At 39.9% G+C, this 130,000-nt stretch overlaps 12 protein-coding genes and 1 long non-coding RNA gene across 20 annotated transcripts in view; 7 read left to right on the forward strand and 6 right to left on the reverse strand.

Annotated features, from left to right (window-relative positions):
* LOC137800746 (ERBB receptor feedback inhibitor 1) overlaps positions 1-3,589 on the reverse strand; it is a 9,668-nt gene extending 6,079 nt beyond the window's left edge. For both annotated transcript variants that reach the window (XM_068598072.1, XM_068598071.1), the window contains exon 1: positions 3,464-3,589. The gene's annotated coding sequence lies outside the window, so the exon portion shown is untranslated. The remainder of the gene's footprint in view (positions 1-3,463) is intronic.
* A 2,875-nt stretch (positions 3,590-6,464) lies between these two features.
* Positions 6,465-9,720, reverse strand: LOC137800600 (uncharacterized). 2 transcript variants are annotated; one of them, XR_011079626.1, is made up of 5 exons: positions 9,600-9,720; positions 8,558-8,593; positions 7,996-8,115; positions 7,367-7,492; positions 6,465-6,949 (listed from the first exon to the last, which is right to left on the reverse strand). It is a non-coding gene; the product is annotated as an uncharacterized lncRNA (long non-coding RNA). The 2 variants fall into 2 exon arrangements; XR_011079627.1 differs by having other exon boundaries at positions 7,363-7,492.
* Positions 9,721-10,821: 1,101 nt separating this feature from the next.
* Positions 10,822-17,524, forward strand: LOC137800597 (outer dynein arm-docking complex subunit 1-like). 2 transcript variants are annotated; one of them, XM_068597861.1, is made up of 15 exons: positions 10,822-10,841; positions 11,568-11,655; positions 11,772-11,871; positions 12,172-12,361; positions 12,460-12,570; positions 12,675-12,788; positions 12,930-12,997; positions 13,300-13,472; positions 14,146-14,268; positions 14,352-14,434; positions 14,525-14,693; positions 15,313-15,473; positions 15,717-15,811; positions 16,009-16,084; positions 17,175-17,524. In XM_068597861.1, exons 2-15 carry the CDS (start codon positions 11,604-11,606, stop codon positions 17,208-17,210), a joined length of 1,551 nt encoding a protein of 516 aa, XP_068453962.1. In that variant the 5' UTR covers positions 10,822-10,841; positions 11,568-11,603; the 3' UTR covers positions 17,211-17,524. The 2 variants fall into 2 exon arrangements, with proteins under 2 accessions (XP_068453962.1, XP_068453961.1); XM_068597860.1 differs by lacking the exon at positions 10,822-10,841 and adding an exon at positions 10,926-11,184.
* A 16-nt stretch (positions 17,525-17,540) lies between these two features.
* Positions 17,541-23,337, reverse strand: zgc:154075 (uncharacterized protein LOC556929 homolog). 4 transcript variants are annotated; one of them, XM_068597864.1, is made up of 14 exons: positions 22,810-22,973; positions 22,458-22,566; positions 22,120-22,204; positions 21,919-21,992; positions 21,723-21,782; positions 21,299-21,406; positions 21,033-21,089; positions 20,673-20,803; positions 20,482-20,536; positions 20,283-20,375; positions 20,031-20,165; positions 19,748-19,849; positions 19,001-19,162; positions 17,541-18,714 (listed from the first exon to the last, which is right to left on the reverse strand). In XM_068597864.1, exons 2-14 carry the CDS (start codon positions 22,548-22,550, stop codon positions 18,568-18,570), a joined length of 1,302 nt encoding a protein of 433 aa, XP_068453965.1. In that variant the 5' UTR covers positions 22,551-22,566; positions 22,810-22,973; the 3' UTR covers positions 17,541-18,567. The 4 variants fall into 4 exon arrangements, with proteins under 4 accessions (XP_068453965.1, XP_068453966.1, XP_068453964.1 ...); XM_068597865.1 differs by having other exon boundaries at positions 17,541-18,719; XM_068597863.1 differs by adding an exon at positions 23,321-23,337 and having other exon boundaries at positions 18,611-19,162; positions 22,810-22,871.
* Positions 23,338-23,458: 121 nt separating this feature from the next.
* taf10 (TAF10 RNA polymerase II, TATA box binding protein (TBP)-associated factor) lies at positions 23,459-26,653 on the forward strand. The gene is made up of 5 exons (XM_068597739.1): positions 23,459-23,858; positions 24,212-24,369; positions 24,915-24,979; positions 26,038-26,152; positions 26,329-26,653. The coding sequence occupies exons 1-5, from the start codon at positions 23,735-23,737 to the stop codon at positions 26,416-26,418; spliced, it is 552 nt and encodes a 183-aa protein (XP_068453840.1). The 5' UTR covers positions 23,459-23,734; the 3' UTR covers positions 26,419-26,653.
* Positions 26,654-27,191: 538 nt separating this feature from the next.
* ppih (peptidylprolyl isomerase H (cyclophilin H)) lies at positions 27,192-36,819 on the forward strand. The gene is made up of 9 exons (XM_068598414.1): positions 27,192-27,348; positions 32,900-32,964; positions 33,097-33,120; positions 34,461-34,505; positions 34,780-34,822; positions 35,209-35,301; positions 35,622-35,709; positions 35,815-35,855; positions 36,286-36,819. Exons 1-9 carry the CDS (start codon positions 27,283-27,285, stop codon positions 36,352-36,354), a joined length of 534 nt encoding a protein of 177 aa, XP_068454515.1. The 5' UTR covers positions 27,192-27,282; the 3' UTR covers positions 36,355-36,819.
* Positions 28,682-29,911, reverse strand: si:dkeyp-100a1.6 (probable G-protein coupled receptor 160). The gene has a single exon (XM_068598413.1). It carries the CDS (start codon positions 29,909-29,911, stop codon positions 28,859-28,861), a length of 1,053 nt encoding a protein of 350 aa, XP_068454514.1. The 3' UTR covers positions 28,682-28,858.
* Positions 36,820-39,137: 2,318 nt separating the features above from the next.
* On the forward strand, positions 39,138-43,988 carry ybx1 (Y box binding protein 1). The gene is made up of 8 exons (XM_068597039.1): positions 39,138-39,407; positions 41,317-41,380; positions 41,666-41,699; positions 41,787-41,876; positions 42,035-42,328; positions 42,497-42,591; positions 42,925-43,238; positions 43,644-43,988. The coding sequence occupies exons 1-7, from the start codon at positions 39,302-39,304 to the stop codon at positions 43,190-43,192; spliced, it is 951 nt and encodes a 316-aa protein (XP_068453140.1). The 5' UTR covers positions 39,138-39,301; the 3' UTR covers positions 43,193-43,238; positions 43,644-43,988.
* Positions 43,989-44,134: 146 nt separating this feature from the next.
* arhgef16 (Rho guanine nucleotide exchange factor (GEF) 16) lies at positions 44,135-55,741 on the reverse strand. The gene is made up of 15 exons (XM_068597040.1): positions 55,621-55,741; positions 54,181-54,802; positions 53,667-53,718; positions 52,790-52,953; positions 52,316-52,372; positions 50,635-50,795; positions 49,206-49,358; positions 48,998-49,127; positions 48,221-48,295; positions 48,002-48,094; positions 47,635-47,786; positions 46,660-46,842; positions 45,816-45,886; positions 45,078-45,179; positions 44,135-44,947 (listed from the first exon to the last, which is right to left on the reverse strand). Exons 2-15 carry the CDS (start codon positions 54,733-54,735, stop codon positions 44,808-44,810), a joined length of 2,088 nt encoding a protein of 695 aa, XP_068453141.1. The 5' UTR covers positions 54,736-54,802; positions 55,621-55,741; the 3' UTR covers positions 44,135-44,807.
* A 2,834-nt stretch (positions 55,742-58,575) lies between these two features.
* espn (espin) lies at positions 58,576-94,798 on the reverse strand. Its single transcript, XM_068598118.1, has 15 exons — positions 94,499-94,798; positions 92,062-92,255; positions 85,420-85,606; positions 84,893-85,075; positions 83,635-83,766; positions 82,360-82,624; positions 81,644-81,927; positions 78,113-78,271; positions 75,836-76,073; positions 74,636-74,689; positions 71,259-71,404; positions 70,250-70,615; positions 62,087-62,166; positions 60,513-60,524; positions 58,576-58,787 (listed from the first exon to the last, which is right to left on the reverse strand). Exons 1-15 carry the CDS (start codon positions 94,796-94,798, stop codon positions 58,640-58,642), a joined length of 2,748 nt encoding a protein of 915 aa, XP_068454219.1. The 3' UTR covers positions 58,576-58,639.
* A 13,404-nt stretch (positions 94,799-108,202) lies between these two features.
* LOC137800928 (transcription factor HES-2-like) lies at positions 108,203-109,520 on the forward strand. The gene is given in 5 exon segments (XM_068598296.1): positions 108,203-108,274; positions 108,276-108,341; positions 108,343-108,432; positions 108,542-108,725; positions 108,835-109,520. Coding segments are annotated over 5 exon segments (732 nt in total). The 3' UTR covers positions 109,155-109,520.
* An 8,772-nt stretch (positions 109,521-118,292) lies between these two features.
* On the forward strand, positions 118,293-119,206 carry LOC137800875 (transcription factor HES-2-like). The gene is made up of 4 exons (XM_068598242.1): positions 118,293-118,382; positions 118,490-118,585; positions 118,695-118,782; positions 118,887-119,206. The coding sequence occupies exons 1-4, from the start codon at positions 118,293-118,295 to the stop codon at positions 119,204-119,206; spliced, it is 594 nt and encodes a 197-aa protein (XP_068454343.1).
* A 1,135-nt stretch (positions 119,207-120,341) lies between these two features.
* The window catches only part of acot7 (acyl-CoA thioesterase 7), a 47,169-nt gene continuing 37,510 nt past the window's right edge, over positions 120,342-130,000 (forward strand). The window contains exons 1-3 of one of the 2 annotated variants that reach the window (XM_068598505.1): positions 120,342-120,804; positions 125,999-126,116; positions 128,521-128,677. In XM_068598505.1, coding sequence (XP_068454606.1) covers positions 120,764-120,804; positions 125,999-126,116; positions 128,521-128,677 — 316 coding nt within the window. In that variant the 5' untranslated portion in view covers positions 120,342-120,763. The remainder of the gene's footprint in view (positions 120,805-125,998; positions 126,117-128,520; positions 128,678-130,000) is intronic. The other variant, XM_068598506.1, reaches the window with a different exon arrangement.

Raw genomic sequence — 130,000 nt, forward strand, 5'->3', positions numbered from 1 at the left:
TGCCTGAAATATGGCACTATCTGCAGAGTAATGCAAAAAAGTATTCAATTTAAATTGTATTCAATTTAAATTGTATTCAATTCATAAAAGTTAAAAGAAAGACGTGACAAACACCAACTGATATCCCTGTTACGTGGAGAGGAACACAAGTGTTCTGGGTCATCCTGATAGAGGCACTGATATGGAATTTGAGGGCCGATAATGATGATATCAAAAATTATCCGTTTGTTGTGACGGATATACGCAAATCCCCATACAGAAGCAGGTTTTAAGTGTCTCTAGTCTGCACGTCATTTATACGTTATTATCAGCTGAAAGTCCATTACTATGTAACAATAACGCTTATTTAATTTGGCATAGTCATTCTGCTCTTATGTGTCAGGAGACACATGAGCTTTGCTTCTTTGGCTTTACTCACAAGGAGTAGGGTCAGAGATTTTGTTCAAGAGACCATTTGACAACTGGAGTGGTTTAACACGAGTAATGCCCCTGTGTCCGCAACCCTCTGCCCTGCTGCACAGTCAACAAGCAAAGCACTCATTCCTTTACAACATTCAGCATGAATGCTGCTCAAAACCTGTGGCCCTTCATCAATTGTCACATAAAGTTACATAAATTAAATTTGAACTCTGCATTTAATCCATCTGAAGCATTTCAGGAGCTGTGTGGTTCAGTAAAGTATAAACAGCAATGCAATAGCTCTTGGCAACTTTAATATGACAGTGAAGTAGAGTTTAAATGTATTGTTGAAACTTGAATGTGCCTCGCCAAGTATTTAAAAAAATATTTATTACGCAAATCCATCTGCTTCACCATCAGATAACAAAATGCTCTTAATCACCCACGGCTACATTTCCAAATGAAATGCAAAAACTGAAAGGAAAATACTCTACAAATGTATGTTCCTGCCAATTCTCCAGCAAACCACTAATTAGCAACCTCCCTCCTACTCGCCCAGAGGGCAACTCAAGGTCTCAGTGTTTCTATCTCACTGCAATCTTATTCTTCAACGCTCTGTTTCATGTCACTAACAGGCCTACGGTCGATGTGGGAAGCAAACAATGCAGGGCATGCATAATGCAACACAAAACTCACCACAAACAAAACAGTGACCCATGCATCCATTTGAATATTTATGTCATCCTTAAAACAACCGACTGTTGCGTCATTTCCGCCAGTGTTTCTCGGAGATGGAAGACGCTGAACAATTATGAATTCTACCGGCAAGTACTCAGTGTCCATGAATGGAGCCACTCTCGGGCATGAATGGAGCTTTGTGTCCTTTTGGTGCGCAGTGAAGCAAGCCTGAAAATACAAGTGAACTCTCCCATGAGGTTAGGACTGAAGATAAGCCATGGAGACAAGCTGACATGGCCAAGGTATGAGCCTGTGCCACAAATTGTGCGACTGGCACTGTTGAAAGGAGAAGCCGGAGGCTGAAAAACAGTTTGTTTATCTCATGCAGGAGGTTATATGTGTTGTCCTTGGCTATCCCCGCCTAGCTTTTTTTAGGCCTTTTTTTAGGCCTTTTTTTCAGGCCTTTACAGATAATTTAATTATGTGCTGGTATAAAGTATATGTGCTTTAGATCCCCGGCTTTACAACTTGCTGTTAATTAAGCTGGCCGAGTTACAGTCAGCTCAGCAGACTGGACAGACATTTTACGAAAAGTCTTTATTGTAAATGTTTTCACCACAACATTAGCGAGACACAATACATCTATAACAAAAAAAGCTGTTATGTGTGACTTAAATTTCTTAACACCAGTATTTGCAGTCTGGATGAAAGTTTCATTTATCAAATAATCTAAATAAACAACTGTAGTTGGTTTCTTCGAAGGGAATAATTCTAAATGTGTGACTGAGGCTTTCATAAAGTTTCATATTAAGAGTAGTATAGTCTAGTTCAATAGATTAGTAACAACCAGACTTCTTGCAGACTGTCTCTACATGTACGTACACACAGCATGATGGGAAAAAAAAGTGGCATGTGGGGGAAAATGTACAATATGGAATTTAAAATGCAGATTTTGTTCTCTCAACATTGATAATTGATAATCTTGAATTTGTAGTTATTTTTTATTATAGTTCCCTTTTACAGCTGTGACATGAGAATACTCTCTTTTACGTTAGACCCATGACTAAAATGTTCTATCTCTAAAAAAACTAAGCGAATTCAGCCTTTTCATAAATATGTCTACACTGGATCATTTGCACAGCGCACCTGGACAATACATACCACTAATATACACTTTATAATATATATATATATATATATATATATATATATATATATATATATATATATATATATATATATATATATATACACCTATTTATTACAAAATATATTTTGTCTTTGAATTTTTATAGTTTTTATGTTTTAGCAGTTTTTAGGATATGAATAATTTCAACAATGTTCAGATTATTAAGGGTCATATTTGGTTTGAAGCTGATTTGATAGACAAAAATCACAGCTGAGTTCATTCTCATTTCTTCATGGCCTGCAGGTGGGGATGTTAGGTGATCTCATGGGACATTTAACAATTTGTGAGTTAGAGTCACAGCTGGACACTAATGTTTTTTTTAGTAAAGATTAATATTTTAGGTCTAAATATTTAAAGCTATCCAAAATTGTATTCCATTTATAGCTAATTAAAATCTAGCTTTTGATTATCTGTAAAAAATAAAATAAAATAAAGACATTTAAAAATTACTTGAGAGCCAGCCATCACTCATAATGGATGGGCAACAATTTGGTGAGGCTAAAACATATTAAAAACGATTAAAACATAAATGTAATACGTGAATGTAATAATAAAGTTTATACAAAATTATTAAAATGTAAGAGTAGTCTAACTAACAAGGCTTCGTTACGGTTTAAAATATATACATATATTATATAGTTCCTTTACATGGATCAATATGTAGATAAACATATGCTACTTATAAATATAACAATAGATACATAAAGTTACAGCACATGTATAAAGAACAAGTATAGATAGATAGATAGATAGATAGATAGATAGATAGATAGATAGATAGATAGATAGATGACGATTTAAATGTGTTATCACTAGAATTAAAGTTGTATGTATTTATTTCTAACTCCCGACACCATTTCCCCCATGACTGCAGCGCCCACTAGCGGCAGGCCGTGGCGGGGCCGAGCAGTGCTCACCCATCCCCAGACGGGGCTTCATTTGGCGGACTACTAGGAGCCGTGCAGCGGGTCAAGAGAGCAGCCAGTCCCGCTGCTCACAGACAAACGACCCACCACAGTTCAGCCAAACGGTGTTCAGAGACAAACGACAAGCGGGAACTTCGGACCACCGGCCGCGTCTCCCGGTACACGTATAACGTTGAGTTAAACACCGCCTCGGACAGCCCAGTTTAAGTGAATGGAAAGCCCTGTTTTATCCAGTGACGTATCATTGTGATAGATATTAGGAAAGTCTTACCATTAAAACGCAAACGTTAATTGTCCATTCCGTACAGCTGTGTCCGCCCCGTGAGAGAAAACCAATACGCGTGTATGATCCAGTCTCTCAGTCCAACCTGAACCATGTGCAATATCCTCTGTCAACAACGCGGGAGGAGGTTAAACGTTGTGTCAGCGTGACGCGGGTTTCCACATCTCCTTATAAATCCTCCCAGCACCCCGACAGCGTAACTGTAACTCCTCCCAAGTCCGTCTTAAAGGGAGAACAAAATCCCTCTAAAAGATCAAAGTCATTAGGAAAAACTAAACACCAGTAGGAGAAGTAGTTTATGGCTTCAGGTGGAAAATAACTACCCGTGTGTCACTACAAACTACATTAAACTATTGAATATTCACATCACTCTACTCCATTTATTTTCTGTGGGACATGTGGTATATTTGATTTAATTTGTATTTACTTCAAACAGACACCTCTAGTCACTTAGTTTTCACATTTAAATTTGATATACAAAACACATGAGAGTTTGTCGGCTATGAAACATTGTTCTTGTCTGGACAAATATCAATAACCCTAGCACTTTTCTCGTGTAGTTAGTTAATTTAATACCTATTATAGTTCACTGTGTATACTTTATATACACTTTCTAAACACTGTATATACTTTGCATTTTCTTTATTATGTAATTTTCTTAAATTGTATTATTTTCTTAGATATGTTCTGCTCTGCTATTTTATTGGATTGTATATATTGAATATTTTCCATACTTGTGTTTACTCTGTAACTTTGCCTGCTGTTGCTACAAACAAATGCCCCCCTGGATGAATATCTATCTATCTATCTATCTATCTATCTATCTATCTATCTATCTATCTATCTATCTATCTATCTATCTATCTGAATGTATCTGCTTGTACTGTAAGAAATCATCAATAACAAGACAACAACACGTCGATTTCATTTGCTGCTATATTTCTTAAATCCAGGATTTTCTAAAGCGTCCTCCAGCACTGTGAACCCGATCGATTCTCAGTTTAAACTATAGGTCAGTTAAACTCACACAGAAACTCACTCCATGTGCAGCTGTTATCGTGTGTCCTCACTCCCAGTACATTTTGGAAATAAATGATAGACATGCGACTACTTCACGTCTGTAAATATAACAACATTACAATATTATTGAGGGCTTTTAATAGAATAAGCATTTAGTTTATTCTGGGATAGTTTATGTTAATGTTCATTAGTTCGATTTCTAATGTTGCCAACAATGTTTTCCATGCAAAAAGTTATGCTCAAATAGAAACAGTGCTGGCCAGAATTACAATAATATCATGTTATCTGCCTTGTGTGATGACTGTTTGGGAAATTGCCCTTCATAAGACAGTAAACAATTTTGTACTGACCTGTGTGGGAGTCAGAGAGTGTGTGGGTGGCTTTTGGCGTGAGTACAATATGCGACTGATAGAGAAGAACATATAAGATTGGCAGCCCAGTTATGGAGGATGTGGACTTGTTTTGAAGCCTAGATGTCACATAGGAGTTCACTGTCTGTGTTTGTTTTCGCCCATGCTGAGAGAGGCTGAAGGACAATACAGGAGGCCATTTACTAGAAAATAACAGGGAAGTTAGCGCAGGCCATTCTTGTTTTCACCAGAGTCCAGACCACACTGAGCCTACAGTCTTCCTCCAGACTGCTTAATGATCGTTTTAACCGTGGGTCACTATCCAAATAAAGCCGCAAGCAAATAGCCACAATAAATATTGTAAAGTGCTGAATAAAATAGCCACCTCATAAAAGTGTAAATGACCCTATGACCTCTCCTCCTTCTATCCTCGTGTTAAATTTTTCCACTGTTTCAATCCTCCAATAAAATCCTTATAGGGTCATATGGATTAAGGAGTGCCTTACCTACTGTAAATTACAAACCCACAAAATAAATACACCACATGTGCTTCTTGCTGCAGTCATCAACTGTTCCTTTTCCACCAACATAATTTGTTTGCTTAAATGAATACTCATACTTTTTAGCAATAGGATGTTTGAACTTCCTGTGATGCAATGGAGTGACTGATATCACACATGTGACCTGAAGGAGAAACTCCTGTTAGTTGTCACGCTGCACTCAACAAATGCAAGGCTTTGTCTTTGAAAGGTAATAACGTCAATCCCTCTTAAGGTCTCAGTGTAGAGGTAAACCAGCACCATTACACATTTGAACTTTTTGCCGCCAGGGCCGGCAGATTTTCTGGCCTACTGTTGCTCTGAGGCCCTCCGTGGGCGCTTGCAGTGACCCAGGATGCTCAAAGCTGTGGGGGTTGTTGTCGGGTGGGATAGTCTCCCACGGGGGAGGTCAAATCATTTCCTGCTTTGAGAGACCTCCGTCTCTCACAGCTGTCAGTGCAGTCAGAAGCCCACCTCCCACATCTGTAACCCCCCTCCACCCTCCGCTCCCTGTCCTTCGTCTGCTTTTTTCAAAGACGCTCGAAAGAAACTCCCTCATGCTGCTGCAAAATGAAATATGGATAATCAAAGGTTGACTGTAATCGAGGCCTTCTGTTTATGATTATTGGAATGAACAAGGACAAGAAACATTGAGGCTAAATCATGCATCAATAGTTGGTAAAAGGTGATGACAATACCTGAAATATCAATCTGGATTGGCAGCATTAACCCTGAAATGAGAAATATCTAAGATAAAATGTTTGCCCACATTTTAACAACGTCTCAAGCTGGAAGAGGGGGGAAAAGTAAGTAGGTGTTCACATATGTGTTCTATGGTAAATACATTTGTGTAGGTTGATGTGCTGACATGGTGACACAGGGGATTCTCTTATAGAGTAACCAGCTGTGTACAAACATGTAATAGTAATTAGAGCCCTGTTACAGACTGCAGACAGACAAGCCTGCTGCTATTTTCAAAGTCACGGTCCACTAGTCTTATGTTTGAGTTTGACATTTCTTTTATTTGTCGTTCCTCCTGTTCAAGGTTGTAACGAATAATACCACATGTATCACATACGTTTATTAGATGTAAAACTTTAAGAGAGATTGTTATGGAAAGATGTCTCAGTTATAGCTGTTACATGAAAACTAGAAAAAAAACTACTAAGTTGCAATTCTTTGTTATCACCCACAACTCCCTTCAGCCTGACATGTAACAGTCATGTTTTATGTCCTTCCTTCAAAGTAGACATGAAAGTAGAGTATATTCTGTACATCTCTTTATATGATTACTTTTAGGTATAAGGGATAAGTAGGTTTAGAAAAGTTCTGAATCAGTAACATTCATTCAGACTTTCTCACTGCTGCCCGCAGAGTTTTGTGTAATCGGAAAAACACACCCTTCTTTTAATCTTTTTTAATTTAATGGATCTGCAGTTGGGTCTGACAAGTTGGAGGCGTCGGGGAGGAATCCGGCTCCTCTAATGTCTGAGTGGGCTTTGCATCATGGCCTTTGACCTCATCCTGTGAGGAGACAGCTCAGTTATCAAAGAACCAGCAGCCACCTGGAGGAAGAGGAAGATGGGGTGAAGAATGATGTTTGTGCTGCTGTGATTATCGGGGGCCAAAAGAAAATACTCTCTGTTAAAGCTATTGTGATCAAATGTTAAATTGATTATTACAAATTACACAAATAGTATTACAGGATGCGCGTGTGTACTGTGAATAAAATGTAGCTATAGGAAATCAATGGATCAGCTTTTTATGGAGTGGTCCTATAATTATAAAGGATAAGAAAGCTAAATACTTTTTCCCCCAGGGTACCGACAGAGAAAAACTACCATCAGTAAAAAAAAACGTCAGTGGGCAAAGAAGCGAGAGGAAGTGGCAATAATCACAGTGATTTAAATCCTGTGACAGCTGATTTCATGGGGACAGCTTCAATGAATGGCAGAGCATAAAAAAGTGATTATTTTACCCACAATGCAGCATTGCAGGCCGGGGCAGCTTCCCTTCCCTCAATGTGGACAGTGGGTACAAGGGCCCAGCAGGAGGCCTTCTTCATCCCTGTGAAGTTGATCTCCAGTTCATGAAGAAATGCAGTTGAACTGAGTGAGGATGAAGGAAGGAGAAAATAAATTGAATATTATGTAAGAGGAATCTGACTTTTTTTTATCATCTTCAATGGCAAATCTCTCAGTAAAAATATGTTATTTGTTAGCATAAACACAAGGTTGCATCATTGTGTGCCAGGAGGACATGGTCAATATTTGCTTGTCTTCACAGTGGTCACAGCATGTTCCGAGGTCAAAGTCTTTTTGAACAACCGCATGACAAACACAGTCATCTTTCTGGAGGGCAACGGAAAAATACCCAAGTTTGGCATTATTGTTGTCCACAGCATGGCCGCTATTGTGCAGAGTAGCAGCAATGACAGGGGCCATTTGTGTTTTTACGACTTCCAGATTTCTTCAGAAAACCTTAGTGGGATGCCTCTTAGTGTGCATTTACTCACAACATAGCTCAGAGTCCTGAGGCATGAGAAAGTCTTTCTTTTTTCCTCTCTTTATCTCTCCTCTCACACCCACCCTCCTCCCCCTCTGTCTCTCACCTAACTTACTCCCGCTCCATCATTTCCTGTTGAGTCACCAGCCGAGCCAGACTGCACCATGTTTTACAGTTTACTGCTCCCTTCCTCGCTTTCCTCCTTCACTTCCCTGATCACATATGTCTGTGTGTAAGGGAGAATAACCCACTGTGACAATTATATTAGTCCTCCAGCAGATATATCACAAAGAAATCAAAGCAGATGTGGGAGTCTCTTCCTGGCAACATAGCTGATTCAGTAAATGACTCGTTGGATAACAGGATTATCAGCACTTGCCCTTTGGGTAATATTATATATTGCGACTGGCGATTTGAAGCGGTATCCTGGTAAAATGTGAGGAAGTGATGCTGTGGTGAGGCACGGCGCAGCGTAAACGTAGGGAGTGCGTGCATGTGTGTGACGGTGGGTTGAGGGCAGGGCTCAGAGAAACGAAAGGACTCTATGGTGGACTGGTTGAGTCATTCAAAAATGCAGCTGCTGACTCAGTTTACAAACTTGTGTCCAAGAGTACGTTGCTAGTCTATCCGGCATAGTGTACATGTGTCTGAACCGTAGTTGTCCAAACCTCTTAAGAAACGCCTCCAGGTTGATCTTTATTCCTCTGAAAAAGAAGAAAAAATATTAAGACGGATGTTAACGTTATCTATTTAGCTGTCATTCTGTCAAACACTATATGCCTGTGGTTTGTTCAGAAACCGCTCAAATAAATTACTAATTACTCTATAACATCAAATGGAAAATGAAGTTTTGCCTGAAGGAGTGCCTGTAATCCCATCCTGGCCTCAGGTCAAAGTTTTGCTGTGATTCAATCATTTCGTCATGTCTTTAGTTTTCTTTACACACCCTTCTTGCCACAGTAGTCTTATAACTGTGTCAGTCCAACCATCAACACAACGTGATCCATCTGGGAGTGTGGACTCTGGGACACACTCCAGAATTAGTCATCCTCGATATGTTGCAAGGTCCAAATATGGTGTACTGTTGTTGACATTATTACGTTCAGAGGGTAATTAAGAGGGACACCTCCCTCCATGATGGAATGTGATTTCCTGATAAATTGTAGAGCTGTTTCACCGGAATGTGATGCAATAGAGTAATACTGCATTTAAAAGACGTCGTGGACAGTAATTACCTGCTCCATTACTTACTTAGAATAAAACTGAAAGTTGGGAAAAATAAAAATAAATAACACGATGATGGCTAAAACAATAAGCATCGGCTGCTTACAACTGAATCTATGGGTAATAATATATATTTTTTCCGCATATTGTCTGCTGAAATTCAGAGCATCCTTCAAACAACACCTTGAGCAATGAGTCAACTCATTAAACTAAACGACACCACCTGCTAAATGAGGCACGCCTGTTCAATGATAATAATAATAATAATAATAATAATAATAATAATAATAATAATAATAATAATAATAATAATAGTAGTAGTAGTAGTAACAATAATAATAATAATAATAATATTTGTATTTATATAGTACGGAAGCGCATTGCATTCACTGGATTAAAACAAAATAGACCAATTTTTCTCGTAATTACGAGATCTTTTTTCGTAATTATCTCGTAATTACGAGATAAGATATAGGAAAAGGAAACCTCTGCAAATCCTCTCTCAGTGGCAATGATGGCGCTATCGCAGGTATCTGCTGTTAATACTGTAACGTCCACGGCAGGAAGACTCGCAGACGTTGGTCTCATTTACTTGTTGGTTTATTTCACCGAGGTTCAAACAATCACTGTTACCGTAACGGGGCTCTTTGCTAATGTTAGCTCACGAAGCTTTCCCCACACTAGGCCTACAGCAAACCACAACACACGTACTACCTCTGAAACCACCCGCCTCCCCCCTGCTCCACCAATCACAGGCCACAACCCCACCAAACGGACGCTGCTTTCCTGTGATTGGCCGCAGAGAGAGAGCGAAAGAGAGCGAAAGAGAGCGAGAGCGAGACCTCTGCCCGAACATCCCACCCAACAGATACCTGTACAGGGTCGCTACAATACCTTCTCGGTTTGAGACACTAGAAAATACTGATGTTTCTGAAAAATGAGGATGGTATTACATTTAGTATGTCAACACTGCGCAGGTATCTCAAAGCGTTTAGGATCGTTCAGATGGAAAGCCTGAACAATCTGACGTGCTGGATGTCGCTCTGTTTCTGCAGGAGTAGTTGAACCAACATGGGATGCTTGATGGATACAAATTCATGCATTTGAAATGCATCCAATCTGGTTTGGTAGTGACTCAAAGAACTGTGCGGCACCTGTTAAAAATCCTAGATCCTCAAGAAGTACAGCTGAGGCAACGGAACGGTCTAAGAATACGTCTGTCTTGTTGCATTCGGTCAATGTTTTCCTCTGCAACGTTTGCTCGGCCATTTCAAGGAGACTGACGATTGCTTCATCAACAATCGTCAGTCTCTTTGTTAGCTACGCTACCTGTACGCTAGCTTAACCACCATGTCAGCCATGTCAGCTTTTCTGTTACCACGGTTACGACGTCCCATATTGCAAAACGTTACAAAGCCACAGTCGTAAATAAACGTCAAGATCTCATAATTACGAGAAAATATCTCGCAATTACGAGATCCGGATGTCGTAATTACGAGAAAAGGGGTCTATTTTGTTTTTATCCAGTGAATGCAATGCGCTTCCGTACTTTAGAGAGAAGCAAAGCATAGTCATAACGTCAATACAGGTAAACAGTTAGAAAACATGAGGCAAAAAGACCATACAAAATAACTACATTAAAGGACATAGAAGGACGACATCACTTAAAATCAATTTTATAAATATGTTTTATAAAAAGGATTTAAAAGAAGTTACTGATATTCTCAGGTAGGTCAAAGAATCTGTGGCTATCTTATCTTACGTTAACTAACATAACTCGATCTGTTCTGTTAAAATGGCACCATATGTAGGATGCACATTAATCCTGGTGACGAATTGGTATTTCATCTAAAGTTAATTAGGAATAGGGGACTACATTTGATATATTTAATTGTAGACTATCATGACCTAATCTATTTAACCAGGGTAACTGCGGACGTTTAGCACGTGACGTTCCACTGTAGACGGTTGAGGCAGCTAGCTTGGAATTCAAAATAAGAAAGAAAGCGTCCCTAGCATTGAACTTTAGAAATGAGTATGAGTTTAGCTGCAGCTAACCTTTCATAATACGGTAAATATTAACTAAATATAAATGGCTTGAACTGGGTGTAACCTTCCTGTGCGTACATTATTTCAAAATAGAGGGAAGGAACCGATACACCTTATCATTAATTAATTAGAGTTAGCTAAGTAGCTAGCTTAGTGCTATTGCTAAGATCAGCTAACGTTAGTTTTGAATTGTTTAACGTATCATTTTATTTATAAGTATTTCTGGCAATATGCTTGCATATACCTGTTTCTAACTAATGTAGCATAATTAATTTCAAGTAAGCAACCAATGTCCGATAACTTAAGGATACTGTGAATTAGTATGTCTAACCAAGCAAAGCTATATTAGCGTTATGCTAACGTTGTTTAAGAGGTAAAAGCTTTAACTTGACTTTTATTATTTAGACTGCAGGCGGGGATAACGTAACTAGTAAATTCAGCATGAGTCGACGGAGATCCCTTACTGGCAGGAGGCATTTGTTTGTGGAGTTTTGTAAGTTATGCATCTTTAATATGTACCATTTGAGCTAACATAATTGGTTGAACAGCGTCGTTGGTTGTGAAATGGGACACAACTGACGTTACAGCATGTAACCTATATTAATGCAGCTGAAACAGACCTGAACAAATTGAAGATCCAGTGTCGGAGAGCAGAAGCAGCCAAGTGGACTTATAACGAGAAAACCCAAGGCCTCAACTGCAGGCAGAAGTAAGTGGCTCCAGAGTCATTTCACAGAGATTGATGTTTTGATTCCATGCTAAATTGAGTGTGCTTTAAGTAAACGAGCTAATCAGAACAAACATATTATATTAAATGTAAAGCTTCAGCAGTAACAAAACTACTAAAACAAAACAGCTAATACTTCCAAATACTTGCTCAGGAAGCCTTTAAAAGTATCTTTAGTTGTATGTTTTCATGTTTGCCTGATTTTGTCCTGTTTTACATGTTCGTTGAAACATTGTGTGTACAGATGCGTTTGTATTGATGTGTTTGTCTATCTGTGATCAGACGAGAAATTAAGAGGCTCCAGGATGAACAAGAAGAGCTTCTATGCAGTCTCAGAGTCTCACAGAGTGCTTGTAACCGCTTGACTGATGATAGTGTTGTTCAAGATCTTACTGCCATGTTGGCCCGGGGAGACAGTATAAATGAAGAGTTGGAAGCAGAAAAAGACAAGGTGGCTTCTTTGAATGATCAGGTAAAGTGTTTTTTTTTTTTTTGCCAGGGACCATTGAGTGCAGCACATTGCATTTCTTACCACAGGTGACCTACCTTGTTTTCTTTTTTTTCTTCCAGATTTTAAAATTGGAGAGAACCTTAGCAGAACAGAAGACTGGTGGGGGAACTACACATCACAGTATGAAGTTAATAAAAAACATCTGCTTAATAGAAAGCAAACTGGACAGGGTTAGTGTTACACAGATAGTTCACTTCGCCCCAAGAATTCACTAGTCTTTCTCCAACTGTCACTAGTAAAGACAACCATTAATTAAGTTACGTTTCTGTTCTAGGGTCGCAAATGCCTTAATACGAAGATGACCAGGAATGGAGAGTTGAGGGCCGAGATAAATATACTGCAGGTGGAGAAGAAACAGTTTCTAAAAGTTCAGTCTCGTCTGGAAACGGTACTATTACTTAACATCAGTCAGTCATAAATCTATATTTTGCTGCTGCTGCTACATCCTGCCAATACTTAGCAACTGGAGTAATACCAAGAAGGAATAGATGCCAGAATGCTGCTTCGAATCCACTTTTTTATTATTCAGGAGCTGCATGCAATTCGCAAGGATATTTCTAACCTGATGACTCAAGGCACCAAAGCCTTCAATGTCAGGTGAATCATTTTGCAGTGCTCTAAATCAAGTTGCATTTCTTGTGACCCACATGCTAGCTGGGGTTGTTTAGCAACCTTCCGCTAATGTCTTAATGTATAGTTGCTGACATCAATAAGTGATAACAAACAAGAAATGCACATAAGCAGACTTCATTAGCTGAGGTTATTCAGCTGAAGCACACCTGCAATTGTCTGCTTACTTGTAACTTGAGCTACCAGAGCTAACATCTTAGTTTTGTAAAGATAAAGTACATCCACTATGCATAACTGTCTGTTTGTTGTATATATATGGCTACACCTAGTGGGAAGATCCAAGAAAGACAGAAGATGCAAATGGCCCAGAATGCTAAGGAAGTGGCTCATTACCTCCAAGAGATGAACAAACTGGGACACGAAATGTGTTCTGTTAACTTTGAGGAATACCTAGGTATAAAGGCTATTGTACACAACATCCAGGACATCAACCACAGAAAAGGTGACTATTAATCTTATGCTTTGAACACAAGATTGGTTTTGGCACCTACTCTCATGGAAGTAAATGATGTCCCATATTTGAATGGGTCAAAATATTATTTCATAGTTCTAATCATTTTAGTTATCTGAATACAAAGTTCTGTCATCATGAGGTGCCCATAGAGTGTGTCACTATGCCAATGGCTGCTTGGCCAAAGCCTCCTTTTTGTTTATTGTGGACAGCTCTCAGACTTTTCTACACAGTCATTAGGTGCTTTAACATTATTGCTGTGATATACTGCAGCATTTTTTGGTTATCTAGTTTAAAATCACAGATTGTTTTCCGCCACAAATCACTTCCACTCCAGACCAGTGTTTTCCAACTATATGTTTGATTCTAATCAAGGGAACTAGTGACATCTTGTGTCTGAAAGAGATTACTGCTTGATTAATGTATGCCTGGCAACAGAGAGGACAACAAGAGAAGGGTTTTCTGTTGTTATTTATTCTGAGAGAACAATATTCTTGAACACACACAATTTATTCTTTTCTTTAAACTAAGACAGATTTCTAAAGAAATGCGTGGTCGATCATGACTTGTAAACAGCAAGTCTGCCACATGATTCACCCATTGGCTATGATAGATGAATTAAGCACCTTGTGATGCATGAGTTTCACTTCATTTGTCCCCCTAGCAAAGCACAAGAAATTGGAGTTGAAGGAATTGGCATCGGGCGATTATGAGAATGCTATGAAAAAGATCCTCACAGAGACAAAAGAAATTGACCCGGACCTTCTGGTCAGGAACTTTATAGAAAGTAAGTGACAATTAAAAACTACTGAGGCAATGGCAGTTGTGTATTTTTATCAGCGATGAAAATATGTTGTGATATATTTCCAGTGGAGGAGCAGAACTACACTTTGCTGAAATTTGTAAACTATCAGCACAATGAAGTAGAGAGCATTCGAAGGCAGATCTCCAAGGTTGGTGTTTGCATTGGAGTTAAAGTGGTAGAAGATAAAGAAAGGGAAAATGGCTGTACTCTTGTTTTTCATTTTGTCTTGGATTGAAAGCTTTGCAATGAGAGAAAGATCTTTGTGGCTGAGGAGCAACGGCAGCAGGAGCAGCATCATGCTCTTCAGATGAAACTTTCCATCAAGCAAGAGACAGTTGAGCAACATCTGGCAGGTTATCAACAGCGTGTTGAGTTCATTGAAAAGCTCCTTGACCAGCTCGAAGAAGGTACACTAAAGGACACCTGCATAACATTAGCCTTTTTGAATGGGAGCAACAGACACATGGAAAAGTGTTTCTAGTTCAGCAATTCTTTCTTACAAGAAAACGGCAACATGCAGACTGCACAGTAAAAAATGTAGACAATGCTGAAATAATTATTGCTTTGGGAACTGAATATAACTGACAACAAAGTAAGGGAAATTATGTTCAAGCTTTTGTAGATGAGCAAATGAAAACTGTTAAAGTTCACCTTCCTCTCAATTAGATCTTTCCTTGTTAATGTTATTTTATAAATACATTCTGATGTAATCTTTACAGCAGAACCAGAAAACAAAAGTAGTGCCCCGGTTTGCCTGTCTTTAGCTACGGTATACATTAATGAGTAGAGACAAGTATAGTAAATAGTTTGTATCATGGTCGGCAATAAAACATGTATCTACCAGGGAAAATCAAATATAATCTTTATATATATATATATATATATATATATATATATATATATATATATATATATATATATATATATATATATAATCTTTATATATATACATATATATATATATATATATATATACATATATATATATACATATATACATACATATCTCACAACTGCTTTTTCCAGGTTTCAAATCATTGCTTCGGATCGGCTATGACAGCTCTGTGACTAGCGATGAGTTGGGCTCCTCTGACATTGCCGAGTACCTGGAAAGGGCAGAGAACCGAGTCAATGAGCTTCTCACTCTACAGGCCTTTATTCACTTCCAGGAAGACCTCAACCCGCAGGTATGTGGACATTAAACACTTTGAGACTACAAACTTTGAGTCTAAAAGATTAGAGAGTTGAGATACTGTCACTCAGTAGAGATGAGTTGTTCATTGAGAGCATTCAGCCAGCTACAAACTCATGTTCTGCCCAGCCACTGACTTTGGGCCCTGTGGAATAGTAATGGTCATGGGGTCATTTAGCAGCCTCATATTTGAGAAAATGCCTGTTTCTAACACATTAATATACCTTCTCACCTCCAGGACATCGATAGTCTCAGTACCATTGCTGGGCAGATACTAGGAATCACCCCATCTGCTGTCAACCAAACCACTGCTGATGGAATTTCTACAACCGAGTAGGTTTTTTCAATTTTTTTATCTTGATGAGTGTGCAGGTCTAGACATAATTCTCAAAGATCAATTATCTAGAATAATCAGTCACAGGCAGAGTGTTGGCAATACAATAATCATTAATAAACCTCTTGTTAGCTCATCTGTTGATATACGCTTGAAGAAAATAAAAAATGCACATGAATTTCCAAACACTGTAAAGCTCCGGTGACAACTCAGATGTGGGTTGTGAAAGGGAACCAGGCAGAGAGGATCTCCTGACACTGGTCCAAGAGAGGGTAAGTATAACTGAAAAGATTTCTAAGATTTTCTTCAAAATGAAACAATCAAACGTTTCAGTTGAAAATGTTTCAGTTGAAGTGGTTGTTTACAGCACTGAAGTTATGAATCTATGGTGACCTACAGATAGGGTTGCAAAATTCCAGGAATATGCAAAGTTGGAAACTTTCCACGGGAATAAACGGGAATTAACAGGAAATGTTGGGGTAATTTTACTGTATTTACCTTGTCATAAGCAGACATGCATGCAGACATTTATAATCCAACTTTTAAAAATGACTTTTTTGACATAACGAAAGCCGCGAATAATCTAGGTGATGGTGTACTTTTGTGTGGACATACATACATCCTACTCTCACTGCTGTAAAAAGTCTACTGTATACATAATAAACTTGGTATTGAAAAAGCATGGCTTCAGTTTACCAAGTAACCAATATGCTAATGACAAACAGTGTTGGGAAAGTTCACTTTCTACATGAACTAGTTCAGTTCATAGTCCATAATTCAAAATGTTCAACTAAGCTCACAGCTCCAAAAAATGAACTAGTTCAGTTATTTTTTTCAATATGTTGCTGCTGTAATTTTAATCTCTATCTGTCTGCAATACCGCTCTTGGCCTCTAGACAACTCAACGCTCTCACACTTGCCAGGCATCGGGCTGAAACATTCAGACGCAACACTCAACTGATGACAAAAACGTCAAAAACAACAGAATGTTTTATGTTTATGTTTCTGGCAAACAATGTTCCCAACCAGCTGCATTCAGGGTCCAGCTGAGCTCGGCGTACATAGTCTTGTTCTCAACTACATTTAAGTTCCCTGTTATATGCTTTTGCAAAAAACTTAGGCACATTTCTTTTTTTCGAAATTCCCAAAATTCCCGAGCCAAAATTCCCGTGGAAACTTTCCAGAAATTTACCGGAAAATTCCCGCCCCTTTGCAACCTTACCTACGGATGATCAATCTCGCCATGAAATGTCACCCTTAAATGTCTGTGTTAAAATACCTAGCATGCTTTTTCAATTCAAGATTTATGATATGCCCTAGCAGATATTACAAAAAGGAGGTTTTCTAATGTATATACTTCAGATTGAGAGGAAGAAGAAGATGGATGGACGGCCCTGATGTTAAAAGACGACACTGCTCCTGAGAGCTGCCATAAGCTTCTGTAAACAGCCACTGGAGACAAGTTTGTGCTGAGCTTTTCTCAAAGCTATATTTCACTGTAGTATTTTTGTATAATTTTTAGTGAATGTTTAGATGGACATGATATGATGGAAAACTTTAATATAATACTTATTCAAGAGGGATTAACTTTCTTAATTTAAAAGAAGTGGGTGACCTAATGTCATATTTCTGTATATTGTATATTGATGTGCATTTGTTCACAGTCAGTGATAGTTACAAATTAAATACATTTATTTTGGTTATCTAATAAATTCTCTCCATAGAAGTTTTTTATTACATTTAAGCCTGAGCAGTTCAAAGAGCTGTTCAGAGTGACATAAACTGGCAACAAATTAGTCGCATTCCTGGATGTTCTGAAATATAATCTGCACACTGACACAGTCATAGCGTGTGTGGGACAACATTAAGAGCAAACAATGATTCACAGACAATTTTAATTACGTACTTTTTTACTATAAATTATAGTAACACTTTACAGGTACACTACATCAAAGGATAACAGTATGACATGCTGAATAACAAATGATCAAGTTCTCGGCTTGGCACGCCACTTATAATCAATCAATCACCACCTCACTCATTCATACAAGGAAACAAACGCTATTAAAATCCCTGAGTGATATAAAGTAAACATTATTTGGCCTCATTGCACTCCATGATTTGGCCCTCAGCTCAGTTGATTGGTTTAAAAGGAAACATTACAAGTGAATACAGTTAACATTTTAACTCAGACTTACATAAAGATATTTTTTATTTTGATTGGCACGTTCTCTGAATTGTTATATTTAAATATCCTAATATAGCATTATCTTATTAATTTTCCAGAACAGAAAATTGAACATTGGATAAAGCCAGGTCAAAATGACTATTTTGACGACATATTAGAGGTTTTTTTTTTAAGAGAATTCTGTATTCAACACTAAAATTGGAAAATACTATCAACGGCAATGAAAAAAAAAATCCATTTTCATTATGTTAAGAAAAATGTTTGAAAATTATATAGGAACAACACCTCTGTAAAAACCTTCACACTACCGGCAGGAATGACACTGAAACGTTTGGTTAAAGATGTAGTGAAGTGAACAATTTTGTCTCAGAAAGAGAAAACAACATTTGAAAGGAAAAAGCCCTTAAACATATGTTTTGTAAAATTGCATTCATTTTGCAAGAGAGTACAGATGACGAGGGTACAAGAATGAACTAATTGATACCTCCATGAAACTTTAAGATAATTAGTGAACGTCTGTGCAGCTTCATTATAGTGTTTCATTTTTAAGGCGATATCATTTTAACGTCAGTGTTTTTCAGACATAGGCCTTTGGCCAACGTCACCACAGTACACCACCCTGCTCTCCAGTCGAGAACGCTCTGCTTCAAACACCAGCAAATGGCTCAGCAGTGTCTCTTCAGGACCCGCACGGATGTGGGAGGGATCATTGTTCTGCACTCAAAAACACACACGGCAAAATCCATCAGTCAGTGTTTCCAAATCCTATACCATTACATTAATTTAATGTTTCCTCCACAAGTACCAACATATATAAATACAGTTAATATTCTTAATCTGTCGTTAATGTGGCAAACAACTGTAAGTACAGATCTTCTCCCAGTTTATGGCAAAGATTTAACCACATTGGTTGATACTGGCCGTGTCCAAGGAGGAAAACTAAGTCGGAAGCTGTAAATTGACAAAAAGAAAAGAAAAATGAAAGTATTTCAGCACTCACAGCCACGGCGGAAATGAAGGCCCCCATAAGATGGTAGTCTGCTCCTCCATGTCCACTCATGCCAAAGTGCTGAGGGGCGTTATTGTGTATGTTGTGCTTTGTGGATCTCTGGGTCAGAAAGTCAAACACACGTACCTCGTAGCCGTCACATGACAGCTCCCCCTGTAGAGACACAGTGTATTATATTGGTAGTATTTAAACGGTGCATCCATTGTGAAATGACAATATGATTCTGTTTGGTACAACCAGGATACAGACGTGTAAATGTGTGATAGTACGTTCTAAAACAAATGCTGTTTCTCTAATTGGGTGTGAAAGAAATTGACTGCACACACCTTTAAGATGAGTTGAATGTGTGTGACTTTCAGAATATGGCTGAATGGGATCTAATCTCTGCAGAAAGATTTTAAAAACCTTGTTTAAAACCGTTCCTGAAGGGTGGAGGCGTGTTTGTCATCGCAGTATATTAATGCCTGTAATTTTGTAATGGCATCTTAAATAATCACATATTAACGTTTGGATGGTCACATACTTTGACAATATAGGGTTGTGTCGATGGTCAACTCTACTTTGATATTTTATGTTTTCATTATCACCGCCTTCTGTCCACAATGAATGAAGCGTTATGGTTTGGCAGAAATGGTTGGATTTCTGTAAGAGCTAATTTATCTTTTTCCTGCTAGCTTCCTTTTTTTGTAGCATTTCTCACCCTTTTCTTTTGTCAATGCACATTCCCTCCAGTCCTACCTTGCTGCCGTAAATTGTTGTTTTTCGCTTGCATATCTCCTCAGTGAATGCCACCATTGAAAAGGCTGCCGTCAGACCCCCTTCAAACTCCATGTTAACAACCTAGGGGAACAGAATAGATTTTTTTTGAAATATCTAACACTACAGTTTATTTTTGATGTAGCCATTGATACAGGTGTGTCGTGTGTCAAGTTTTATTTCAGCATCAACCAAGCTTAATGGGTCAGAGAAGGACGGCACAGTATGCTGTGCCAGTCTTGTTGTGATACCAGTGTTTTCTAACCTGGTTACTGCAGACATCGTTGTCACACTCGTAGACGCAGCGGCCATATGGTCCGGTCCTCAGCGCCTCAGTCACTGACTCGATGTCTGGGAGCGAGTTCGGACATATGACTGATACAGGCCAGCCAGTGTGACCCTACAGGACACACGCACATGAAGTACATATCATCATATGTATCGCAACCTATGAATTATGTTCACAGATTATTAAGTGGAATTGAGGATTGTTTAAATAACGTGCTGAAATGTAAACCTGTTTCACTCTGTCCAAGTAGATTTTGGAGGCTGAGTATGGACAGTTATTTTCTATTGAACAATCCAGACAGCGATTTCCGGCACCTGTTGGCTGACGAAAATAACTAGCAGTGTCATATTTTATATTCAAGCTTAGTTTATAAATTTTTTGTTTAATTTCTTTGGGTGATGCAACATGGTGTGACGAGACTACAGACCTTATTTTCTTTTCCAAAGTGGCTGACCGATCCAAACGATGACACTTTCACACACCTGCCAAGTACAAAGTTTGTTAGTAAAAAAAACAGGACAACCTCACAGAAAACAATAACACGCCGACGTTGGACCAACCAGAGAGTGTTTTTAATTTAAAGAACTTGGAGTTGATCATTAACGGCCGATGGTTTACCTGCGTGGTCCGGCCCAGTGATGTATTAGGTCAATGTCATGGCACGATTTAGCCAAGAGAGCAAAAGAGCTCTCAGTTTCATTCCTCCAGTTTCCTCGAACAAATGAGTGAGCAAAGTGATAGAACCCGACCTGGAAGAAGAGACCAGACAAATTTGTCACAGTCCAGGCTTGATTAAAAAAAGTAATGTGTGATATTTTTGGGGGTAGATTTTACACTGTTTTATACGACAATGTGTTATATAATGTTGTACAGCCTACTGCTGTCAGGACGGGGTTACTGCAGTGTTACAATACAGCAGTAATCATTGAAGACACACCTGCTACTGACTACACATTTTGAGTGTATTTGCATCTTTACCGGCTCAAAGTGCTGAATGTGCGTCACATCACCGATGACTCCTTCATCTATCAGTTCCTAGAAACAAAACAAAAAAACAGGGTAAATTATTGCGTGGAATTTTGTGAGAAAACATTTGTGTTCTGTAAATGAAACAACTTAAATAGGATGTCTAAATATGTGTGAAAACTCAGTTAAAGGCTTTAGACCTATAACTGTGACCCATGTGTGGTGGACAAAACTGTCAAATGTCTTCATGAACAGAAAGTACGACAGAAAATGTTCACCTTTATCTTGCGGATGACCGGATCATACCGGAGAACATGACCCACGGATAGCATCACTCTACTCTGAGTGCAAGCCTCAACAATTGCTGTGCAGTCTTCGGCAGTTGTCTAATGTCACACGGTCGCATAGGGAGGCGAGGGAGGTACGAGTGTCGCACAAACGCAATCATGGAAAAAAGAAGAGAGAGACATATGTTTTTGTATTTCATAAAACTGACACAAAATAGTATCTTTTCAGAGGTTTGTGAGATGCTTGAAAGAAATGTTTTCTGAAAAGTGGAAATGGAAGTATGTTTTTTTTAAGGAAAAAATAAAGAAATACAAACTAACATGAGATATTACTGTACAAATCAATCTGTGCGGTTATTTTACCCATACCAATGTTCAAACGTTTCTCTAGTCTTTTTATTTACAAAACACTTACTGCCATTGGTTTCTCCAGCAGAATATGGTAGCCCTTCTTTGCAAAGGCCACTGCAGGTTCCTGGAAACAAAGACTAGTTTATTAGATGAAATAGCCAAAGAACAATGACAAAGTTTATAATTCAGACAGATAATGAGGTGTGTACACACATACATAAACATGCATGTAGAATATTTTTAAACTATTGTATGTTTACCTTATGGAGGCGGTCTGGAGTACAAATCAACACTGCATCTGCAAACTTCTCTCTTTCAACTATATTGAGCCAGTCTAGTTTTTAAAAAGCACACACACACACACACACACACACACACACACACACTTTTCAATAATACAGCATGAGGTAGATCATTTTTGACATTGAAAATACAATGCATTGTTTTCATTTGATGCTCACCCTCAAATAGGTTTTCATCTAAAATGTTGTGTTTCTGTTGAAGTTTAATGCGAGCAAATCTCCTTGGATCCGCTACTCCAACTACCTGAAACGGGGAAGCTGACAACTTAATACCAGGAAAGTGGTGGAAAAAAACGATCCAAATCTATAAACCTATATTGTTACATAACACATGGATTGTATCATCTACTTGTACTGTGATATAAACTTGTATGATACATGTTTCTCCAATAATCATCTCGTGAATTATCTCATGTTGGATCATTTGGCTCACTGTGATTTCTTCTATTAATACAGAACATGTTGACAGGGTGCAGGTCAACCTTTCCTCTACTGACCATAACGCGGTCAGGGTGTAGGGACGCATACTGGGAGTAGATCTCTCCTCGACAGCCCGCTCCCACCACGATCACACGGACAGGCAAAGTCATTTTAGCAGCCTGTGAACTGGGACACAAAGCGAAGCTTATAGAGGTCGACACATTCTACAATATATACATGGTATCACACGATATGATACCATATATATTATTGTTTTACTGTATCTAGTTAACTCAATACATAATTTGAAGGGGAACACAATTATTAATGTAGCAAAACAACGCATCTGTTTGCGTTCAAATGCGCCAATTAACAGAAATAATATGTATCAGCTCGTGACATGGTTGTTTGATGCAGTAGCTGTGTTACCTGTTTTGTCCAATACAGCTGCCAAAACCATCTGTCGATCTTCCGCGTATTTCCAGTTTTGTCTGAAGTCCAACACAAACACATCAGAGTCCAGTGAGCGAGACGTTTGACTCGTCTTTATTGTCTGTGTTTACAACAGCGGAGGTCACTTCTTCGTACACAAAAAACCCAGAGGCAAGCAGTCACTAAGTAGCGTAGTGCCCCCTAGCAGGTGCACGAATGCTGCTGCATTCAGGGCTATTCGTAAATAATATTTTCTTGTATGAAAGTAGGAGCCTCTTAGAATGTTAAAGAGAAAATAATCAGCAAAGCACCTAGACACCATTTTAGTTACATCTTCGTAGTATTATTATCTGCTTAGATATCTACAGTTTGTGATTACCTTTTTTTGATTGTATTAAGATATGTTCTTCGTCTGTTAATGACAGATTGGTACACATATTAGGTTCATTTATCACAATGGGCAGTTAGCAGATAACACGTAAATAAGTCTGTTAACGATATTAGTTACCTGTTAGCAAACCAAATAAGTTGGTGGTTCAACAAACAGCAGATTAAACACGACCTTTGAATATACGCCAAACCATGTCGAAAGTAACTCTCGAACCTCCTCGGAAATCTTCGGCGACTTCCGTCAGATCCGATCCACAGGTCACATGACGCGACTGCCTCCACAGCACGAGCTCAGCCTTCTGCTGCTCGTTAACGCTAGCTTCAACCATTCCTAATGTTAGCGAGCGAGCTCTTGATTCAGCTGTTTTAATAACATCGGGGTTAGAAACCTAGCTTTACTTCACAACACAGTGCTGTGTAGAAGACTCGTCTTGGAGCTATACAGCACAGGATTGCGCTTTTTTGGCATATTCGTTAATATTATCTGCGCTAGCTAGCCGAGGTTAGCGCGTTAGCTAACGATACCATCAACATGAACATAGACAACGTTAATCAGTCTGTCACAACCGGAGTGTCCTCCTCGACCTCTTCCACTTCAAGTAACTGTATCGCAAACGATAATGCAATTACCAACGTCAGCAGCATCACGAGTAACGGTAACGTTAACTTATGTGACTTTTACTCATATTATGTGTATGTTGTACTTGTAGTAACTACTTGAGTTACTTCAAGACAGGACAGCTAACGCTAGTTTATTTCGACTGAAGCTGAGTGGTTTGTTCCCCTGTCGTATATTATAATATGCAAGAACGTGATGTGTCATCGTGTGGAACTTTTTCTTTCTGCAACACCTGTTTTCAAACAGGGCTTGGACTTTGAGCAAGCTTTCTTGAGTTAAAACTGCTTAACACCTTTTCCTAGAAGTGAAAACTGTAACAAATACTTAATTGGGAACGACACCATATTGTTTTAATTAAAAATAACTTGATTCCAAACATTTGTGTTTCAGCTTCAGCCTCAGCGGCCATGGTGACCCCATCTGCAGACTCGTCTGTCTCCAACGGCGTCTATGTTCCCGGTGGGATCACTAACGGAGACATGAAGCCGGCCCTCGTCACTACGCCCCTGGCAGATTTCCTCATGCAGCTGGAAGAATACACTCCCACAGTAAGTCAAGATGCCAGTCAGATTACTTTATGCTGCAGTCACAAATTATCAATCCATATGAGTTATTAACTACTAAATTATGGCCGATGTTTGAAAAGCCTGGCAAGTTTCGTCTCCAAGCCACATTAATTGATCACCAAGTCAAAATTAAATTCATTCAAAAAAACATATTTCTAATATACAGTATCTCAATGGGATAACTGAAAAAGCAAGGCATTCAATGACTTTGATGAAAAACCCCTATAAATCCTGTATTGCCATAAAGCGGCACTGCTGAATAGTTTCCGTTGAAACAAACTATATACGGAAATAGTAAAAAAAAAAACATTTAATTGACATTCATGGCAACTTCATATCCCCCTTCCCTTAGTTAACATTGAAACTTTTTTTTTTTTTAACCAAGAACTGTCCTACTGAGATAACACTAATGGTTTCTTTTAGGGTTAAGAGGCTGTACCAGTGTTTTTGCTAATTTTCATTTCATACAATGATAATGTTCTTCACAAACAAGTGTCAGTTTAAGCTTTATGAATCTTTGTTTTCAGATTCCTGATGCAGTAACAGGCTACTACCTAAACCGGGCTGGCTTTGAGGCTTCTGACCCAAGAATGTAAGTGCAACAATGACTGACTCTTTGAAGTACAGGCCACCGTAAAGCTCCATGTGAGTGGCTTCACCCGATAAAGCAAAATGGCACAAATCAAGGTACTGTCTTTAGAGCTACAGGACAGGCACAAACGGAGTGCTTAAGCAGCTCAGTATGTATGAATGAGAGGCATATTGTAAAGCCCCTTTATGTTATTACCTTTAATTTTTAGAATTACTTGTTGGGGATTACATTGTTTGAGAATCTGATTACTTGCGTAAACGTTTGAAATTATGAATCATGTCTAAGTTACCGGTGTTGCACTTACAAAGTAGAGATCCTCAATATGACATATTTTCAGGATGAATAGATGTTAAAAGTTGCAATTCAGAAAATTGCACAGTGGTTGGTTTTCTTGGTTTTCTTAAAATGTCTACCCGCCAACTAAAGACGAACCAGCCCTCCGGCCTTATATTCGTACCTGTTGTCATAGCGACATTCATTGCACCTTGAGATGATTTAAATGGGCCTGTCTTATGAATAACACGTCTTATAATGTGCAGTATATTCATGTAAAACAGAATCATTTATAGACACCCATAGCATTTAACATATTTACCACAAATGTAAAGTCTTAAAAAAGAGGCTATAATGCTTTTGTGTATGTCAATACCTTGGACAAGATGTTTAGTATGTTTCCTTATGCTTCTATTGATTTGTGGAAAAAACTTTGTCATAGTAAGTGCTCAAATAGTTTGGCAAAATGTTCTAATAATTACTATTATTGGATTGACTGCCATGGCTGTCTGACCTTAATAAAATGGTAGGTGCTGTTGTATGAGGTACATCAGAACTGCTACTAATCTTCAATGTCTGAGCAGAAAGTGCTGACTTTTGAGTTGACTATTGATTGTTCCCTTTATGATGGTTGCTTTCATCATTTCTTGGACAAGAAAAATGTACATAAGCTCTGAGGATCTCTTTGATCTGACTTTGTTTCATGGAGAAAATAAAAATAGACACATGCTGGCTGTGTACAGACAGTAAAAAACAACAATGGTTTTCTTTTCTTTTTCCTTCAGAATTCGTCTGATCTCCCTTGCTTCTCAGAAGTTTATCTCAGACATTGCCAATGATGCGCTGCAGTACTGTAAAATGAAGGGCACCGCCTCAGGAAGCTCAAGGAGTAAAACAAAGGTCAGTGTTTCTCTCAGCTTCATATGTGCTTTAAATGTAAAACCTACTTACAATAATTTGAAACCGCTGTATGCATCGTCAGAAGATGATGCGAGAAGTAGTCAACCGTTACCCAGCTCTAATCATGTTGTTCCTGATGGTTACTGATTTTGTATTTGTTCGTCTTCTCTATATAGGATAAGAAGTACACTTTGACTATGGAGGATCTGTCTCCTGCCCTCTCAGAATATGGCGTCAATGTCAAGAAACCCTATTACTTCACATAGAACCAACTTTCTTGGAGGCTTTTTGCTTTTGCTAGTTTTGTGTCCCTGCTAACCCACTAGTCTGTCAATGCCTTTATTGCTAAATGTGTTATGTTTTTTTGATCATTGTGCTTTAGTACAGCTTTGACAAATTGTTGTAGTCACTTTGCCATTTGTTATTTTTTGTGGAGCCACCTTTGCATTATATTAAATAGTTTAATTAAGTTTTATTGTGAAAATAAAACCCTTACAAAAACTTTGTCTGTGAGGTGACATTTGTACAATGCAAGTATAAGTGTGAAACATGTATAACAAATGTATGTCATAAAAGTACTTGTTTAACAAGTATTGTTCAATATTAAAATGCAGCTTAAATAAAATACGGTAATACTTTCTAGAAATTTTTAAGTAGGTTGCTCAAGGATTTGTTCTTTGGAAGTAAAAAAAAAAGTGCAATAGAAAAAGCATCAATTCACTATTAGTTTAACTTAGCTGAATAACTGTCTTCTTGACTAAAGAGTCCACGTTTTTGAACAAACTGTTGAATACTACCACAAAAGCAACTTCTACCTTCCTGCTTTAAATAAGTATATAAAATTTGACAAACCATAATCACACGTGCAAAGAAACATTAAGTAGAGCAGCACAAGTCCTTATGAAGTTAGGCAATCAGGACGGTACATTTAGTTTTTATTTTCAGGTGGAAACGTTGATATTTGAATTACCGCAAGACGGCACTCAACTTTCGCGCTTTCTCGCGAGGACAGTATTTTGACCCCAACTGCGAGCCGTAATATGTCTCCTTATTTAATGGCTACCACATCTATGGTATTAGCCAACCAATAGCATTTCTATTTAGTCTTAACGAACAGGGAAACAGTCACCATGTCTGTGCAAATAACGAATACAAGCAACCCGATTATCTTCTTCGACATAAGCATCGGAGGGCAGGTGAGTAGAACAAAATTAAACGCGAACACAGACTTTATTTCGGAGCTAACGTTAACGTTCCCACATCTCACCTGGTATCGTGTCAAACGTTGCGATCCACTGAACTACGTGGGTCGCTATCTATACATGTTAAATGAATACACGTGTCTGATACTCGGAGCAATAAACGAGGCTGGTTCTGCATTTAAATTAAGCGGGTTGTTTTCAGTACCCCTCTTTTTATTCCAGACCAAGCAAGAGCCCTCCACGCCGTTAGCTGCTGTGAGATCTCAGTAGGTTTTGCTCCGTGCACCCACATGCGTCTGGAAAGGAAGTCTTTAGGATGCAGACCATATGTACATTTCCACTACATGTTTGTTTCTCGCAGTATTTTAGTCAGTGTAAAATTATTACGCCATATTATTAGACCATTACCTTTTTGTTAAGTAAATAGGGCTTTTGGGGCATCAGTGGCGCGCAGTGACGTGATGCCACAGCCATGCTATTCCTTAAAGAGGCAAAACAAGTAACGTTCATACGTCAACCGGATATTTTACGTTTTCATTAATCACCGTTTAAATCATTCCACGGGCTCTGTGCGTTACTCCGGAGCTTCATGATGTCCCGTACACGAGCCGAGGCGATGCTTCTCCCACTTTTCTCATAAACTTTTGCTCCAAAAGACACAATCAATGTTCAAACAGTCTGGAAGTTCGATGGGAAACTCCCGAACAGAGTGACATTAACCGGAAGTATTTAATAAATAACAGCTGGTGAACTTCTCTCAAAACTAAGGAAAGGTGCATTAATATTTCCTTTATTTATAAAAGAAAATTAGGTAATGCCATCTCACAATTATTTGCTGACTAATTCGGTCGGCCCTTCTACAATAGACACACGTAGCAATTGTTTTTCATTAATCCTTATGTGAAAGGGATGCATGATAAATATGAGTGGATTGTGACACTTTTTATTATATTTATATTTATGTACATGTAACATCAAGTAAAAAACAAAACAAGAATAACAAATGCAGCAAACAGTAAATGTAGCATCTTTCAATAAAGAAACATTCATATACAACAAAGTATCAACATAAACAAATATAATGTTGGAAAAACATAGAAAGTTCCTATCTATTTTATTTATTTAGAAACTTTTACACTTATTTGGGACAGAAAGTTAAAAGGGAATGGATATAAATCATAAATAATGTGGCATTTCCCTTCAAGTCTTAAATGAGCTTTAAAAAATCCTTCATGACAAACAAACAAATGTAGAACATGGATGGGGACTTTCAGCTAAACTTTGCTACCCAAATAAAAGCATCACATTTTGAAGTCTGTCACGGTTGCAGCATTTTTCTGTTTATTCAAAAGCACTTCTGCTGGAGATGTGTAAGATGCACGTCTGTGTGTCGGCTTTAGTTCAAGCAGCGATCCTAACGTTTACACAGGTGAACTGTTCATAGTTGCCAGCATCAGGGTTCTTGTTTGCTGTTGTCAGGTCTGCAGTGTCTGAAGTTTCTATGTTACACACAGAGGAGAATGTGCCTCTTCTCGTTTGACGGGTCGAACACTGCTGGAGAGAACATCTGCTGTTGTGATCCTTTGCTTAAATGCCAGTAAATAGGCCAGTCGCACACGTTTTCTGGGAGCCTGTATGGTCCTTCTGTGTTGCTTTTAGCCCAGAACATCACACCCGTCAGAAAACTGTTGGTGCACTCCAACCACAGAAGATTAACTGTGATGTAGGCCGGTACGCCAAAGTCCATCAATATGCCGACCACAGACACCGTGAGATAAGGCATCCAAAATAGGCTAAAGCCCAGTATTATGCTGAACCATAGAGGTGGGGAATAGATGGTTTCCTCCATTGGCTTCTCCTCGATGCCTTTTGTCTCCATGCACTTGCAGTTAGTTGGGGTGGACCACAAGTCTCTCTGGTTCTCTCTCTTTTCCCTCCCTACAGATAACCTATCTGCCTCTCTCACCCACTGGGGAATCATTGACCAAAAGGGCAGCATCGAACAAATGACTGCAAGGAAAAGCCCCAAGGTGAAGTAGGAAATCAGAGTGGACTCCTGTACTTCACACACTAGAGCTGATAGCCCTTCCAGAAAATCCATTTTAATCAAATCAGATTTGACAGACCCAAAGGAGTAAATAACAGCCAGGATCCACACCAGCAATATCGAGGCTGTGTGCCTTAGGATTTTTAAACGGGCGCTTTGTTTGCCGAGGCGCGTAGCTTCTAAACAGTAGTCCGATAAAACCATGCATATCATGGGCAGCGGCAGCGCTTTATACATCGCAGAGGCATGGCCCAAGACAAAGCAGAGTGACATAAGATACCTATCGGGTCCAAGAAATAACACGATTGAAAAAGCAAGTACCATCACAAAGTCGGCCAGGACCATGGACAGACTGCACATGTTTAGAAAGGAGGTGTACCGTTTCCGGCAGCACATGTAGAGGACCGTCGCATCCAGGCCCATCTTTAAAACCACAAGTACCACATACTGGTTTACGTTGTCTGTATGACAGCCGGACGTCACATCCTTTTGCGCTACAATGCCCATCATTCTGACGGTGTGGTCTGATGCGCTGTCAACGTTTGAGTCGACGGTGCTCAGTTCAGTGCGAAGATGCTCCAGGAAAGACTGCGGAGGACAAGATTACATTAGTCAGGAACTATGGCTGTACAAATGATAGACTGCAAGTAATTAATGCTTTTAAAGAAATCGTGTGGATGCATGAATCCAGTCTACAACATGAAACAGCAAAGAGGCGGTTGAGTAGGAGATTGGAAGCCACCCAGGTCCGGACACATCTCATCTCATAATCAATTCAGTATTTAGATGACGGCCTATAATAACTGCATGGAGTGCAGTGCATGCTCTGTATACGCCAGATATGGTGCAATCCTAACTAAATAGTCCAGTTTATTGTCACACCTAACACGAGGTGTGATCAATGTAGAGCAGTTGTCAGACAAGTCCCCACATATTATTCTTTTAAATAGTAACCATGCACTGATAGATGACTATATTAACTTGGTGTATACATTACCCTGGCAGTTTTAATAAAACAAAAAATAACCAAATAAGTTGTCCTCGTTGCAGTGTTGAGACACTTTGGTTCTCAAATGTTGACACTTTCAAGTCCACATCCTACAACAATAGTATTCACACTTTCCAGCAATGTTAAACCGGAAAAGCAAGTTCTGACATTTGAAGTGTGTCTTTTACGAAGTAAAAATAAAAAAACAAGGACTGCTGCTAAGCTATCTGTACCTGTGTGTTCAAGGCTGTCCTAGTCCATTGAGTTTCCGTGGAGATCTAGGCACAGACTCTGCGTGCTCTCGCCAAGAATTGTTGGAATATGACTGTTGTCAGGCGAGGTTGTTCATTGGAGACGGCTATTTATGGCTCCACCTTTCCCATTGTGAATGTTGTCAACTAATGGTCCACGCCTTCTGTGTCTTAATAGAAGCCTATTATGTCCACATGCCCTAAAGCTGCCTCTCATTTCGGTTCAAATGTCGCGTAGCAGATAAACCAGATGGAAACGTAGCCTCCGCTTGACTGGTTTAAACAACACCTTGTGACTGTCTGGTCACCTTTGCCACAAGGAAACTGCTTCAAATGTGGAATGTTTGGATGCTTGCATAAGCTTAACAAAATCAGATATGCCTTAGTCTTCGGCTACAAGTTGAGAAGCAGAATTGCATTATTTATATTTAACAATATGAAATAAGTTTCACAAAAATAGCTTGTAACGATCATCTAAAAATGTTTTCTTTTTGTCCATATAGTCACAGAACTGTCATTTAGTAGGAGTACTAAGGCTGTTGAACAATGAGGCGGTTCGATAAACAAAGTAGTCGGTCACAAATGCGCCTCTACGAGTCCTTGTATGGTTTTCTAGAGTGCGTTGTTCAAATATGAGCTGGCAGCTTGTTTACAGAATGTCATCTGTCAAATAATTTAATTAATTTATTTTCAGTTTCTCACAGGGTTTGTCTTTGTGGTGAATGTCGGGTTTAACACTTTAGCCCCTTATCTTGATCACTTTAGTGCGCTTTTCTCTTCGTTTTTAATAGTTTTAGTTTCTGAATCCAAACTGATCTTTTGAGATAAAACTAGAAATCCCCATTTCAGCATCACATCACAAGTAGTTCAACGATATACATTCGTCAAAAGGTAGACAACACAACTTTAAGTCTGTGTATTTCTTGTAAGAAACATTCTGTGACTTCACAACCTGTCCTACCTGTTGTTAGGCATGTCAGACTCCAGGAAGAGAAACTCTCAGCAGATGCAGTGTTGAGTGGTTGGTGTTTGTTCTGTGTTCATTTTCATAAACTGGAAACTAAAAACAGTCAGTATTTTCTAAATGGCATCAACTGGCTGTTTTTACTGCAAGTCTTCTGCGTGGACTGAGGAGAGTTGTGCGACGACGTCAAGCAGACAATCGCTCTTTTTTTTCTTTTTTTTTACACAACAGCACAACGTTTGTTTTCACACACGCAGACAGACTCGCGGACATTGTTGTCACAGGCATTCATTTGCATGTCCCTCTGGGTTGTGGGACACGCACACACACACGCACACACACACACACACACACACACACACACAGATGATTTTAAAGTGTGTCATGAAGATGTCATTTACATTTTGCATTATGTATGCTTTGACCACTGGGAATCAGAAGTCGAAAATAGTTTATTTGCATTGTTGAGATGAAACGGCAAATGTGATAATGTGTCATTCAAGATCAGAAATCATCTCCCAGTTATGCAGTCTCTTGATATAACTCAGTGGTTCTCAAGCTTTTTTGTCATGCCCCACTTTGGAGCAAGAAAAATGTTCGGGCCCACTGCCCCAACAACATTGGAACAAAATGGTCCGATTTTTATTTTTTTATTTTTTTTTGAGACTCCGCCAGCCGTGCTTTTTTAAATAATAGATAAAAAAAAATTGAAATCCCTTTCAAGTAAACCAGATTCCTCCATCTGACAAAAACTAATAACTTATGCAATCACTTTGTTGAAACAATGCAAATAAAGTTATATATGTGCAAAAAAAACTAATATTCGGCATAAAAGATTACCAAGGAAGCCGGTTGGATCCTTTTCTCCCCATAGTTTCATGTTGAAGTGTCCTTGAGCAAGACACTGAAGCCCCAGTGCTTCAAAGCAGCACAAAGCTCCTTAATTACTCTGGATGGGTAAAATGCAGAGAATAATTCCACCATTGTGGGATTAATAAAGGATTCTTTTTATTTATTTATTTATTTTTTAAGAATCTGCATATCCCCCCGCGTCCCACCTGTAATACCTCCACGCCCCACGAGAGGGTCGCGCTCCAAAGTTTGGGAACCACTGATATAACTGGTTAGTGCAGGTTTGGCATTCTGTCTTGCAGTGCAACCTGTAACAATACTGGCCAGTTTTCTGCTATGTGGTTTTGCAAGAGACGGAACATTTTCTCCCACTTAGTTTTTAGGTGTATGTTTCATTGTTTCTCTTTATTTTGTGTTTAACTGTTTTCTCAACTGTTTGCCAGGATATCGGACGGATGAAGATCGAGTTGTTCGCCGATGTGGTTCCAAAGACTGCAGAGAATTTCCGGTAAGGAGAAAGTCAGCATTACATAAATCTGCTTTTCTGTAATATATGATTAATTATTTTTGTAATTATTTTGAGAACTGACAGGTCTGAGTGTTTTAAAGATATTACCTACACTTTTATCATCTGTTACAGGCAGTTCTGCACTGGAGAGTTCAGGTATGTTTGTCCAACGCCTTTTTTGTACACAAAGACACTGTCACCGTCTTCCATTCATCCAATCTGGAGAAACCTTATTTGGTCCCACATGCATGCATAAGCAGGCATTTTACATGTGTGCATGAGCATGGCAAAAAGCCAGGACCGTATCGAAATAAATTAAATTGAAGTCAAGATAAGTTGTTTTCACAGATGATCAGTATGATATCCGTAAAATTAAAATGCATACGTGCAGCAGGAAAAACGCTCTACTCAGTCCCTTCTTAAAAGTGTCATATGTAGCTTAACACTGCCGTGTCTGTTATCAGTTAAAACAACACCTTGTCTTTTTCTCACTCATGAAATCTCCTTCCTATCTTTCTTTGACATTGGGACATTTTCCGCAGAGGTCAAGGAAAAGTGGTTATTGTTAGACGTTAGGAGGTCATTTTTTGACTGCAGCCATAGCCTTCTAATCTGTACTGGCTTATTCAAAGAATGCCAAAGCAATCTTTTAACTCACAATATGTGTGACCAGCTATTTAAATCTGTACTGTCACTGGTAGTTTTTAGCGTCACTGAGGCTGATAAAAGCTTTTGTCCTGAATCATAGACGGTGTATAAAACCATTAGACAAGACCACGGCTCTTGTAACCAAAACTAGCCCTTCGTGGTGCTTTTATGTAAATATGACATGGGTCTCTTCACACACACACAGGAATATTCAAATGAATTACAATGGAACAAGTTGGTTGAACGGCTGCCGGTTCAAAATGCTTAACTGTGGCATAATGTGTACCCATCCCTGTTTCCCTGTTTACTGATGGACTAGTGGCATAACCGGTCATCAGTGTACCGATCCCCTTCACGGTTTGGCAAGCTTTTGAACCGCAGATTAATCACACATAGTATGGCGGTTCCATTCAGTCACATTATTTGTTTGTGCTCTGTTAATTAAAAATTAGTATTGGGCAAAGTTAAATCATAACTTCATCCTGTTTTTCAAATGTAAAAATGGAAGACACGTAAATAAATCCAGTACTTTAAATAACATGTTTTCACACCGATATATAAAATATATATTAGATAGATAATTAAGACATGTTTACCTTCCAAACACAAGCTCAAAGTTCCAGTTCCTTCCTGGTGCTCAGTTGCGGACATATGAGGCCAAAGACGGTAGAACAGGTTGGTTGTATAGCTTTGTTTAAGAGGCGAGGCCTGTGGCATGGTTTGTACCTATCCTTGTCTCTCAATGTGTAGGTAGTGGCCATTTACTGTGAAAATGTTTTGTGAGAGGTGATTGCTTGTAATACAATACAGTGTGTCTTTACTTTACTTAATTTTGTTCTGTCTTACAGGAAAGATGGAGTCCCCATTGGTTTCAAAGGTTGCCTGTTCCACAGGTACACACTTGTGGCGGTTTGATATGTATCAGTCCTTCTTTGGCCCACACAGGCTTGGAGGGTAGTTATTTAAACTGGTTGTATCATGAAGCCTATCCACAATAGACAGTTAATGTTAGCTAAATACTTCAGAGGCCTATGTTCCATTTATGAAGTGTTTGTTCATTCATATGAACAGTCTATAATGCATACATTAGAATGATCAAATGTATACAAAAATGTAAACGCCTCAATGAAACAGAAATGACTATAATGATGTGCTTTCATTGATCAGGGTGATAAAAGACTTTATGATACAAGGCGGGGACTTCGTGAATGTAAGTACATGAATGCCTCTTCTGCTATCTGGTTAACGCTCTTGTTTTATCTTTAGTCACTGTTTGCGTTCATGGCTTTGATTAAACCTACAAGAACATCACACTGTATCTTATTCCATCTTTATAAGATGGTGTTTACTCGTATGCCTTTTTACTTTTGTCATATCGTTTTCTTGTATTCATTAAATTAAATAAATCTTGCTATGATGTCAGACAAACAAATGGCAGGTGAATTTTGAATTGAGCAAGACCACAGTGTGTAATGGCCTCCTGGTGGACAAGTGGTGAATAACAGCTCATCTTATCGTACAGCTGGTTCTTTCTACTTTGTCAGCCCCATCTTATCTTCTGTTGTGTGTTTCTTTTTTTCTTGTCTCTTTGTGAAGGGTGACGGAACTGGTATCTGCAGCATCTACAGAGGTCCATTTGTAGATGAAAACTTCAAAATGAAGCACAGTGCACCAGGTCTTCTGGCCATGGTATGTCTGTCTGTCTGTCTGTCTGTCTGTCTGTCTGTCTGTCTGTCTGTCTGTCTGTCTGTCTGTCGATCAAGGCTGAGAGGTTGGAGACACTGCTGAATTAGGAAAGGGTCTCTTTACTTTTGTTCTTTGGTAAATCCTCTATTATACTGTAAAAAAAAAAACAAGTTAATTAATATTTGATTATTCCACTCAAAATGGATTGACCCCAGCCTCTACAGACAATATAATTCATTCATTCAAAGAAAATTAACACTGCCCAATATAGACAAACTGACTTTTAAAACTGCCCCTCTTTCTCAATAATGTGTCCTACTCAGGCAAACAGTGGGCCAGGGACAAATGGTTGTCAGTTTTTCATTACCTGCACCAAATGTGACTGGTTAGATGGGAAACATGTGGTTTTTGGTGAGTAAGTCTATAATGTTAACTTTGCATTCATATCTATTTGGAGCGCTATGTAAATGTGTGTATGTGCCGAGATTTAAACAGCCTTTTTCACACCTGTTTCAGGAAAAGTGGTTGACGGTTTGCTGATCATGAGGAAAATTGAGGTAAAAACACATTGTAATATTAATATATTGATATAGATGGGAGGGGAAGGAACCCACTCATAATGGGGACATTTTTTGTAATTGTGCAACATGTTTAAAGTTAAAGGGCCTGTTGTAATTGTTGTCTATAATATTTCACTCATCTCTCAACTCAATTAAGAGAACGACATGCATATTTCATGTGTTCTATGCTGTTTAATGTCTTCATCTCAATAGTGATGTTTAGTGACAGTTTAAAACTTCAAACATCCATGTTTCAAAACAGGCATCCAACCCCTGAAACCCCGTCATTGACACTTGCAGCATATTCGTTGTGTACTGCTTTATGTTTATGTAATGATTAATGCAGTAAACAATCTACTGATATGTGCATCAATTCACAAGGATCTGTGTGTAATGTTTGACTGTTTGTGCTCCTTTCTGCCAACAGAATGTTCCTACGGGACCCAACAACAAGCCCAAGCTCCCCATCCTCATCGCACAGTGTGGAGAGATGTGATCCAGCTTGCCAGAATCAGACCACCTTTGTATACATGAAGTAGTTTTATAGTCACTTGATACTCCTCAGACATAAGCCTACATGTTCTTTCCTGCGTGGATGAGGCCTTCTTCCATAGTGCACATTGACAGTATGAAGTTCAACAAAACATCTTTTGGGCCGTTATCCAGGTCAACTGCTGAATCCAGACCCAGATAATATTATCCACATGTCAGATGGGGTTCGGAACTGACCAGATGCGCGTATTATATTAGTTTTAAATTGTTTTTTGGCAATATGTCATGTTTAGCACGGTTGTTGGGTCCAAGTGGAGACAATTTGTGCTTCTCGATATAAAAAGATGAATAAGAATTGTGACTTTGTTTAAGCCTTAAGAAAGCATTGCTTGGTAATTAAAACATTCAAATTCCTGTTTCAGTCAAACTGTTCATTGAGGATGAATAAATTGTTTTACTTTTTCATAAACTGTTGGGTAATCTTGTTTCTTTGTGAAACTGTTTACAGCTATAACTAGCATTTCAATGGAAAGTTCAATATTCAAAATTGTAATGTTCAACTTCTCTTACCGCCAAATAGTAAATATGTATTTACTTTTTTTTAAGCATGAATGTGTAGTTTGGATTTTAAGTTCACTGTAGTAATTTGAATTGCAACAATCTTAACAAAATATACATATTAATTACAATATTACCAGTAGCCAGAATTGGAAATAATCAGTCTTCCATGCTCTTGTATTTGATTTTTTTTTTTGAGCCACCATTTCATAAAGTTCAACTCAGTACATTTAGCTGACTCTTTTTGTCCAAAGTGACTTACAATAAGTACATTTAACCATGAGAGTAAACTCGGAACAATAATCAAGAAAGTACAATTTCTTCAAGAAAGACAAACTATGAAGTGGTTTAAGTAAGGTAAGTACCATCTTAGTCTTAGTGCAAGTGTTTTTTGGGGGCAGGTGGTTTCAACATTTAATAGTGTAGTACAGTACCCCCAGTGTATATGCATTGGTTGGTTTTCATGAGCTTATTTTCCCCAGGGATGTTTTCCTATTTAGCTTGAATAAGTACTTGTCCAGAGATCTTTATTTGAATTCTGAATGGATACTGTTTAATCAATCTCAACTCTCATCGCCATGAAGCCAAGGAGAGTTTATGGGCACGACAGTCCTCCAAGTCGCCCACTTCAGCACCGAGCAATTCTCTGCTTAACTTATGGCTACCTCCTTTTCTCTATAGCCATCCATACAAATCCAAGCCACCAGACCCCTCCCCCATCCACGCTCTCCCTCTTCTACCGTGGACCTTGTTCTCGTGGCACAAAAGAATCCTTTCACATGGATACTCTGTTCTTATGGAGGCAGGAAGAAGGGGGTTTTCGGGGGGTGGTGGTAGAGGGGCTGGTCCCCTCGTGGGGAGGCTCGCTGGGGTCAGTGCTGAAGCCCATCTTTGTGTGGGAGAACGGGACTCAGCCATTAACAGCAAGCTCTACACACATCAGCCAGCGCTCATAAACAGTGCCAGTGGAGCATTAACATGACAATGGGTGGGGGGCTGCGGTGGGGTTGTCTCACACTCGGTCTGGGCATGTCGGCACTGAGCTACTGGAAGAGGATTTGGGACGATGACTGCATTTAAACAGTTTTGTTGGGCAGGGAAATATGAGAAAATAAGCAAATAGTATGTTGGTCCACCCGGCTGTTAGTATATGATCTTGTGTGCACCCTTAACATATAATAAATGCAATCTCAATGTACAGCATTTCAAGTGTCCTGCCTAAGAATCCGAATTAATTTCAAGAGGCAAACAAATGGCATGTTTGGTTAAATTATGGAGGAACGTTACAGCTATTGTTCATCCTGCGTGTTGTGTCCTGATATGACCTTCATTTAAAACAACCAACACAGGATTTGGTGTTAATCTCTAACAAAATAATATCACGTTTCCAGCATAATATTATATCCTGTTATATGGAATAGTGTTGTTTTGTATTTAGGGGTTCAGAGTAAAGCTGTTGACATTGACATGCTGTGTATAGGCTGGTGAGAACTTAATGTTCTGACAGCACATCAATGTGCTCTATCTCTCCCAAGGTTTCCTGTACGTCTGAGCGGCACTACCACAGCAACTGTGATGCAGTAACACATATGAATATACCATTTACATCATATTCGGTAAATACAATATGTTCCTATCTTTTCCTCAAATGTGGTCAGTATTCCATAATTACATTTCCACAGAGCTAGGGCTACAGAGCGCAATGTCTATTAGACATTTTATATTTTGTATGTAGTGATGGAAGCTATATACACAATCCTTTCAACCAATCTCAAACACCCAGTTTATAAAAAAAAACTTTGACTAGTTTACTGAAGACCTGCTTTGCTCAAAGATTAAAAGCATTACATTAAGATAATCTCAAAGTCTCTTTTGAAATAATGTGATGACACAATTTTGCGCAGGAGTGGCATAGTAATATTTATAATCCGTGAATTTTTTAGTCTCTGTACATTTTGTTAAATCTGTCAAAAGACACACAACCAAGCAGACACTGTTCCAAAAGTGTCACGGTGTTCTGTCTGACTTGTCTGGCTTTGACATCACCATATGGGCGGTGAGAAGGAACAGGTACAATCTCCTTTAGCCAATCATTTTCAGCAAACTCTTCTCTCAACCTAATTGACAGTTTGCTCCGCCAATAGAAATACGTTTGGAGTTTCATTACAGATTCCAACCAATTAGAAGAGTAGTTGGGCGGACCACTGGCCAGGAACATTCCCCGGCACAGTTTCTCATTCTGCCCAGTTCGATCGGCAACGGGAGCGGAAAGAGGAAAGCTGAGAGCCCGAAGGCAGTAGCCCCTACCACCGCCGGCCCAGGTTACCATCTAGCACCGGGAAACATAGCAAAGAGCCGCCACCGGCAGAAGCCATTACCAACCAGTAGTAACCATGAGCAGCGAGGCCGAGACGCAACAACCACCCGATGCCCCTGCCGATGAGGAGAGCCCATCCAGCCCGGCAGCCGAAGCTTCCGCGGGGGATAAGAAGGTCATCGGTAAGGCTCCTGGAAACGAGCTAGTTAGCTCACGTTAAGTTAGCGAACGTGGTGTTGAACGCCGTGGAGGCGATGCGCAAAAGCAGCGGTTGAAAACGTTAACTGCCCGACCACCGCGCCAGTTAACCGTTGAATCACTAATGTTACTGTAACAATTTTAAGATGTCGTTCACTCATGGAATGACGTTAATGTATGCTGAAACGGTCAGATGGCAAAATAAACGTTAATTTCGCGTTAAGAAAGCTCACGATACCTCTTACAACTCGACCGTTAATGTATAGCGTTAATTTGTGGGATGTCTGGATTGGGCTAACTGATATAACATCGGTTGGGCATAGACTATAATTAATAATATATTGAGTAAGTTAAAATAAATGCCCGTTTGCTGTCAGGAGGCGAAAATGAGTCCTGGCGTTGGCTCCCAACACATGAAAATGTCAGTTGGAATATAGGTCGTTATTGCTTGCTTTACTACTTGGATGATTATAAACAGTTATCTTGAGTGGCATTAGTTTTAGATTGATTTGTTAGAATATACGGTTTGTAAAAGTAATCCTTAAATCCCAACCGGTCAATCGCTGCCGTTAACCGGCCTTCTAACGTCTAATAACTGCCACGGAATGCCGTGTTCACGATTGGCCGGCACACGCACGAGCGTCGAGGTTGTTTAAGGACCGGTGTTTCCAACGTTCGTGCAGCTCACCGCGAAGTAACGAGGCAATAGTAGCTGACGTCGCGCAGTCAGAAACGATGACTACCATTTTGGTAACTGCTAATCACGTATCACGGCGGGACGCGAAGTTATTTCATAATGCTCACTTAGCCGGCCACGATTACTCTCCTAGAAGGCAAGCTAACTGCAGACCGTCCCTTTGTTCACACGACGCGGTCTGGTTCCGCGTTAGAAGTACATTTGTCTTAGAAACTAGCCGAAACACGCCCTCAAGCGTTGGCCCACTGTGGTTGGTGAAACGATTCTAACGAGGCCACTTTATAAACATATTCGGATATTACTGTCAACGGTTGTCAAACGTGTGGCCACATTGAAGGGCCTAGCTACTTAACAGCGACGGTAGCTCGTTGGCTAACGAAGCTACGCTACCTATTTACATGGCTGAAGGGGCGACCCAAAATGTCCGCCGTATGATTCCACGGATTTCGTTGAACGGGGATTTCTTTATTTGATAAAAAAAACACTGAATCGCCGAGATATTTAATTGTTATTATTGCACAATGTTTGGTCCCCACTATGCGTTTTCTTATGGCGCTGCGGATGTTTCGGTTTGCTGGCTTTAAGCCAACCACATGGTTGAGCCCCCGTTAGCTACTGTGCTAACAAGCCAGCTGGGCTCGCTGCATGCTAACGCATCCGGGAGCGACTCTACCACGTGTGGACGCTCAGGTACTGAACAGTGCGATTTAAAATGGGGCATTAGGTCTGGAGTAACTCAACAAATGCCAGTGACCAAGGCGCAGTATCTTATTGCTGCATCCATCTTAAATATGCGCACTTACGCGGCTCTATAAGGCAGATGGACTGATCAGTTGAATGATTAACCAATCCTGCGTTCAACATGAGAAATGTCGCAGTCATTACTGGGCCATGATGCTCTTGGTTCAAACCCTAAGTGCAGTTGGCACAGGGCACCCCTAAGCACCAGGATCTATAAAAAGGGTGGCAGTTGGGAGTTAAATATAACTTCCACATTATCTGGCCTTGTTTAGTTTTTCATCATCTGTCCTTGTTTGATTCTCTTACTGTTTCTCATTGATGTTGGTGGTCTGAAACAAGCTGGTTGGAAGGTTTATATGTTCTCGCAGTATGTTGCACTCTTAACAGTGTAATTGTGTAAAAGAAATGACTAATGCTTAAACTTGGTTAATTTTTTTTTCTTTTTTTTTCTCCAGCAACAAAAGTCTTGGGTACAGTAAAGTGGTTCAACGTTAGGAATGGATATGGTTTTATCAATCGGTAAGTGGACCCCATCAATGGCTTCTAAAGGCCCTGATATCATCTGTGTGTGAAGGAAGATTCCCAATCCTATTATTGCTTTGATTTGCTTACAAAGCTGACCGGACAATTTGTCTGCTTGTCCACATGCTGTTACGCACAGTACTTATCCTTACACTTCCCGGCTTAGTTTCAATTAGCCTGCAGATACTTTGTTGCTTTCTGTGGCTCAACAAGATACTGGTAACTAGAAGTAACGGAGTGTTTACCCCCCCCCCCCACACTTATTTTTTTTCTTTGTTTAAGGAATGATACGAAGGAGGACGTTTTTGTACACCAGGTGAGTTCTTTGCAGTTTTACATTCTTATCTTTTGTAATTATCATGATTATGAAATCTCACATCTGAACTACTCTTGGGTTTTTTAGACAGCCATCAAAAAGAATAACCCGAGGAAATACCTACGCAGTGTTGGAGATGGAGAAACTGTGGAGTTTGATGTAGTTGAGGGAGAGAAGGTAAGCTATTCTTTGGTTGGTAATATAATCTTTTTTTTCTAGCTCTAAAGTTCATAATTTAGTTTGCAGCTATTTAAAAAAAACATCCTATTAATTGTTAATTAGTTAATTAGTTGTAGATAATTAATTTGGATAATTGCATTTCTTTTTTGAAAAAGGGAGCAGAGGCGGCAAATGTCACTGGTCCAGGAGGCATTGCTGTCCAGGGAAGTAAGTACGCTGCTGACAGGAACCGCTATAGGCGCTATCCCAGAAGAAGGGGCCCCCCTCGCAATGGAGAATATCCAGACAACTACCAGAGTGACGGAGAGGGTGAGCCAAGCACTGGCAGCGGCGGAGGTCGAGACAAAAGCATCCGAGATGGGGGAGAGAGCGCCCCTGAAGGAGATGTGCAGCAACAACAGCAGCGCAGACCCGCTTACCCTGGCAGACGGCGCTACCCACCATACTTTGTACGTAGACGCTACGTCCACTTAATCTCAGCAATGTTGAAGCTACCTGATGAACTATCAGCCTCAACAGCAAATGGCAAGATAGCCAGTTTCATAATGAGGTCTGTTTGCTTACCTGTTAGCTTTAAAAAAGGCTGCATGTCAATTGTTGGTTTTATTTGCCTTCAGGGAGGCGAGGGTGACGAGAGCCAGGGAGGTCCGGGAGGTCCTGACCAGGGCAACAAACCAGCGAGGCAGAGCTACTACAGAGGCTTCCGACCAAGGTTAATGTTAAGCTTTCCATGTTGGCTTAATTAACGCAGGGCTGCAACAATGGAAGAGTAAAGTGCTGAGTTGTCTCGCAAAGAGTTATAACCCAGAGTCTACCGGTGATCCTGAATTAATAAATTCCACCCTTTTGGCCAGAGAAGCTTTCCTTTCATTGCAGCTACCCTCAAATTGCAGGATATTGCAATTGCAGCTGTGCATTCAAACTTTTGATCATGGAGATTTATTTGGCACAATTGTCTTTTTATATATATTTTTTTGCATGATATCACCACTTTAGTTTTCTGCATGTATTTCGTGATTCCTTACTTATTGTTTGCTCACTCCAGGGGGGGTCCACCTCGTCCCAGACCAGTGCGTGATGGTGGAGAGAGACCAGTGCGGGATGGCGGGGAGGACAAGGAGAATCAGGTTGGCGAAGATGGTCAGGACCAACAGCCCCGCCAGCGGCGCTACCGCCGCAACTTTAACTACCGCCGCAGACGTCCACAGACTGGTGGCAAACCCGGCCAGGAAACCAAGGAGGCCAAGACAGGAGGTGACCCATCTGCAGAGAAAACGTCCGCTCCCGAGGCCCAGCAGGGTGGGGCTGAGTAGGAAACAACCTGCCCACCGGCACCTACCATCTTTTACCATCGTCCGGGTACGTATTAAAGACCACAATGGCTGATCATTTTGACTGACTTAAAGCTTCCCAGATATGTAAATTCAGGCAGAGGAAAATGATAGTAAATTCTAGGAAACTTGCAACATCAAAATGATACAGCAAAGATGGCTAAATAAGGCTGGCTAGCTTGTCATTTGCACTTTTTTGTCTCTGTAGAGATCCAAAGTATGAGGTAATGCAGTGACTTTGATAAGTAAACTGCTGGTCACCATAGAGCCCTCGCTATTGTTTCTTCATAAGAGCAGCAGCTTTAGGCTTTTGATTCTTTTCTTGCGATCTGGTGATGCACATTTTCAGGCGGCTACATGACTAAAACTAATGATTTAAAATGCAGCATACAGATGAACAAGTGACTAATTTTCTCTTTTTTTTTCTTTACAGTTTTTTTGTCAACAACAAGATGAAACATCAAACAAGATCTGAGCAATAAAGATTTGACTTGACGATCGTCACAAGCTTGCACCATGCATTTGACCAGATTACCACCGATTGCCTGCAGAATCTATGCAGACTTGTTTTTTTTTCATTATTTTTATGTGACAGCTACAAACGTTTTGGGGAAACAGCAAATGTTTTTCTAAATCTGTCCTAAGTTTTTACACCAAATGGTTTTTAAAGAAAAAATGGAATTTGATAACTGGTCAGTTTGACATTTTTAAATAACTTTTTATGTATTCAAACATTTTAACAAAATGCAAGCTCAAATAAAAGTCCAGAAACCAGGAACACTGTCTTGTGTTTTTATATTTCAAGTATATGGCATCTTAATAAGCTTTTTCTATTTAAGTTTACTACATTTTTTATTAGAATACAAACATTTAGACATAACCTTGTATAATGCAGTTTATAATTACTACATTGCCACAACAGAATTTACAATGTGGTCACTATTAATTTATTTTCCACCAGGATAACAAACCCAATGCAGCATCTTGAAATGACAAACACAATGTGATACAACATGAAATGCAACCAACATTTAGCACTATATTAAGTTACGCATCTTGAGCTTTGGTTAGGACTCATGAAAGCAATATGTATGCATTACAGTTCAAGCAACTTCTCATACAATCGTGTGTATACATACAAATTAAACTTTGTAGAGCCTAGAGTTTCTATTAAAACTTAGGCCTGAGGCTCATTTTTTTCACTACAGCAAGTTTCAATTTACATTCACACAAAGTACATGTACAGCAACATGATAGTGCTGTTCAAGTGAAGTGATCTGTTTGCCAGTAAGTCCAGCTATTGCAAATGTCCATTCTTTACTGGTGGCACATACAGAAGGTGAACAAAAACACCTTTTATACACAATTTTTGGTGGCACTATAACTTGACGGTAATGTTTTTAATTGGTTTGGACAGCGACAGAGTAACCTAAACCATGGACCCTGGTCATAACCTCATGGTCACATTGTATACATCTTAGACCATCGTTGTGTTGCTGACGGACACCTGACCCCTGTGTTCAGTATGTTTCTCAAGCAATGCAGTGTCGACAAACATTGTCACAGATGTCCACCCCCTGTACATTGAGTGAGTCACTTAAACGTTGGTCTCTTTGCGCAGACGCTTCATGCGTTGCATGTTGTGCTCGATGGCCGTGGGGTTGGTAATCTCTGTGGCACAGGTAGCAGGAAACCAGCCTCTCTCTCCATCGCGCATTCTCTCCCCATAGCACATGGCTAGGAAGAGCAGATGGTTAGCTTTTAGGCAGACATGCTTTTAAATGAATTACAGTAGACTGCTCACTGATGGAGCATCACGGTCTGGATGTGATGTTGTATTACAGCTAGAAGCTGAGTACATACACACCTTCCTCTTTCTGCAACACAATGACTAGCTCAGCCTGCTGCAGACCCAACTCATCTGGCTCTTTTGGCATGTAGGCTTTGGAGGCCTCATATTGTGGAAGACCTGAAAAACATTCCCATAATGCAATGCGATTCATGAAACAAAAGATTTTAACTGACATTTTTTCTGTATTTCAAGTTTTCTATATTGAAGCACTTTGTATGCGAGTCATCGTATTGATGAAGAATCAAGAAACCTGCTGTCTTTCTATAGAAACAACCTGTGCCACACTGAATATCTACAGCATATATTACTTCCTGGTACGTGTCATTCAGCGTGGAAAGACACACCTTTTGATAACATTGTCAAATACTAATATCTCTTAAAACAGTTACCATTACACAAACAGAAACTGATTGAATGTGTTCTTTATATGTATTTAGGTCAATGTAATCCCAAAAGGTAGGCTTCACATGGATCAAGACAATGTTGAGAAATAATCTGTCTGGAAAAGAAGGGAGCGCCTACGCAGCACTGATATGTTTGTGAATAAGATTGCATTAGAAATGGAAAATGAAAGCAAACCATCTGTTTTTTGTGCAACAAAGTGCCTTCCATAACAAATGAATAATTTACAAATAAAAAGCAATAGAACATTTGTCATTAATTACCTGAATTACTTTCAAAACTGATCAAGCTGAGAGTTTAAAGTGTTTTTCAAAGAATGTCTCCCTTGGTAAATAAAGCATGCCGACTTACCATCTCTACAAGTAAAGACTCCTGCCTGCTTGTGTTCAGTAAGAGCAACTATCCAGCGGGCCCGGTCCACCCTTGGCCACAGACACAAAGAAAAAAAAAACATATAACTCCAGAGCTAGTGTTGAAAAAGTTTGAAAAAGTATTGACACATGAAGTCTGTTTCTCATGAAAGGACTCAATGCACGGGAGCATTTAAGGTTTAAAACCTCTGTCAGTAGAGGGAGCCAGAAACCAAACATCAGATTTTGTTTGCGGTCAGGTTTTTCCAAAAGCTTTGAACTGCATTACTGAAAGTTGTGGTTCAATTTATGTCATGTTCTTGTTTGTACTTCACATATTAGCCTTTTTATTACTGTGTACTGGTCACCCTTAGTTGTACTGGGGCTGTTGCTAATTCACAAAAAAGCTTTCTACTGGTGAACTGGCAGGGCGCTTATTATTGTGAAGAAGTTGAAGGAAATGCAATGTGAAAAGCCCTGCAGGCTTTTTCTGTGATTTGGTACTATAGCCCTTCCAGCACATCCACGACAATGGAAAATACCTACAAGTCTTACACGTGAATGTGATTTTGAATTAAGCCCAATAAGACTACGTTTCCCAGAGAGCACCTTACCCATGTTCATCAGTATTCAGTGGTAGAAAACAAGATTACATTAGGATTCATGTATGAACCAGTATACGACAGTAAAAGATCTTCAGCAAAATGACTCAAATCTCCCTCCCTCCAGATGAAATAAAACTTTTATATACTCATATTACTTAAACTTTGAGTTTTACAAAAATCCCCACTTGAGGAATAACAACTGTACTTATTATGTACAGTTCGTGGCTGAGAGCACGTTACCTTGACTCGGCCACCAGGCACATCTGCTCCGCTCTGCCCTCACTGTTCTTGCTCATCTGCAGCTTGAATGACAGATAGTAGCTGCTCTTGGCAGGCGAAGTCGTTCGTCCTTCTGCCTCCTCCCCGACCTCCACCTCCACATTCTCCAGAGTGGCATAGTCCATCACCACGAAGCTCTCCTCGCTGGATAAACAAATGTTTTTTTTTTTATATACTAAAACTCCTATTTGGAGGTTTAGCTTTGATCAAATTGTGCATATTTAGAAATGACCGTTCGCACATTATACTGTAGCTAAACCTTGCCACTATTTTACTTTAGTGCATGTGTGTTTCAACGAACACATTTAAACCACATTCGTTAACAATCTGCAATAGCATTTTCTTGGTATTATCACCTGACGACTGGGTCACAGTGCCAACTTAACAACCTCCGAGAATGACTCCAGTGTTGTGAGCAGCTCCTTCCTCTGTGTTGACATTGTTTGCTTTCTCCCTAACTCAAAACAGAGGGCTGCAGTCCGTTGAGCTGCCCTGCTCAATACAAGATTGAAGAATCTCAAGTATGCGTGCACCACATCCATGCTCTTTGCTTTCTCTGTTCCCTTCCTCTAGTCATTTCAGTCCGTTCCTCATGTTTCATGCCTAGCAGCAGTTGGATCCAGTCTCAGAGAAACACGCACAAACATATTCATCTATTTGAATATGAAACTCCTGAAATGCTTCATAATCTGGTTGCGTTTTTCAAGTTTGTCTTCTCTAGACGCCCCATTTTAGGTTATTTTGTCTAAAGTGAGAGCAACTATTAGCTTCCTGCTCTGGTGACTTTGTTTCTCACAACTTACTACTCAACAGCTTAACCATTGTTGTTTACGTCAGACAGTTTGTTTCAAAATAATCCCCCCCCCTACCAAAAATTATTATTTTAGAATTAAAGTGCGAAATGTTCAAAACCAACTGTATTTCAGTCCCATTGACCTCTTCTTCTTGGTGACGATGAGTACGTCATTGAAGAGAAACAAGTAGTAGCTCCTGCTGCTGAACGCCCTCCAGATGCTGAGCTCTTCGGGGCTGAAGGCCACCTCGCCGCGCTTCTTCAGCCACCGCGATGACGACACCAGAGGAAATGGCTGTGAGGACACAACAGTTATCACTATATGTTCAGGTTAGTTCACTAAATTTTCATTACGACTACGTGACAGAAATAGCCCAAATCTTTATTCAGGTTCCGTTATGTTCCTCGCTTTTTCCATCGACATCTACGACTATAATTAGGCCCATTTAGTCAAACTCTGAACTCTATACTCACTTTCCTTAAAAGTGTTTGAGCAGGAACCAAACGTACCTTGATTTTACCAAAATCCATCTGTTTCTGGATGGTGTACATCTGCTCCGTTCTCTCCATCCGCTGAGCCCCATCATTGCAGCGGGTGACCAGCTGTTGAATTAACAATCGCAACAATGACATAATCATAATCGCGACCTAAAAAAAACACATCGACTTCATCGTCCACTCTCAAAAGCAAGATGGGGGATAAAGAGTGCTTTCTTAACATCTCTCTACCTTGCTGATGGCGTGCAGTGACCAAACAGCAGCAAAGTACTCTGCTGTCTTATCTGGAGTTTTCTGACTGATTGTCTGTGAGAAAAGAACAAAACGGTATGAAACTTAGTTAGTACCACTGTACATGCTAAGAAGCTCTATATTATTAACATAGTTGTACATGCACCTATGGACCTATGTACAGCGCTTTTCTAGTCTTCCGACCACTCAAAGCACTTCAACACTACATCACTCACCCATTCACACACTGATGGGAGAAGCCACCAGGCAAGGTGCCACATCAGTAACGTCAACCATTCATACTCCGTAGGCGCAGCTACGGGAACAATTTAGGGTTACGTGTCTTGCTTAAGGACACATCGACATGGGCTAGCGGCGCCGGGATCGAACCACCAATCCTCTGATTGAAATACAATCCTACTCACCACTGAGCCACAGTCGTCCATATATGCTACGTTGTAGCTGTATTTGTACAAATTTAATAAATTCTTATTATTTCACTCCCGAAAAAATGTGTCTCTATGATACATACATACATACAATATGTGTTAATGCCCTTTGTTTTAAGGTGCACAGGTTCCCATGCTTAAATGAATAACTCAATTTTAACAGTTATTTGACAGCCAATTGATGTACTTGGAAATAATGTGCTGAATGCCTACCTAAAATGGAAAAAGAAAAAAAAAACATATATACGTGGTCATCAGCATCCTATTTTCAGCAGCTATGCGCCGACCAATAGGTCGTTTATATAAGAAAGAAAAAGGTTAAACTGACATCCAGCAGCAGTGGGAGTCTGGTGACTCTCTGCATGGGAAGTATCAGGAAAGAGATCATAGGCAGGCCTCCACACTCGCTGCTCCCTTCAATCTGCTTCAGGGTCTCTTTGAAGGCAGTGTTGCTGGTCCTGACAGACGGAAACAAAGGATAAAGTTCAGCATCGTTTGTGGAAACTTACATCCCTACAGTTGGCTCTGCTACTCACAGCAGCTTCTGCAGCGTCCTTTGCTGGAACGTCTCGTTGGAGCAGTAGACAATGTAGGGCTCGAAGTGGTGGGCCGCGTGGTTCTGAACAATATCGCTAATGTCCCGAATCACTGGGTTGTCATAGTGACGCCGTTCAAGGTCCTCAAAAAAACTGAAAAAGAAAGAGGGGGGAGGGGGGGGGGTGAATGGAGAAGTGAAAAGGACTGATTTTCTCCTCCCACAGACGGATTACCTGAGCAGGACACACAGCTGCGCGAGTGTGTTCAGGTCAAACTGAACGTGGTAATTTCTGGTTGTTTGTATGTGATAATGACACTCGAGCATCAACATGCAGATTAATTTAGCAGCTTTCTCTTTACAATGGTACCGCAATCTAATCTAATATGAGCTAGAACTTTCTGTACCTACACACCGTTAGCTAAAACGAAGGCGCCCTACTTCATTTAATTCAATGGACTCCAAAAAAATGCACTTCAGAATAATCTTGAAAGGACACAGACTGATTATTTCAAGCTGTCAATACATTAAAATATAAAACCTATGCAAACTTTAACTTTCTACAATAGGATCCAGGTGAACACTTCTGCTGAAGCATTGAAAATGCCTTCCATTATTACCATTATTATAACCATGTCAAGGACTTTCAGCCCTGCCTTTGCTAAGTGCCTTTTTGACAAAAAGAAGTAAAATGACACCTGGAAAACAGCCCAACCCAGGAAGCAATGGCAGTACAAACATTCAAACACAGATACTATAAGTCAAACCCTATAGGAGCACTGATAAACCTCTGCCTTCTAATTCAATACATCCTGTTATACTTGTAAACAAAAAACAACTGGATTAAAGACAGGTCTTCTCTTGCTGCTAAAACTTTCGATTTCCATTCAAATGTATGCCGAGAGCAATGCACAAAGCAACAGTTTCCCTCAAGCACATTATCATCTTAAAGCCCGGTAATAACAGTCAGAGCAGTATAACCAGTTTGGCTAGCGTGTATTAACATGTTGACGGAGCCTACAGGATTCAAAAGACATAGTGAGGGAAAACACTCGACCTGCAACTTAAAAACACCCATGGTCTGCTTCAAACCCCATCTGTTTAAAGACAGTTATCTGTTTGTTTGTGCACTTTATTTCAAATGTTATATTATATTGTAAATGGAATTGCACATTTAATATGTTCCTATTTCTTGCACTGCGTTTATTCTCTAATGTTATGGACCACCCACTATGACAAATTCATTGTATGTGAAACATACTTGGCAATAAACGGTTCTTAATTCTGATCTCTGTAAGAATACAACGTTAAAAACCATTTGATGTGAAGCCCCATTTACAATCTGTAGAGACTGTATGTAGATGACAGCATTAGATCCTGTTTACGAAGCGCTGGCACCAGTTTTACAAGACAGACAATGTTGCACCTACCGTTTGCTGACTTCCTGAATGACAGAGATGTTAGAGAAGAGGTGATGGTACTCTGTCGCGGTCATCGTTTTCTTCAGAGCTTCGCTACTCTTGAAGTGACGTACCAGGATGCCCAGGCTGTGCAGGTACGAATGCTCTGATGTGATGATCTCAAAAATGGCCTGTCAAATAACCACCCACCCACACACACACACACACACACACACACACACACACACACACACACACACACACACACACACACACACACACACACACACACACACACACACACACACACACACACACACACACACACACACACACACACACACACACACACACACACACACACACACACGATGTTGGGGAAAAATAAATTTATATCAATTCTGTAACTCATCTATAGCTTGAAACCTGTTCTACTGAGCCAGGAGTGTTTACATTGCTGGAACACATATTGATTCTCGCACCTTATCTAACGTTCAGAATCCATATGAACTGGCAGGTCAAACATGCTATCTTCGGCGGTGGAGGACAAAGTGTGTCCCTCAGACCTGTATTAAAGATCCACTCACACTCGAACTGGGTCAGACTTCTTTGATCCAAACCGGGTGGAGGAAGTCCATCCCCATCGCAGCTGAATAGCATACTATGACTTCTGTTTGTAATCATTGTTTGATGACTATCCCCACAACTTATCCTGTTATAAATATTAAAGACAAATGAGCTTAAGATACTTTTGATTTCCCACATGGAAATATCCACTACATAGGACAGTAGGATTGTTTTGAAATGGAGAGCTTAATAACCTCTGCTGACAGTGGGCAGGACTTGAGGTGATCTTACACACTACTTAACGTCGTAAAAAGGTGAGGTGGCTCAGGCAGGAGCAAAGGGCTCTGCCTGAGCCACCTCACGTGGCATGAGCTAAGCTAAATCAACAACACGACTTCCTGAAAATCTCCCGCCAACAGTTCAAAACGTCACAAAAGAGTAAGACATGATTGTGTGCCTCGTGGACCGGGTAAATTTGACAAAACACGGCTCTGTGTTAACACGGGGAGACAATTTTTCGCAGGTCACATCTTCCTAATATTACAGCATGCGGTAAAGCAGTAGTTTTGGTTCATCTCAGTTCGACCCCAACCTCAGGAAAATGCTTTCTTTTCTTCTTTCCTAAAAAGAGGCATTAAAATGGCCGTGGACGCTGAAACTAAACCCTGAAGGTTCAAAAGAGCAAGACAAGCACCCGCTGAGCACACAGACCGAGTGTGATCTCACTGGCAGGGTGTGGCTGTATTTAAGTACCGCAGCTCACACAGGGTGGACCTTTGGTATTGACGCAACATCTGTTGTTGGACTGCGTGTAAAGACGCACTACAAAAAAGGAGAAATCCACCAGGAGATAGTGGGATGAATTTTTTTTTTTTTAAGGCATATTGTTATTTAACAGAACGCCCGTATTATGAATTGGAAGTCTGTTTTTACGTGGGTGGGATACTTTTCAGTTCCATTATGGGAAATGTATGATACTGTGTTTTCGGAGCGTGATCCATTGCTCACGCTCTGCCTTTGAGCTGCATCATTGCTGTCCGGCTTCCTGCAGCACATTAAAGCTCTTCTAGGACATGACTGTCGGCATACTTGATACGCATACACACATATACACACACACACACACTCAGTCTCACTCTCTTACCTCTTGTCTTTTTCTCTCCTGAGGCGAGATCAATGTCAGGATACCTGTGTCCTTCACCTTTGTGCAAGATAAAAAGAAAAACTTTTTTTTTAAACTATACATTTGCATTTTTTCTTTTATTTTGAAAATTGAAAATTGTAAAGAACTATTGCCACGACTCCAGCCTGTGAAAAATCTGTGTGGGTATTCCGACACCTAGAGCAAACTCAGCCAGCACAGGGTCATGGAGTGTGGGAGTATATGCACTAACAAAAACATTCAAGAAGATTTTTATATTGCACCCTTTTAGATCAAATAAAAAGCTGTAATTAAGAATTAAAAAGGATATTTGATTAGAAGACAAACACGTTGGCTGTCAGTGTCCTCTGATAGAAATAGATTCATGTTTTTGTCAATTCAAACACCTTGTCCAAGGCAGCACCTTTTTGTTTCCCTCAACCTCCCCTTTAATGCTCAGCGCAGTAAGAAGTTTACCTGAGGGAGCTGGCTCCAAGTGAGCTGTGTTGGCCGGTAGCTCTTTACCACGATGCCCTGGTCCTCCACAGGATGCTCCACCACCACAAAGTCTTCCAGCAGCTCATCCTGGTTGGTGGGGTGCAGCCCTCGCTCACGGATCTCCTGGTAGAGTCGCGGAGTAGCTGAGGATTACACCAACATCAACAAACACTGCTTAAGTTCCAATTCATTGTCTCATGTGATGAGTTTGGAATAGGAGCAGGAAAAACACGTTGCAAATTCCTGAACAGCCCAATTTAAAAGGGTGAAAGGACCCGGTTTCTAAACTGAAATCTCTATCTTACAAAGGACTTACGCATGAAGGATCCTGATGTTATTCACCAGTAAGTATGTTGAATGAATTTAAATAAGTTAATTGTAGGTATTTGTTGTTTGTTGTTACTGGAATGACACTGAGACCATTTAGGTCACAGGTTTCATTCTCAGAGTTTAAATGAACAGGTAAAAGATGATTCCTTTTGGAGCAGCAGCCGCATTGAGACATCAGCCTAACAGGTGGACACACAACTCGTCAATAAAACGTTTTCAAGTCTGCATGATCATACCTGGAAGCTTACTCAAAATCATACTTGGAGAAGTGGCACTGTCTGAAGACACAGGACATCAACAGTTCAGACGTAACAATCTGGTATTCAGCAGGAGTGATTTCCTGTTCTGTCCTCTCCTGTTGCCTCAAGGGAACTTGTATAAGCTATGTCACAGATTTGATTGTATCCATGTGTTGTTATTATAATTTTCAATGAAAAAAAGACAAATGTCCCTGTTATTTCCCATCTATTTGTAGTTTGATAGCCACATTTAGGGAAGTGGACAGAGTGACACATAGGGAACATACCATCTTTGAATGACCCACGTTGATTCTGGTTCCTCTTTCTCCCCAGGGTTCGCTGTGGGGGAGACAGCAGTGCGGTCTGAGTTTCACGATGTGGATGCGCCTCAATAATACTCAGCTTTTTATTTGATTTTTCAAACATCTCATTCTCTCTTCAGCACTGCATCATTCTTTCAATTCTTCAATGTAGCATTTTTCAGTACTCTCGTAAAAACACTTTTAGGTGTGGAAGATAGGAAACGGTTGTGGAAAGACGACATCATCACTATGACTAAAGGAGAATTTGACAGAAGTCCCTGCCAATGCTATCGGCTGTGCTGGCTGTAACCCATGAAGCTTTTAGAAGGACAAAACTGCATCACGTCTGTGTTCGTCTTAAGAACAAAACTGAAACCAAACTCGCCACTTTCATTTAGCCAGTGGCTTCTGGTCGACCTCAATTAGTGAACACGTGTAATATCCAACAGATAAGTGCAACTGCAACGCAACGACGAAATAAATGGTCTAATCCCTGTACCTTACGTCCAGGGCTGCGAGCTGGACCGGGACTGACTGCTCGGTCTTCTCGGACGGGTTTCAGCGTGGCTGCGGCCGCTTGTCCCGACGCCATGGCTTCAATGTCCAGGCTGGTCACAGCCGCTCTGTACGACTTGTTCCTGCGGTTCCTCCTCAGAGCAAAGCCATCTCCATCACTGTCATAATCCTCCCAGGACACATCTGGCCCCTGCGTTGAGTGACGGCTCCGGGTCCCGCTGTTGGAGTTCTCCAGTCCCACTGGGAACGTCACCACGGTGGTGTGGTGGCGGACTTTAGGACGGCTGGCTAAATTCTTGGGAATGAGCTGGTGGGTCCCAACCTTCCGCGCTGCAGGACTCTGGGTGCTTAAAACCACCAGCTGAGGTACGACCGTCCTGTCTACGACATCTTCCGGGGGAGTGGATGTTTCAGATTGGGTTGTGGTGGGGCTTTGTGGCTGGCGGCAGTCATCGCCGGGCTCAGATATATGGAGCTCTGTGGAGAAGTGGTTCTCCAGAATTCGAGGGGCCTGGTCGACCCGCTGGCTGTGGGACATGGTGTCCTCCCACCGTCACCTCGGCCCGGTCTACTGAGATCTTCAGCACCTACAACATTGACCGAGTCTGAAGATAAGGGACAGATAGACACAAGAAGGAAGTCAGACTACAGGCGGGGGAACATGTATAAACTAGCAGCTTAGATGGAGACGTGGGGAAAACAACAGAGGTAATATAAGTGTCAATACTCTGGATGACCCTCAAATACCACCAGTGACCTGCAGTGGGGCCCCCAAATGTCATCCCATCGAAGAAGGGGAGCCTAACCCGTGATCCAATTGCTCACACACACACACACACACACACACACACACACACACACACACACACACACACACACACGCGCGCGCGCGAAGCAGCCAGTTGTGTCCGTCCTCAAACACATATCAAGGGACACAACCCGTGACTCAGTGCTCACTCCCACTGCCACTGCACTAGCCCACACAAAAGCACACAGAAAGACCTGCTTCAGAAAATCTGTGCGCTACAGAAACTACATAAAAATATTTTTTTTTAGAAAAATAAATCCCACTTTTTCTCTGATAAATACTCCTAACCTGCCATGTGCAAAGAGTGTTATGTCAAGTGCAGGCACACAGTGCCTAACTCTTATAAACTCAACATTATAGCGACAGTCTTGACATTGCTTTCATGACAGAGAGTGGCAATATAACAATAGCAATAGCTGCAGTTTTAAAATGCACACTATTATAACACCGAGTGTAAATGTCTCTGTCCAGTCGCAGTCTGAATTTTCCCCAATAACTTCACTGCCGAACAGACGGATTAGGGTGGGAACTAAAATGTCTGCCTCGCATTCCCATGGTTCATAACAGTGAGGTGAAACGCAGTTAAATAAATATTGAATTTAACAACTGCCTTACCTGTGTGAGCTGACCGGACACACAGCAGCCTTCTGACTAAACGAGCCTATCACAAGTGAGTCCGGCGGGGTTTCAGGGAGCTGCTGGTCGGTGCAACTTCAGCAGCAGACGTGGTCCTCCTCCGCTCCACTCGGGCACATATTTCTTCTTCTCCACTCACTTCCTCCTCGGTTCGCAGGCGCCTATTAAGCCGTCCTGCCTACGTCACTACAGGTGAGCGTCAATCAATCACAGACAACTGGCGGTGAAAAACCGCATTATAGTTTGGATTTACGCAGGTCTACTTTACAAATCAACATGGCCACATAAATACATTCATTTATAAAAGTAAAATAAATTAAACGCATTTTAAAACGGCGGGTTGAGTTAGAGTTGACAACATATTTTAATCATTTTGTAAATACAGAAAGATAACATGTTATTTTCACATTTATTGTTTAAATCTCTAATCAATGTACTTCTGTTTCTTACTCTGATGTTTGTTGACGTCCTTTTTATCTGATTGGTGACAAATAGTTTTTCATCTCCCTCTGGTGACAAACTGGAGAAACTACAGCCCCGTCACTGATTAATTTACACCAGACTCTGGATGACACATTTAAGGTTTCAAAAGTGTCTGAAACCCTCTTGCATGTAGGGTCTGCAGGACTTTTGTGTTTGTTTGTTTGTTTGTTTGTTTGTTTTCATAGTTATTTGTTTATTGCATATTGACATTTTTGTTTTGTTACTTTACCATTATTATTATTTTGCCACATTTAGTATTCATTTAAGTTAAAAAACCAGTATGTCATTTTCTAAAGGCATAAATCCCTCTATAATTTTGTACAATACACTAGCACAACGTCCTTAAAATTACCTCCTTTATTTGGAAGCTTTTAGGTTGGATTTGTGCTTTTTCTGTGTTTCTGAGGCAACATAAACACACTCTGAAGTTGTATGGTGATTAAAGATTTATTGTCTTTATTTTAAAATATAATTATACATGAATTAGCCAACATTCTATTCAAGCAAGGCTGAGACATGTAATATAATGCAATATGGAAACAATGAAACAACAAAAATCTGAGAGGGTCACTATATACAGAGTTTTAATATATGTATATATATATTTATATTTATATATAGAAAATCAAATGGCAATGATGTTTACATCATTTTTAATTCCAACATCATATGGCATCCAATGAAAGGGAATTTTAATATTTCCAAATGATTCCCCAACCAGGACCATGTCTTTCATAACATGCTGTGTACGCTTGATACCCGACAGCTGCAAAAATGTACATCCAACATAAATGTAGTGAGAATATGTTCTGTATGTGGGAACGCTCAGCAGGAGTCATCCAATTGTGAGCTTCAGTTAAATCTCACAGATTCATTCCCTGTTATATTTCAAATGTTACTCACAAACACACACTCAATACATCTTTCCCACATTTCAATATTTAACTCCAAATTGATGAACCCAAGCTCAACAAGTGTGTCAATCATAGGAGTGTTTTGAAACCTGGAACTGGAAGGAACAGTTTTGAAATTATAAATACAATTTGCTGTATAATTAACAACCCTTTGTTATCAGTTCTGTCACAAAAAAATGTGAATTATAAAATAAAATCTGTAAGTCTGGTTCATCTTATTATAAATAGATGCTTGAGTATTGCAACTGGACTCTTCATACGTGCTCCTGCAGATTATGAATACACAGCAGAAATGATCTAAGCAACAATGCATTTCAATGCTACGGCTGTTTCTGGCAGACAGGGAGCAATCTGTATTCTGTAAGCAGATCGGCTCATCAAAGATTTATCCTCCAGGTTAGTGGGGAGAAGGCCGGAACAAGACGCAGGATGAACTGAGGTCTTTTCTCTGCCTTTGCAATATTCTGTGTGCAGATGAGGCATTTAGATGCTGCTCTTCAAATGTGCATGGTGTTGTTGTTATTTTACTTTGAAAGGCCATGTCCAAAAGTAAACCTAGCAGGATTGTTCATACATTGTTTCTCTTTTGTTTTGCGCAGAAATTCCAGGGTTCTGGGTTCAAATGAGCTTAATAATACACGACAACATGCTCGATACACATTATGCAACACATCCACGCCACAATTCACATTCGTGATCACAATAGCTTAACATTTAGGTCACATATAGAAAAATTTTAATTGGTCCATTTTTCCATTGATATTTTGTAAAATAAAATTTGCACAGCTACATAATCTTTACATTATTTAAAATATCATATATACCAATATTCAAAATCCACGGAGAAATGATAACACACTTATCTAAAGAAACAGAGTTAGTTCAAGCAGTGTTACAACTCTGGCAGTAAAATTAAGTCATTTAGAAAGTGCTTCTATGAGCTTGAAAAATCCCATGACTAAGAATGCAACATTATAAATATATGATATTGTCTACATAAAGGGGGCCTTAGCTGCTCCCAGGTTTAATAAGCAGTTGCAGAGTATGTCCACACCACCTTCAGATGACACACCTGTAATATAGCTACTTTCCCGTTTATTACATATCGGTGAGGATAGCTAATGGAGGGAAAACAAACATGCAATGGCCCATGGCAAAAATGCTCACAAGTAGCCCCTTTCAATCTATCACACACCTCTTTGTTTGAGTAACTCTTCTATGGGAAATAGCTGCGATTGAAAGTGAGTATAGATACTACAGATAACCTTAATTCAGTTAAGGACACATGCATTCATAGCAAGTGTCTTAAGCGAGGAGAATCAGCACATGTCATATTTATTGTTAGCACTAACAGACCAAGAGTTTGTGTCAATGAGACTTTCAGGGGAGGCATTATGTCACCCACGCTGAGCCTCAGAGCCGATGTGGACATCAGCAACTGGTCAGCATGGTCCTGTGTTTCTGGAGGTCGAAGAGGGAACAAGCTCTTCCCCGCTGTCCAGTGTACAGTGCAGGGCGGAGGATCGGGGATGGGGAGGTGTTCAGTGAAGGCCTTGGGGTGGGTGTGTGAGGGTGGAGGTTGGAGGGGGAGACGGCCCAGTTCACTGTTTGGCTACATCCCCTTTCTTCAGAATGATCTGTCGCTGCCAGGGGGCCAGCTTGGTCTCGTCGTAACCCAGCTTGCGTAGTCGCTCCAGCTCCGTCTTCTCCTCCATCTCTTTCACCTGTTTGGCCTGCTGCTCCACTTGTCTAGACGCACCCATGAAGAGAGGTGGACAAACAAAAATAGAAGTTAGAATTGTAATGGAAGCTTTCTTGAGGTTTTCTTCAAAAGAGAATTGGTTAATAGGCCTTCTAAAAAACAATCTCACATTGAACCAGCTTATATATTACAATATAGATACAATAGGGACTTTAGTTTACCTCTAGTGTGTCTCTTAGCCATGCATCTTGTTATTATTTTTTGGACATTACCATGCTACATTGATTTCCTCCCAGTCAGCTGCAAAAGCATTAAGGTCAAGCACTGATGTTGAGTGATAGAGTCTGGCTCGTGTTGGTGGTGTGGTGTTGTTGGTCAGTCTAGTTCTTCAAAGACAAACTGGGAACTGGAAAACACTATGGACATGCGCAGGAGCACTATCATGGTAAAACTAGAGAGTGCCTTAGTCTTAAAGTTCGGCTTAACTAACGCTGCATTAAGATGTCTTTTCACTGGAACCAGAGTACATTACCCTTATCATAGAAGGGGCTTTGTGCTGTGTGGTGGACTACTACGGTGTCCACATACTACTTTTGGCCATCCAGCGTATTCCATACACAGTACAATTGTGTAGGGAAATTATTCTGTATGTAGCTCCAGAAAGCAAATAACAAATAGAAAAAAGTGAATAACCAGAAGCCAACATATATTATATGCACAAGCTACACATGACTTTTCATGGCAGAAGTGTCCCAGGAAGCCATAACTTTGAGCCAGCATGCACCTGGAGCAACTCACCTGAATGGAATGCAGTCATTTTTTTAACCTTATCAATTAGCATACACCTGTGCTTTTCTTGCTCAGAGTTGCCAGCATGTCTGCTGTGACAAATGTGTAATTGAACACTGAGGTCAGCAGGGTGAAGAAACACAAAAATATTGTGAATTGATGTCACTCCCACGTGGGAATAATTAGGAAAACGCTTAACATTGTAGCGGCAGTTGATTGAACCCGTAACACCAAGCATAGTAATATAGTAGTCAGCTATGCTAAGTTAACTGCCCTAACGTTCTAAAACACAGCAATGTTAGCTACATATTTAGGTTACTTTTGTATTTGTAGAGTTTAGACAACACTTAGACAGATCTGCCATTACTTATTCCACAATGCAACCTATACCAGCCGGCTTTCAGATTATTTTAAGGCTCCAAAACACAAATGTGTATCGTGGTGTGGAGGACTGGGAGCAAGTTTACGATGTTAGCATGCGCCTAGCCATAGTGGCTGTTAGCTCATCTGTGAGAGCAAAAAGAAATAACTTTGAAGACTTAGCAATTCATCTTTATTCTTCTATGTACATTTTAATGTAAAATAACATCCGTCCGTCTTATTCCTCAGTAGGGTACATTTTGTAAAATGCAGGCCAAACATGACTATAAAGGGACGTTAGCCTTTTATGTTACAATAACAACACTTAATGGCATGCCACTTCCTCTGAACTTTTGTTTCTTCTTTTTCCCTTTAGGTTGTATCATAAACTTAGCTAGTTCCTAGGGTTTGGCAGTTAATATAGATAAGAAAATAGGTTAATTAGTAAATATATACTGCATATGTTTTCTGTGGTTTAACATTGTGTCAGTTCTGATTTATATAATAACTCTGACTGTAATGTTCTACCCAGACAAGTTTATCACCTCACCGTGACATAATTGTTCACTAATCATCAAGATGAATGTAAATACTATTGTGTGGAATAAATAAGGTTTTCTTACCTTTTTTGTTCCCTGTCACATCAGGAGGACATAAGCACAAGAAGAAAATGTGTATATATTTGAACTGGCAACAAAAACGTATTCAATGAGTCAAAGCAAGTATTATTAGACCGACCAATGACAAAACAAAACGGGGAAAGTTATACAATCAACAGTAAGTGGAGATGACTGTAATGAAACACTTATATACGCTATTCAATAAATAAGAAATATCTCTCTAAAAAGATCAACACAATGTTTTATACAATAATAAAGACAGATTAAGACTGGAGCACACACTTTTATAGAAGGTTGTAACAGGACAAATTTGTGCTCTTATCTTCCAGACCTCTCACGTTCTGTCATCGCATAATCAAACAATCTTCAGATAAAAGACATCGAATACTGTAGGCCAAACCTGCATGCCCCCCTCAAAACACTTTTGTTTAGATTTAACACTTAGACTCTAGTGCTGATACCCTAGATTTAAAAATCTCATCCTCATCTAAATAGACACTGGTCACCTTTCCCTTCAGTAAAACTTTGCTTACACTATCTTAGCAAATGACATGTGTCTGTACCTCAGTAAACTGTACAAACCACAGATTCAGTTATTGCTGCAGTTACAATAACAGGAAAGAGGCTTTTCACTGTATGTCTTCGTACTTTACAGCCAGCACTGGTGCCAGAAATGCTAGATCTGGCATCAGACACAAGATTTTGAGTTCCGCTGTGAATTAGCGGATTTCTTTGACGAGAACTCGTCTTGAAGCTAACAGGCGTCAGGCAAAGCATGAAATACTGCGAATAAAATGGATCGGTACAATAGTGTTATCTAGAAGGACCTCTCACAGTGCAAAATCATACCATTCAAAACTGAATGCTCAAAAAGCTGAAACACTTCACATAAACACAATATACACCTTCTCTTGTGTCCATGGGTTCATTCCATCTGGAATATATGGGATATTATGGTAGTGTAATGGTGCAGGAAATGTTTTCTTAGTCCAACTTAGTCTAGTATTGTTTGAATGTCTCATCTTATCTGAACATTGGCCACAAAGAGATACACTTGTTAATCATAATGGTATAAAATGTATACCTCCTTTAAGATCCTGCATTATCTTACACTGTAATGCATCTCAAGATTGTATATAAAGTTTACTTCATGTATACAGCCTTTGGATGAGAAAATATTGATAAAACTTTGCAGAAACGGTGTAATGCTATTACGTCAGCACCAAATAAATCTCTTGATCCTTTCCAGCCTGTTGTTAAATATAATTCAGGCTCAACTACAGTCTAGAGAGAATCCTCACCAGTAAAGTACCTCGGCTCAGTCTACCTCAACAAATGGGCCTATATTATGTCTAAAAATTGGAAAGACATACAGGATTATGGTACAAAGACTGGTCATTTTAGCATGAACCTCCCGTTCTTTCTTCCAAGTTTATCTTTGTTAAGAGACATCCAAACACCCAAACATATTTTAACTCAATGAGCGCAATCTCTCCCTACTGCCCCAGGATATAATAAATATGGTACAAGATAAGACAAAAAACGGACGTGCAGAGCAATACAGCTTCCTTACTCACCTCTCTTCATCCATTTTCTTCTTCATCATGTCTCTTCTCCAGGCCGGCATCGAGGCCAGGCGTGAAGCCTCCTCCTCATCCTGTCGAGGGACAGAGGGGTCAGGGGAGAGACAGAGATAGGGGCCCACGCCAGTCAGTAAAGAATTTGATCTTTAACAGATGAAACTATTAGAACAATACAAATAACCGAAAACACAATTTAATTGATGTTAAATGCAATAAACCGTCTCCCACAGTTATGTATTGCATCAAACAATTCACATGTGTAAAACAAAGTCATTAAACACTAGATTTTAAATACTTACATCAATTTGTGTTGCAGTAAAATGTCTTTTCCATGGTCTTACTCTGCAAAGTTATTTACTCAATAAACCTGCTTACTGAAACTTGAGTTACCGAGGGTTTCAAGGTGGTTGTAATGCTTAAGGAAATTATGTCAAGGGCTTTAAAAACCTCAATCAAAGATGGTATTGATGTGCTTCATGCTTGCAGTCTCGCATAAAGCCTCTCTACAAGCTGTAGAGAGCAGGAAAACACCTGCATAGAAAAACTGTAATGAAACGTTAGCTCAACTTATTAGTCCAGCATACACATTCTCAAATGCCAAAACTTTGACAAATGGCCTTTATAGAAATGTGTATATAGAGCATATAGCGTACTGTATAAACAGATGTATGTACTCACGACAGCAAATAGAGCACACACACACACACACACACACACACACACACGGACACACACAAACAATAGGTTCTCTTCTCCTATTTCTGTAAAACAAGATAATGGCTTTAAAATCGAACGGGACTCTGTTTTACAGGACATTTTCGCAGATGGCGATTACAAGTGGTAACTGGATCTTTTTCTCTCTTTCAGGCTGTAATCGGAGGTGGGGTGGGTGGAGAGAAAGAGGGCAGCAATCTTGGATTTCTCATCTTCACCTGACAATATAGATTACCCTTTTGCATTCCTCTGACTGAAGCATTTCACTTGCCCTGGAAAACATTATCCCACGTAACATTATATACACAATTCATATTTAATGACTCCCCCGGGAATAGAGGGATAAAAAATAAATCAAAACAAAAACTTGCGGATTTTCTATGAAGAACTGTGATTGTTGGTTGTATTGCTACTGGAACAACTGTTAATTACTACTTTTCATCGTTAAAGATGTGTTTGTTTCTTACAAATGGTTCATATACACTATTTAATACCAGCTATGTTGTACGATCAGCAGGAAAAGAACACAAATAACTGCACTATTATAGTGTTACATACCAACTTGTGTAAGTAGTTTATCAGTGACTTTAACTTATAAGCTGAGCAATGTTACTGTTATGCACTGCCCATTTAACTTGCATTTAATCAGTCACATTGACATTAAGATCATGAATGAACTCATCTGCCCACACAAAGGAGGACGTCTTTTAGAGGGAACTACAGCACTGAATGGAGATCAGATGAACATGGTGAAAACATGCAAACTCCACACAAGATTGGACCCGTCCTGTTAGAAATGAAGTTCTGTCACCAGCTTTTACTCAATGGAACTCAAAAAGGTTATTCGTTTTTGTGGCAGGCTCATGTCTTCCTTTGTGCCAACAAACTAAATCTGTGTGAGGCAGAGGGTGTAGCCAATACATTGCAATAGCCTGGCAAGCATCTATTATGATCAATAATAGATGCAATATAACTTGTTGTTGAGCTATTGGTTTCCTTTGAGGAAGAAGTTCTGAATTCACGTTTATCAGCCACATTTATATTGTTAATATTAGTAAAAGGGATGTTGACGTTATCTGCCTTTGCTTATAGCAAAGGCAGATAATTTGTTATTATATTTGAGAAAGCATGTGTCGGTAGTTGGTGCCAACTAGCATGTTAGTTAGTTTATTAGCGACTCGTATTTTGTGCTTGTGGGTCGTCATTGGTCTTGACATTGGCATTGCAAGTCTTGTTCAATCTTGATTCGGATACAGGCGAGAATGGGATGTCTATGTTCTGCCTGAGCAGTCCTCTGCTTGAATCAACTATAAACACTTAAACAATCTGTTACCAGTGTTGTCTAGTATAGTTTTAAGTTTAATGAAATCTTTCCATTTGGTTTCCTAGACAATTAAGTCAATATCAAAACAACAAATGTAACTTTGTTATTTTATATTTGCTTATTGTCTGGACTTACCAATTGCATATGTGAAAGCAGTACTGTAAATACAAATATTTGACCTTGTGCAAGCTTGGTCGATCAAAAGTGAAACGAATGATCGTTCTATACACGATTCCCACAACTTCAATCTAGTCTTTAAAACATTTACCTCACACTCTATGTTGTGCAATTTACATTCACCAAATCTGAAAAAAATACTGTACATAAATACAAATCTATGTATAGGCCGTTAAGTTTACCAGCTGACTGCCTTCCTTGGACTGTGAGTTGATAAAGATTCACTGTAACCTCCTTATGGCTCCTGTAAGCCACACATAGCATGACAGCGGGGGGTGCTAAGAGGGTTATTTGAAGGTAATCTTGAAGCAACTGAAGAGACGCTATGAGAATAGTGTGGTTCTTCACTGCGGCGAGTCTGGCAGCGAGGATTACGCAATCGTTGTTAGGCAATGGTGATTTAAAAGGTATTCATTTGGATTCATCTGGATCTGCATTCAGATCATTTAAATATTATGTTGGCCATGTTTTTCAGTTGAGTAACCACAAGTAGAAGGTTTTAGGAAAGAACGACTGAACTCATGTAATCACAAAAATGTGGAAACTTTATTTCTAACAGGGATGTAGAAACCAAATATTAAAGGATTAAAAATGTAAATTATGGAAAGCTTGAACAGATCTCTCAACAACAACCAAATTATGAACAGAGTAACAAAAACGAAGGAAGAAAATCCTTGATGTGAAGTTAATTTAGTTGATAATAGCTTTGTCAAGGGAAGGCTTAGATTTGTTGAGAGAAATTTGCATTTCTTTGCATATTTGAGTTGTTAATTACTAAAAAAAAAGGCTAAATGAATATGTTTCTTCAAGCCTTGCATTTACCATTCCTGTTAATCTTTGTTGTCTATACTGGCACACATTGGACAAACAAAACCACACAGTCTCTGGCTTAAAGACAAGGGCCATTTGTGAACTACAAAGTAACCATAAACTTTTGCAAACCCACTAAAGACCTTGTTTCATTGCTTTTAATTTCAAACAACAACAATCCTTTGAAAACCTTTTAATGTGTTTCCCCCTACTGGGTATCAAGAATGAATTTATTAGTTTTTATCAAACTGTCAGTATTTTATTTCTAGTTTATGTCAAACCAGATACTCTCTGGAGTTCGACTTTGAAGTGAGTCCATTGTCTTTCTGAGATGGTGAATCACTGAGTATCCAAAGTGTGCAGCGTTTTACCATTTATGTCCTTCATACAAAGATGTTGTGAACAAACACACTTCATGACCTTTATGGCGTGTGCCACGGCAGTCAATCATATTAGATTAAAAAAAAGCTCTTGGACTCAAAATAAATATTTTTCGCAAATTTGTCATCGTATGCTTTTCTTTTCATCAACTTCACCATATACAAACAGTGAAGTCAGTACAGCTACGTTGATGCTCTTTGCTTTTCTGCAGTTAAGTCCCTTATGTGACATGGCCTAGAAGCGAACACACCAGATTAGTTGCCTTTCTAAGCATACTCCACTTCGCAGGTTAGTTTACCTGTTTCTGCTCTTTCTGCATTTCCTCTCTGATTGTACAGTTAAACCAACCTTTTAGTGAACTCTGAGTCCACATATTAGTTAGATATCAAAAAGCTCAGCTTCCTTCTCTTTCCAAAAAGCAAAGCTTCGGTCAATGTATCTGATGATCTCCTCATTGCTGAACTCTTTTAGCTCATAGATCACTTTAATTGAGTCTTCATTATGTTCATCCCTGCGAGAAGGTTTATCAACATCTGGTTCCTTGATGATTTTAACAGTAAGAGGTGGAACATCTTTCACTGGATTCGATCCTGGGCTTTCTGTTGTGTCCTGCAGTGTCTCAACTTTTGCTATTACATCAGTGTGTTGTTCAGTTGCGGTTGTCATACAGTCCTGCTCTGCACTTTTTCCATTAGAAACTACTGTCTCATTTGATGATATCGGCTTACTGTTTCTTAAATCCCCTTGAGTATTTTCCTTCAATGAATTCTGCAGGGTTCCCTGCACCACACACTGGCCATTGCCAGATTTGACATCAGGTGCAGCAGATGATGATGGTTGAGAAACATTTGATTGTGAGGCTGGTGGTGATGGTGGAGCAGGATAGGTAGGTGGTGGAGGAGGTGGGGGATGAGATGGTGGGGGAGGAAGTGACTCCTGAATAATGGACATGTCAGGAGACATGGAATGTAGAGAAGCTGTCATCACACCTCCCCCATCATTTGAGTCTCCAAAATACTTGAGTTTTATGTCTTCAAAACCATCCGCCCAGTCTCGCTTCCCTCTCTCTATTTCCTCCATGACCTCTTTGTGAAACTGCCTTATGACCTCCCATTTATGGCTGCCAAGACGGTCGAACATCTCATAGCACAAGAGGTGGCGGAATTTGCGCTCACTGCGAGACATGTTCATTTCCAACAACTGGAAGTATCCAAGCATGAACAGGTCAAGAGTTAGGCTCTCATAACTCACAGGAGAGCCGTTGATGTGTGGCAAAAAGTGCTCTGGCCAGTAGATCATCTGGGCACGACTCAACCTGCGGATCTGGCGTGTGGGCACTTGACTCATAATTGTCCTCCAGTGGCCAATCAGATTCCCTACGACCTGCTTCGACTTCATAAAAAGTAGGAGTTTATCGTCTTCGCTCTGCATCTCCCCTCCAATCTGTGCACTAAATTGGTTGTAGTCCTCCCAGCCCACGTCTAAATGACTTCCTCTCCTACCAGTGTGTTTAGGCCGGAAAGTTTCAGAGATGGTATACTTCCGCCAGTGTTCAAGGAACAGGAAGACAATTCTTTCTTTCCTCATTTCAATGCATTCCTGGACATAGCTTAGATCTGTCTGAACCTCCAAGCTTCTTGTTAGTTGATCATTATTTAAAATGGGGTCTGCAGAAATAACCTCATTGAAGTGTTCAATATTAGTTGGAGCCAATACCTCAGCATATGTATTAGGAGCATGAGATGCGATGATAACTGGCTCTTCAACAAGTGGTAAGACTGATTCTTCCACCAACGGTAAATCTCCATTGGTATGGGACTGAGAGACCTCAGCAAAGGAAGGAGGAACATCGTCCTCTCGAATTGTCTCTGGACGATAACTAGACTGACTTACCACAGGGAGAGACCTTTTGCGCGTGTACACCCTATTTGCATTATCTGTAGACTGCTCATTCTGAATTTCATAATTGGCCTTGAGGTTCTTCACTGAAACTCCACACTGCTTTATCTCCTTCTCAACATCCTCTCTTGTTGAGAAAGACTGAGATCGTCCAATAAAGCCAGTGCCAACGGATCCTAGTTCAGATTGAACTGAGCTCACATTCCTTCCCTCTTCTTGAGAATATCCAGGGCATATTAGATCCAATATGTCTATCTCTTTCCCCCCCAGGGTGGCCAGAAGAATGGCCATACTCTTTAGCAGGGTAGAAATCTTGCTGCACCAGGCTGGAAGATCTTCAGCTTGGCCATGTACCTGCTTTGGATTGACTGAGAAGTGGCCTTGATTGAGGGCAGCTGAAACTGGAAGGAGCTGGTGAAGCTCCCGCTCCAGTTCTTCCAGCTCCTTCTCAACTTCTGAAACCTTGTGCATAACTTGCAGGTTCTCAATTTGCTTCTCAATAAGGTTTAGGTCATCCTCTGTCATCAGTTCCCCAAATGGGCCCAAAATGGCATTGTGGATAGGGGAGTAGTGCCATTCCTGAGGCTGGTAGTGTCCACTTGCCGCAAACTAAATCGGAGGTCAAAGGAGACCAAAAGAAAAGAACAAAGGGAAGGAGGGGGGATTCCTTCAGCTCAAAGTTCCTGGTGTGAACACACGCTTCAGTTCAAATCCACCTCGACACACATGATTTACATGGATTAAGTGGTGCAATGGCACTGCCTCATTACAAGCACAGGACTTTTAAGTTTGAGTCAAAGAGAACAGAGAAAGCGCTATCCTTTGTTTGTGTGTGTATATCAATATTAATATCAATATATATATATATATATATATATATATATATATATATATATATATATATATATATATATATATATATATATATGTAGCTGAACTCTCCCATCATCAGTTTGTATAGTCTTGGTTAATTAACTAAACAAGTGCTGAATATTCTGCTTTTACTGCCACCCAGCAGTTACGTTTTTCGAGTGTCTGCGTCCCAAATATGTTGTAACTGCACTGTAGTACACTGTTACATCACTGCTGCGTCCTGGCATTAGTGCAACAGACACACTTCAGTCCACACCCAACAGTGATAGAAAACCACACTGGGTGTGGTTGGAGGTGCAGCAGAGTTGAAACTGTCAATCTGAAGAGGTTAGTGCAACAAACGTATCATGATCTTTCTCCGAAAAAGAAAAAAAAAAAATCGTATTTAGTATTCTTGTTATTATTTCTGGACCTGTAGTGTGAATGGGCTTGGCATCACACCACTGAATCAGCATGTAACAACTTGGAGCCACAAAACTCCATCACCAAACACCAGCCCACACTGAGAATCCAAAGTGTGTTCATGTTGTGATGGGCATTGTAGTCAAGTATTAATTCACTGCACCCCAAAGAGTCTCTTTGCTAACAATAAAGACTGTAAATATGAAAAAACAAACATGCATAGAGATGAATCAAGAAACACTTTTTTTTAATTAGTACGTATATGGTTGACTACATGTAGTAGTACATGTTATTTATGTTGTTTACAATGGTGTTTCATACAATTGGTGATAAATTATTGTTTGTATTTGAAACTTTTTTTGGTTTTACAATAAATCACTAAAATACTCTGATCTTCAGGTGACTTTCGTACGTTTAGGCCTCACAGCCAGGTAGAGATTCCAAAGATGCCACTGCACGTCAACAGATCATCATGTCACTGAAGGACACATTTCTACCTGCTCGTTCATTTAAAAAGGATGAGATTGCAATCCTTGAAAACAATAAATGAACAATCAGTCAATTTGATCATTCAAATCACTTCTTATATTGCACAGGACTAACAAGTGTTCAGATTGCTAAAAGTATGAATTGATCATTATTATCTTGTCTAAATATTGCCACACTGCATTGATCACAAGATTACGAGATGGCATTCGGCCTCATTAACCTTTTACAAAGCATTATGGAAAGAAACTATAGTAATTACGGTATAATAAGACAGAAGTTTATTTTGAAAAGAGGTGAGAGGCAACCCTTTTACTACCAGGTTCATAAAAACAAAAACGTTACATCCGAAAAACAAAAAAAGCCCTAATTTTTTGTTTTTATCGCTTTATCTTTAAACCTTTTTAATTTTGTACACAAATACCGGTCACAACTATGGGCTATTTCATGCTATTTAATGGAGATTGTCATAGTGTTTGTGTATCATACTTAGGTTCAACTGACACATGCCTTTACCTACACAGGTACAAACTATTACTACAAACTATTTAACATGTCTTGAAACGAATTTAAGAACATTTCAGAAAAAATGTAAGATATTGGCGAAATAAAGAAGTTCAGTGTGGTGACTGAAACCTCTTAGTTTATACTTATTTGGTATCAAGTCAAAGTATAAGGCAGCAAAAGGCAATTATATTGTAAAAAATACTCAAAAGCAATCAAGGCCCTCACTGGGTATTATTTGACAGTACACCAAAAACACTATCTCACACTACCAGAAAAGCAAAGATGCTAAATGAATGTGTAGTCTCAACTCCCATTGGCTGTTTTACCTCTAACTGTTTCATTGACAAGTTAAAAAGACAGCAAACCACATGACATGCATGAATACTAAAATTAAATTCATACAAACTCATTGTTCAAAATCACAAAAAAAGAGCAATCAAATCCAAGCACCAGCTATCCCCTTTGTGTTGTGAAATATTTCAAATGGATCCATATGCATTTTAAATTTACCCAACCACAAATAGGATAGCTAAGACACAACACAACTTCTAGATCGTTCCATCACCATGCAACATCATGCCTACCTTGCGCTTGTGGTCCTCCTCCTCCTGCATCTTGACCTGAAGCTTTCGTACCATCACCTGTCTCTTCCATTCAGGGATCGCTTTTCCCTGTTCGTCATGAGTGGGCACTAGCGCTTCCACATCGGCAAGACTCATCTTCCGCCCCGACTCTGCTCCGCCACTGTTCCCATTGATAACAGCATTGGAGGACAGCTGCTCGTAGCTCGCAGAGGTCGACATGGTCCTGGCAGATCCAGAACCAGTAGGGCTGGGACTGGGACTAGGGGTAGTGGGGGGTGAGGTGACAGACGTATCAGATGGTGGAGGGGATGGCGGCTTGGCTGGTGGGCTAGATGTGCGGGTCTCTGGTGGGGATGCAGTGCTTTCCTAGACAGGAAAAAACACCAATGTTAAGGAAAACGTGGGCTGTAAAAAGACTAATAACCATTGGATTAAAAAAACAAACAGTAACCACTCTCTTATTTACATCCTTAGAAATAATTAGGTTTTCTTATAAAAGGTTAATGTATCACACATGACAAATGTCTTCCAGATTTGGACTTTTAGTAGCTTAAGTGTAACTCATATGATGCATGACCATGTTGACTCTGACTCATTCAATATAAATGAAGACATTATTATGTGTATTAAGTTATTGTGGCCATGACATTTTTAAATAGATCAAGGTACAGTTCTATAGTTCCTATGATCGAGGGGGTCTTTCTGTTGAGTTTAGAGAGCTGATGGACAGTGATGTAGAGGTGGATCACAGGCATGTCCTTGAATACCTATTAATCCCACTTTTGACGGGTTTGGGATAATCTTGCTTAATTTCTGTAATTTTTACAGATTACTTTAAAACAATGTGTCTTTGCATTGGTACTTGGATTAAAATTGAGAGACAAAGTGGCACCAAATGTGCAAGTGATTAATAACCCTGTGGCTGAATTTCTATAACTTGCAATTCCATATTTGTCAGTGACTGTTTCATAAAGGCCTCATCAGTAGTTGTGGAGGGCTGTGAACCTACATTGTTGCCTGTGGGTCCAGTGCTGGAAAAGACAGTGGTGTAGCCTTTACTGTGAGGTGTTGGCTTGAGGCTCTTCCCGGCTTTGATCTCTGCCAGCAGCTCCGAGTTGTCGCCAGTGGGGGACATCATGTTGAAAGATTTTGTGCCTGCGGACAAAAGGATGGAGCAGAAAAGTGAAACCCAGTAGAAAGAAAGACAGGGAGAAAGAAACGGAGAGAGCGAGAGAGATACGCTGGAGAAGAGGGAGAGAGAGAGAACGGCTGGGTGGCATTTCAGTGTTAAATATTTCATCCGATCAGGCAGGTAACAATGCTGCCCTCGAGCATGTTGCACAGTGACGGGAGGTCATTATGGTGTCTACTGAGCTTGTCTCTCAAGGATAAGCCAGCCTTTGGGCTCAGGGTTTGCTTCAGACGTGAATCTCTGACACACAATTTGGATTTATCAAATGGCTTCGCAGCTACCAAACTCCCTAAAATACATTTCTAAGACATTGCAAGTAAACCAGTGAGAATTCAACACATTAAGCAACTGTTGCATCAGTCAGCAGTTGCAGTTAGCTGGGATTAGATGAGGCGAAGCAATTCCAAATTATTTCACTACAGTGAACCCAAAGAGAGGAGGCACACAATCTCTTTCAATGTCACCTGACACACACACACACACACACACACACACACACACACACACACACACACACACACACACAGCTAAGCTACTGCTGAACTTTTAACTTTAAAAAAAAGTAGGTTTCCATGAACCCTAATCTACTTATAGTGAACAATAAAACAAATTCAGGCTAACTCCAAGTACGACCTCTATTTGAACTGCGAATACAAAGGAATTTCAATTTCACTGTTTAAGGACAGACAAAAGAAAAAGTGAAAGAAAGAACATTGTATTATCAATCAGGCAATGTTATTGTAGCTTAAATATAAGACCACATTTGTATTATACATAATGATGTTTTTTCTAAAACATCAATATTTAAAAATGGTAAGCAGTTAAAGGAAAGTACCAAAATGTGGGACAATAACCAAGAAGATATTATCTTGTTAAACAAACATTTAAGATGTAGCTGGACAATTCTCTGATCAAAAGTTATAATGTAACTTACAACCAACTATTACAGAAGCCATACATACTTATTTTGAATCATTTATATTTCAAATATATTGGCATCAGGAGCCAACAGCTACCTCACCTGTTTTAGTGAAAGTAAACCTCCAATGAATTGAATATCCTTACTCCCTCATTGATTGATCTGACTCATTGTGTATTAGGGGAATAGAAAAAGTCCTCTCGTAAAAATGTTCCCTGTTGAGGCGACCACAAAGGTCTTGCTGGACACAAAGCCTTGCTAGCCTGCCACCCTCCTCGCTCTTCCTCTCCCTCTCCCCCTTTCTCTCTCCCCCTTTCTCTCTCTCTCTCTCTCTCTCTCTCTCTCTCTCTCTCTCTCTCTCTCTCTCTCTCTCTCTCTCTCTCTCTCTCTCTCTCTCTCTCTCTCTCTCTCTCTCTCTCTCTCTTGGGGAGGAGAGAGCAGTATTCTATTAAAGACCCATCATCACAGTTGGGGGAAATCTAAAGGAATCACCAGTAACTAGAAGTGACAGCGAGCCATTGGCAAGCCGGCCAGGAATTAACACGCATGCACACGCACACATGGACGGATACAGTTAGGTAGGCACACACAGACGCACACAGACACACAGTCACCCTTCAATCCCCAGCTTGTTAGTCCACCTTATCAGAGCAATCCTTACTGCGGCAAACCTGATGCACAATTCAATCATACTCACATTCTTGACAAGCGTACAGCCTCACATTTACTGAACTAATAGGCTGTCAGGTGCAATGAGTGTCACTAAACTCTTTTAAAACTATTTATTACTGAAATGTAACTGGATCCGTCACAAATAAAGTAAGATGTTTAATTTTTTCAATATAAGCAGCCTACCTTCATTCATTTTCCCCTGACAAATCTTCATCGCAGCTCTCCAGAAACACCTTATTATCCACAATCAGATGGATTTCAAGGCTAAATCGTTACCGTGGACTGAAGTTGGTGAACACATATCTATTTGAATCCACCGTAGTGTGTTTAGGCTCAATTCTGTTTCGTCTCAGGGGTGTGGACTCAACAGGTCTGCCAGAGTAAATGTAAGGAGGGTGGAGCTGTGACAGGTAGGGAACAATTGACAAATCGCCTTTCATGATGGACATCCCAGCACAAAAGATTTTCTGCTCTGGTTTAGAAATGTAAGTCAAGCTGCTAAAACTGTTAATAGCTGCAATGCCACAAAGCACTTCAGATAGAGAGATGTGTCCTGTGATATACAAAGAAAGATAGAAAATAGAAAACAATAGAGAACTTCTAACGATCGACAATGTTACAGCAGTTTCTTCAATCAGCCACCTGGTTTATTGCCATCACAAAGAGCATCGAGCTGTAAATTCATCTTGAGCGCTCTGTGTTGGCGGCTTTTCATTTTACGACAACTTAACTGCCTGTTTATTACCTGATTAACGCTGAAGCACACATCTTGCCATTAGTGAGCACACACGGCTCTTTAGCTGAAAGTATTTTATTGGTATCCGACCATTAGGCGGCAGGTGGAGCATAAATACATGAGACAATTGAATATTTGGTGAACAAAGCGTCAAGATAAAATACAACAAAAAGGGGTTTAAATGGAATAATTAATCTTTTACAGTTTATAAAAAACAGAAGTGTGTATTCCCGTTAGAGCTGCATTTCAGCTACACACACAGCTAAAACCGTATTGTACTGTAAATGACATTTCACTTCGACCTTTGTTTAAAATAATGAGTGTCTTTACGTGCCGTGCCCATGACAAATATGCTCGCAACATACATTATTTTTATCTGTACCCTATGTACTGTTTCATTAATTCTAAATTGAGATTATTGAAAGAATAATTCTGTATACTCACAATACAATTTTGATTTAATAGCTTTAAATCACAGGACACATGATAGTAATTTATTATTTATCTTCACTTTATTGAGATGAGAAACAATTTTTCATCTTTGTCTATCGTTCTTACTGGTAGAGTGGATATAAGCCTGTCTACATACTTCTTCTGTTTGTTTTAAACAAAAGCCTTTTTCTACTGTGAGAAATGAAAATACATCATTTCCTTGACAATTGATGTGCAAAAAAAAAAGATTATTCAACGTGGATTGTCGAAAACAACTATATTTTGCATTGATAAACTGGATACAGAGGTTGAATCGCTGTAATATTTATATGAAAAACTCAAGGTTATGATCATTGGAAACTGTGAAGGCCTATTATGAAGCCCAACTTCGATGCGCACGATGAGTGAACTGATGTAGTTGAAAGACTTACTTACTCTTCATCAGTCTTTGTGCCCCTCCCTCTGCCTGAGTAGCAGACATACCCCCGCCTTGACACCGCAGCATTGAGGACAGACCGAGACAGGGAAAGACCCAAAACAAACAAAAATAAACAGGAAACAGGTGGAGATGGAGATGAAAGAAGGAACATGGAAACAGAAATGTACTTGAAGGGTTAAATAGGGAGAAGAATGCTATATTAGCAGAAGAAAAGGGTTGGCTTGCCAATTATAAAAATTAGCAGCAATAATGTATAATTATCACAGAACGAGAAAAACCATTAGGTTGTTGTTTTTTTCTTGTTACTCTTCGTGTTACCGCTGTTTGATAATCAATGTTATGTCGGATACCTCTCTACATTATTGGCTTCACTATGTTATGTGAATTCTTTGATACAATGTGCTTCATTTTCTCTTTTTCTTTTCTTTATTGTGTATTTTACAACGCCGTCTTTAAATGTGTATTTTATAATGCTTTCTTACCTGTTGTAATGTTTGGCCTCTGTTATGATCACTTTGGTTTGATTTATGTTTTGGTTTTGGTTTTCTTGACCCCTGTACAGCACTTTGTGACCTTTGTCTGTGAAAAGTGCAATATAAATATGCTTTATTTACTTACTTACAAAGTGTGTTCGTTGTTATATAATACATTACTTTTTTTTGTATTGTGGTTGAAAACTACTTAGTTAAATCTATCTCAGGCATGTATGTGATACATTCTGAGTTATATGATCTTAAACATTTAACAGGGATGAGACATTTTATTCGGCATAATCAAATTTGACAACTACAACAAAATTGTAGGACTTAAATTGTGAATTTTGGTTAACCTTACAATGAGGACTAGCTGCCTGCATCCAGGGCAGCAAAGGCACTTAAGGAAATGGATAAACACTAAACCAGTTCTTTGGGTAATGATAGCCCGACATCATTAATTTATAATCCTTTATTTCGGATGCTTGGGTCAGACTCATATAATTGTCACCCAGTCAAATAAAAAATATTTGAGTTTGACCCAAGCAGAAAGCTGCTCTCTATAAATAATCGTACGATAGATTTTGCTAGAAAATACATCTATTGCCTTTACATTTTTTAAGATTTTTTAACAAATGTTAAGTGTAAGGAGACAAAAGTAGGAGATGAAGGGCAATAAAAATAAAAATGAAAGGATCGAGAACGAGGGGAAAAAGCACTCACTTCCTGATGAGGAAGATAGACGTCGCTGGTTGGAGGAGTTGCTACCGGCAGAGTGATTCTGGGTGGTTGCCGTCTCCGGGGGCAATGGAGGAGGCGGAGGTGGTGTCGGTGTCTGATTAGTTGCAGGAAGAGGAGGCGGAGGTGGAGGAGGAGGTGGGGGCGCTGCCGATTCCTCTGTGGTGCCATTCTCTGAGCTGTGGGCGGGGCTGTCGGTAGGCTCCTCCAATAACATTGAGCCCTGATCGAGGAAGAGGGAGGGATTAGTCATCTCCCATTAACTTTCCCACATTGTTATATTACTCGTTAAACCAATATTTGATCACTGATAACAATCATGTGACGAAGTGATATTAAAACCCCAAATCAATTTTACCTTAATTTTTTATTTTGTTGCGTATCATTTGCCAGCTGTTATATTTCTAAAACATGAAATAATGTATTAAATAAAAAAAACACAAATATATATATATATATATATATATATATATATATATATATATATATATATATATTTTAATTTGTAAAAAATGAACAAAAATATTTTAGATTAATTGTATTAATTATCAGTGAATTAGTTTTTCCTGCTTGTATCGGCATGCCACATCAAACTCCCGCTGGGCAGAACGAGCATTACATTCTTTCATAGAGTGACAGATGTATGCAGCCCTATTAGATGTGTCCTCCCTCTGCTTCCTGCCATCTTTAATCAACTCATGAAGACATAACACCCTGTTGCTAATATGACCTAATCTCAAGGGGAAACTCAGTGGGAAGAAGCCATCTGTCACTGCAAGTGATAGTGCTTAAACCCCCACCCACAGCATGCATGCGTCTGACACGCTCTGAAAGCGTGCCATAACTCTGCTGGGGGCAAGTTAATGGGCCGTGACATTTAACTCGACCCCTCCTCCCCGCCCTCCTTAGTTCTTCGGACGCGTGCTGATCATTGTTGGCCCCTTTACTTTTCAAACTCCCCAGAGAGTTGGGGGGAGGGCGTTGTCCAGATGGGTTGTGGCGGCACGTGCCGTTGCTCCCGTTGATTAGCCAGTCCATCTGCTCGGGGGCCCTTTGAGACCAGGAGAGGCCCCACTGAGACCTTAATTGGCTCAATGTGGATTGTACCCGTATCATCCAGAGTTCCCCCACTACCGATACCCTTGAGATTATAAGAATGCCTCTCCAGGGACATTGATGAGTCCAACAGACTCGATTCATTCAGCTCCCTGTGCAGGTATGTGGCAGCAAACAGATGCTGCATCAATTGTAGTCACGAGAAGCCTTGTCAAAATGTTTACTTCATATTCAATAGCATATTGTTTCAATAAACATGAAACGGTGCTTTAATCACAGCATTTGTGTTTGGAAATCAATGAGAAACGATGTGTTTCCCCCAAACCCTGAAGGATTAAATTAACCTTTTATTTTAAGTTGATATCACGGACTGTTGTTTGTAGGTTAAAATAACTTTTATTCATTAATACAAATAGCTTGTGACATATTCATGATTTGTTTCTGTCACTAAAAATTCTTGGCCAAAGAAAGAAATGTAACATTCAGTGGTATTCATGGCTGTCATTGATGTGGGGTTGTTCTGAGTTTGTTCTTTTGTTATGTTATTGACAGTTTACACAACAGGGTGGAGACTCAAGAGGCAAATGAGGGAGACGTTTGCGTCAGGTGGCGAACAAAAGCTCTGGTGGACACAAGCCTATGTAATATGCTGAGTTGCACAATGCACAGGCAAATAGTGCAGTCACATAATGCCAACACACCGTCACTCGGCTCAACCTCACCCTTAATAGCACCGTATAAGCAGCCCATAGCACGAACAGTGCAGGCAGGACAAAGTACATGATTCTTTTAGCCAATATACTATTGTTTTGAACAGTGCAAAACACAAACATGCAATGTATGCTAAATTACATGGCAGTACGTTATAATTGATCTTAACATTTCATTATTTTAAAAGTCACTTTGCAATATTGAACATTGTGTAAAATGAGCTGCTTCCCTGATGAACATATGCACCACATTTGAAGGACATGACAAAACATGATGTTTGTGAGGTAACTTGTAATGCCACCATTCTTTACAACTTTTAAAGAACAGTGGCATTTTCCTTTCTGACATAATATGCTCCAGCACTAATTGTGCTGGAGCATATTATGCATCCATACCATACACTTGATTTGAAAGAATTGATTTGATTGATTTGATGAAAGGACTAGTCAAAGCATCTATCATATTGATGTCATAGACAGCAGAGACCGGGCTTACCTCCTCGTTGGGTGCCATGCTTTGGCTCTCTTGTGGCTCGGCTAAGTCGCTGCCCAGGGCCTTGTAGTAGTCCCCAGTGCTGGGCTGCTTGCTGAAACTCCTTGACCTTCTGTTTGAATCAGCACGCCGCAGTTTGTCGTGGTTTTCTCCAAGAGTCAGCTGATTAAAAGAATGTGAAAAATGCGTAGCTTTAAATAGCTTTGATAGTTGCAAACGTTAGCATTTGGTTGACAAAGTAACAGAAATATTGGCGTTTTAGAAATACAGTGCTGAACGGCGAAACACGACTTTTGTCATTTGTGGTTCAACACACTGGAAGACTTACATCGTAGCTTTTGTTCCAAGATTAGCTCCCTCGTGTGACCAAAGCAGCCTTATTTGAGTAGCATAACACGACTTTAGTTCAGTTTGAGTAAAATATTGGCATTGTTTCATGTAAAGACTGCCGAGGCCACAGAACATACGAGTGGCTTTTGTACCTGTGTAAGAGAGACCCGTCTGCCTACAGAGAAGGGTGAGAGGTCACTAACTCGGCTCTTTCAGTTGATCACTCTCACTTTCCTTCTGACATCTATCTCAGGCAACTGGACCTGGAAAGATAGGATATCAAAAGCTGTGTAAATGTGAAACAGGAAGCCCCTTTTCATTGTATATTTTGAAAAACTAATGTCAAAAGCTGTCAATAACATGCCTGCTGCAAAATGTAAAGTTACATTGGCTTTCAAATCCAGGGAAATAATTGACTGCTGACCTCTGACCTTTCATCCATTGAGGTGTCATGTTCTAAGTTCTTATAAGCCTGTTTAAAGTTGTTGACTCATGTCCGCTGTCAAAGAAATGGTCCCTGAGCACTCATCAGGTGGGAGTGTATTGTGAGCAGGGGAGCACTGCAGATGGTTTGATTGTCATCCTCTGGGGAGGTGGGCTAACAAAAGCAAACGTACAAAGCATTTTAGCTGCCCCCTTCCCTCACACAGACGTACAAATGCCACCTTTCTTCCATTATACAGATCTGTCTGTCAACATACAGTGATTGTTGTATATTTGTTTTTACAGTCTAATGCATTTGTATGCATTAACAAAGGACTTGTAGCCTGGTTGTGGTTTGAAATGGTTCAGCACATATGCATGTGGTTTTGCAAAAGTCTTACACAGGAAGACTGTGCCATTTTAAAATGGGTAAAAAAAAGTTGCTTGCCCTCGAAAGAAAGTGCAGGTAAAACATGACAACATGTAACACATTCATTGTTTAACCAAACCGCTACGCAACCTGTCAATTATCTAAAATACACAAAGCAACTTGTTGTATCTTTTCCTTTATCTGCAGTCCAAACTGGTAAAAAAAAAACAAACAACAAGCTCTCTTTCTCCTCTTAATACCTTCCTTACCTTAGCGTTAACAATCCTCTCCCGCAGCTCTCTTCCTGTCTGGACTGAGCCTCATCGACAAAGCCCAGTGGAGCACAGAGAATAGCTGTCACCAAATCCAGTCACCTCCTCTCTGCTCAGTGCTACGCCTGCCACTCTACCTGCCCTCTCACTTTACCTACAGGCCTCATCAATAACCTATTGTGCCGGCCACAGTCGTAGCAATGATGTCACCACCAGCCCCAACCCTGCTCCAGTGCGTTTAATGCAAAACACAACTACCCAAGTTCTGTCCTGACCACAGCTAATCATAATCAAACCTCTCAGGTTTTAGGGTTATTAGAATATTCTAGCTTTCAGTACCCCGAATTAGTGGCAGAAAATATATTTATACCGGCCGACATGTTAAAGTCCACATTTTGTATAGAGACCACCTGAAGTCAAAAGAATTGTGTGAGAGGCAAAGCAGTCATTTGTTTGGCTGCTTCTCACGGAATATTTGTATTCAGTCAAGGCAAATACAGACAAATGAGATGGGAGAAGCAGCAGGAAAAGCCTCAAGTAAAACAAAACAAAATGTTAAACTTCCTTTTCTTACAACTCCCTCCAATAATACGCTTTTTAAAATATAAGTTTAACACTTCAAGCTGTAATACGTCTCCATGTTGTGAGATCGGTCCATGTGATCGGCTGTGTCCAAGGATGAGGTTACTGCTCCCTGTTACTATGGCACCCATGGTAGATTGTTTTTCAAAATGTATATGCTAGACACTGATCTTAATCGTGTGAGTTTGTGTGTTTGCACGCATGTGTGCATGTGATCTGAGCACTCGCTTTTGTTTAATTGTTAATGAGGGCGAGCCCTGAGCTGGTCACCTGGGTACAGAGGGGGGAGGGAGGAAGGCAGCAATTATAAAAAAACTCCACCCTACGGCCACACACACACACACACACACACACACACACACACACACACACACACGCGCGCACAGCTCACCTTGGTGACGGGACAATATTGCTCGCTGGGAACTTTGTAAGATCTAAGAATGACTGACTTTGCATAGCAGCTCTATAAACAAAGCTTCTGTCTGGGCAGCAAATCTGATGCTTTTGCAGCTACTTGACTTCATGCTAAACTTGCACTTTAGATGAAAAGATACACCACTGGCAACCTTTTAGTTCGGCTGATTTAGAGATGTTACAACAAATAACCACACAATATATAAGCCTTTTTTGCTTCTGTTGTACTTACAGATAACGCATTTAAAAAACATTCAGCAAAAGTATGTCTGACATTGGTGGTGCTTGTCTGAAATTAAGGCAACTTGTTCATCCAACTGAACAGAGACTTGTGTCTCTCTCCCTTCATACTGGAAGTCATGGCACCAACCAGGAGATAAATTCTTCATGAGGTGAAAGTGATCTCTCAGATTGATTATCTTTGTCGTAATTACAGTGTTCTCAACCAACCCAATTACAATTCAATTAGAATACCGTCGCAACCTGCTTTTAATGTACTTCACAGCAGCACTGAACCAACGGAAACAGCACCGAAACTATTGTTATCGCCAATTTTAATTGCTGCTCCTTTAAACACAATTTTGACACATTTGAGTGTTCTGCAGCCAGATTAATTACTGGAATTAAGATCAAGCCCATCACAACAACCATTGTGTGTGTCAGGCGTGCCGCGGTAATGAGCATCTTTGTTAGCCTCGTTAGCCATGCTAACACAATAACATCTTTGTCGGCACCCAGACAAGGCACACTGTTACACAAGAGCAAAAACCCAACTGATTAGACACAAGGGAAAATGGCAGCTTATTGGCAATTCATCCAGAAAACACCGCCTCTTCTGCTTCTTTAGGATTTTTTCATATCACTCATCATGTCACAGATTCAGTAAAAACATTTTTCCTAAAACTTGTAGTATCTATGCATCTCTGAGAGACAATTACAGAACCTAGTGTATGATATACGGTACTGCTATGTGCAGTATATCATACACTAGGTTAGGTAATAGCTATTTGCATATGGGAAACACAAGGAATCACATTTTATTGCATTTGGAGATTTCCCAGAAGAGGAAATCCTTCCACGGCCCACAGGCTCGACTTACAAACTGTTTAACATTCGAGCTTCGGCAGGAGCTCACCATCTTACCTCCGTCTTGCTGGTGGTGCTCTCCACATGACGCAAGTTGCTTTTCACCTTCAGGAACTCCGCTGACGTCGGCTCCTGAGGGGGCTGTGGTGCTGGGTAGGCCGGGGGTGGAGGGGCCACTGGGGGAGGCTGTGGAGGAGGTGGGGGTGGATAGGGTGGCGGTGGTGGTGGTGGTGGGGGGTTGGAGGCAGTATCAGCAGGCAGTTCATTCTTCTTGGGCATGTCAGAGCCAATGTCGGGGTTTAGCATGTCCATGTACGCCTGCATGTCTGAAATGGCTGTGTCTGATGCACATGTGACAAAGGGGAAAACAAAGCATCAAGTAAACTTTTCTTTCCACCATTCAAACATGAATGAGAAACATGAGTTGCACTTATAATGGTCCACCTCTCCTTCCAACAAATAATCTGCACACTGCCACTAGGGTGCAGCACCAGTGTAGCATGCACCTGTGACATGAAGCAAAAGGAAGCAAACTGTTGCATGATATCAGCGTTACCTCATTAAATAGCTTAATGTTGGACCATTCCTCTGAGGAAACACACGTTTAGAATGTATGGCTAAACGACTGATGACAGCAAAGCTCTCATTACAGTGCTATTCTGATCATTAAGTCATTCAAATGAAATACAATCGCACATTTCTCATCAGCTTGTTGGTTCAACCAAGACAACAACATTCTAGCATGTAAAAAGTTTCAAATTTTAACTCCATGCATTGCAGACCTGTGTGTGCGACCGTGTTCAGCTGAGTGGGCGGGCCTCGTGACATTGTTAGGCTGCTCCTTTTCTCCCCGGTGCTGGACTGGCTGGAGTTGGCTGAGTCATAGTTGGACAGGGAGCTGGATGGTGAACTGATGTCAAAGTGTGCCGCCTGGCTGACGGGGGGCATGGTGGTGTTTGGGGAAGAGAGGCCCGAGTCTGGCTGCTTGTACTCGAGGTCCATCGAGGGGTCCCGCGACAAAACACGGTGCTCCACACTCTGTTAGAGGATACAGTTTGTCAATACAAGTATCCTTATATTATATCAAGATGTGGGCATGCTTTCCATCATAGTAAAAACAAGAAAGTAATGAATTAATTCTTAAGTAGTCATTTATTCATTTAGATGTAAAAGTGTCCAGCGTCATTACAAAAGACTTTCATGAATTAGTGAAAATGAATTAAGTAGTTATTCGTCAGCTCCTAAATCCCACTTCCACTCAGTCTCTGGCGACTTACATGAGGGAAACAGCATTATGAGTTTAATTAGTGCACAATAATGAAACAACTCACAGCTGATCAAAAAGGCTCTTGGGCCCTCTGCTTTTCCCACAGTGCAGGACTTGGCTGAATGTCCCTAATGGGAATAGTACAAGAGGGGGGAAATATGTTTCCCACACACCAAAGGGAGTTCAGTGCAGAGGAGTAGTTATTCCTCTGGCCACTTGGGCATATCAGTGGACTGAAGCTGAGTCCACTGTACATTGAGTGGTAATAGTTTCGGCAATTAGCAGAGTAAAACTGACGTCAGTCAAGGGACATGTTGGCTCAGGGACAGCTGTTGGTTTTCCATTTAGGCTCTGGGGGAACAACTAAGTAAGACATGTAATTATGAATTATTATTATAAAATGTAAAATCAAATGACTAATATTTGACAAAGATGAAGCTGTCCAGATTTTGCAAAAAACATGTTTCTTTCTTATTTCTTTTATCCTCTCGTGACCTCCTCAGATTACTCCTAGGTGCCAACCTGTGGTGAAGAACCACTGACCTAAATTAAATGAATAATAATAATAATGAATTATATTGTTTTATAAAAAAATATTTAAAGCAACACCCAATGATTTAATCAAGATAGAATAAACACCAGATTTCTTTCTCCCTTATATCTAAAATTCAAAGTTGATGGAAATTAAAATACTTCGACCCTGACGGAAACAATCCCTCTAGGTTTGGTCCCGTCCACGGGGAGGCTCTAGTTAGTCAGCATGCACAGCTGTGACTCTTACCATGTTCTCCACAGTGTGCAGATACTTGGCACACTGGGAGTGGCCGTTGTATTCAGCCAAATCTGCAGCTGTGAAACCGTCCTGGTCCCTGATGCCCAGGTCCACCCCATTAACCACGAGGATCTGACAGCACTGGAGAGTGACAAGAGAGCGACAGAGAAAGTGTTCAAAAGATGGAGAAAATTACAGGTTTAGTACAAGTGAGTGCTGTGCTTAAAATCTGTTATAATCAGTTAAAATATGTCTAATTTACACCAAAAAAGGAAGATGATTTGTTTCACAGAAACTGTAAAAAGTAGAACATATCGACATAACAATTAAAAGATTCACGCTCATCAGTTTTGACAGAAAATCAATTTTTTGCTAATTTACACAACATTACAGCAGAAACAAAATCAGCACCGTGGTAAAGTGTAAAAGAGATAATGTACTTTTATGCATTAGTTTATTATATTTACACTTATAAAAACCCTCGTCAGGACGACACAAATTATTCCCTGATTGTCTGTCGAGATGGTTAGTGGCCAAAGTCTTGCTCATAAATTACTGTAATATGAAACAGGAAATTAAATATCCTTCCAAAAAGCAGAATACTACTGCTGAACAGGTTATACTGCTAAACTGTATAAATCATCTGTTTATAACCCTCCCTGACAGATTAAGCTGCTCGTTCCCAGAATGAGAAAGCTTTGTTTTTCCGTATTTTCTTGTGTTCTTTAATGTCCAAAGCTCTGGCTGGCACCCTGTAAGCCAGGGTTGGAGTCAGTTTGATTGAGTTTAATTTCAAGCAGTGCAAATAACAAACATAACATACTCATGTCTCTACATTAAACACATTGAGCTTGTACTGAAACAGCTTACTGACCAAAATTGGATACAACGAAACATTAGTCAAAGTAGAAGGTCTGATTGTTGGTCAAACCCTAAACTAGAGGCCATGTATTCAAAACAGATGGTTGAGTATGAAATATGTGAGCACCAATAATCATAATGCTGCAAGAAAACTGATCTTCTATGCTATTTATTGTGTTGCCATTACTATACAAAAGGATCAATACAGCCGACGTTCTGCACAGTCACATGTACACCAAATCTTCATTTAAAATACATTTACATTATAATATTAGCATGCCAGATGTTTTACTGTGTATGGTATTACAAAGTAAAAAGGAAGAGTGTTATGCATCTGTATTTTATTTCACTTTCAGTTGCAGTTTGTCTGAGCTCTACAGAAGTTAAAAAGAAAACACAAACACACCTCCAGTTCCCCGTTCTCTGCAGAGTCATGAAGTGGGGTTCCTCCCCAATTGTCAGTGGCGATCTCTCCGCCGTGCAGCAGCAGCCAGCTGAGCACCTTTGCGTGACCTCGACTGGCTGCAAAGTGCATGGCCGTGGCCCCGTCATTGTCCCTGTCGCTCAGGCGGATGTCTGTGAAACTCATCTAAAAGGACGATACAAGTTAAAGTTATCTGCTAAATTAAAACATTTTGTGCAAATGAATAAAAACTGCTTTTGGGGGAAAAGTTAAAGACCACTTTGGCTTCGCGTTCCAATTCTAACAACCTGGTCATGATATTTAAAAAAATCATCAAACATTAATTTGCCTCATTACAGATATTTGTGAGTTTATTATTTACATTTAATCTGATTTGTAATTGTTGTTTTTTTTAAATAAATATATATACATATAAATATGAATAAATAAATATAAGTAAATAAATGAATGTACTCTGAATGTATTTGTTTACAATATATGATCTATGGTGTCCTGCTGTCTCAACATACCAGCCAGACAATGACGGTGTTGTGACCCATCTGGGCCGCAGCGTGCAGAGATGTCATCCCGTCATTGGCTCTGATGCTCGGATCTGACCCACAATCCTTGACCAGGTATTGGACGACCTCCAGATGACCCTCCTGGCATGCCAGATAGAGCGGAGTGGCACCATTCTTTGTTTGGGAGTTGACAACGCTGTAAGGAAATTACACACTTAAGTAAATAGAGAGACACATGGATACAAAACATCGATAATGGAAGTTGTTTGTCGCGGCTTGTGCTTCCTTCATCACTAAAACCTAAATAGTTGGACAAAAACAAAAGAAGATATTATTACTAACATACAAGTCTGCATCCATAACGTCTACTGACACCAAGAAATAGATACTTACAATTGTGGATTTTAAAGGCATTTCACATGAATTTCAGTTGTGATTTAGCTTTGTATTATTTGAGTTCCAACTTTACTGACTGGATGAAGCTTTTATCATTTTCATGATCTGCTGGGAAGATTTCTTGGCAAAAGCGCTTAGAAGTGAAAACGTTCACATACATTTTAATGGTATACAGGTTTTCTAGTGAGGTGCCACTGCAGTAATGGTGACTTGTCTACTTCCTCTCATCATTATTATCCCATATAGATAACACACAAATTGTGTATTTGAAACACGGCCGTGAAATCATTGTTCAAACTCTTTCAGCTGTACGATGAAACACGTTTATCTGAAGGTTTGGAAATGTGAGTATAGTTTGAAGGCAACAGGTACATGACAGGAAACACCCCTTTACAATGTCAACCTACGGCTATTTTAAGAGCAGACAGCAGTGACGTGATGCTGAGCCAAATCCCGCTCTCCTATTTCCAAAAGCCCTAAGCCCCGCCTCCTATGTCAAAGCCCCCTTGTTCCAGATCTTTTCAGTGCTAGTGGGAGGTCTGGAAGAGAATGAGCGCTTCCCCACTAAATCTCATAAGGGTGAGCTTTATTTGGATACTGACAAATGAGCAATGAGCCTCCTAAGAGGATTATCAATCCACTGGCTTTGCCCGTCTTGCTTTGTGCCTAAAGCTGCCAACGTGTCATTGTTTTCCCATGGGGAGACGGACGCACTACTCTTGGCATTAAAATTGCTAAAGTGGCCCCATAAAGTTAAAATGATTTCAACTTTGAGCTTGGTTGCCACGGACCTTTTAAGGTGCAACCATTGTGATGACAGTGACACATTTTTAATCGGGGCTTTGCGTCGGCACATGTCTGCACTATGTTCTGCGACCTCGAGGTCAGCTTGAGGAAGGGTTGCCAGTGGCCAAGGCAGACTGAGTAGGTGAAGAGGAGCATAGAAGGTGACGAAGAGGAGAGGTTGGGTTTAAGTGGACAAAAGGATCCTGTAGACACAAACATGACCTGCCAAACTTTCCCTTCAGGGCTAAAGGTCCAGTGACTAAAGATCCTTTATTAAATGACGTTGGTGACATGTTGTGGTCTGTTTCTGCTCATGCATAATCAGGTCTTATTCTGAGTCAGAAAAGGGAAAGGACATTCTTAATTAACATCTTCTGTGGAAGTTATTGGTACGCCACATTCATTATGTAGGACACGTGTTTATGTTTTAGGCACAGGCTCGTCTTTCAGGAAACTGTTTAAATAAACAATAAAAGTTTGGATGATAGAGAGAAAGGTTCCAAGTATAAACAAGTAGGAATGGTAAGTAATCTAGGGTTCTGTCAAGAGGAGTGGGCAGACAGGTAAATTATTGATAAGTGTAACCAAAGTGTCCCCATGCTAACTGGGGTCTGTACAGCACATTAACTTACATTTGTCATTAATCCTAACCACAAACACTATGATGGTGACAACGTTGATTGTGTTTGAGGTAAAACGGATATGATTCTAAGAAAACTCTCCGCCTTTGTCACAACTCTCCTGTGTGGAAAGGCTTAAACAATCCACCAAAGAGGTGCTTTTTGAGGACAGGTGTAGATTTCAAAGAGCAAAGAAAGAGGTTAGCCTTGTGTAACGACGGAGCTAGCAAGTGGCACAAGGAGCGCTACGTCTTCAGTCACTCAAGGCAGAAAAAACACTTTAAAGTAGCAGACATTTGATATATTATCTGCTCTGCTCCAATGAGTTCACCCCAGTAATTTATCCTCTCCCTTTCTCCCACATGTACATGTGAACTTAAATTGTCAATTTACTGATTCACATAATGCACAGCGCTTTATATATATGTTCTTTTAGAGGCTACAAATGTTGACAGCAGAGCCCAACAACTACACAAAGACAACAAAATGTAATAACTTGAGAACTTTAATACTCTCACGAAGTGTACAGTTGTAAAACTGTGGGCCCTTCGCCTGAAAGCGTCTCAAAATGGTACATTACATTGCATTCCCTCAGGTTAAATAGCTAGTAAAAGATAACCTGTACCACAAAGTTTAGAAGATTAGTGCTGAAGAAAAAAAGCGCAGTGTTGGCTGAATGAAAAATACCACTCAACTACTATCCATTTCAGTCAAACAGTACGTATTCTTGTTTTAACAGCTGTTCTGTAAACAAGAGAAGTGATAAAAGACAAAATAAGAATTTAAAAGATTTTCCTGTGAATCCACCAAAATGTAGACCGCTAACTTCATAGGAAGTCCTTATGCAGAGGTCTACCTTTTAAAACTGCACGTTGGAATTAATTGCTTGGTCAAAGATCCTAATCTACACTAATTGATTGCATAACCTGTGTGTCGCCTCTCGCTCACTGTCACTCTTTTGTGTACCGATGCTATGGACAGAGACTCAGCACATGAGCTTATTGGTTTTGGTTCTCTTTGAGATTTCTAACCTACATCTAAATTTGTAGCTTCTTCGCCCAACCATCCCAAACACTAACATATCGGGACACAAAGCCGCATCTGTGCTGAGCCCATTGTAACACAGAACTCTTGCTAAATGAAAAAAAGATTTGCAACCATCTTATTGGGTACTGTACGTGTGGTTCAGCCAGCATTGGCCGTTCATCACCTTTTTTAAAAAACATTTGACCAAACCAATGCTGTATATGTTGTATCTAGAGTACATTTCAGAAGGAAACTTAGTTTAGATCCTTATATTTATAGCATGAAAAGGTCAGATTGGATAAATATAGACGTCAAATAGAAATCGATTGGTGCCTTATGTTGCACGGCGTATCGATACTAAAAAGGTACCGCGGTAGCCTTACGTTAAAATTTTGCATATTTTTAGTATCGATACTTGTGAAACATGGCAAAGCATCTTTCAGACAGACACCCAGACAATAGGCCGACATAGTCGTGTATAATCGACACTATGATGCCATGTAGTTTTCATTAATATCTTTCTGTAGGCTAATACTAATATTAATGCCATTTGCTAAGTGTTCAAAAAGCTGGGCAGGAACAAGCTGGTAAGAAAGGAAACCATACAGATGTTTTATTTATTACTATTATAGATAAATATACCAGTATTGTATTGTATTTGTGGTATCATATAAAATGCTGGTATTGTATCGTAAGTATCGGGTATCGTGATATTCATGGCAGGTATCGTATCGAAGTCTTACTTTTGGTATTGTGACAACATGCCAAACAATAATCCTCAAACCAGCCCACCAGCCTGTAAAAGTTTATATTGGTCAAAACCAAGGTGGTAGCATGATGTCTTGAAATAGTTGGTATTGGCACGAAGCTGAAATATAAATATAACTTTAAACGATTGGTTTAGTGTAAAGCTGCAAAACACTCACATTGTAGTTGTTGGTGCTGGTTTACTACTCGTTAGTGTGTGTACTATTACCTCTGCAGCGACACTCATGTTGTCCCGCCAATAGGCGGTCTTTGTAATTTTTCAAGCAGAACAAACTGAGCCATCCAATTACCTCTTAAAACTCACCAATACAAATTTGTAGCTCGTACTAAACCTTGAAATAAGAATGCTATCTCTTTTTTGCAAAGTTCAATTCTGAACAAAGCTGGAGTCTAAAAAGCCACCGGTCTATTCAAATGGATTTGTTTTCCTCATTATCTTATCGCCGGTTGGACTTAACAGCGTGTCACCCTGGAGATGGCGGTAAACAGTAACAGTGTGAGTGGTGGTGGAGGAGAGAGAATGGCGACCAGCTATCAGGGAGCTACCATGTCCCTGTGGCTCATTAAATTTTCAGCAGCTATATGCACCTGCCTTGAGTGCAACCACACTATACTGTAGGGGCAGAGGTTAGTGCCTGGACAAGCTGCTCATCCGGCTCAGGTCATTGATGTCAACGCAATGCTACAGACGAGGCTGCTTAGCTTAAAGACAAAGTCAGACATTATTTACCTTTGTGTTTCCCAATGAGAAGGTCATTGCGGATTGCTGAAGTAGACACCAGCAAAAAGAGCATCCATCCACTCAACGGTTATCTCCATATTTTCCTTTTTTATTATTTTATAACCAGACAGGTGTTGCTATTAATAATGCTAAACAGAAAACCAAACAAGGCCAATAGACTATACTCGACATTGCCTACAAAGACCTGGTTGTGTGCTGAATTCACTTCAATATCACTGAAATAGAAATTACAAAGTTTAAAAAGCATTAATTGTTTACCACTAAATCAACAGCCATACGCCCATGAGCAAGTGACTGGACCCTAACTATTCATTTGTAAGTAGAGCTGCAATTCAACAGTATCGAATAAATCAAACAGACACAATCAGACAACTACGAGAAAGATAGTAGAAGAACAGCTAACACCTTCCCTCACAGTGTTTACTCCACAACTGTTCGTGTGGCCCTAATTAACAGATACTTATTCCACTCCCCGACTTGGCAACATCAGACACAAATCCCTGCGAAGACTTTTGATGAAAGACAATGATCTGATGACAACGAAACCGTACAACGAAATTGTAGTTCACGATGCCAATGCCGCATATCATATATACTCTCACATCTCAACCGATTCCTCAGAGGTGAGTAATGAATGTACATAGCTTTATTAATGTTCTTTTTCTTGCTTGATACAGTTTTATTAATTTCCTGCAAACAACCTCAGTGCTCCTTAGAAAGCGTCTGCGGTGTTGGTTTTTTCTCATCCTGTCCGTGTGCTCAAAGCTGCTTCCGAGAAAAGACAACACCTCGCCCGCATTCATGTAAATGTACTGGTCCTTAAAGCCAGGCGTTATCTCTACAGGGCACTGTGGGTCTGACACTGAACTGATAAGGGTGATATTCATCAAGCGGTAATCACACGCACACACAGACGTGCCAACAATTAGTCAATCAACAGGAAATGAAACTGCAACTATTTTGATTAATCAGTTAATCATTGTTATTTTTGCTTGAAAATGTATTAAAGACTTCTCAAATATGGGATATTTAGACAAATAAAATAGTTATGGGTTTCTTTTTTTTCTGCTTTTTTAACCAAAAATAAGTGTCAGTCTTGCATTCGACAGTGTGGGTCGGAAACAAAATATTTTGTCACCTATTTGAAAGTAGACATAGGCTCTCATACAGACTTACAGATTGTGGAAATGGAAATGTGTTACATAAGCAGCACATGTGGTTATGGCTGTGTGCAGTATTTAGAGAAAGTTAAACCAGAAAGAGGTTTTAGTTTCTAAATGGGATTTGAACACAAAGTCTTTTGGTTGCTCCACGCGGATCAAAAAAGCAAAGCTCAGGTTGCTTCCTGGCGGTGCCAGTTAGTGCTGTAAATACTATCGACAGTTTGATGACCAAAACACCAGCTCCTTCTGTATCAATTGTTTGGCAAGCATTAGAGAAGAAATATAACCTTTGCCATCTGGTAGATAATGTATCAATGTCAGACTGTTAAAGTGTCATCCACCTGACATCTGAATATAAACAAGGGATCTCCTGCAACATGTTTCAGTTACAAACAGTAGGCGCAATCGGACTAGTGGCCGTAGACGAAAGGCTCTTATAGAATTCAATCTGCGCTGCATTTTTCACAGATGGAGATGTTGAAGGACAACAGGTCAAAGACAGAGGGAGAGAGAGAGAGAGAGAGAGAGAGAGAGAGAGAGAGAGAGAGAGAGAGAGAGAGAGATAGAGAGAGAGAGAGAAAGAGAGAGAGAGAGAGAGACAGAGAGAGAGTAGTAGATAAGTGGTGGGTTAGGTACGAGAGTTTAGCTTTATATCCTACTCTTAACGTCAATAACACTAATAATTAACTTTTATATTGATTTGGGATGCTCATCATCCTAACTTTGTTGTATCTGTGAACTGTTAACATGACTCTCAACTGCTAATTAACTAGCTGAGAAACAACCGGAATTTTTTAATTCATTAAAATGTCTCTGGATAGGTGGACAACGACGAACCAGTAGATGGGAATAATAGAAAGGTAATTACTGAAAGTAAGATTCAGGAAGTAAAATACTGTTGTTTTTGTGATTTACTAAATATCACATTTAGTTTGAAATGGATGTATTTAGTTAACATCTTAAATATTTAGTTTATGTCAAATAAAGATCTTAAGTTCGAAGAGAAGGCCTTCCCGGTACAAACGAATCTGTAAACAGTACAAGTTATCAAATGAGAGCCCCAAATCATTAACTCATGAATCACACTGACAGATAATTTTATAGAGAATGCTTACAGACTGCTCCAAAGAGCAAAGCACATCGCTCTTACTTTGGGCTGTGCCCCAGCAACAGTCGGAGAGAGGGCAGGTCTCCCTTGGCAGCAGCATAGTGAACAGGTACGGCGCCGGTATCGGTGGAGGCCCCGGGGTCCACCTCGCCGCTCTTCAGCAGCCAGTCAGTGATCTCATGGTGACTGAAGCGGGACGCAAGGTGGAGAACGGTGGCACCAGAACTGTCCCTGTCCTGTCAATCAAACAAGAGAGGAATAGAGCTCAAATATGAGTCTTTGAAATAACATTTCCAATTTGTTCTTTTCCCAATAAAAGTTAATAATATCACTTTACAGCTTCTCGTAAATGTCAGACCCATCGAAGAATTATGTATTTACATGCAAGCTGTACCCTGAAACTTGCACTGGTAGATATGCGGAGACATCTAACTAGCAGAGACTGGTTTAACTCCATTACAATTCATTTTAGGAAGAAATAGGAATTGTTTGTATTTTACGATTTGTTGCTACTAAAATTTAGCATTTCCTGTTGAAATTAGGATGAAAGGGAATCACTCACAGAATCCCATGCGCTGTGAGGGATAAACAGGTCATAGAAAATGTTCATAGAAGTTGATGTTTGGTGAATTGTTACAGGCTCGAATGATTCTGATGGTTCATTTAGTTCAATCCTCAAAGCTCTTTATGCTGCGACTCAGTTGCAGGCATTTTTTGAGCAAGAAAATAAGTCCTTGATTTGCCCGTGAATAAACGCCTCCCTTGTTCGCAAAAATATTCAACACACACGACATTTTTTTATATGAGAACATCAGCTTGTAACCCTCTATTTCCAAGCAGCACAGACTGACAATTGCACTCAAAATTCAAGTCAGTTGAGCCAAAAAAGATATGACAGATCTAAAGCCAAATTTCTGTCAAGACTAAAGTGGTTATAACTTTTCAAAGATTATAGCTTTTTCAACAAATCCGGCTTCTGTCTCTTTTATAAACTTGTTTATCGGTCACATACTTTAATCTTTCTTTCAAGGGATGGACCAGTAGCTTGCATGAAATAATATTGTATTTGCACACTCTGTGATAAGAATACTGGAGTTACCTTATCAGCGAAGGCTGTGGAGTGCCTCGAATGAGCATCATTAGCATCAGATAAAATTGGAATGGTAAAAAGTTAAAGCATTGATGGTAACTCATCAAGTAGACTGCATTACAAGTAGTAATTGATATGTTTTACTTAATGTCAGCCAAGTATCTCATCAGTTAGTTGGTGGCAGGGACCTTCTATGTGGCCTTCAGAGACAGTAAATAGATGTTAGAGCATTTTGTGTTAGTCTAGATTACTTTTGAGCTGGAGTAATATGGGTCAGCTCGGCTGCTCAGTCATTAGCTCTGTCCAGAGCAAAAAGGTCTTGGGGTGAATGTAAATGCTCGATTGTATCTCTTTGCATGGTCTCCATGTGTCAGCATGGGTTTCTTCCTACAGTCCCAAAAATGTGCAGGTTAGGTGAACTGGGAAATCTTAGTTGCCAGTAATTGTGAATATTGTATAATCAACGGGGAACCAGAGAGACCCACACACTCCAAAGCATGCTGGGATACCTTGCAGCATGCTCTGCATATAAGCAGGTGTGGACAATTAAGAATGATATTGTGTTACTAAAGACAAATAAGTGAAATGGTAAATATATGCACATATAAACTTAGTGATACATGAGAGTTGTACACCAAAGCACTAATGTATTACAGCCTTCACAGTGCCTGCTGCATTCCTTCCCTGATGTGAATACTTGCGGTCATAAGGGCTCATACAGTTAAATCTACTATCCTCCTTACCAAACACCTTGCCCGCTGGTACATTAGAGCACACTATCATGCATCATATCAACGTCACTATGCATTTGTATATGCACTGTGTGTGCTGGTAAGAAGATTACTTCAGCAAAATCCAGTTTTGCATACTTTATTACCATGGAAACGCGAGGCAGCAGAGCGGATATAAACAAACTACAGCAAAAGATGGAGGATTTCTTTTACTTCTCACGGTTAGCATATGTTGTCTTTTAGTATGTGGTCAGACTAGCAAATATAGGCATTCTGACCCAAGGTGAGCTGTGTGTGTGTGTGTGTGTGTGTGTGTGTGTGTGTGTGTGTGTGTGTGTGTGTGTGTGTGTGTGTGTGTGTCTGAATATCTGTCTGTCTGTGTGAATGTGTGTGTGTTTTAAGGTCACCATGTTTGATATTAATAATACTAAATCTGTTATTGGTGATAGGCAGTTGCTTTGTTATATACAAACAGATCACCACTCAATATGTAAGGATAGAGCAGAACTTGAATGACGTCAATTATCGCTGTCATAATTAGATCTAAACCCAATCTATTGGCCTTGTGCTCAACTGACCACTTGAAGTGGCTAATTTCTGCATTCTGCTACAGTCCGCTCCCCTTCATCGTGTCCAACTAAAAGCTCGAGCCACTCACCTCTGGCCGACATGCACCCTGGGTCAGCAGCCACTGCAGGCAGGCCAGGTTCCCGGTGGCCGCTGCGTCATGCGCCGGGCTGGCCCCGTTGTTCGCCAGGCAGTTACCCGCCAGTCCTGCCTCCTCCACCAGGAAACGCAGGCAGGTTAGTTTCCCAGCTCTGGCTGCATGGTGGACCACGGAAGCCCCCAGCGCGTCCCTGACGTCGCCGGTGAGCGCTTTTTGCGCTAAATGCAACTTCAGGGTCTGCACGTCCCCTTGCCTCGCGGCGAACAGCGCTTCGTCCTCCTCCACGACCATCGCTGCTTCTGTCTTCCCTTCCTTTAGTTGCCTGCTGCTGAGTCCGACCACTTCACCGTGCTAATGGGGTCGGCATCGCATCGACAAAGCTTAAAACCAAGACAGTCCCCCGGTTGGTTTCGTGGGGAAAACTCAGTCGTCGCGCCACCTCATCCCAGAACCAAAAGGATCAAAAGCAACGTCCGTTTCTGTTCATACACATTGAAGTACGCGACATATTTTACATGTTGAAATACGACTCGGTCCGCTATTATTGATCTGAGCGATAAACTAACCTGTGTTTTACGTTTTGTCCCGCTCCTTGTCTCTCTGACGCCCGCGGGATGCTGGACACTTGTTGCGCGAGTTTGGTGTGTGTGAGTGTGAGCGCCGCTAAACTATCTCTGTTTAATGCGTTTATTTGCCCTGTTTGCTGACGGCATGTGCCTCGAGGAATCTCCCGCAGTGTTTTTCTTCCTATAGCAGATGGCGACATGGGACTCAGCGCCTGTTAAATAATCCATCAGGGGGAGGATCACTGAGCCTGTTACAGGTTGTTGCTCTCTGGAAATCGGCTCAGAAGTTAAAGGGGCAGTACGGAGAGGCTCCTGGAGCCCTGTGCAAAGCCCACTGCCCACTGGAGGTCATGTCAAGCATGGCCCCGTACTCATTTAGCAACGGGCGGTGTGAACACACACACAGTCTTGTTTGCATGCGACCTCAACGCCATTAATTTTACATATAACCTGCACCACCGGACACCCGTAGTGTGTTCACAGTAGAGCGCCATCTGGTGGCCTTTCGTGGAACTGAGCGTTTGGAAAATTGTTGCACTGTTTATGAATTTAGCTGTTTAGTGCGGGGTTGTGAAGTATACCGTGTTGTGGAGCTATGCTATTATTATTATTAGTTGTAGTAGTTCAAGTAGTGTAGTAGTAGTTGTTGCTGTTATTATAAGATATGATATTCCTTTATTTGTCCCGCAGTGGGGACATGTGCAGGATTACAGGAGCAGATGAGTAAAGTGCACACAAGAGACATAAAGTAAAAATAAATTAAAAAGTATAATATAAATAAACTGTAATAAAAAACTGTAAGAATCCACGGTAACAATATTATGTGTGCAGACAGAATACAATGTATTTTTATTGCACCTGTTGAAGTGAATAAAGTGTGTTTTTGTGCAGTCTGACAGCAGCAGGAAGGAAGGATTAGAACTTTCTATAAAAGCAGCATATTGTGCTTAAGAAAATTTTAAAAAATAATAGAAAACCCTCATCTCTATTTATTTGTGTAGCTATGGATCCTCTATATCACAATATATTATTTTTATTCATACTGCCAGTAAACGTTTATTGTTTTTTTTTTTGCTCAATTACATTGTTCACAAAGAACCTTTGAGCCTTTTGGGTAACTATGTGCACTAGCAGCTGATGCTACACATCCTGTAGGACTATTTCTTTATGGGAGATTAATAAGGTAATTGTAATGATTTGTTGTGATGTGTGCAGTGGTGGACGTAAGTGATTACATTTACTCAAGTATAAATAAGTATGATTTTCAGAAACATAGGCTTATTGAGTATCTCCATCTTATGAAACATGACTCCAATGCAGTCAAGAGAAAGATGTTTACTTTGATCTGGCGTTAGTTATTTTGTGGATTTAGATTGTATGTAATAACCATGATTTATGACTATTCTTTTTTTCCCATCCAACAGCATATAAAGGGGATTTGTTTTAACATTAATGGATACATAACAATAATCCAATAATTTAAGATCTAACGTTTTCTAATGATTATTTTTGATACTTTATGTCTACATTTGGCTGATAACACTTTTGCTCCAGAACAATTTTGAATGGAGGACTTTTACTTGTGACACAGTAGGTGTAAGGATGGAGGATTATCTTTCCAACACTGGATATGTGTGAGATAAATGTATCACTCACTATAAGCATGTCTACACACACGTAACCTGTTTATCTGCTCAGCTTTTACTTCAACTTGCAGTTCATGAATGCAAACTGTTAAAATAAACCATCACATTATAATTCTGGTTTTCTTTGACCTCTTCTGAAGAAAGCATATGCTTGATACTTTATATAATACCCATATTGCATGAACCTGACGTTGTAATGAACTGTAATACTTGTTATCACCAAATGGTGGCAGGAAAGCTTCAAATTCAGGTATAGCTGCACCTGCTAGTGTCCAGGTGTCAAGTCAATAAGTTGTATTGGCTCCTCTAAATCACATCTATCTCACACGTTGGAACATTGAATAGCTCTGGCCCGACTAAAGGCATAATAATAAAAACAACTATGAAGTAAAATACTTTAAAAATAATTGTATCAAAACTATATAGGCCAATGTAAATGCTCTCTTTTAATTACATATGTAAAGGCTATTTAAATTAAATCTAATTTACTCATGTTCAGTCTTTTTTCAAGGTTCAAGTATAATTGACATTATCTTATACTTTTACAGGATAATATTTGGGGGCTAACATTATAAAGAGAACTTGCATCCCCACTTCTGCACTTTCTCTCTCCACGCTGTCAGATTATCTTGATTGATTTTTGCGCTTAAGCGGCTCGTGCCTGACATGGGTGGGTTGGCAGTAATAGGAGGGGGTGTGGGTGGTGGTGGGGAGGTGGTGGGAGGGGGGGGGGGGGGGGCTCGTGCTCGGCGCGTGCCTCTCCGGCCCATCTGTTGCGCCGGTCCAACTGTCATAGACACCACGCGCCGATTTGGGAGGAGGTGAGGGGGAATTCCCACGAGAGGTTTGAGTAGTACAATTCCCTAAAGGACATGGACAATAACTTCCTAACACGATTTAGTGGTCATTCCATCAGGCCATTATAACACATATCCTATCTCATGTTACAGTAATGAGAGCAGCAGATAAAAGCAAATGTAACAGCCTCTTTAATAAGGCATATGCATCCTATTTTATGGAATGTATTGACTTGTTCATATATATATATATATATATATATATATATATATATATATATATATATATATATATATATATATATATATATATATTGTTGTTTTTCATAATCTGTGCCTTACTATTTGTTATCAAACGAGACCCTCACTGGAGAGTATAAAACATTTTGTGGATTGATTGAATTATCAGATGGATTCTAATATAAATAAACCAAGAGTTTTTGATACTGACCGAGTTTAAAAAATGGAACTGCTCAAAATGATCAGGCTATGACGTTTGACACCTGAACGCTTGTTTCTGATTAAAATTGGCTTTTGTTCTGCCAACGTAAGTATGTTTATGTGTGTATTTATTTGCCAGTCTGTTAATGAGGTGTACATAAAACGCAGAACACGTCTCATAGTGCAGCTGCAACCAGCTCCACAATGAAGGTTGACAGGATTTAATCATGTGGAGGGGACCTGCCTTTTCCCAGGCTTTGTCAAAGACGCTGCCTCACAACTCCCAGCAGCGAGAGACTAAATCCCTATTGAACTGGAAAGGGGCTGCCAACGGTTTTTCTTCAAAGCCTGGGAAAACTGGGATATTTCTTGCACGCGTCGGACGTGCGACAGTTATTCAAATTAGACCCAATTATTCAGCGCGTGGGCTCCATCTGCTGCGTGGTCACATCTGCTGCTGCGCGGGAACATTCAAATTACGACGTTTTCTGCTCAAGTCCACGCTGATGATGACGTATAACCCCAAGGCCTGTTTGCAACGGCACATGGATCCGAAACTGTTCAACCCAGTACAATTCAGAGACTAACACAATTACCTGGGAAAAATGATCAATTTCTAGAATAGTTCTTCTAAATTTGAGCGTTGAAACAGCGGACAATGGCTGTCACAAATAATTCATATTAACATGTTCATTAATGTCATAAATCTATAACCTATTGATGAGAAGACAAATCTCGATAGTAACATTTTATTTCGAGTTTGAATTTTTAGATTTGAGTGATGCTAATAATCACGCGACAATATTTATATTAATGATCACAATAATAATGGAAATCTTTTTTTTTCAAATTTAATTCACTACGTGAGACGTCATGGTTTTAAAAACATTTAAAATTGAAAGAACAATATATTGTATGCCTACAGCGCAGCTCCTCGCGCGCATCTGTAACTGTCGAGTCGAGTGGCGCGTGCCCTGTGTAATTGCTTTCGCTTGAGTAAACCCGGGCGCGTGCTGGGAGGATGCCTTCAGTCTGCGATGAACCACGGAGAAAAGCATGTAATATCTAAAATAATAATAATGACAATGAATAAGCTACATGTTTACTTCTGACAACAAAAATAACACAAACACTCACATTTTCAGCATAATCGACACAAGAGGTATACATGTTGTTTATAAAAAAAAGAGACTGGACAAAATTAACTTTATTTAGCAGATGAAAGATCAACACACACAACGAGAGAAAATCACTTTATTTATCATTTTCCACCTTCCCATCTCCAAACTTAGTGCATTATTTAATATGTATCTGAACCTTTATGTCTTGCAGTCTTTGGGGTCTGGAGCTCAACATCATTTTAAATCAAATTTAGGACATCAGGAAAAAGCAGTCTTTTGTAAAGTGTTCTGTGCACAAGATCGTATGTAGTCAATATTAATGGAAATCTTATCATACATGTAACACATTTGACATTACAATTAGTAATATATTTTGCGATTTAAATGTCACTAAGATGATACAATAGGCTAATTTTAATTCAAACTCTTCACAAATTATGCAGCTGCAATAATTGAACACTAGCTTTTCTATTAATTTCCAAGATGCCTTCTGAAATGCTCACATTTAGCCTTTTGTTGATGTTTATTCTGATTGAGTTCACCTTGCATTTATAGCCCAATTTCCATAATGTCTGTTCAATTGAAGTGATTTTTCACCCCAAACTAAATATAGTAAGCTTACAAACATTTGAAGTAAGCCGCTATTTCGGTCTTTTTCAGACCCTGGGCAAATATGATAACTTTAACATTGTCTATGTTTGGATAATGTTCTTTACTGAAAGGCTAAATAAACCTATTTCATCAATTGCAATAAGTGTGGATGTTGTGGGGGAAAAAACAATAGGGTCTTTTTGTTTTTATAAATATTTTTTTCATAAAACCATCCACTGAACTAAACTTATATCAAAAGATAGACACATTTTCTGTAAACCTTGTAATTTATAATTCATTGTTGTTTCCTTGTGAGGCAAACCTCTAGAATTAGGCAACAAAAGCAATAATAAATAAGTTTCTGAATTGGTTGGGCTATGTCATAGCATCTTGCTTCTTTTTTATGTTATATTATATTATGTTTTATTTGTTTTTTTATTTAAAAGGTACCATGTGGTTTAAATATAAATATCATCATTCTGTAGTGGCTTCAGATAATTTGCATCTGTAGTCTGCAGTCTTAACAAACATAACACAATAGCAAACAGTACAGGATGAAAGACACAACACAACAGTATATGATGAGAAGAACACAGGAGACACACAAAGCTACAGAGCAGCACATTAAAAGTGTCTCAACACCAGTTAGACGTCTTCTGTCTCCTTGAACTCACCACGCAGGTCTGATGTCTCTCCCACAGGGACCAGTCATCCGTGAGCTGCAGTGAGAATCGCTGTGGTCAGACTTTCTCACACTCAGGCTCATTAGCAACTGACAGAAACAGGACGACTGATTTGACAAGACAGGCATTTTAACAATGCAGCGCTTAATGAAAATTAAGAAAACAAATGACTGAATATGTGATGGATTTAAATGTTTTTTTCTCTGTTTCAGATTATTTTCTTTTATAAGTTATAAGGACCTTAGTAATTCGACTGTAGCAATACACCTACTAACTGTACATCATACACTGGAGTCAGAGTAGCTGTATAACACGTTTATTTATATATATATATATATATATATATATATATATATATATATATATATATATATATATATATATATATATATATATTTATATATAGCATTCACGTGGCAATGTACTACAACATAGTCCAAACATTCACAGTCACGTGTTACAGTTTAAACAGGTTATAGATCTAATTTTCAACTCGTTATGTAAATGTCATTGCTTAATCTCAGACAGCGTGACATGAAATACTGACAATACATTTCCCGTATAAAGCCTTACACATTTATAATATTAAAACGGCGATTGAGACAGGAGAAGATAAGTGGCTAAGATTGCATGTGAATCACGGTGCCTTGAGATCATATTACATTTAGAATACTACACAGGAAGCATACAAAGCGCAAGAAGGTAGAAATATAATTTAAAATTGGATAATAACATACCAGGGTGTGACTTCGTTGCCCCTCTGCTCGTCATTTAAAGCTCAAGCAGCGGCGCGTGCAGGTCGGTGCTGGTGGAAGACTGTGGTTGTATTGAGCGCCCTTTTACAGCACGAGGTTTGAGACCAAATGGGGGCGGGACTCTGCTTTAGGCCACGCCCCTTATGTCGTTGCCCCGCACTCCTGAAGGACTGCAGGATGACCTTGCAGCCGCTAGAAAAATATAGATGCTATAAACTGATATAAAATGATATGTTCTTTGTTCCTTTTAAAGCTTAAGACTGTACTTGCTATGTTGTGTTTCACTGAGCTGTTGGTACAAAAAGCAGAGCAATGGATACTATCCAACAAGTAAGCAATTAAATTGCTCTTCTTTTTAAATTAACTAGTTAATTTTACATTTTAAATATAGTAAAAGCATTAATTTCTTGTACAAATGTTCCAAAAGAGAAAAAAACAGAAAAGCTGAGAAGGCACATATATCCCTAATGCTAGCAACAATTGCCATCAAACATTTTGAATTGAGGACAACCTTTATGTCTTTGGCCAAATGTGAACCCTATATTCTGGTTTTAGTTCATTGTTATGAGCCGTTAAAGCTATGATATGAGTATACTTTTGGGAACATCAAAATGCATCTGACTTATCATTAGTAGACCACTTGGAGAATACATTTCCTCCATATTGGACATTATTGCAATATAGAATATCTAGATGTATTTTTGTGATGAACCTCACACTCTTTAATTTTCCCCTGGACAATTCTTAATGGCCCCTACACCTCAACAATAATTAATCGGAGCAGGAAAGCCATCTGCTGCCTTTGTTCTCCTGGCTCGTGCTGTTCTCGTGCTCCTGATATGGCAGCACAATGGATCCCACTCAATCAGGAATCCAATATTCAAAAAACCCGCAAAGAAGCCGCCTGTCCTGCGTGTCCAATACCTCGACTGCATGTGGCTGCATTCATCATGTCCTCCTGGCGCGTTATTAACGAAATTATAACAACAACAAACACATTAAATGATTTGGTATTTTAGTGTTGCTATTGTATCACCAACTTATGTCCCCTGAACAGGAATAGCGTGTTAGACAGCTGACTCTGTTGAGCGAGGTGCGTTACGTGCGTGTCAGAGCTGGAAACGACTGCTATTGGTGGAGAAGCCAATGCGACGCTACAAGTTTTACCTTTGTCAACTTTGAAGGGCAAAACAAATGTTCGCCACCAGATGTGTGCTGTGCCTTAAAGCTTGGCTTTCGGCTTGGTTAGGCTTGGGTGGACATTCAAATCCTGTCTGAGCTATCCATCTGATCTATGCAATGAACTATTATGCAAAAAATGCTTGTCTGAAAACGACGCCATGGCTCGAAGCTTTGCGCTGTAATAAACTTAATTTCTTAATTTTCAACGCGGACAGAGATAATGTACGTAATAAATGGGTATCATTTTATGTTTATAAAGCAATACAAGCACCACGTGTGACATCTTCAAAACCTCTCCACTTTTTTGGCTTTCATTCATCATTTGTAGAGAAACATAATTCATCTTTTACATGGGATATTTCATTCAAATTGTATATTCCTTGCCAACGTCTGTGTCTTGTCATGTTTGATGTAACATAATTTCTACCACATTTAACTTTTTACTTTTATAATTTGGGCTGCCTGATTAGCGGCGCTATATTTAGAGGGCAATTTAATTAAAAGATCAATGAACCTATCTTTTGTTACCGTCTCATTTAGCACGTTACTTGTAGTGATGCTCGACTCAGACTTTGGACGGAGTCAGTGACGTCGGATGCAGTTCGCGCGGGAGAAAACAAGTTTGGGTGTCGTCACTGTGGCAGATGCTTTATGAAACTATAGCGTTGTTTTAAGCTTGGGAAGCTTCTGGGAAAATGTTGATAGGTCTTCCTTGTGCATCCCTAGAGAGAGAGAGAGAGAGAGAGAGAGAGAGAGAGAGAGAGAGAGAGAGAGAGAGAGAGAGAGAGAGAGAGAGAGAGAGAGAGAGAGAGAAGGGGAGAGGGGACTGCATCTCCGTGTAAACAAATATTTGACTATTTTTATAATCTACAATTAAAAATGTAAAATTGGTAGCCTCTGTTTATAAGCCATGAACATGTCTGCCATGAATTCTACTTTGACAATGCTTATATATTACCAGTTATTGAGGGGGATGATTATTATATTATATTTAAATATGATGCATAAATAATGTTGCTTGTGAGGAATTCGACCTTTGTAAAAATAATACAAGTCATACTGTTGTACTGTGTTGCTTTAAATTGTACCTAAAAGGACCTCTGCCAAAACAGTCATAGCCCTTTTATGCACATGTCATAGTCAGGATAAGATGGTGGGCACAAGGCGAACACTTTATTAAGCTGGATCTTTTTTTTTACTGTTTCCTATAGAATCATATCCACCGATATCACTTAGACTGATAATAGTGTGTTAGTGTTTGAGGGTTAATTAATTCGCAGGGCATTAATAAGTCCTGTTTAGAATAAAGTCCAAACAGAAAATCCTTCTCTCTCAATAACACACATTTCATTGCAGATTTTCATGTATGAGATGCCACTTTAGCCATCTAAAGAAAAGACAAAAGTATTTACTATCCAGACCTTCTATGAACAATTACATGAGGACCACCATAATGTACTGACAGGTCTGAAAGAATGACTTAAGAGCCAGAATTTAGCTCCACAGAGCTAAGGAGCAACAATGTCAACCACACCTGACTCCTCTTGATCAGAGAAGCAAAGCCAAAGACGAGGCTTTTAAAAAAGAGCCCGAGATTAAAGTGTATGCCTTTACAAAAAGATCCCTTAAACCACATCCCCTTAGTTTTCTTTGTTCATGGTCTTTACAGTTTTGGGACGTCCTCACAGCACAAAATCCACTTACCAGATTATTTAGTTGTTCTTGTTGCTTCCATCTCATAGCGTTCATCATGCAAACTCAATCTGCTGACAAGAACTGAGATACAGTGGACATACGTTACTTAGTGCAGCTTTACACATAAAAAAATATATATACATTTTGTTCATTTGCATATGAAGTCAAATTAATATCAATAAATTGACCTGGAAATCCAATACCTCAGTGGAACAGGAGAATCAGTTTGTGTGAAATACATTAGTGCATGTTGTGTCAAATGTTCCAAGACAGTAAACTACTGGCAGCTGAGGTCTCCAGCATCTAGCAGTTTTGAAATGCTATCACCAAACCAAACACAAAAGGGGACAAGAAAAGTGAGAGTTTTATGGATCAGATTTATTATTTAAACGCTGCATCGTAATACGTTGCAAAAAGTATTATTTTAACATAATCTACTTGGGGCATCAATGTAAATTCAAGACAGCTGCAAACCTTTTGTTCAAGCAAAGAATATAAATAAACAAAGATCAAGGAAGCATGAACTGCAGAAAAGTTTTGCCATTTCAGTGAATGACTTTACTACTTGTGAAAAAAGCACTTGAATAACAGGTGAAAAGCAGCAAGCACTTGAAAAGGTGAGCTGGCTCCCAAACAGATTCATCGTTCAGTGATAAATCTTCCATCCATGGCTTGGTCTCTCCAAACTTATGCAGACAAGTAGAATTGTTTAGTTAAGTGAACAAAATATTGGGTGTTGGTCATATGTTACAAATAATACAGTATCAGCTCTTGTAATTGAATATGATTATGTTTAAGTCAATGTTCCATGAATTACCATAAGAGTTCATCACTAGTTTTCTTTCCATTTGCGTAAACAAGGACTGTTTCAATTCAACTTCATTGATATTTCAATTATTGACAATTACTGCAACAAAATGCACTGTTAGTTGCTATTAGGCAAGTATAGTAGCCTTAACTTAAGCAATATCCTCAAGAAAAAACAGTCAACATGTTGAAATCAAATATCCGTTGCTCTCTCAAAATGCTCTCATGTGCCTGCAGATGCTTGGATTATACTAATTTAATGTGAGCAATTAAACCTTTTGGCTAACCAAATGCTCAAATATAATTGTATCCTCTCAACATGATATTACCTATCTGTTTGTCTGATCGGAGGATGAACGATGATTAAATGATGAAGATGGTTGTGTGTGGCTTTTGTCCCTCCATTACGTCTGTTAAACTAAAATACTGCATCTGTATAAATACAGATGCAGTATTTTAGCTGATGATGTTCAGTGTTGTTTTGTTTACTGCGGTTAAATCGACTGTATCCTGCTGTATTTGGAAGAACAAATACAATACTGTAAGAAATTGGCTAAATTTGTAGAGAAATGCTTATTTCATCCATTTTGTTTACAACCAGAAGAGACAATTGCAGCTAAAATTGCAGCACAGTATGCCTCAAACCATTTTAACAAGAATTTAAATTATTTATGACACATTTAACTTTTTTTAAAAACATTTTATGTGAATAATTATATATATATATATATATATATATATATATATATATTTATATATACATATGTATATATATATATATATATATATATATATATATATATATATATATATATATATATATATATATATACATATGTATATATACATATATATATATATCATTGTTTATGCTCATGCAAAATGTATGTACATTACAGATTTGACGTCAAACTGTGAACAATGGGACGTCCATTCAAACTTGTCTCAATGCTGTAATCAAACTACAGACGCTTCCGCTTGATGCGGATAATGTTGGCGTAGATTCTGGCTTGGGATGCCAGATATCCTTTCTTTCTGCAGCCCCAATATGAAGCCTGGTCAACTTGAAGTCTGGAAGTCTGTGTGTATAGTCGCAACCGAGACGATCTCCTTCAGCAAGCCTGAAAGTCCGTCGTTGCTTTTGTTTCCATGCATCAATGAACCATCTGTCTGATCGCCATGGCTCGTGTCAGTCTCATGCCGTTTATACCACCACATCCTCACGTATCATTACGGTAATGAATCATGTTCTCAAACTCACAGGTTAAGATTTTAGATATTTTCTGGGAATACATGAAACACATTTTTACTTTTTGCTCCAGATGATATTCTTGTGCCCTAAACTCGTAGTGATAATAATAATAATCAGTTTAGTTTATAGGCAGTAGTAGTAGTAGTAGTAGTAGTAGTAGTAGTAGTAGTAGTAGTAGTAGTAGTAGTAGTAGTAGTAGTAGTAGTAGTAGTAGTAGGCATATTAATATAGATTTAAAAATTACTGCAGGTATTGAGTTCAATAAATAGTTTAACAAGAATAATAGAAAGAAGCAAATCATATCCTCTCCCATACACTTTCTGGATAAATCCACTATTCTGTACGTCCTCCAACAAAGGATCTCTGTGCTCTCAGCCTGCACAGATGGATACCCACGCTGAAACCAGGACAAAAAGGGTCCCAACCGAAGCCCCTCGTGCACTTTTTGAGTTTTTTTCTCTCAGGGCTATAGTTCCCAGGCTGCACTTGATGGCAGTTATTTGGGGCCCCATGGGGAAGCACGCGTGCATCTATAATGCTTTTTAAAAAAGAGAGCGGGTTGAAACCCATGAAGCCAGAGCAGGGCAGCTTGCAAACGAGGTGCAACATTATCTTTACCAACGTGTTGAACTACATCTGTTTCCTGATGTAAATACACATCAACTGAAATGTAACTGATCTTTCAAGGTGTTGAGCATGTTCCCGCTCTTCATATTCCATAAACCTTGAGGTTTGAAGTGTTTCAGTAAGCATTTTGTGCTTTAAAAAGACTTTATCTCACAGAGTTACATGTTGGTGTCTTTCCTGTGATATCGCATTAGGACGTCAATATAGAATAGCGTTGCAGTGTTTTTTTTTTTTTTTTAACTTGGTCTGCATTGAATTAACGTATATAGGCCATAACTGTGCCATTGTGTCAAGCAAAACCTCCCCCCTCCTCTAAAAATGACGAAAAACGTAGTGGAAGCACATTGATGATGAGCTGAGATGCTGATGGGACCCGCAGCGGAGTGGCGCGGCAGTGGGGAACCAGAGGAGGGGGAGTGTCTGGTGTGTAGAGACGAAAGATGAGAGGAAGGGGGGTTGGGGTTCCATCTGTTGCGCGGTTGTGGCGCGTGCCGAGCGCGTGAACCCTCCAGGCAGCCAACTGCACTGTGTTTGATTCAATGGTCAGCAGCAAAGACTGCGGAAAGTCTTTGAGGATGTCAAAATTGTATCTGACTTTTTTTCTTTTTTTTAAAATATATACGTTATGTTTAATATTGTAGTTTTTTAAGGGCGTGTCACTTTAAAAAAGGTCCAGTTTGGCTAAATCATGTCTATTCAATTCCTCACCGAGTTGTGTTAGAGCGGCTTGTGTACTGCAGGACTCCTCTGTGTGTGTATGCACGTGCACGTATACGTCCATATACACGAACGCACGCACCCAATTGCGTGTGTTGCAGGTTGCCACGTCACTTTGTCTTCTCCCCCAATGCTCCAGGTAAACACTGTTGTTGCATTGGAAACAAGCTGCTGAGGGTGCACGAGCAGATGTTAATCCATATAGCGTCGCTTGGGTATCTGCTTTATTTATTCTAGGAATAGATTAGTTCTGTCACGTCAGAACCACTCCTCAGATCCAGTCTCTTTTATTGTGGCAGATTGGCAAATCGAGCTCATAAGCATAAATAAACTGACTGAATATACGTATATTTTTATTATGTGAATCTAACTTTTGTAATTGTTCATTTATAGCAGTCCAACCTTCAGTCATATCGTATTTAACTTTTATCAAGACATGTGTCCTCTCATTTCTGGGAATTATCAATGCCATACCAATAATATTAATAATAAATTGGGTAATAAACATAAATACAGGGTCAATTCCACAACAACGCAATGCAGACGGATATAAAGAAGCAATCTTTACTTCATATTGCAAAAAGAGTATATGAAGATATAATCTGCTCGAAAAACATCATACAAATATCTTGTATGAAGTGGTTCTTGGATGAACGCTACAGCTTTATATTTTAAACGCAATAAAGTGCGACATCATCACGGACCTCCACATACCAGCGGTATAGACGCGGGGCCCCAGAGGGACCAGATGGTCCAGACAGGAGCTTCGCTCATCTCCCCAAGGCATCGCCCCCTCGTGTCAAACTCCCAGCGCAATGGCTTGTGTTCCCGCCCCTCTGACGCGCCGGGGCCACATAAATAGGAGGGCTCTCCAACACTGCGCACACTTTCAGCTCAGCAGCTCCAAGAGCAAGTATCTCCACTCCAAAAGCACAACAACAAGCAGCAAACGAGTATGAGTCCCAGCATCAGTATCGAGGCCGACCAGCTTCTCGCTGCCAGGTCCACCGTGGCCCAGAGAAAACAAGCCAACGAACTGAGAAAGGTAAGAAGAGAAAGATAGATATTATGTGCTTATACGTTACTGGAAATGTTTTCTCATTTGACCATTTGAGAAGTGCAGCTGATTAACGTGTTTTCATTATTTCTTCCAGACTCTTAAACCCTTGCTGGAGAAGAAAAGACGCGCTCGTATCAACGACAGTCTCAGTCATTTGAAAGGCTTGATTCTTCCTCTGGTTGGCAAAGACAACGCACGCTACTCCAAGCTGGAGAAGGCTGATATTCTGGAAATGACCGTCCGTTTCCTCAGAGAGCTTCCTTCCACTCCAGTCAAAGGTACGCCTCCTCTCCTGAACCATACGAACTGCATCGCACGCCCCATTTAATGAGTTTGTGTTTCTACACATAGAATTCATGTCACTGACCAAATCTCTCTTCCCTCCAGACTCCGCAGACAGTTACAAAGAAGGCTACAAAGCCTGCCTGCAGCGCGTCTCCACTCTGCTTCCCAAAACGAGTCTGGACCAAGACGCGTGTCAGCGCGTGAACGAGTTCGTCCAGCAGTCCATGTCCGCCACCGTCACTCCAACCTGCCTGAACTGCTGCGCTCAGAGCTCCAGGACTCTCCCTCAGATCCAACAGAGACTCCTGAGCCTCAAATCCAGCTCCAGGATGGAGAGCCAGTCCCGCAGCGGCGCAGTGGCTCCCAGCAGAGCGCAGTCTGGACCTCAGGCTGTCAGCGATGCCATGTGGAGACCTTGGTAGATGACATGGACATTCGACCTCATGCGTGTTATTTATTTTGTGATGTTATTCATGCTATTTGTATATGCTGTATAGTCCGAGTGATCAAGAATTGTTGGAGTTGCTGTAAAATAATGTAATTCAGCATTTAGCTCATTTCGCGTTTAATGCCAGAGAGCACGAGCACAGATCTTAGAGAGACTGAAGTCTTTGAGCTTTTAAAAATGCAATCCTCTTTGGGGTTTCAAAGATATGGGTTGTAGACAACACTTTTGTAAAACCCCAAGGGTTATTTTGTTTGAGGTTTGCACGATGGACTTAAAAGTATTTTGGTCTGTGCAAAAGAATAGTCTGTAAACACTATGTGTTAAATACGATTATGTTAAGCATTGACGTTATGAAAAACATGTTTTTGTGTCACTTCAAATGTTTTGTTGTCGACAAAAGCTTTTCAATAAATGTACATTTCTCGAATATTTCTGTTGTTTGATCTTTTGCTTTTGTGGCGTTCCAACAATCTCTAACATATCATGAAACACAGACTTCCTATTGAGGGGAATCTCAGTAATATGAAAGGAATGAAAAAGGCGCGGAAACGCATAAAGCCAGAGGTCAGTCTGAGCCCATTGATGCAGATGAGCAGCTGCTCTATTGTTGCAGATGTGAGGAGGTGCCTCCCCAGTTGCCGCCAATTTGGTGGGAAAAAGTTGGACTGGTTGTTAGACGGGACACACACTGAGATGACTGGGGTTGGGAATTATAATCACATATAACGTCACATAAACCAAAACACACTGGTATCTCAGTCATTTTACAATATGTAACATTTCTCAAATATAGATATCCCTGTGATCATAAGTGTGGGTAAACCTATGGTCGGACTATTTTACACAGTAGGGTTGTTAATCTGAATTCTAAATTTAACACTTTTTATAAAATTATATTTATATTTAAATTAGTACTTCAATACCATGTATTTATTATTTATATACAGCTGTTAGATGATTATTATTGCATTTTCTTTTTCGTTAACCACTTTTTAAAAAAAGTAATCTGTCCTCCCGCTTTACTGGATATAAGTCATATTCAAAATCTTCGATCAGCAAAGCTCACCGTTTATTCCTGCATTTAGTCGGAAAAGACAAGTATATCATATCCATGAAGCATAAAAATGAGCGGAGCCCCAACAAGCTATTATGAATGTAAAACTTTGTAACATGTTGTTGAACATGGGCAGAATAATACTGACCTGTTCTAATATGACTTAAGACATCTTTTAGCATCTGCAAAACTTTTTTGAACGCAAACAAAGGAACATGATCCTCTTCACAAAATTCATGATATAATTGTGTCTTCATCGTCTATCATGTCTTTAAGAAGACGACTTGTTATTCTTGGCTCTTGTAGAATTGCTGAATGGACCAACAATATCTATAAGGAAAACATATAATGGATGAAATATATCTCAAGCACATTTTAACTCTGCCCAGGTTGACTGAACTGAGATGAACTGACAAAACCACTGCATGGCTTTATAGGATACATACATACATACATACATACATACATATATATATATATATATATATATATATATATATATATATATATATATATATATATATATATATATATATATATATATATATATATATATATATATATAAATGTATGATATTCTGTGCGAAAAGGTCACTGATAATGCAGTGCATTAAAACACATCAGTCACTGAGGACAAAATCCACCGTCCATGTCTTCAGCACCTTGAGGTATCAGAGGACGTCTCCTAAAGTTATAGTCTTTAACAAAACTCCCTCTTCGTGGGTCCAGACAGTGTTTCTTTGCTGAGCTGCAGTGGAGCAATGATAAAACAAAGAGGGAATTTTGTAAACTTGATTTCTTTGGGACTTAAAAAAGTGGTTTCTGTGGAGGTTAAATGCATTCTGGATAAAAATGTTCTGCCAGTTATTTACAGTGCCATCAGCAAAAATTCAGGCCCCTTCATTTTTTTAAACTGTTGGAGTATATTTTTAAAGTTACCATTTTGATTAATTTACAAAGTATTACAAAAACTGAAACATTTGATTCACACAGTAGTCGTTTATTTAATACATTGAAGCCCTTTGAGCAGCCATTACAGCTTTGAGTCTTCCTTGATGACTCTCCATTTTGCACATTTGCAAAGTTTAAAAAAAATCTTCTTAATCAAGCTCTGATTGGATGGGATGGACTAGTCTCCCTGTCTCTGCCGCTGAGAAGCACCACACCATGTAGCATGAGGCCAGCACCATGCTTCTATAGGGATGGCATTTGGTGAAGCCCAAAACCTTTGGTGTTCTACCAAAAAGAGTACCATTTTCTTCTCTCTGGTCTGAAACAGAAACTCTTCTCCCTTATGCTCTTAGATTAAATGCTGTTTGGCAAACTCTGAGCTGGCTGTCAGATGCCTTTTATTCAAGAGTGGCTTCCATCGAGCAACTCTAAAGGTCTTCCATCCCTGCAGAGGACTTGCGAAGCTATTGGGTTATTGGTCACCTCCTTCCTTGCTCGGTTTCAAATAAGAGTCCTTGACTTCTTCCATTTCACAATTGTTGAGGCAGCTGTGTTCCCGGCAACACTCAAAGCGTTACAAATGGTTTTACACAGCTTGTCCTGATTGATTTCTCCCCACACTTGTCATGGAGGTCAACAGAGTTTCTTGATCTTCATGGTTTGTGTCTTCACATGCAAAAGGAATTGTGAGACCTTCTACACACGCTTTTATGAACTATCTCCAGTCATTTCAGTTTGCTATGGTGGACTCTAATTCAGTTTAATCACAGATTAATTTGCAAAAGAAATCTAAATACTTTGTAAATATTGATTATTTAGTGTAAATTGGGTACAAATGGTTACATTTAGATGATAAAACATGATAAAGTGTTCAAAAAGTAAACACTTTATGAAGCCACATATGTTTTATTTAACAAGGAAATCTCATCTCATCAGCAACATAGAACATGCAACATAGACTTTGGAAAACGTGTAACAGACACTTAAAGTGAATTAGACGACATATGAAGATATAATTGTCATGGTTTAGATCAAAACGGAGAAAAAAAGTTGTGTTAAAGTAATGTTAATAAAATCACAGAAACGCATATATCAAGTACAAAAACACTGGATTAAAATGATTTAAAACATGACTATAAAATCCCCAATCAGAGGGCACATGATCATCACAATATGATCACAAAATAAGATAATGGTCGGCTTTCCTCCAATTACAGAATAATGGATTTTTAAGCTATTTCTTACTGAAGCATGAAGAGGAGCAGAGGAAATGAATGCTCTTTCTGTTTTCTTACTACTCACTTTAGGAACAGAAAGAAGTTCCTGGAGTGTAAACAGCTTTAGTTCAACAAAATTACAAAGAAATGCAGAAAACCCTTTAACACAAAGCAACAACAATAATAATACTAATAATAATAACACATTTCAGAAGAAACTGAGAGGGCCACAACGCTAACACATAGCGAAACAAATAACAGTTAAAACATGGTTAAAGCAAGCCCTAAACAAAAATGAATAGCTTATAATGAATCAACACAAGGTAAAAAAAAATGCCTTCCTGAATAAAAAGGTTTTCAAGCCAGTCTTTAAACAGTTTTCAGAGTCTGGGTTGCCCTTAGGTGGTCATGGAGAGTGTTTCAGAGGCGCGGCGCTGCTGAGCAGAAGGCTCGGTCGCCCATGGTGCAGAGCTTGGTGTTGGGGACATGGAGGAGCGAGTGGTTTGTAGATCTGAGGGTGCATGTGGCGGTTTGGGGTGTAATGAGTTCTCGTCGGTAGGGAGATGCATGTCCATATATGCATTTATGGCTAAGTGGTAGCTATTTGTAGTCAATCTGGAATGAGACAGGGACCCAGTGGAGTGAATGCAGAATCGGTGTTATGTGCTCATATTTCCAGACTCTCTTCAGGATCCTGGCAGCGCTGTTTTTATGTATTGTAGTTTCTGGATGTCCTTGCCAGTCATCCCAGTGAACAGTGAATTACAGTAGTCCAGTCATGAGGTGATAAAGGCATGGACGAGCTTCTCTGCATCTAACAGGGTTAAAGTGCGGCAGAGTTTGGAGATGTTTTAAATATAGTAAAAGGAGGTTTTGCACAAGGATATTTGATATGGCCAGTAAAGGTCTGTTGAGGGTCAAACCGAACTCCCAGATTAGTTGGAAGCCCTCCAACAAGGAGGGCTTCAGTTTTGCTGCTGTTTAGCTGGAGAAAGTTGTTGCTCATCCACACCTTTATCTCTCCAAGACAGGCGGTGAGACTTGACATGGCAGCAGAGGGGCTTGGGGCAGTTTTGATGTAAAGCTGGGTGTCGTCAGCAATGACAGTGGAAGGACGTCCTGTGCCTGCTGACGACACGGCCGAGGGGGAGCATAATGAAGAGCAGGGGGCCGAGGACCGACCCATTCGGAACACCACAGGAGACAGGGGGGAAGTCTGGACCTGCATCTTCCCAGTGAAACATATTCATTCTGCCGGAAAGGTAGGACTGGAACCACTGGAGTGCAGAATCTGATAGTCCACTGACTAGTGGTGCTCTCGGAGGCTCATGTGCACATGTTCACGTCCAGGAGGATGAGTGACGGTGATCCTGCATCTGCTGTCATCAGCAGGTTGTTTGTCACGCTTAGCAAAGCTGTTTTAGTGCTGAGGACAAAATCGTGACTGGAATGTTTCAAAGAGATTGTTGTGTTTGAGGTGGTCCTGAAGTTGAGAAACAAACAACTGCATTCTCTAACACTTTGGACAGGAAGGCAAGGTTGGAGATAGGCCTGTAGTTGGCTAGAACCACAACAATGGTTCAGGTTGCAGAGTTAAGGAACCTCATAGTGTGTGTTTGTAAATAGCATTTACACAATACAGAACAGGCTGATATGTGATAAAGAACAGTTTTATTCTCAGCCTCACAATAAAAGCAGAACTTACAAAAAGAAAATGTTCAGCTTATTTCCTTATATTAGAAAAATTCACTCGACACATTGGAGTAAAATCATTAAAACAGTACAACGTGATAGACAAATTGCATATCCAAGACTGCTCAAAGAATAAGCGAAGCACTACCTTCTTAAATAGCTTAAGGTTATCAATACACCGAGGCCACCATGTTGTCTTCATGGCTTCATTCTACCATTACGTCTTTAGATTGGCCTCGGCATGATATGATAACAATGGAATTGCACGTTCTTTCAGAAAGAGTCATACAGATTCCCCCGTCTCATTGCTATCAGGAGACATGACAAGCCTGTGTGTAAGATGAAACAGAAACAGTAAGATGGGAAGTCTGAATATAACCTTGAAGCAGTAGCTTATTAAGCGTAAATAAGTTTTTCTTCCAACACTTTTCATCAGTTGTCTTTTCTGTCCATTGAAAGCACAAATTGACCAAACGGTTAAAAAATAACATTGCTACAATACACATGTTCATATAATATACATTATTGTGGAACTAAAACAAAAAGGTCTTACTATTAACTATATGAAATACATTTTGTATAAAGAGTGAAGGAAAGGGGACTAAATTAGCCCTGTAACACTGCAACCTCTAAAAGCTGAGGTTCACATCCTTCAGTTTTTCTTGACCAGGTCACAGTGGGGGAGGGGTTGTGTGAGCGTTCTGCTACTCATACACAATCTCTTTCATTACCATACACAGATATTGTCGAGAGAAAATGACACTGGATACAAGGAAACATTGTCCTTTAATTTATTCCAGGATCTTGTATGAATTGTCTTGTCTGGTGAGGGGGTTGATTTTACACAATAAACCTGAGTGAACCGAACTTTACACATCAGGTCTACTCAGAACAAAGAGTACTCAGCCTGTCAAAACAGCCATCTGCCTTCTGTGACTTTGGAGGAAGCGTTCTGACATTTGAAGAAATTACTCTGATGCTGTATTTAGACTTAAAGCATTTAAGATCCTGCCTTGCAAACTGGAGGTCTAGGATTTAAAAGAAGCTTATGGTCTAATGAAAACTGAGCTGCATCATGAAAATTGCTTCAGCCACATGCTTGATTCTCCGCACAGGCACATGCAATCAGTTTGTTTCCAAACTCTTCTGACACCATCATATGGTTGGCTTTGTTCCATGGATGTCACTTTGTTCAAGCTCTTTTCTCTATGGTTTTCTCGTCAAATTCAATTTCATTTAAATTTTTTGATAGAAGTAATGAAGCCTCACAAAAACAATAAAATAACTGAATTCTGTATTTTTTTTAGCAGAATAAATCTCAGAGACACACAATCTTGATCATAATCAAATATATAATCCATGTATGACCACTTCTGCCCTCTTTGGCAAAACCAGTCAGTCAAATAGAGGGAATATCTCTGCAGGGCGTTCGCCTGAAATACACGAAATCACATTAACGTTTAGTTTCGCTATAATTGTATAACTTAGTTTGACCTATTTTACTGCCACAAAAACATGCAGGGCAAAGTGTTGTGTATCCACGCCGTGACCACGATGGCTTTCATTACATATCGACAATAATACAATTGCTTATAGTTGTCATAGCTATGGTGTGTTCTCATTGTTTGAGACAAACACGAAGCCTCTCAGCTCCCAACACGCTGCAGCAAAAGTCAGGTGGAGCCCGCCTGGCGGCTTCTCCCCCATCCCGCAGCCCGCATGTGACTCCTAATTCGCATGAAGTTTCGGAACATTTCCAGACAAAGGCTTCCTGTTATCCGGCCTGCACAGATGGGTTACTGACGCCGAATATGCTTGAACAAAACAAAAGAGGACTCTAACCGTAGGAGCAAAACGGAGAAGTGTACCTCCCCCCCCGACCCCCCTCATCCCTCCATCCTGCAGCGCGGAGAGGGGCGCGTGCAGCAAGTGTGCCTCTCAGGTTCAGGCAGCGCTGCGCTTTGTTGAAGGAAAGCACGATGGTAACACAATGACGTGTGTTACTTTTGTAAAACATATCTATCTATCTATCTATCTGTCTGTCTGTCTGTCTGTCTGTCTGTCTGTCTGTCTGTCTGTCTGTCTGTCTATCTATCTATCTATCTATCTATATCTATATATATATATATATATATATATATATATATATATATATATATATCTATATATCTATATATCTATATATATCTATATATATATATATATATATATATATATATATATATATATATATATATATATATATATATATATATATGCATGTATATATAATACAAGCATCGTGATGTGTAAGATTGTCAGTGTGCGCTTTCCACTGCGTATTTAACATAATAATCTTTCAAACAAGCATCACAGACCAGCACCTTTATCTACACGATCAGTCTGAGCTTCGTGTTTCGTCATAATCGTGCTATATTGATAAACAAGCATTTCCTGATAGCTTGGACGCTATAATATCCAGGGGCCAAGCTGAAGGAGACAATTGCAACAGAGTTTTCAAAGAGGGGGGTGAGAATGGTTTGTTTCAATTGGACAACAACATGGACCATAAGAAGCATGCGGATGGGGCACCCACGCCAAAACTGCATGTGTCGTGCGTGTAAAGTTTATAAAAAAAGAGCTTAATTATATGCAATGCACACACTGTGTGTGTGTGTGTGTGTGTGTGTGTGTGTGTGCGTGTGTGTGGCGTGTATGTGTGTGCGTGCGTGCGTTTGTGCGCCAGTATGGACAATATATGGATAGAGCTATGGTGGGACAGGGAGATTGGCTGTTCAGGATGCTAGTGAAGTGCAGGTGGAGTGTATGGGGTGTGGGGTTGATGGAAGGGTGGGGGCGTGGCTGAAGGCTCGGTAACAGACAAGCCATCTGGTCTCCATGGCGCGTGCTGCGCGCGTGGTTCCCCTGAGTGCAGTGGCATTTAAGGGGTTGTCACGTCTCTACAGCTTTTTATTTGAAATCTTGAATCTCAAAGCTGTATATGAAGTTTGATTCATGTCATATGACACAATGGTTTGGTTATTAAATACACAAAGTCCACAAGGTAAAAGTCTATGTGCATAACACCTAAAAAGTTAAAACACACGGAAGGCGTATTATTACACGCACTATTGTTTGTGGCGGTGCTATTGTGATTGGAGTACACGCTCCCTCGTTACCAGCCCCTGATTTCGGCCCCCACCGCCCTGAGCGAGGCGTTGGTACCAGCGGGATACCCCCTACAGGTAGAGACCCCAGGCTGAACTGCATAAAACGTCATATGCAAAACTATTGTTTTCTAAATGCAGGCACAGATGTTATTTGAAAGTAGCGTGGCTTGGGTAAGAGATTGGAATATGAGTCTGTACCTCTTTGGACACTTTTTTTTTATACACGCAAGCCTGACCCCTATGCCAGTAATGTATGTATTGCACCTCGTTGTTCTAAATGTGCACATTTATTTTAAAAGGATATGTAACGTAAAGAATGTATAATCAATCATCAGCAAATTACACATAATAAAATACAGCAAAACGTCAGCGTGGAACATGACATACAGAATGCACACAAATCTCAATAACTTAAACGGCGAAGATTTTGGGTAAAATTGTTTTTAATTTAATTAATTGTGTTGTGTTTACTTGTTACCTCGTAAAATAAATACAATATATTTGCTTCATCACACTGAAATTACTCAATAAATGAATGCAAGTTCCTTCCCTTCCATAAATGAGCACTGCGTAATTACGCACCAACTATTTGTGTATTTTAAAAACAATCTGTTCCATCTCCATGTGAAATATCGAATCTAAATGTGTACTATTTAGTAAGATTTGAATTGTATAGTTTGCAGATATGATATTTGGTGACTGAGCATTAGGTGGTCCCTACTTTAAGCTTCTTTACGCACACATTTCCTCAGCTTGTTGACGCAGATTTTTTTTATTTGGTCTATGGATGATAACGCAGACACGCACCGCAGTTGTTATGCGTGGATTAGAGGAGAAGACAGATGGCTATCTTACTAAATTTGATGGGTTTGTGTTTCCATCGAGTAGTGGCGAGTCCAAATCGTTTCGTGTTGGCTTGGGGGCGTACCCATGACGCACGTTAACCGACGCCACGGACCTGCATAAATACCGCAGCTCTTGGCAGTTAGATACACCTCTCCACTGACTTCTGTTCTGAACACTTCTCTGGCACAAAGACAAAACTGAAAATGTCTCCAAACATGACTTGTGAAGCTCTCCAGTCTTTTACTCCAAGGCTAACTGTGGCCAAAAGAAAAGAAGCTCTTGAACTCAGAAAGGTAAGCATTGTGACTGCATTTTGTTTTATTATTCTAAAAATGTTCTCTGATCAATTACACGTAATCTATTGACTGAATGTATGCTAAATATGACGTGTTCTTTTCAGACAATGAAACCTTTAATGGAAAAGAAAAGGCGCGCACGTATCAACGACAGCCTGAACCTTTTGAAAAACCTCATTCTTCCCCTCACAGGCAGAGACGTAAGTTACTATATCAATTTCAATACATGCAGAACAGTTTTCAGACAAACTAAAGTCAATATGTTTTAGATTCATGTGTTTAACACGGGCTTTCTATTTTTTTCTCCAGAAAACTCGCTACTCCAAGCTCGAGAAAGCCGACATCCTGGAAATGACTGTGAGGTTCCTCGGCGACATTCCCCCTGTTAACACAAAAAGTGAGTGATGGTTCTGCTTCTTTCAGACTTTTGTTGACATATTTAAATCAAGTGGACTATGGGTGTTTTTGAACAACAAAACTAAGATATTATTCTCTTTTCAGATTCAGCAGACAGTTACAAAGAAGGCTACAAAGCCTGCCTGCAGCGCGTCTCCACTCTGCTTCCCAAAACGAGTCTGGACCAAGACGCGTGTCAGCGCGTGAACGAGTTCGTCCAGCAGTCCATGTCCACCACCGTCACTCCAGCCTGTATGAGCTGCTGCGCTCAGAGCTCCAGGACTCTCCCTCAGATCCAACAGAGACTCCTGAGCCTCAAATCAAGCTCCAGGATGGAGAGCCAGTCCCGCAGCGGCGCAGTGGCTCCCAGCAGAGCGCAGTCTGGACCTCAGGCTGTCAGCGATGCCATGTGGAGACCTTGGTAGAGTTCGAAATTCAAAGTAGCCGGGTCTCCTAAAACCCTGTAAAAAGACTGCAAAGTGTTTCATATGTAGGCAGCATGTTGAGGTAGCATGACTTGTAAATATGCATAGTGATTCACAGCCTCGCACCCGTTGATGAGAAGCCAGAATTCATCGTTAAATCGTATTGGTTGAGTATTATATACTTACGTTCGGCGCACGAGTCTATTGTCCAGTATAAGATGACAAGTTTAGACAGTCGTATGTTTTTAAATCTGCATGTATGTATACGGTAAATATTTAGTCCTCTTCGCGGACTGAGTGATTAAGGGCCATTGAAACAGCCCTGTAAGACCCAACGGGTCGTCTGTATGAATTTGCACCTTAGACTTCAGTGTATTGAGTCTGTGCAGATTAATATGTAGACATAGTATGTGTCATTCAAAGTATCTCTGTCGGGATGTGTTGTATTTTTGCTATTTAAAGCAAATGTTGTATATATGTTATATACTTAAATAAAACTACAATATAGTAGTAAGATATTGTGTTGTGTTTTTTTTTTACAATGTGTTAAAATATGCCACTATAATAGTCTATTATTCATGTGCGTAAATATAATAGTAATAATAATAACTTTATTTATACAGCACTTTTAAAATCAGGGTTTACAAAGTGCTTCCACATACGCAAAGCATAAACACAACCCAAATGGCTGCAAACAAAAAAGACATACCATAAAAGCATTGAACAAACCAAACAGCCAAAAAGAACAGTAGAAAACAAACTAATATATAAAATATACAAACAAAACCATGTCCATCTTCAACGCACAGCCATGGCAGATTATACGATGATCATACAGTGGGAAATTTAATTTGAAAGTTGGTACACTTCACACACAAAAGATAAAGTACATACACTTTGGATTGGGTTAGAATTAGAGGGGCAGAACACATCACACAGCAAAGCGCACACACAAACTGCTGTGTCCTCAGATGCATTTGATTGAAAGGCATCATAAAAACATGTTTTAAGGCATGCCACCTTCTATATGTGTTACATATGGCACCAGCTCTCTGTTTAACAAGCAAAGGCCTGGCAGAGACATCTGCCAAGCACCGTTTAACTGAAAAAAACCGTTGGCCAGTGTGGCTCCGGAGTGGATGTTGTGGTGAATCGCACTAACAGCGGGCACGATGAGCTACTGCGTCATGGAGTAAACGCGGTCTCTGCTGCCACCTTTCGACGGTCCTAGGTATTGTCATAGTTTATATTTCCGTAGCACAAGTATGTCTTTCCCTCGACGTAGCTCTTTAAAATGCAGCAGTCGCAATGCTAAATGGCTGTCGTTTGGTGGACGTCACATTTTAACGAACAATTGAGCTAAAAAAAAACAAAAAACAACAACCTCTGAGCATTTCCGGGAAGTCAAAGTGGTTTCCACACAGATGAGTCATTTCTCAAGTAGAGCAGAGAGAGAAGCCGGCGGACACCGAGGGGAGAGCTTTTACCTGACATCACACAGGAATCTCGCTGCAGCACGAGACCAACAAACCCACAGAGTCCATCGTCACCATCATCATGTCGGCGCACGAGACAGCGTCCCTCCTTCAATTATGCAGGTAGGGCGTTTAACACGACACATTAACACACGTGCGCGCAATCTTCGCTAATGAAGTCCAGTCGACCGACCGACCGACAGACAGCGAGAGCAGCGCAGCTACCGGTGCCGCTCCTCGCGGGCTTGTAAGCCTGATAATCCCCATGTTGTCCTGTTCGGTTACTCGGTTGTACACTACTGTGTCCAATCTTGGCGGGGTTGTGGTCATTCAAACGACGTGGTTATTCATGCCATGTAGCTAGCCAGTGGGGTGCCGGGGAGGTTGCAGACCATGTATGTCGTATGTGATGACCTCAACGCGGTTAGCATCGGTTCGGCACGCGCTAAAACTACAAAGGACACTTCAATGTCGCCCGTTCCTTCACCAAAAGTCCAATACAGGTTTTATTCTACAGCGTGGGCTTGAATAATTTTGCTCCAGAAAAATAGCTTGTCCGGAGTGTGGCGTTAAATTGCGTGTCTGGTTGATCCTCGGTTATGTATTTATTAAAAATGATAAACAGATAAAGTATACTCCGAAAACTAACTGTGAGCTGTGTGTGGTCACATTGGTAAACACTGCTACCTGTCATACAAATGCCTCTGCAATGAATCGGCTTTATTTCCCAGCAGCATGCAGTTTGTTGTAGTCGCCTGTAGGCGGAGCCGTAGCTCTCTGTCACATGTCTGCAGGTGGGATGAAGTGTTGTCATCCTCTGTCCGAGTTGCATTCTTTGAAAGCCTGGTTTATGTCGCCACTGTGCCACATTTTTGCACATTCAAGGGAAGGGTCCATTTTTTTTAAAAGCTGTCTTCAGCTGATGCCTCAACAGTAGATTCTGCTATTGAAAGTCAAAGTCAACTTCATTGTCAATTTCTCGACATTTATACATACAGAGGAATTGAAAAAAAAAAACGTTTCTCGCTTGTCCAACAAATAGTGAATACATATAATACAGTGCAAATGGCTTTAAAAAACAGACATTGAGACAACACATATATTAATAAAAAAAATATTTCTGTATAGAAGTCTAACAGAGAGGAGGAAGAGGGGATTTATTCTATTGAGATATGTTTTCTGAACATTTTAGACTGTTAAACGCAAACATAATGAACAAAGACAATAAATCCACCTGTCAAAAGTTTCCATTGTTTAAAAATATCCCGAAAGCAAAATGTATTTTGGTCAAGAATAAAATGTCCTTGTCAGTCAGTCATAACCTTAAAGCTCCTCGCTGTGTAGTCTAACTCAAACTGTGTCGTAAAGTGTTGGAACATGATGCTGATGAGTTGTTTTTGGCCTGAGTGGAAGCTTTATGACAGGCCTTTACAGGACTGAAACATGAGAAATAACATTTTGTGTATTAAGTGCCCACACGTGTGTTGATGCAGTTCGATGACAGCAGATGGAGACGATGCCTCTCGATCTGTAACAGAACCCCAGTCGACATTGTTTCACTGGACATAAACTACAGCTGTGTGATGGTCAAAGTGTTTTGGGATTCATTTATAAACCAGCTCCAGAAAAAAATCCCTGCACTTCGCACAATCTATGGTGCTCTTGGTTAATCCAAAATGTTAATAAACCTCAAAACTGAATATTTAAGACTTTCTTTGGAGAATATCTGTACGTGCACAATTATTGGGGAAGTATGTGCAGAATGTTTCAGCCTTCTTCACTGTGGCCATGTCTCTGAGCAATGAACAACTCGTACTTCTTTACTGTGGCCATGTCTCTGAGCAATGAACAACTCGTACTTCTTTACTGTGGCTATGTCTCTGAGCAATGAACACCTCGTACTTCTTTACTTTGGCCATATCTCTGAGCAATGAACACCTCGTATTTCTTTACTGTGGCCATGTAATACGATCGCTTCACATCAACAGGGTTGTGGCCTCCCCCTGCTCTGCTGGCCCTCGCCGGGCACATTTCCTCGGCTGCGGTGTGCTGCGACTGGCTCTAGGTCGGCTTGAAAAGGCTCGGGCAGAAGGTGGCCTGCCAGCTCCGGACGCGTGTTTTTAGACTCTAAGGTTCTTGCTTTCTTCCTTGTTTACCGTAGTTGCCACTTAACTCTATTATGCTCACATTAAATCACTGGAATATGTTCGGGGCTTTGACACTGACACTAGCTCACCAGTACAAATGTGATAGTTTAGGTTTAAACTTGTGCTCCTATTGTTTGTAAATTGCTTTGGATGACAGCATCAGCTTAAAGTTTTTCCTCATGCCGCAATGGTTAATACTAATGTCTTTTGGAAATTCAAATTTTTGTTCAAGTCATGGATAATCAACTGGTGTGTTTCTGTCTGTGCAAACATGCAGGGGAGTGAGCTGTGTATTTTAAGTCTGTGTACAATCCAGCCGTGAGTGTTTGACGAATATCTGTCTTACCTGGTAATGTAAGATTGCCTGCTCCCATGCAGTTTGATTTTGTAAGACGTGTCCAAACCTTTTTCACTGAGGGCCACAAACAGAAAAATATACAAAAGTCTGGGCCACTCACTATAGGTGAGGTATATTGCCGCCCAATAAATAACAGGCCGTAGTTTGGCCACCCCTGCTGTAAAAGATGCAGACTCCCTCCCACAGTCACTTCTTTTTGCTTCTCCGTGTTCTTGCTGAAGGGGCTTGGGACAGAAACGATGCTAAGATATTCTTTTCTGAAGCTAATTTGCAGTGTTCGCCACCGTTCGACTCGCTACAGGTAAACGTTAAGTATTCTGTGTTTGTTTCATCCAGCAGTGAGAAGATTTTGATTATATTCATGCACTTGGGCATTTATTTGTAAGCCATGTTTTAACCAGATGGCTCTAATTCTAGGAAATAAAGAGAGTACATGTTAAAAATACAGACAATATGTAGCTGCCATGTTACAACTTCAAAACTGACATGTTTAGGCATACCTGTATACCTGTGTAGAGGATCTGTATGTTAGATATGTAATATTCATATACGTTGCTTTATCGACCCAGACAAGACCTCATACCTCATTGATGGGATATGTGTGTTGTACATTAAATACAACATTAGGAATTGTTTACAAAGTGCTTCTGTTAGATTCAACCTCACTATTGTATTGATATTGTGCTCTACTGTATGTTATAGTGATCATCATTTTGAAAGGGAATGTATAAACAAGATTAGAGGACAGAGGGACTTTCAGACAAGTAAACTTTCAATCCTGGTATAGACGTTCTCCTCTAAATCATTTCACCCGTGCAACAGTTGGTTCTTCCCGTCCTGTAAAAGCATTATCAGTGGCTTTACTGTGCCTTTGCTGAAGTTAGCCTATTTGTTTGTCTTCAAGTGGGACATTTCTTTAACCAATAACTCGATTTACATGGAGGACAAATAACAGTTTGGGTTGTGATGTTGGTCCAGCACTGTTGTTCTAATTCAGGATTTCCCATCTATTGTTGAAGAACAATGGATACAGGTTCTCAAGAATGAAGCAGTTCGGCACACAGTTGCTGAAGAAAACACACATTCCAACGCAACAAAAAGACATTTTACAATCTATCATGGGCATTACATTCATGCCACAGAGACATTTCATACTCTGCCTGTCAGCCGAGGCGCACAAACAGGTGTGATTATGGCAGATTTTATTGGTCAGCCACTGTCTGTCGTTGCATCAGTGGGCGTGTTGAGATCCAGTTTGACCACTAATGCGGTGTCAATGTTAACACATGCACGACGTCACTCTCCACGACATTGTCAGTGCCTAGAATCTCAGAAGATGTGAATGTAGTGATTGTACATAAAGGGAAGAGAGCCAGAGAGTAGGACCAGTCCGGCAGTGCAAAGATGCGTTGCTTCAGGCCTGGGAGCAGAAAGCCAGGAGATGAAGTGTCACCCGTGGTCGAGAAAGCCAGTCAATATCAACTCAGCAGGTAGTTTATTACACACGCACACACACAATTATGCTGAGTATACTCTGTCTGGTAAAAAAAAAGTAACTCATCACAAGAATATACAAACCCTATCCAACTCTGAATGCTACCTTTTTGTTAAACTTTTTAATTGTTGTTCAGACTGTCACGGAAGTGTTGACTGAACTCTGGTCAGTTTTGAGGCTTTAGCTCGCTCCGCTGTTGATTGAATTGCAATATATGAATGATAGCTTCCAGTACTTTTGCTTCATATAATTAATATTAATATTATAATATAATTTTAATAAATACTACAGCCTCATGGGATGTCTTTCTCCGTTTCGCAATAACTGTCTTCATAGTGTAGTAGTACAATTTATGTTGTGGTTACTGTGTGAAGTGATGATGAGCGTTGTGTTCCTGCTCGGTTTCTGATTCCAGTGAACTGTTGCGTGTTGCAATTCTCAAATTCCCCACCAGCTCACATGGTACTCTGACATTACAGGAAGTCTACCGTATAAGGAACGACTAACGCACAAACATGAGCCGATGACTTTCCTGTTGATTACTAATGCTGTCAGGATGTGGATGTCTTAACTTTGTTTTGGAAGACACCTTTTGTCAAGCTTTTCTGCTTGAATCCCTTGATTAGTCAGATCTCAGTGCAGCGGTGCGTACCTGGCGGGTTTGTGACTCAGTATGTGAGCAACTCCGATTGTGACTGGTTAAACTAGTTGAACCCACACACTGAGAAAGTACATGACGGCACGCTAGCATGTCAGTGATACTACTGTGTATCTAGTAATCAGATAGACATGGAGGAAGGAGTCAAATTATTTTTGAAAATACTCTAGCAATAACGGTTTTCGCTCAACAGAAGTCCTCACAACTCATGAGTAAACCACAGCAGTTATGTCCTCAGATAGTCCTCCCAGTTTCAACAAACGACCTGTCATACATTAAGGGTCTTGCTTCAACTAAATATCAGCCAGAATATCAGCCGGATTCAACTAAATACAAAACTAAACATGATTGAAATGCTCTTCGTAATTGCTCAGTAACACTTAGCCTCGGCACATGTTATGTTGTTGACTTAGGCCTGTATTTTATACATATAGCACAGATGTTATTAGAGTAAGAAGAGACTTCAAAATTATTGATCAACAGTGTTACAATCTATTCCGGTTTCCCCTTCTTAAAAAGAAAAGTGAGAGGTCAGTTTTTACATTTATTGATCAAGTGTATTTTATTGTTAAGCAAGATGCCAGGAAGTCTTCTAACAAGGTCCTAAAAACAGGTGTTGTAATGCTCAGTAATGCTAACTAATCTTCTCTTTCCTGCAGGATCATGCGGCCAGATGATGCCAACATTGTGGGCAACGTCCACGGCGGCAACATCCTCAAGATGATCGAGGAAGCTGGATGCATCGTTGGCACGCGACACTGCAATGCACAGAACGGGGTAAGAGACGACAATTACATTCAGACCATACCATCCTGCCCTCCTGAGTGAATAAAGATGGCAAGATTTCTCTCCTTGAGTTATTATCAGTTTAATTTCCTCCGTAGCAAAATATGTGAACTGTACTATCATACATTTCTCCAGTGTTCTATGTTCCCTTTTAAAACCTCAATAAACAGATAGCAAATGCAAAAAAAATCAATACATATGAAGTGCTCCAAAAGAGGGAAAAAATATTATCATTACTTACATTAACCTCATCATCTATCAATATATAGATTGAGGAGGCGGATAATGAACCTTAAAAGGTTTTTAAAAAAAAAAGTTTTTCTTTGTTAGTATTTGTTGGTGTTAGTGTCCAGCATGTGATGAGTCATTGTTGTAGTTTGAGATATACATGTATTAGAGCCACTATTTTAAAGAGTATAATATGCATTAAAATAACAGTTGGTTTATTTAATTTGACTCAAATTATTTGAGGCAGTAGTTCACTGTTCAAATCATCGAAAAAATTCACCTTGTATAGTAGCCGTGTATAACAGCTTTTAAATCCCTGATGTCCAAACCACATAGCTGCAATAATGTTGCTGTTTGTCTGTATTGCCTCACCCAGATTGTCTTGTTTTGACGTTTTACCTGGTGAACTTTAACTGACTTTAAATTAATCTAATCTACTACAGCAATGTGATCATATCCTGCCTTGTTCAGATAAGATATTAAGACAAACACATTTGTGGAGACAACAAACATTTACACACAAGACTGTTGTGATAAATAATAGCAATCCATCCATTATCTGAACCGCTTATCCTCTTTAGGGTCGCGGGGCGCTAGAGCCGATCCCAGCTGTCAAGGGGCGAAGGCAGGGTACACCCTGGACAAGTCGCCAGTCCATCACAGGGCAGACATAGAGACAGACAACCATTCACGCTCACATTCACACCTACGGGCAATTTAGAGTCCAATTAACCTATGCAGCATTTTCTTTGGACTGTGGGAGGAAGCCGGAGAACCCGGAGAGAACCCACGCTGACACGGGGAGAACATGCTAACTCCACACAGAAGAATAGTAATGTATTATTAAAATCATCAAAGACATTTAAGTCCCAATTAAATACAAAAAAGACTTTCAGGTTTGAAGCTAACTCTTTTATTATATAATATATTGTCCACCATTTATAAATGTAAAAGTGACTAGAGTGTTATTATATCTAATTCCATTTCTTTGCTTTATGTCGTGTAGTCTTGTCATGTTATATGAAGGGTCAGTAGGAGTTTTTCCTGGTGTTTGCAAATCCTTGGATTTGAAGTATTTGAGATTTCTGGCAGCTCACAATAAAGCACAAAACTATTTAACTTGGGAACAAGTTGCTATTGAAGTTACACTTCACATAAAAACACCCAGCGTGAACCAGTACGATAAAGAATTATGATAAAGGATCAGCACGTTGTCATGTGTCTATGCTTAAGATCTACATTTCCTGTGTCCATGCTCATCTTCCTCCCCTGATAACATTTTTGTTTTTGTTTTTTTTCATCTTACACAGACATCTTGGTACCTTTTTAACTTGTCTGATTAGCGTCTCTGTGGAGTCAAGTGGCACTGGAGAAATTATGGTCAAAGGTCTATGAATAGTTCAACTCAGTTCCTGTTTCGTCACCTGGCTCTGATAGACATTGTTCATGTCTGCACTAAGCCCCTCAGTATTTGCTGATTGGCACTTATTTAGTTAATGTTTTCGTCTCTAAATAAACTACCTCGCTGCAAAAACGCCCGAGCAAAACAAGCAAACAAAGCAAAGCAAATGTTTCTTAAATTAAGTCGGTTAAAAAATGAAAAATGATTGCTACCAGAAATAATTTTGCTTAATGTAAAATATGATTAGGGCTGTTCTTGTTTCTAGATAACAGATGATACTGGTAAGGAGCCCAACCAGGTTATTTACCGAGAATCTTCAAACACTTGAAAGAAAAGTAGTTTTGTCTTGAAACTTCAGCATACTGGAGGCCCTGTTACAGACATGTCCCTTTTATATCTTGCTAAACCAAACCAAAAATGAGAGAGAAGACTAGTGGCATTAACTTGAATTAAGTCAAACAGCTACAGTTGGAGTGCTGAAGTTGTAGATATGATTTGTTTTCAGTATCACTAAGGTTAAATGTAGCAATGTTATTATGTATCTTACCCTACATAATAATATTGCATCAGTCGTGGATTTGCAAAGTAATCAATACAAACGACTCAAACCACACTGATGCTCAAGAAGATGCATGCTGATGTTGTTGCTTCTTGTGCTAGTCATCAGTGTGGTGTGATGAAAGTAGCTTCTACTTGACGTTTTCTAATCTTGTGAAAGTATGTTCGGTCTTGGTATAAGTTTGAGTTTTGCTGTTTCTCCTCTAGGACCGCTGCATGGCGGCTCTGGTTCGGGTGGAGAAGACAGAGTTCCTGTTCCCCATGTTCATTGGCGAGGTTGCCCACGTCACAGCGGAGATCACTTACGCCTCTCAGCACTCTCTGGAGGTGCAGGTCAAAGTCACAGCTGAAAACATCCTGACAGGTGACTTACTAGCATTTGATACTTTTTCAACAGGCAGATGTAATTGTTTGATAATATGTTCTGATGAATAATGAACTGAAATATTGTTACAGGCATATGATTTAAATTATGTGTTTGTTTCCAGAAGGAATATTAATAATGCAGTTACACCTCTGGTACAATATATGTAATTTAAAGGATTCAGTTTGAACCTGCCACCTGACGCGCTCACCTTTAGCCTCATTCTTACCCACATCACTGCAGAGGAGCCGAAAGAATGACAGACATTCAGGTTCACAAGTATTCACAAGCACGAAGACGGACAAATTCCTTAGGTCTGAATTATAGTACACACACAAACATCCGGATATCCACATATTTTACACATATACGACTGCTTGCCCCCCGATAATGCCATGAATAATAATGCTATCACTAGACGGGCACTCGGAGGCTATGCCCTATCTCGCAATGTGTTTCCTATTACCATTCCTAACCCTGGTTTGGTAAGAAGGAATAAAAACAGACCTCTCTGTGATATTCTGCTATTTCACCAGTAGAGGGCAGCACACAATAAGTAAAACTGCCCAGAGAGGCAGGAAAGATGAAACAGGGGAATAGAAACTAAGAGCCATGTTGGTTTCTAGTTTTAGAATGTTTGCCAAGTGATGCAGTCTGTAATTCTTGTCTATTATTAAGATATGTGCACATTTAATGCAGGCTGTGTACACATGCGCACACGCTGTATGTGTATGCAGACTTGCATACATATACACACACACACACACACACACACACACACACAGAGACCAGAGTCCCTTGAGAAAAGACGCAGGGAGGATCACATTGGGCTGACCTAGCGTTGTCTCTGAAATGCCAGTGGCAACAGTGATGCACAGACTGTCGGTAGAACCTCATGTAACGCGCTGACCATACTGTACTGCTGAAGTTCATGATGATGAACATCTCCACATTTAATACACGTATACACACACATGCACAATATATCTACACCGATGTATACACGCACACATGCACAATACATCTACACCTATTAATACACATATACACGCACATGCACAATGTATCGCGGTACTGCTGGTGTGAATGAGTTTCAGTGGCATTGAGAACATGTTTGTCTTGGTGTATTACAAATACATTTATACTTTTTTTTTTTTTTCACTGAATTGGTAGTTTGAAGTTCGTAACCCAGATTAGAGCAACCAGTCCATGTTCAAGGCACTAAGAGACAGGGAAGGAGACGGAAGAAGAGAGTGCGACGTAGGCAGGCAGACATATTGATGGGTAAAAAGATAGCACAGGGAATGAAAGTGGAAATAAGAG

Source organism: Clinocottus analis, unplaced genomic scaffold (genome assembly GCF_023055335.1).
Source record: "Clinocottus analis isolate CAN_PGR_092001 unplaced genomic scaffold, fCliAna1.0.p SCAF_4, whole genome shotgun sequence".
Taxonomy (NCBI): domain Eukaryota; kingdom Metazoa; phylum Chordata; class Actinopteri; order Perciformes; family Cottidae; genus Clinocottus; species Clinocottus analis.

Excerpts from the sequence above, each read along its gene's own strand:
- arhgef16 (XM_068597040.1), bottom strand. The coding sequence starts at position 54,735 with ATGTCCCACAGCCAGCGGGTCGACCAGGCCCCTCGAATTCTGGAGAAC. Across the intron at positions 50,796-52,315 it reads AGGAGAGAAAAAGACAAGAG|GCCATTTTTGAGATCATCAC; the intron begins GTAAGAGAGTGA and ends GTTATTTGACAG. Across the intron at positions 48,296-48,997 it reads GACTCCCACTGCTGCTGGAT|ACAATCAGTCAGAAAACTCC; the intron begins GTCAGTTTAACC and ends CTTTTCTCACAG.
- ppih (XM_068598414.1), top strand. The coding sequence starts at position 27,283 with ATGTCTGTGCAAATAACGAATACAAGCAACCCGATTATCTTCTTCGAC. Across the intron at positions 34,506-34,779 it reads AAAGGTTGCCTGTTCCACAG|GGTGATAAAAGACTTTATGA; the intron begins GTACACACTTGT and ends TTCATTGATCAG. Across the intron at positions 34,823-35,208 it reads AAGGCGGGGACTTCGTGAAT|GGTGACGGAACTGGTATCTG; the intron begins GTAAGTACATGA and ends CTCTTTGTGAAG.
- LOC137800597 (XM_068597861.1), top strand. The coding sequence starts at position 11,604 with ATGAGTCGACGGAGATCCCTTACTGGCAGGAGGCATTTGTTTGTGGAG. Across the intron at positions 12,998-13,299 it reads ACCAAAGCCTTCAATGTCAG|TGGGAAGATCCAAGAAAGAC; the intron begins GTGAATCATTTT and ends GGCTACACCTAG. Across the intron at positions 14,694-15,312 it reads CCTTGACCAGCTCGAAGAAG|GTTTCAAATCATTGCTTCGG; the intron begins GTACACTAAAGG and ends TGCTTTTTCCAG.
- LOC137800875 (XM_068598242.1), top strand. The coding sequence starts at position 118,293 with ATGTCTCCAAACATGACTTGTGAAGCTCTCCAGTCTTTTACTCCAAGG. Across the intron at positions 118,586-118,694 it reads TTCCCCTCACAGGCAGAGAC|AAAACTCGCTACTCCAAGCT; the intron begins GTAAGTTACTAT and ends TTTTTTCTCCAG. Across the intron at positions 118,783-118,886 it reads TCCCCCTGTTAACACAAAAA|ATTCAGCAGACAGTTACAAA; the intron begins GTGAGTGATGGT and ends TTCTCTTTTCAG.
- zgc:154075 (XM_068597863.1), bottom strand. The coding sequence starts at position 22,550 with ATGACTTTGCCTGTCCGTGTGATCGTGGTGGGAGCGGGCTGTCGAGGA. Across the intron at positions 22,205-22,457 it reads TACACCCTGACCGCGTTATG|GTAGTTGGAGTAGCGGATCC; the intron begins GTCAGTAGAGGA and ends TCCCCGTTTCAG. Across the intron at positions 21,993-22,119 it reads AGATGAAAACCTATTTGAGG|ACTGGCTCAATATAGTTGAA; the intron begins GTGAGCATCAAA and ends TTTAAAAACTAG.
- espn (XM_068598118.1), bottom strand. The coding sequence starts at position 94,798 with ATGGTCGTGGAGGAGGACGAAGCGCTGTTCGCCGCGAGGCAAGGGGAC. Across the intron at positions 85,607-92,061 it reads TTGCTGGGGCACAGCCCAAA|CGTTGTCAACTCCCAAACAA; the intron begins GTAAGAGCGATG and ends ATTTCCTTACAG. Across the intron at positions 83,767-84,892 it reads CAGAGAACGGGGAACTGGAG|TGCTGTCAGATCCTCGTGGT; the intron begins GTGTGTTTGTGT and ends GTCACTCTCCAG.
- ybx1 (XM_068597039.1), top strand. The coding sequence starts at position 39,302 with ATGAGCAGCGAGGCCGAGACGCAACAACCACCCGATGCCCCTGCCGAT. Across the intron at positions 42,329-42,496 it reads GGCGCTACCCACCATACTTT|GGAGGCGAGGGTGACGAGAG; the intron begins GTACGTAGACGC and ends ATTTGCCTTCAG. Across the intron at positions 42,592-42,924 it reads TACAGAGGCTTCCGACCAAG|GGGGGGTCCACCTCGTCCCA; the intron begins GTTAATGTTAAG and ends TGCTCACTCCAG.
- si:dkeyp-100a1.6 (XM_068598413.1), bottom strand. The coding sequence starts at position 29,911 with ATGATGGGCATTGTAGCGCAAAAGGATGTGACGTCCGGCTGTCATACA.
- taf10 (XM_068597739.1), top strand. The coding sequence starts at position 23,735 with ATGAACATAGACAACGTTAATCAGTCTGTCACAACCGGAGTGTCCTCC. Across the intron at positions 23,859-24,211 it reads CAGCAGCATCACGAGTAACG|CTTCAGCCTCAGCGGCCATG; the intron begins GTAACGTTAACT and ends TTTGTGTTTCAG. Across the intron at positions 24,370-24,914 it reads TGGAAGAATACACTCCCACA|ATTCCTGATGCAGTAACAGG; the intron begins GTAAGTCAAGAT and ends CTTTGTTTTCAG.